Source organism: Schistocerca serialis, chromosome 2, assembly GCF_023864345.2.
Source record: "Schistocerca serialis cubense isolate TAMUIC-IGC-003099 chromosome 2, iqSchSeri2.2, whole genome shotgun sequence".
Taxonomy (NCBI): Eukaryota; Metazoa; Arthropoda; class Insecta; order Orthoptera; family Acrididae; genus Schistocerca; species Schistocerca serialis.
Window position 1 is genome coordinate 505799690 of NC_064639.1, and position 144179 is coordinate 505943868.

Here is a 144179-nt window from a genome sequence, read left to right on the forward strand (position 1 = left end):
CTTGCATTGAACTGCTCATTTACAGCACATATGTAATTTTATACTGCTGAGTTACTGCGAGAGAATTATAAAGGTGATCGACAGCTGGCCTGAACCCATGCGACACGCTTTAAATGTTTGTACTCAGTAGTTTTGTGTTGAAAAATTCCAGTTAACATCTGACAGTGTGATTGGATAGACGCGTTTTCAGCTGCTCGCTACCTTCGATAATTGATGCGATATCTTTGGTGCTGATTCTTCATTGTATCGATGATCGCTGGTATGGCGCAAACACAGCGAAGCTAAATCTCATAAATAATATGTTTATTCATATTTCTCAAAGCCAAACAGTATTTGATGCTCTTCCTGTAGATACAATACCAATCATGGCTGTATCTAATCATGCAGTACAGTTTGCTACACCAACGATAATTGTTTACTGAACTTTCTCGACAGCATAACGCAGCTCACAGTCTCTATTCGAAGATAAATTACACTCATATATCTGGCTCTGTATACTCCGGGATGATTTGTGGCATAGCTGAATCATTTCAGTTTACCACCGGTGTATCTGGCACTTTCTGAGGCTCTAGTGTGTTCAAAGTGTATTGTGCACTCTTCTACGATTAGACTTTCCCTACCTCTTCTCTTCTCCAAATCATCTTTCTTCTGCTTCTTCCTTCTCTTGCGATCTTCTCTTCTTGTGAATTCGCCTTTATGTCTAAATTATTGGTTATTACGATCCACAGAATAAATATATCTGGAATAAAAATGTCGCTTTATCTCCCAGTACTACTGCTCTCGTTTTAGATCTTCAACAAATCAAGTTGTTCAAAACTCTTCCTTCTTTTCTTGCCGATGAACAATTTCTTCATAATAAAAACAGGCGAGGTTTAATTTCGTCTTAGTCCTTCGTTGACCTCACTGCTGCTCTTCAACTCTCTCTCTCTCTCTCTCTCCCTCTCTCTCTCTCTCTCTCTCTCTCTCTCTGCGTTATTAACATTAAGCACTGATATTGATTTTCCTATCGTGCCGAGGTCTAGAAATACAATGAAATTATATCTTACCCCAACACAAAAAATGCATAATGTAAAGCAAAACAATACAGAAATCATGAGAATTTAGAAAAGGAAGACATAGTGGCAACACAAAACCTGGGTTAAATTAGCCCACCAAAACTTGCACATGTCTATATGACCTTTTTTTCCAAAAGGTTGGACTCTTACAGTGTATGATGTCTTTTCTCTCCCTCTTGTTACGTGAAGCATAATTCAGGAGTGTTGCTGTCACAATGGCGTGTACGCAGGAGAAAGCGCAATGTGTTTGTGGTTTCATGAAACAGTCGTCTATTACAGGTCAGCGACAATTCCGAAGTTCTGATGGTCGAGATCCGTCAGATTCGAAGAGTGTCAAAGGATGCTATGAAAAGTTTAGAGAGACTGTCAGTGTTGCTGACAAGGGAACAAGCGGCATACGTGAAGTGAGTGACGACACTGTAGATACCCTGTGGACGGTACAACGCACCTATAAATACTGTCTGTTGCTGTACTTCACCAGGCCATACATGTTGATCTCAAAACTATTCAGCCCGGCAATTAGTTCAGATAGTTAATTGTTGTCCGTTTCTACTTTTCCTGGCTGCACTTCACTCATATTTCTCTATTTTCACACACCTGGACAGATCTTGGGTGATCTGCATACATTGATTCACAGACACCACACCACCAAAGCTGTTCATGATACCTGGTTAGTGATGTTATAGATTTATGGCATCTCTTGAATTTTCTTTTGACGTATGTAATTTCGCTTTGATTCAGTTAGCTCTACTAAAGTTAGCGGTGGCTATAACAAGGAATTTTCAGTTCCTTCCATTTATTCTATGGTACAAACAACTGGAATTTAATTTCGGAGTAACTGGTTATTACCCATCACCTACACAGATATTCACATTGAATGCCTTACAATTTCCAATATGACCATATCCACGCAAGAAATAACAAATTAGGATCATAAAACCATTTGACGGGGAGTAAGATATTTAAAATTTTTTAAAAAGAAAAGAATGTATCTTGTCAGTGTTACAGAATGGAAACGGTTTCATAGTTACAAGTTGCCAAATAGCAACAACTGGAGCAATGATTAAAGATTTAAACTTTACAGAATACAACTGAATTTCTCGTTTTCTGAAAGAGTCGCTCCAAAATCAAGCTCAATAGAGGCACAAGTTTCTGTAAATAAATTGAAAGTACTAGTGCACTAACTCTAGTGTTGTTGATTCTGGAGGAGGAGATGCTATTGGCCATTCACCTAAATTTACTTCACAGTAGTTATTTCCTTATCATTTCTCCTTTACTTTCCGTTGCATTCTTAACTGTGGATATCAGATTCGGTTAGTGGTTATCTTCATTATTTTTTTATTATTTTTCTTTTTCTTTGATTTAGTTTTCAACCAAAAGCCTCCTTCACATCTAACAGTTTAGTTATTACCATTTCCTTCCTTTCTTTCTACCTAACTTCCTTACGTTTATGTTTCTTTAATATGCAGATACTAATAGGATAATTTTGGTGTATCAGAATTTCAGTTTCATCTTTTAGTCCATGTTGCTTCTGCTACTACCTATCTGTTCTCTCTCTTCTGATCCAGAATTCGGAATGATCTATTCTTCACTCTTTCACCTGAATATGTTCATAGTCTAAATCTTTCCCTTGTAATTGATGAAGCTGAAACGTGCTAGTAAGCTGCGAAATTTTACTAATTTTCCGGCCGGCGTGGCCGAACGGTTCTAGGCACTTCAGTCTGGAATCGCGCGACCGCTACGGTTGCAGGTTCGAATCCTGCCTCGGGAATGAATGTGTGTGATGTCCTTAGGTTAGTTAGGTTTAAGTAGTTCTAAGTTCTAGGGACTGATGACCTCAGATGTTAAGTCCCATAGTGCTCAGAGCCGTTTGAAACATTTACTAATTTCCGCGCACGGCGTAGTAAGAAAAAAGCGTGATAAAATTTGTAGCTGATTTTGAGGTGTTGGCAACACTGTCAGCAACAACGACTCTAACGCGGCTGCACATCAATCGCATTGATGACTGGTAGGGGTATGCCATTATATGCTCCATCAACTCTATGTCAGATGGGCTGACGGACGTTGATGTGCCAATCTGTTCGAAAACTATGATCACATGTTTTCGTTGCATTAGAGATCTGGAGAAAGTGCCGCCTAGGTCAGCGATCAAACAACCTTTGCATCGCAGTAGCCCAGGACAGTGCGGAGAACATGTGGTCTTGCGCTATCTTGTTAAAGCACAACATCACATCCACCTGAAAAATATGACACAGCAGTCTGTCCTAACACTCCCAAAGGTAACGACTGCTATAAAAATGCGTACCCAATAGCTTCCCACGTCATCACACCAGATTCTGGGCTCGTATGACGATAAAAAATGCAACACGGCAACGTTCGATCTCCTCGGAACCTCCACACACAGATATGTCTATTGTGATTTTGTAAGGAAAATCGAGGCTCGTCTGAAAAGATAACGCTCCTCCAGTTCCGTATCTGGTGCTGTCATTCGGCACACCACCGTTGATACACGTCTCTCTGCTTTCACATCAAGCGGAGCTTCAACAATGGCCACTGTGCTAACAGACAGTACTGCTTGAGATGTAGTCGCACTGTCTGGACTCTACTCTTGCTGCAAACAAACTAATTTACTGACAGGGTAATTGACATGACAGTACAATAGTCTGACCCATACGGCTCTAATCACGTAGGGTCGTTGGGATTATGGATGGCGATGAATATTGCCCACCTGAACCCATCTATATAATCTTTGCTTGACAGTCATGTGATCCAAATCAACGCGAGCTGCAGTATGATGAAACGAAAAATCACTGTCTCCGTAGGCCATGATCTGCAACTGTCTAATTCTGGCACGTGTTGGCAGAGGTTTATCGTCTTTACATGGGGCAAGAACTTTCCTCTACGGGATAAACAGGGCATCCCAGAAGTAATGGTCAGTATTCAGTGATAGTACAGGAACGACCATTCTAAAGTCGCGTATACATGGGATCTAAAATGCGTACCTTAAGAGCGATGAGAATTTCTTCATCTTTGATACCGTGAAACACATCTCTTAGCTCTCGACGTACGCATTTTAGAGCCCATGCTTACTTGAAAATTTTCTCCTGTTTTGTTCCATATTATCTCCTCCCCAAGTATGGAAAGCGAAGATCTTGCAGTAAAAGTTATTTGTTTCACAGTATCGAAGATAAAGAAGTGCTCATAGCTCTTAAGGTTTCCATTTTATGACCCATGTTTACTAGAATTCGAATGATAGTTTCTGTAATAGCCCTGAATACTGACCATTCCTCTGGGGACACCATGTAGATAGTAACTCTTGCCTGCTTGGTGCAGATGTGCTGAAATACTAATTACTTGCAAGTGCAAGCATGTAGTGCACTTCACTCGAATTTGACGTTCGTTGTATGCCATCTTGTGGAGTTGTAACGTAATGGTCAGTAGTGTACATATTGAAGACTTCTCAGTACAATATTTGAACAAGGCTGCATTTGTGAGGTTTCTGGTGTCCGTTCCAACTTACAGGAGAGCAAAGGCATCATATATTCCCGTAGCATGGAGCAATGTGATAAGTAGAGGCTGACCTGATGGGGGAAAAGCCATTACCACGAACTACACATTAATACAAAAAAAAACTCTTCACGAAGGAATTATCTGAATGGGACGTAAATCGGTAAGGCGATGTACATGTACAAACAAACGATTACAGTTTCAGAAAACGTGTGTAATCTATTCAAGAAAAAGAGCTTCACAAACTAAGGACGTCAGCAACTCATTGGTTCACCTCTGGCCCTCATGCAAGCTGTTATTTGGCTTGGAATTGATTGACAAAGTTGATGGTTGTCCTCCTGGGGGATATGTGCCAAATTCAGTCCAATTGAGCGTTAGAGCGTCAAAATCCAGAGTTGGTTTTAGGTCCCTGTCGATAATGTTCAAACTTCACAACTGAGGAAAGCTCCGGCGACCAAAGGGTTACTGCCTTCAGAGCCTTCAGTGGTACATCCCGTTTCGAACTGCGCCCCAATGACAAGTGAAGACGTGTCTGGAGGTGCCCCGGGCAGCAGTGGGATACCAACCTGAGTTTCGCCCTTCGTGCGGCCCAAACACCAGGAGTGACGGTCTGGTGTGCCATTTCATTTCACAGCAGGACGCCCTTGGTGGTCATCCGCAGTATCCTTACAGAACAGCGGTATGTCAATGATATTCTACGCTCCATTTTGTTGACCTTCATGGCAAGCCATCCTGATCTTACATTTCAGCAAGATAGTGCCCGCCCGCACACAGCGAGAGTGTCTACCGCTTGTCTTCATACTTACCAAATCCTGCCTTGGCCAGTAACATCGCCGGATCTCTCCCCAGCTGGGAACATTTGGAGCATTATTGGCAGGGCCCTCCAAAAAGCTCAGGCTTTTGACGATCTAACTCGCCAGTCGAACAGAATTTGTTACGATATCCCTCAGGAGGACATCCAACAACTCTATCAATCAGTGCCAGGTCGATTAACTGCATGCATAATGGCCAGAGGTGGAACAACTTGTCATTGACTTGCTCAATTTGTGTAGCTCTTTCTCTTGAATAAATTATCCATTTTCAGTGGAATTGTAATTATTTGATTGTCTGTACACGTACATCACAACTGATTTCCGTTCCAATAGGATAATTCCTTCGTGGTGCGTCTCTCTCTATCTTTATCTATCTTTTTTGTCTTAGAGAGTAGTATACGAGGGGACCTGCGCGCCATTGCTGCGCACCAAATTTCAATACTTATCTAACAAACAACAAGTATTCTAGGTTACGGACACTACATGTACGATTAGAAATATCTAGAATATCAGTGTTCTTATCACTTCGGACAGAAAAATTCATTTCACATACAGTGCGGAAGTTATGGGCCAATAAAGTTGGCTGTCTCCAAAAAATGGTATCTCTTTATTATTTCGATCTGACTGCACCAGAATCTATATGTCTATGTAAGGCTTTACATTACTCTCAAAGAGTGCTAATACTATGGGGTGTAACGAGAACCGTCCAACGCCAGCTCAGCTTGGATAAAATATCTGTATGGTGCGAGAAGTGGCAATTGACCCTGAATAAAGAAAAGCGTGAAGTTATTCACATGAGTACTAAAAGAAATCAGCTAAATTTCGATTATCTTAAGGCTGTAAATTCAACTAATTACATAGGGATTACAATTAAGAATAACCTAAATTGGAACGATCACATAGATAATGATAACCAAAGACTTGAATTCATTGGCAGAACATTTAGAAGGTGCAACAGGTCTACTAAAGAGACTGCTTACACCAAGCTTGTCCGCCCTATGCTGTGTGGTGTGGGATCTGTATCAGGTGGGACTGGCGGATGACATCGAAAAAGTCCAAAGAAGGGCAGCTCGTTTTGTACTATCGCGATACAGGGGTGATAGTGCCACAGACATGATACGTGAATTGGAATGGCAATCATTAAAACAAAGGTCTTTTTCATTGCGACGGGATCTTCTCATGAAAGTTTCTCCCCCGATTGTGAAAACATTGTTGGCACCCACCTTCGTAGGGAGAAATGATCACCACGATAAAATAAGAGAAATCAGGGCTCGCACAGAAAAATTTAAGTACTAGTTTTTCCCACACGTCGTTCGAGAGTGGAACGGTAGAAAGACAGTTTGAAGGTGGTTCATTGAACCCTCTGCCAGCACTTTATTGTGAATAGCAGAGAAATTATGTAGATGTAGATGTAGGACACAGTGCAAGTAAGTGTTTTATCTGAACAACAGCTCCGTATATTATGTGTTCGACTGAGTAAATCTCCGGTGGCGTCCGCACAGCGTATGGATAGAGTGGTGGGCGTATTTATCGCAAAGTCGATGACAGGTGGCCACCAGCAATCCACCGAGGTCTGCCAGGGCCGATCAGGACGCACTCAATTGCAGATCGAACTAGTCGGTCCTAACGATGCGCCAAGCAGTGTCATTGTCTTCGAGAGTTCTAAGATTTAACTGATGGGACATTGCTTTGGTCAGTTACATTCGACCATCTCAGAGAAGGCTCAAGCAGAGACCCTTCTAACTCTTTATTCCTGTTTCAAGAGAGAGGGATTTAAAACGCAAATGTTTCATTCTTCATAGCACAGCGGAGCCGCAGGAAGCAACACTGTACACAGGTCCACTGCAAAGAGTACGGGACATCTTCCAATATCACGCCTCTAGCAGCGCCTGTGGCATAATGTCAAAGGCATTGCCACATCACTTCGCCAGCTGTTTCGACTTGCATTATTAAACTGACGAGCTTGCTGCTGGATTCTCCCACAATGACCTTTGTCTACTTGAAAAATCTGTACATACCTATCAGCTGGACTGTGTGTGTGATTTTGCAGAGCTCCAGGGGTGCCTCTAGTAAAAAAAAAAAAGGTTGAAATGACTCTAATCACTATGGGACTTAACATCTGAGATCATCAGTCCCCTAGACTTAGAACTACTTAAACCTAACTAACCTAAGGACATCACACACATCCATACCCGAGGCAGGTTTCGAACCTGCGACCTTAACAGCAGCGTGGTTCCGGACTGAAGGGCCTAGGGCCGGCCGAAGTGGCCGTGAGGTTAAAGGCGCTGCAGTCTGGAACCGCAAGACCGCTACGGTCGCAGGTTCGAATCCTGCCTCGGGCATGGATGTTTGTGATGTCCTTAGGTTAGTTAGGTTTAACTAGTTCTAAGTTCTAGGGGACTAATGACCTCAGCAGTTGAGTCCCATAGTGTTCAGAGCCATTTGAACCATTTTGAAGGGCCTAGAACCTCTCGGCCACAGCGGCGGGCTGTCCCTGGTCTTTCTTGACGTCATCTAATACGCAGAATCAGTACCGTATTGTATTATTCACATTTATTTAATTTCATCTCTGCGAATTCTGATAGTGTACAAGTGTATAAACAGTTCTTAGATTGCAATAAAGGTAAAAAAAACAGCATCAGTAAAAACATTAACACATTTAAGATGTTATTTATTAAGCACCAGAATTCCAGACAAGTAGCAGCATTTATAACATGAGTTTTCAATGAGTATCGTATCAATCGAAGGAATCGTAAGGAAAATACCAGTCATCATCATGTACCTGGAGCTTAACGAAGTTTCAAAAAATGTGTGTGAAATCTTATGGGACTTAACTGCTAAGGTTATCAGTCCCTAAGCTTACACACTACTTAACCTAAATTATCCTAAGGACAATCATACACACCCATGCCCGAGGGACGACTCGACCAGGACCTAACGAAGTTTGTCTGAGGGTTGTTCGTATAGCACTTGACATCAAGTGGTGTAATTGTACTTTGTATAGCTACAATATGCTGAAACAATTCACTTTTATTTTTGCTAAGCAGTCTAATGTTGCATAAATATAATAAGCGTTTACATTTCTCCAAATTTTCTAAGTTTCGATACAAATAAAATACATCTGAATGTCCTGCACTAAGGCAACAATCACATTGTCTAGTACTGAAAAAATGTCACTTCACCGTGTTGACATCGTAGCATTGAGGACTGAACGCTGAACGCTGAACTGCAGAAGTACCACTTCGTATGTCACAATCGCTCCAGCCACCTATGAAAAAAGCAAAAAGCATTAAACATTATCAAGAAATTTTAATATCGGCAGAGCTGCATCTGAAATGTGACGTGCCTTGGGAAACACAGTTAGGCACAGTTCGGAAGCTTTCCTTGTCTCGCGTACATTGACGATTTTTAGTGGGAGGAGAGCTACGCTTTAGTTGTTGATAGTGGAGGGGAGATAAGAGAGAGTCTGAGATTTGGTGTTGGAACATAGCCTTCTCCTCTCTAATAAGTGGCCTATTAGCTGAATTAACTTATCACAGGGCTTGGTTCTACGCGCATAGGCGAGTCTAGCCAACACCACTTTTTCTTAGTCACACAGTGGGCGGAGAGGAGACACATGAGCCAAGTTCACCTCCCATGTCCATCCGGCACTGAACGTTCGGGATTAATTGCCCATCGAGGTGAAACAATTAAATGAAGGTGTCGTGTCTCTTGTTTCAGACACATTCGAAAGAAAACACACCGCGCATTCACATAATCACATAATTTCGTCAATCCATAGCCTGTGACGCCACGTCTCCACCGCCACCAGGCGTTAATCCGATACCGAATTGCTGATTCCACGTCGCCTGTCAATGTGCAAATTGCAGAATCTATCTTACCCCTAGTGATATATGCCTCTACATCCTTGCATTTGTCCTCTAGCCATCCATGCTTAGCCATTTTACACTTCCTGGCGATCTCATTGTTGAGTCGTTTGCATTCCTTTCCGCCTACTTCATTTACTGCTTTTTATATTTTCTCCTTTCGTCAATTAATTTCAATATCTCTTCTGTTACCCAAGGATTTCTACTAGCCCTCGTCTTTTTACCTACTTGATCCTCTGCCGCTTTCACCATCTCATCTCTCAAAACTACACATTCTTCTTCTTCTGTATTTCTTTCCCCTGTTCTTGTCAGTCGTTTCCTAATGCTCTCTCTGAAACTCTCTACAACCTCTGGTTCTTTCAGTTTATCCTGGTCACATCTACTTAAATTACTACATTTTTGCAGTTTCTTCAGTTCTAATCTATAGTTCATAACCAATGTCATAACCAGAGCCCACATCTGCCCCTGTAAATGTCTTACAATCTAAAACCTGGTTCCTAAATCTCTGTCTTACCGTTATATAATCTGTCTGAAACCTTCCAATGTCTCCAGGTCTCTTACACTTATACATCTTCTTTCATGATTCTTAAACCAGTTGTTAGATATGATTAGGTTATCCTCTGTACAAAATTCTAAGAGACGGCTTCCTTTTTTCATTCCTTACCCTCAGTTCATACTCACCTACTACTTTTCCTTCTCTTCGTTTCCTACCATCGAATTCCAGTCACCCATGACTATTAAATTTTCGTTTCCCTTAACTATCTGAATAATTTCTTTTATCGCAACATACATTCCCTGAACCTTTTCGTCATCTGCAGAGCTAGTTGGCATATAAACCTGTACTACTGTGGTAGGCTTGGACTTCGTGTCTATCTTGGCTACAATAATGCGTTCACTATGCTGTTCGTAGTAGCCTACCCGCGCTCCTATTTTTTTATTCATTATTAAACCTACTCCTGCATTACCCTTATTTTGTTTTCTATTTTAACTCTGTATTCACCTGACCAGAAGTCTTGTTCCTTCTACCTTCAAACTTCACTAATTCCGACTACATCTAACTTTAACGTATCCATTTCCCTTCTTAAATTTTCTAACATACCTACCTGATTAAGTGACCTGACATTCCACTCTCCGATCCGTAGAAAGCCAGTTTTGTTTCTCCTGATAGCAACATCCTCCTGAGTAGTCCCCGCCCGGAGATCCGAATGGAGGACTATTCTACCTCCAGAACATTTTACCCAAGAGGACTATATCATCATTTAACCATACAGTAAAGATGCATGCCCTCGGGAAAAATTACTGCTGTAATTTCCCCTTGCTTTCAGCTGCTCACAGTACGAGCACAGAAAGGCCGTTTTGGTTGATGTTACAGTCAATCATCTGGACTGTTGCCCCTGTAACTAATGAAAAGACTCCTGCCCCTCTTCAGGAACCACACGTTTGCCTGGCCACTTTACAAATACTCCTCCGTTGCTCTTGCACCTGCGGTACGGCTATCTGTATTGCTGAGGCACGCGAACCTCTCCATGAACGGCATGGTCCATGGTTCATAGGGGGGGGAGGGGGGGGCCAGTAATATTGTGTGGTATCAATTTGCTGTGTGGAGCCAAGCGTCAGTATATTGGGCAGTAATATTGTACAATATACTGACGCTTGGCTCCACACAGTGAATCGTTATTGTGCAATATAAGTGTCAAATCTCGGCGGGTACAGACGTCAGCTGTTATTTGGCTCTTGGACAGATTTTGCGCTCATGTAAGGGAAAGAGGAAGCGTAGATGGATGAAGGGCTGGTATGAGAAGAGAGGAAGGGGGGCGCATGAGAATTTACTGAGTGACTTGAAGAAAAGCGAGCCAAATGACTATCGAAACATTCTGAGGATGGAAGCTTCCTAATTTGATGTACCTCTGTAAATTCTTACCCCTATACTTGCGGTTACATTCGCGTAATATTTATTTATTTAGATCCAATTAAAAAAAAACAAGTAAACCAATTTTTATTCAAATTTCACTAAAAGTGTGTTGCACTTGCAAAACGTTCATGGCATCAAAGTACCAAAGTGTTGACTCAGTAGCTCGTAAACACCAGTTGCGCTTTTCTTTGCGCTCCTACTTCTTTTCAGTTCTTTCCTATAAGTTGTCCGCAGTGAATTTAATTTCTTTACTGATTCAAGCTTACCTTCTTCCGGTACGCTTCTCTATATTTTCAAAACAACTAATCATCGTTTGGCTATTACTACACTCGTTTCATTTTACACACTGTACGGCTGACAAACTCCTATATACTTAAAATAATTCTCAAATGACCGTGCGTCCCGCTGATTTCAAAGTCACTTGCATTTCACAATACAATAAATCGCACAAAATAAACGGTTTAGCATACGATCCTAAGATGAAAAAGATACAATATGAACCAGAAACCATACAATCGAAGCAGTTTTTTCGATAAAAATCTAATTCCAGTAGATCCGTCAACATACTGCACACCCTTCGATCTTATCTAGAGACGGTCGATAATATTACGTAATATGATGTATTGCATAATATTATTCACAGTATAGGGGCCGTTTAACTATCGGACAAACGTCACGACTAACTGCACCTCCCCCCCCCCCCCCCGCCCCTCCCACCAACTTCTAGTCTCCTGCCCTCCTTGGCACCGCATTCGAGCCATCAGGTAGGATCGGCACTGCCCATGCTGTTATGCCGGACACACGATCAGACAACCAGCAAAAGATGTTCAACTAACTAGGAAATTGGAACGATTTATATGTTATTGTTGGCTAGGAGTTTCCGAGGGATCAATTGAGCAGCCTAATCAATAAGCGTTTTCTTAATTGCACCCGCAATGGCCCCTTTCCAGTGTATGATATTTTTATATTCAGAGTATCTGTAAATCGTAGGTGACTGGAATGCATGCGTCTACAGTGTTCTGTTGTAAGACAACGAGAAAACGGAGAGCGTGAAACTTGGTACCAGAGGTTTGGAATGTAATGTAAGTCACCTGCACAAATTGTGGTGATCTGGTTTTTTACGCCAGCGTATCCCCTCCCATTGGCTGATCGGGTACTGGCAGTCAAAATTTCTTCTGCTACCGAATGTCGCCACCTTTTTGCGAAGATTCTATTCCAAGTTGTCGCTAGCTGGTTTTAAATACATTTGGGAGGCAGTGTTACATCTTTGGCCAGTTCTTCTTTACATGACCAGTGCTCCTGATTAATAAAGTAGATACAGTTATCAGTTTAAATTTTTGTTTTGAGGATATAAAAAACAAACTGTCCTATTAACCACGAGCAGCTGTCATCCGTAATCTTGGGAAACATTTACCAGTCGAGTACTGGAATTCTCCCCCCCCCCCCCCCCCCATGAACCATGGACCTTGCCGTTGGTGGGGAGGCTTGTGTGCCTCAGTGATACAGATAGCCGTACCGTAGGTGCAACCGCAACGGAGGGGTATCTGTTGAGAGGCCAGACAAACGTGTGGTTCCTGAAGGGGGCAGCAGTCTTTTCAGTAGTTGCAGGGGCAACAGTCTGGATGATTGACTGATCTGGCCTTGTAACACTAACCAAAACGGCCTTGCTGTGCTGGTACTTAGAACGGCTGAAAGCAAGGGGAAACTACAACCGTAATTTTTCCGGAGGACATGCAGCTATACTGTATGGAGCATGGAGAGATGCATCAAACCAGTCTCAGGACTGAAGACGACAACAACAACAACTGGAATTCTATCAATCATAAGTGCATTTGGGGTCGTTCTATTAACGAGCGCCAACAAGCAAAAACAATAATGGTGGCTCTTAAAAATGAGAAAATGCCAGAAAAGGACGTCACCGAAGGTTTGTGACTATGCAACAGTGACATAAAATGTACGCAACATTTATCACTCTAGGATAACGCTCCAGATTAATGTTCCTCTTCAGCACTTGTAGCTACATTTTGAATTTTACTATGGATGTCCTAGGTACTAAAATAGCGCGTTAGACAACAGCTCCATTTTATTTTATTGGCAATGACGAGTATTACTCTTCGTGTGGCTACACTGCTTGTAACATATTATCAGACAGCACTCTTATTTTCAAAAGAAATTATTGAATTATATAAGCGCTAAATGTTTCGAACCGTGTCGCTCTGAAAGTGGCAGTCGTCATGGTTACTCTGGCATGTCGACCTGGCGACTTGGAAAGGCCGTCGGAAAGCGTGTAGCTGATTCTCGGCTGTGTATACGGAGCAGCAATAGCCTCCGAGCGCTAATGTGGCCACAGGCCGCCGCTCCGGCCTTTCAGCACCTGTGGCGGCAGTGCAGGCGGGCCTAAGACTCCAGATCACGTGATTTGGCGTACGACGGCTACACGACACGTTAGGCAGTCGTGTATTCGCATCGGTGCTGTCTGATTGTAACGCACTACTGTTTCTTATCTCGGCGTCTGGTTTTCTCTCTCTGGGTTACCCGTTTGACTTGGTTTATCAGCCGTGGCGTCTACAGTTGTCCGTTTCCTCGTTGTTAGTGTAAAATACCGTTTATTATTACGAGTCGGCCACACGATAGCGTAAGACTAGTGTTAACGTCCTGAGGACATCGATATGAATAATAAAGGAACTCATCTTGAACTGTTCAAGGATGGGGTAGGAAATCGATGGTGACCTCTTCGCTTAAGTGCTTTATGGAAATAATGACAAACCTAAATATGCATGGCCTGACGGGGCAGTGATAGCTTAGTGAACACGATGACACAAAAAGCACAGGACATTTATAACTTAGGGTGTACTCACACTATCATAAACGTGCTTTAAGAAGGCTGATAACGGCGTCCTAAGCATCTGAAAACAAATTTGGAGCAGTAGTAATTCGCTCTGCATTACACACCAAAATATCCGTAACGACAACCGTCTGTTGCACGGTTTTACTGTTATCGTAGAAAACTGGAAAATGAGTACTGTACATCACTACAATAGTTACTTACTCCGAGCATGAAATTTCTTGTGATGGAGAAGAATCTCATGCCTGTGAGAACAATGTTGTCAGACGAAATTTGGAACTGCAGTCGTTGGGCCTGAAAAGGAACGTTTAACATTATGAAATTAACAGGAAATCACTAGAGAAAAATTAAATTATTTATTTTACGACACAACGTACTAGATATATTTTATTTCCATTGTTAAATCCACTTTACCTGACTTTTTATACGTTACATGAATATCCTTTTTAAAGGTTTATGGTATAGCTACTTATATAACATTGAAATATCATATTTTCTTGTATAAGTTCGTGACAAGGGTGTTACGTGCGACATATTGCTTAGGAAGGCTCTTTCCATTATTAACAAGAGCCATACGCAATTTGTACTCTATAAAATGTAAACAAAAGGCCTATTCCACAATGGGAACCTCATATGCGGTCGTAGCAGATTGCAACTTCGTCAAGTAATGAGGTAAAGTCACCATCCAGTACAAACGGAAAGCGATCGTGAAAAATATCTTCGCGAACAGACACGGCGGACTGATGTTAACGCCATTATATTCACTGGCGATGACAAAGAGAAATTCAGCTATATTGGCAACAGAAAAGTCAACGGAAAAATCGACGTGATGGTAAGGACAATGATATTCAGGTGCATAACTTTCCCAATGAATAAATGCTATTTGGGCAAACTGTCAATTTGCGAAGTATATTATCGACTTTGATATTGTACTTGCTAAACTCGCAAGTTAAAATTTATCTTCAAATGCTGTACAATGGTTCCATTCAGATCTTTCTTTTTATCCATTTGACCCTGAATAACGAAAAGAGTGAGGTCATCCACATGAGTACTAAAAGGAACTCGTTAAACTTCGGTTACACGATAAATCAGTCTAATCTAAAGGCCGTAAATTCAACTAAATACCTAGGTATTACAATTACGAACAACTTCAATTGGAAGGAACACAAAGAAAATGTGGGGAACGCTAACCAAAGACTGCCTTTTATTGGCGGAGCACTTACAAAATGTAACAGACCTACTAAGGAGACTGCCTACACTACGCTTGGCCGTCCTCTTTTAGAATACTGCTGCGCGGTGTGGGATCCTTGCCAGATAAATAAAAAAATTGAACTGTTGTCTAAAGCGATTTCTTAGGTACCTAGGACAGGACGGAGTACATCGAAAAAGTTCAAAGAAAGGCGGCACGTTTTGTATTATCGCGAAATATGGGAGAGGGTGTCAGAGAAATGATACAGGATTTGGGCTGGACATCATTAAAAGAAAGGCGTTTTTCGTTACGACGGAATCTTCTCACGAAATTCCAATCACCAACTTTCTCCTCCGAAGACTCAATTACCGGAGGAAACCTGTCCATATCGGTATTCAATTACGTGACAGCTTCCGTTATGGCATCTGAATCTATGGAGAGCAATCCGAATATCGGTAGGTCCAACCGAAGCAGATCACTGTGCCAGATAAAAAGGTATGCTCAGTTGGCCCGCCGCGCACTTCATTCTTCGCTCCCCAGTAACGTGATGTTGTCGCTGATGACTAGGCAGGTGAGCAGAAGTGAGCGAACCTCGGGGCAGAGCGCTGGACAGGCGAAGAGGTGGGGCAGCGCGGCGCGGCCCTCGTCGTACACCGCGGCAGCCGACAGCGTCACCCAGCAGGCCCGCACCAGCAGGAAGCCGAACGAGCTCACCAGGTACACCGACTCCAGCACCGAGCCGCGCTTCAGATGCCTGCACACACACAACGCCCAGCTGCTACACTACGCCACACACTACTGTGTGACGTCGACCACCAGGTGCGCACAAGCAGGAAGCTGAACAACCTCATCACGTATACCGACTACAGTGCCGCGCCGCGCCTCCGCTGCCTGCACAGATACAACACGCCGCTGCTACGCTACACGACACAATACCGCGTTACGACGCCCAGCAGCATCCACTAGCAGAAAGACTAATGAAAAAAATATATTGAACATACAGTTAATAACACGACAATATTATTCTACGTTGAATTCTGATCTCGTCCAAGATGTACTTGCTGCCTGCGACCGCGGCTAAGCCTTCCAGCTGAGCCGGCCGCTGTAGCAGAGCGGTTCTAGGCGTTCCAGTCCGGAACCGTGCTGCTCCTACGGTCGCAGCTTCGAATCCTGCCTCGGGCATGGATGTGTGTGATGTCCTTAGGTTAGTTAGGTTTATGTAGTTCTAAGTCTAGGGGACCGATGACCTCAGATGTTAAGTCCCATAGTGCTTAGAGCCATTTGAGCCTTCCAACTGACAAATAGTCGGCTACGCGACCGCCACCCGACCGCAGCCGCCGCTGTTTCACAAGGCAAGACGCCAGCAGCAACCGCAGTCGGCAGTCAGCAACAGGATGAAGAGAAGCGTGGTCGAATTGGCTTTCAATTCGAACTACTTGAGTAATTTACTACAAGAAGAAGGGGACGAGATGCTAAAGTTGTTGTGGCTACAGAACAAGGGAAAAAAGAAGAAGATTAATAGTATTTTTGCGATTTGTGACGGTAAAAGTTGTTATAAAATTTGATTAACAGTCAGCTTTTAAATTAAACTTCCTAGCAGATTAAAACTGTGTGCCGGACCGAGACTCGAACCCCGGCTCTTAGCCTTTCGCGGGCAAGTGCTCTACCAACTGAGGTACCCAAGCACGACTCATGCCCCGTCCTCACAGCTTTACTTCTGCCAGTACCTCGCCTCCCACCTTCCCGAGTTCGAGTCTCGGTCCGGAACACAGGTTTAATCTGCCAGGGAAGTTTCATATCAGCGCACATTCTGCTGCAGAGTGAAAATCTCATTCTGGAACCTTTTAAGTTGCTATACATATTGCACACTCTATTTTAGATTAAATGTCTGTCAGACTGTGCGTATTTTGCAGCTTACAGAAAGTTATGTACAGAAATAAAACGTGCAACCGGTTCAAGAAACTCATCAATACAGAAAAACTTGCAGTGACGCTCATATTGCTCTCTACACGACTACTTTTTGGCTAAAATTACTTAAAAATTAGTGTCTCCCTTTGTCACAGCTGTAATTATTTAATCACTGGACATGTTTACACATCGTCCAACGATAAGTATTTCCTCATTTCTTTGCCGTCCTAACAAGGCACAGACAGGGCAAAGCACCACAGCGCAAAGATGCGAGCTGGTGCCAGGGCCATAGAGACTCGCCACTTGCGCGAGTTCCAACAGCACCACAGGCGGCGCTCACGATGAAGATGTCGACTTCGCCTCGGCCAATTGCCTGCCGAGTACAATCCGCCAATGGCAGGACGCTAACTACTCACAAGGGAACCTCCCCATCGCACCCCCCTCAGATTTAGTTATAAGGTGCCGCAATGGATAGGCCTTGAAAAACTGAACACAGATCAATCGAGAAAATAGGAAGAAGTTGTGTGGAACTATGAAAAAAATAAGCAAAATATACAAACTGAGTAGTCCATGTGCAACGTAGGCAACATCAAGGATAGCGTGAAATCAGGAGCGCCGTCGTTCCGTGGTTAGCGTGAGCAGCTGCGGAACGAGAGGTCCATGGTTCAAGTCTTCCCTCGAGTGAAAAGTTTAATTTTTTATTTTCAGACAATTATTATCTGTCCGTCCGTCCGTCCGATGCGAGGTAACTGCGCTGTAGTACGGGGACGCTACAACTAAACAAACATCGAAACACAGGACGGCAGTCGACTACATAGCACGGAAGAGAGAGTATTCCTGCTAACGAGGCTCCCTGGCTGGCAGTTGACTGTTCGCTACTTTGGACGAGAGTGCATTAAATACGTGAGATGTATTCCGTGGGCAATATGAATCCAGCAAATATAGCTCGCGACTTCAATAACAAGGTCAATTAATATTTTCCGAACTGTAAGGAATCGGAAATTTCCTTTTCGGGAGTGATTTTCACATCTACATCTACATCTACATCCATACTCCGCAAGCCACCTGACGGTGTGTGGCGGAGGGTACCTTGAGTACCTCTATCGGCTCTCCCTTCTATTCCAGTCTCGTATTGTTCGTGGAAAGAAGGATTGTCGGTATGCCTCTGTGTGGGCTCTAATCTCTCTGATTTTATCCTCATGGTCTCTTCGCGAGATATACGTAGGAGGGAGCAATATACTGCTTGACTCTTCGGTGAAGGTATGTTCTCGAAACTTTGACAAAAGCCCGTACCGAGCTACTGAGCGTCTCTCCTGCAGAGTCTTCCACTGGAGTTTATCTATCATCTCCGTAACGCTTTCGCGATTACTAAATGATCCTGTAACGAAGCGCGCAGCTCTCCGTTGGATCTTCTCTATATCTTCTATCAACCCTATCTGGTACGGATCCCACACTGCTGAGCAATATTCAAGCAGTGGGCGAACAAGCGTACTGTAACCTACTTCCTTTGTTTTCGGATTGCATTTCCTTAGGATTCTTCCAATGAATCTCAGTCTGGCATCTGCTTTACCGACGATCAACATTATATGATCATTCCATTTTAAATCACTCCTAATGCGTACTCCCAGATAATTTATGGTATTAACTGCTTCCAGTTGCTGACCTGCTATTTTGTAGCTAAATGATAAAGGATCTATCTTTCTGTGTATTCGCAGCACATTACACTTGTCTACATTGAGATTCAATTGCCATTCCCTGCACCATGCGTCAATTCGCTGCAGATCCTCCTGCATTTCAGTACAATTTTCCATTGTTACAACCTCTCGATACACCACAGCATCATCTGCAAAAAGCCTCAGTGAACTTCCGATGTCATCCACAAGGTCATTTATGTATATTGTGAATAGCAACGGTCCTATGACACTCCCCTGCGGCACACCTGAAATCACTCTTACTTCGGAAGACTTCTCTCCATTGAGAATGACATGCTGCGTCCTGTTATCTAGGAACTCCTCAATCCAATCACACAATTGGTCTGATAGTCCATATGCTCTTACTTTGTTCATTAAACGACTGTGGGGAACTGTATCGAACGCCTTGCGGAAGTCAAGAAACACGGCATCTACCTGTGAACCCGTGTCTATGGCCCTCTGAGTCTCGTGGACGAATAGCGCGAGCTGGGTTTCACATGACCGTCTTTTTCGAAACCCATGCTGATTCCTACAGAGTAGATTTCTAGTCTCCAGTCATCATATTCGAACACAATACGTGTTCCAAAATTCTACAACTGATCGACGTTAGAGATATAGGTCTATAGTTCTGCACATTTGCTCGACGTCCCTTCTTGAAAACGGGGATGACCTGTGCCCTTTTCCAATCCTTTGGAACGCTACGCTCTTCTAGATACCTACGGTACACCGCTGCAAGAAGGGGGGCAAGTTCCTTCGCGTACTCTGTGTAAAATCGAACTGGTATCCCATCAGGTCCAGAGGCCTTTCCTCTTTTGAGCGATTTTAATTGTTTCTATATCCCTCTGTCGTCTATTTCGATATCTACCATTTTGTCATCTGTGCGACAATCTAGAGAAGGAACTACAGTGCAATCTTCCTCTGTGAAACAACTTTGGAAAAAGACATTTAGTATTTGGGCCTCTAGTCTGTCATCCTCTGTTTCAGTACCATTTTGGTCACAGAGTGTCTGGACATTTTGTTTTGATTCACCTACCGCTTTGACATAAGACCAAAATTTCTTAGGATTTTCTGCCAAGTCAGTACATAGAACTTTACTTTCGAATTCATTGAACGCCTCTCGCATAGCCCTCCTCACACTACATTTCGCTTCGCGTAATTTTTGTTTGTCTGCAAGGCTTTGGCTATGTTTATGTTTGCTGTGAAGTTCCCTTTGCTTCCGCAGCAGTTTTCTAACTCGGTTGTTGTACCTCGGTGGCTCTTTTCTATCTCTTATGATCTTGCTTGGCAGATACTCATCTAACGCATTATGTACGACGGTTTTGAACTTTGTCCACTGATCCTCAACACTATCTGTACTTGAGACAAAACTTTTGTGTTGAGCCAACAGGTACTCTGAAATCTGCTTTTTGTCACTTTTTCTAAACAGAAAAATCTTCCTACCCTTTTTAATATTCCTATTTACGGCTGAAATCATCGATGTCGTAACCGCTTTATGATCGCTGATTCCCTGTTCTGCGTTAACTTTTTCAAATAGTTCGGGTCTGTTTGTCACCAGAAGGTCTAATATGTTATCGCCACGGGTCGGTTCTCTGTTTAACTGCTCAAGGTAGTTTTCAGATAAAGCACATCCACAAGAAAACCTAAATCGGGCAAGGTAGAAGAATCTTTTTACCCATTCGCCAAGTGTACAAGTTAGGTTGGTCGACAACATATTCCTGTCATGTGACGCACATGCCGTCACCAGTGTCGTATAGAATATATCAGACATGTTTTCCTGGGGAGGAATCGGTTGACCTGTGACCTTGCGATCAAACGTTTTCGGTTCCCATTGGGGAGGCACGTCCTTTCGTCTACTAATCACACGGTTTTGCGGTGTGGTCGCAAAACACAGACACTAAACTTATTACAGTGAACAGAGACGTCAATGAACGAACGACAGATCATAACTTTGCGAAAATAAAGAAAGTAAACTTTTCACTCGAGGGAAGACTTGACCCAAGGACCTCTTGTTCGGCAGCTGCTCACGCTAACCACGGGACCACGGCGCTCCTGAGCTCACACTGTCCTTGATGTTGCCTATCTTGCGCATGGACTATTCAGTTTGTATATTTTGCTTATTTTTTTCACAGTTCCACACAACTTCTTCCTGTCTTCTCGATTGGTCTGTGTTCAGTTTTTCAAGGCCTATCCACTGTGCCAACTTATAACTAAATCTGAGGGGGGTGCGATGGGGAGGTTCCCTTGTCAGGAGATAGAAGAGTAGCTCTCGCTCACTTAGTTATAAAATGGCTCTGAGCACTATGGGACTTAAATTCGGAGCCGCGCGACCGCTACGGTCGCAGGTTCGAATCCTGCCTCGGGCATGGATGTGTGTGATGTCCTTAGGTTAGTTAGGTTTAAGTAGTTCTTAGTTCTAGGGCACTGATGACCTCAGATGTTAAGTCCCGTAGTGCTCAGAGCCATTTTGAAAGCTAACCAAACACTGCGATTCGCTGGCAAAACGCTTAGAATATGCAACAGGTCTACTAAAGAGATCTCTTACACTACATTTGTCCGTCCCCCTCTGAGGCATTGCTGCACTGTCTGGGATTCGAATCAAAGAGGATTGTCCAGGCACGTGGAAAAAGTTCAGAGAAGGCATCTCGTTTTGTTCAAAAATGGTTCAAATGGCTCTGAGCACTATGGGACTTAACATCTGTGGTCATCAGTCCCCTAGAACTGAGAACTACTTAAGCCTAACTAACCTAAGGACATCACACACATCCATGCCCGAGGCAGGATTCGAACCTGCGACCGTAGCAGTCGCGCGGTCCCGGACTGAGCGCCTTACCCATCTCATTTTGTATTATCGCGCAACAGAGGAAAGTATGGCACGGACGTATTATGCGAGTTGAGGTGGTATTCAGTAAAACTAAAGCTTTTTTTTGTTGGGAGGGGGGGGGGGAATCTTTTCGCGAAATTTCCATCACCAATTTTCTCTTCCGAATGCGAAAATATTTTGCTGGCGCCGGTATACGTAGGGAGACATGATCACTGTAATAAAATAAGAGAAATCAGAGATTTCTCAGAAATATTTAAATCTCCGACTTTCCCGCGCGTTGTTGGAGAGTGAGACAGTAGAGAAAGAGTTTGAAGGTGGTTCGATAAACCCTAGCGAGTGCTAGGAAGTCTCTCTAGACCTGCTGTGTGGCGGCGCTCGGTCTGCAATCACTGACAGTGGCGACACGCGGGTCCGACGTATACTATCGGACCGCGGCCGATTTAAAGGCTACCACCTAGCAAGTGTGGTGTCTGGCGGTGACACCACACCTTTCATTAATCACTTACCTCACAAAAATCTTAGTTACTCGAACTACTGCAATACAGCGAGCGACAATACTGCCAGCTAAATAAAAGTTCTAGCTATTGAAGGCACTAACTACTGATAGGCATAGTTCGCAAATGAAAGATTTTTATAGAGAACAAACAATGTATTTACCTTAATAATGTTCAAAAGTCATAATATATATATAATTTTATGTCATCCAATTAAACAAATTTCCTTCTTCTGACGAACACACGTCCAGGTCGTCCACTCAAAACTCTCCACCACTGCTAACGGCTCACCTTCAACTGTCCAACGCTACGCGCTGTTCACATCCAACTGCCCAACACTACACTAGCGAATATTCCAACAATGCCAACCAGCCACACACTGCTCACAGCGCGGTCAGCGATTTTCATACAGAGCACTACGTGGCATTACCAACATAAAAACCTAAACAGCCGACTTACAACTGCAAACACGAAATTGCAGATATCTGGCGAAAAACCAGAAAAATGTTCATGGCGATTCTTAGGGGTTGCTGGCATTTTAGCAAGTAGACCAGATATGTGCCTGAAACATTATCATGGATTTGTCGATGGAAAAACTTCATATTAACATGTGGGAGAATGTGCCCTTCGAAAATTCGTTCTGGTCGTTGCGTCACTTTTGCATCTTCTATAAACAGATTCGTATTGTTATTATGGAGCAATGGGCTTTCAAGAACAAGGTGATTAAGATCGTCAAAGGCGTCAAAACCGAAATTCGCCCACACTTCTAGTGCTCGTACCAGGGGCGGCTGGAGAGAGTAGGTAAACTGTCAGCTTATTGCCTGCCTTTGATGCAATAAACAGTTTGAACAGGTGGCTCCACTCGGTCCTGGAATGCATCTCAATGAAGTTGTTTCCTGAAATTTTATCATATTTCTTCTCGTCCAGCGGGGCAGCATCCATAGCTAAGGAACGCCAATTTCCATTATGAATTAATCCGCAGTCGGTTTTAACCCATAGCATCAAAGAACTTTCGTTTTGATTTTCAACCTGGTGTATCACTCTCTGTATTCCACACACTAGATGATTGTTAGTATTATTGTAGATGAAATTCTGCATCAGTAACAAACCAGAGGTTGAATCTGAAAAGACCAAATACTATTCCTTCTTGAACTTTTTTCGATTTAGTAGTCATTCTGCGATAGCAATGAACACGCCTGTCATCAACGATTAGCTCCATTTTTATTCATAATGTACCGTAGATTCTTTGAACAACATAATGTGCTCAGTAGTTGGAAGAAAGCACAGGTCACAGCCGTCTACAAAAAGATTAGTAGAAATAAACCACAAAACTACCGTCCAATATCGTTCACATTCATCTACTTTGAAATGGTAATTAAATAAAGACGCTAAGCTGCCGACAGGCGTTGATATATATCAATGGGGACAGTTGAAAATGTGTGCGCCGACCGGTACTCGAACTCGGGACCTCCTGCTTACATGGCAGACGCTCTATTCATCTGAGCCACCGAGGACGCAGAGGATAGCGTGACTGCAGGGATTTATCCCCTGCACACTCCCCGTGAGACCCACATTCCCAACTTAATGTCCACGCACATGTATTGCCCGAACTCTTACGGGACTCAGTAAGATTGTCTGCCACGAATAAAGAGTGTAGTGGGAGGGGCACTACGAATGTATGTTTGAAAGAACAGATACCATCTTCATATACATCTGTTTTAGAAACTTAAAAAAAAGAAAAAAAAACCTCTGAATGGAATGAAAATCGTTAGATCTCAGCTACAAGTATGGACAAACAAATGATTACAATTTCAGAAAAACTTAATGGTTCATTCAAGAGAAAGATCTTCAGAAATTGAGCAAGTCAATAATGAGTTGGTACACCTTTGGCCCTTTATGAAGCAGTTATTCGGCTTCGCATTGTTTGACAGAGTTGTTGAATGTCCTCCTGGGACATATCATGGCAAATTGGCGCATTAGATGATCAAAATCCCTTGCTGGTTGGAGGATTTTGCCCATAATGCTCCAAACGTTGTCGATTGGAGAGAGACCCTGCGACCTTGCTGGACAAGTTAGAGTTCGGCAAACATACAAACAAACAGTAGAAACTCTCGCCGTGTCTTCAGCGCTGGAATCTCATTGATTCGAGCAGAACTGTCTTCAGCAATAAGTTCATTTCCGAAGTGGGCCTCGGAGGCAAGCTAAAACGTGTCTGGAGACGCAATGGGATACTGACCTGACTATCTCCGCCATACGGCCTGACAACCAGGAGTGATGTCCTGGGGGCCATTTCTTTTCATGGTAGCACTCCTTTGGTTGTCTTCCGCCGCAGCCTTACAGCACAGCGGTACGTCGACGATATTTTACGCCCCGTTTCATTGTCCTTCACAGCAAGCTATCCTGTGCTTACGTTTCAGCAACTTAATGTCCGCTTGAACACGGCCTGCTTGCATTCATGCTTGCGAAAGCCTACCTTGGCCAGCAAGGCGGCTGGATCTCTCCCCAGTTGAGAAAGTTCGAAGCATTATGGGCACGGCCCGCCAACCATGTGGAGGTTTTGATGGTCTAAAAATAATGCAACGCTCATTTTCCTATACCTCTTCACCTGTCAGCCCCACTCGCCGCTGCGCTTGGATCAATAGGCAGGACTGTGGCCGGAGCACTTGCGCTTGCGGAGCCTTAAATCAAGATCAAAGATCAAATTTATGGCTGGAAACACCATTGCTATTCACTAATAACGCTAATACTATGGAACCAGCATCCCGAGCAGTACTGCAATTTATATGAGCTTGTCCTAACTACCAAATGTTATCGTTCTCTATTATTTAGGACAGATATATATAAGATGTTCCAAGAGAAATTGTCAGTATTCTAGGATAACAGGAACGATCATTGGAAGCAAAAAGGTCTACTAAACATGGGCTCAAAAATGCATACCTTAAGAGCAATGAGCACTTCTTCATCTTGTATACTGTGAAACATATCTCTTCTACTGCAAGCTCTTTTCTTTCCATATTTTGAGAGGTGGTAGCACCTATGGACCAAAACAAGAAAAAAGTCCAGTAAACATGGGCTCTAAAGTGCATACCGTAAGAGTGGGCCACTGAGTGCAACAGCGTAATCGGACTAATTACTCAACAGATAGTCAATACACTGCTGCACTCTACTGCATTTTTTAAAGGACATACGCAACAACAGATACGAATTCCGAAAAGGTAAACAGCTGTATTATTCCATTTTTACAATGGCACATGCTATGTGATTCGAGGAGCATAATGCTTAGTTCTAGAAACTTACGTCTCCTAAATTTCCTGGATATTATCGTTACTGACACATCTGAGATGTCAGCGAGCTCCATGTCATCTGCAGGCATTACCAAACCCGTGAGTAAACACTGATTAATCTAAATCAGTTACTTGTGTAGAATTCAGGCCACGAAGAACTAGTTTTTGGAGTCAAATGTCGACCACTATGAAGTCAGGTTGGTGGCTCAAAATGGCTCAAAGCACTATGGGACTTAACATCTGAGGTCATCAGTCCCTTAGACTTAGAACTACTTAAGCCTAACTAACCTAAGGACATCACACCTATCCATGACCGAGGCAGGATTCGAACATGCGACCGTAGCGGCAACGCGGTTCAGGACGGAAGTGCCTAGACCGCTCGACCACAGCGGCCGGCTCAGGTTGGTGGTCACAATGTACTAGTTGATCAATGTATCGTTTTCGAAGCAACTGCTTAATCCGAGGAACGAAGGTATTTGTTGGTAAAGTACTCACGAAATGCCTTTCAGTAGTTGTAGACAGATGAAATACAGATTGTTGGCGAAAGACAGCAGCATAAGCGGCGAAATCGCGTCGTCGACATCCTTGATGAAGGCAGCGACATCGGCGAAGAGTTCGCGAAGGCGCCACCATGCAGCATTGTCCAGTGGACCCTATGACAACGACATAAAATGTGGCATATTGCGACTGCTTCTAACAGGCGAAGAGCATCTGAACGCCTTCGAATTTGAGATCTGTGTCTTAGACATAGAGCTACAGTGAATGTAATAATGCATTTGAACCCCTCTAGTGCACTGTCAAGTAACACAAATTTATTTTTAGTATGGTGGTGCAGTGGCTAGAACACTGGTCTCGCGTTGTGGAGAAGGGTTAAAATCACCAGCAGGCTTCTATATTTTCTTTACTTGTTCTGATGCGACCAAGGTGAATGCTGTACTTGTTTCTTTGAAAAGGATATGGCCGATTTCTTTCTCCATTCTTGCCCAATGCCAGCTTGCACTCTTTCTCGAATGGCACTGTCGTCAACAGAATACAGATCACGAATGTTGTTTTTCATTTTACACAGAGTGACCTTAAGTGGAATGACCGCACAAAACAGATAGTGGGAAAAGCACATACCATACTCAAATTCATCGGAAGAATCTTAAGGAAGTGTAACTCATCCACGAACGAAGTGGCTTATTAGGCGTTTGTTCGCCCGATTCTTGAGTATTGTTCATCTATTTGGGACACCTGTCAGGTAGGACTGATAGAGGATATAGAGAAGATCCAACGAAGAGCGGCGAGTTTCGTCACGGGATCGTTTAGCTGGCGAGAGAGCGTTACGGAGATGCTAAGCAAGCTCCACTGGCACACGTTACAAGAGAGACGTTGTGCATCATGGAGAGATTTACTATTGAAATTTCGGGACATCACTTTTCAGGAGGAGTTAGACAACATATTATTTCCCCTCACATACATCTCGCATACTAACCACGAGGAGAAAATTCGAGAAATTAGAGCCAGTACAGAGGCTTACCGATAATCATTCTTCCCACGCACTATTCGCGAGTGGAACAGGGTTGGAGGGATCAGATAGTGGTACCGAAAGTACCCTCCGCTACACACTATTAGGTGGCTTGCAGAGTATGATGTAGATGTACATTATACAACACTTTTACATGTGTAGAACGCGAAATATTTACAAATGGTGTACATAAGTCAACCTCATGTCTCGTAACAATAAAAGCTGTAGAAATGGCGGAAGTTGTTTACGGCGGTCTCTAGTGCGCATTGCTTCATGTGATTCTAGATTCAGGCACCAGCTGAAGTATCGACCAAGAAATACTGTGTGTTCCTAGGTACACTATCCTCTAGGTATACTCTCTCCCCCACCATTAATCCTAGTTACTTCTACGAAGATAAGGTCATAATCTGTTTCCGCAAGAACGCTGAGAAATATTGATGTAAGTAATCGCAAAGTGAAAAAAATCATCTAAAATAGCTCAGCATGGAAAAGGCGACTTTATTAGGTGTCTGCACGATTATATGAAGTCCATCCAGAAAGTAAAGAACGTTTCATCATACCAAGATATTCTTCAGTAATAATACAGAAACTGAATATACATATTTTGAAACAAATTTTGACTACCTTTCTACCTGCTGGCCTACGCAAGCCGTCCTCTAGTTTTATGCTTCCCGGATACTTTAGCACAAGAACGGTCGCCTCGTCACTGCTGTCCAAAGGGGAAGTGCGCTTACAAGCGAACCTCCACCGAGCCGCACCGCCATCTGCGTGCGTTTTCCTCCCGGTTCCGCCCTGATAAGGTCGGGTGGTCGTATGCTTGTAGTTCAGGTCAGAGCTTACAGCAAACAGCAAACAGCTACAACGTACACAAGTGAAGACTACACCGATATGACACTGATCTATGGCAAAATACACCACAATACAGCTGAGACTAAAAGGCTGTAGTCACAGCGTTTTCCAACTCGATGTCTACATTCTGTGCATGATTGTGACAGCCAGAGCGAGAGCACCAGCAGCAGCGAGTACTGTTTGTATAAAGCGTTTATTTTGCATTTTGTTTACGACCTTCCACTAAGGAAGGGATTCTATTTGTGTTTATCTGCTCTGCATAGTAACTAACAGTTCTTGATAAAACTTTACGTAGTTTTCGTGTTAGATTTCTTAGTGTTTTCTTGATCGTTTAGAACAGAAAGCACCCTAAAACCGTCTTTTGTTTGTTTCGCGGCCGTTAGCCACTAGTCACTTGAATCAGCAGTTGTCTTGTGACAGCCAGAGCAAGAGCACCAGCAGCAGCGAGTACTGTTTGTATAAAGCGTTTTTGTACTTATTTGCTGCGCTTAGCTTTTAAATAGTTTTTCTGGGAAAACCTAGCGTAGTTTTCGCGTTTCGTATTTCAGTGAGTGTTTCTTGATTATCAGAGTAGCTCATCAGAAGATTATCTTGGGAATTTGTCACCGTATAGAGTAGGGTAAACATAGTCATGTGTAGGGACTGTGGTTGTTGTGAGCGGACGCAAGGAGAATTGGCCACTCTTCGGGGGCACGTGGAGGCTTTGTCTGTTAGGCTCATCGAGCTCGAGGCGCAGGCGTCGGCTCGTAGTGGCGTTGGGGCAACTGTGGTGAGACCTATGCCTACTTCGGTGGCCTTGGAATCACATGGAACCCCTGATGTCGCTGCGTCTTCCGGCAGTGAGCATCTTACCGGTCAGCCATCACTCCAGGGTGAATGGCGGACAGTGGTGGGCTCGCGCGTGCCTGGCCGAAAGGCGAAGGTGGGATCTGGCCGCGTGGCAGCTGCCTTACCCCTTTCCAACAGGTACGGGGTGCTTCCTAGTGGTGATGACATCGTTTCCGAGCCACCACAGGATGCCTCGCCTGTTGGGCCAGTGGCCGATTCTCCGGCAAGGTCCCGACAGTCACAGAGGGCGGGCCTATTAGTTATAGGGAGCTCCAATGTTAGGCGGGTTATGGAGCCCCTCAGGAAAATAGCGGGTAGGTCGGGGAAGAATGCCAGTGTGCACTCGGTGTGCTTGCCGGGGGGTCTCGTCCGTAATGTGGAGGAGGCCCTTCCGGCAGCTATTGAACGCACTGGGTGTGACCGGCTGCAAATAGTAGCACATGTCGGAACGAATGACGCCTGCCGCTTGGGTTCTGAGGCCATCCTTGGTTCCTTCCGGCGGCTGGCTGATTTGGTGAAGACAACCAGCATCGCACGCGGAGTGCAAGCTGAGCTTAATATCTGCAGCATAGTGCCCAGAGTCGATCGCGGTCCTCTGGTTTGGAGCCGTGTGGAGGGTCTAAACCAGAGGCTCAGACGACTCTGCGACTATAATGGTTGCAAATTCATCGACCTCCGTTATTGGGTGGAGAACTGTAGGGCCCCCCTAGACAGGTCAGGCGTGCACTACACACCGGAAGCAGCTACTAGGGTAGCAGAGTACGTGTGGCGTGCACACGGGGGTTTTTTAGGTTAGAGGGACCCCCCCTTGGGCGAAACGATAAAATACCTGACGGCTTACCAGAGAGGACATTATCATCGTTGATAAAGAACGTCCGTCCTCAGAGACCAAAAACAGGAAAAGTTAACGTACTATTGGTAAACTGCAGGAGTATCCAGGGCAAGGTTCCTGAATTAGTATCTCTTATTGAAGGAAATAGTGCGCATATAGTATTAGGAACGGAAAGTTGGTTAAAACCGGAAGTGAACAGTAACGAAATCCTAGACACAGAATGGAATATATACCGCAAGGATAGGATAAACGCCAATGGTGGAGGAGTATTTATAGCAGTAAAGAATTCAATAATATCCAGTGAAGTTATTAGCGAATGCGAATGTGAAATAATCTGGCTTAAGTTAAGTATCAAAGGTGGGTCAGATATGATAGTCGGATGCTTCTATAGACCACCTGCATCAGCAACCGTAGTAGTTGAGCGCCTCAGAGAGAATCTGCAGAACGTCGTGAAGAAGTTTCGTGATCATACTATTGTAATAGGGGGAGACTTCAATCTACCAGGTATAGAATGGGATAGTCACACAATCAGAACTGGAGCCAGGGACAGAGACTCTTGTGACATTATCCTGACTGCCTTGTCCGAGAATTACTTCGAGCAGATAGTTAGAGAACCAACTCGTGAAGCTAACGTTTTAGACCTCATAGCAACAAATAGACCGGAACTTTTCGACTCCGTGAATGTAGAAGAGGGTATCAGTGATCATAAGTCAGTGGTTGCATCAATGACTACAAGTGTAATAAGAAATGCCAAGAAAGGAAGGAAAATATATTTGCTTAACAAGAGTGATAGGGCACAAATCGCAGAATATCTGAGTGACCACCATCAAACGTTCATTTCTGAAGAAGAGGATGTGGAACAAAAATGGAAAAAATTCAGAAACATCGTCCAGTACGCCTTAGATAAGTTCGTACCGACTAAGGTCCAAAGCGAGGGGAAAGATCCACCGTGGTATAACAATCATGTACGAAAGGTACTACGGAAACAAAGAAAGCTTCATCATAGGTTTAAGAGTAGTCGAATCATAGCTGATAAGGAAAAGCTGAACGAAGCGAAAAAGAGCGTAAAGAGAGCAATGAGAGAAGCATTCAACAAATTCGAACATAAAACATTGGCAAACAATCTAAACAAGAACCCTAAAAAGTTTTGGTCATATGTAAAATCGGTAAGCGGATCTAAATCCCCTATTCAGTCACTCGTTGACCACGATGGCACCGAAACAGAGGACGACCGAAGAAAGGCAGAAATACTGAATTCAGTGTTCCGAAACTGTTTCACTGCGGAAAATCGTAGCACGGTCCCTGACTTCAGCCGTCGCACGGACGCCAAAATGGAAAATATTGAAATAAACGATATCGGAATTGAAAAACAACTGCTATCACTTAGTAGCGGAAAAGCATCCGGACCAGACGAGATACCCTTAAGATTCTACAGAGTTTATGCTAAAGAACTTGCCCCTTTCTATCAGCAATTTATCGTAGATCGCTGGAAGAACGTAAAGTACCTAGCGACTGGAAGAAAGCGCAGGTCGTTCCCATTTTCAAGAAGGGTCATAAATCAGATGCGAATAATTATAGGCCTATTTCGCTTACGTCAATCTGTTGTAGAATAATGGAACATGTTTTGTGTTCTCGTATTATGACGTTCTTAGATAATACAAATCTCCTTCATCATAACCAACATGGATTCCGCAAACAGAGATCATGTGAAACTCAGCTCGCCCTATTTGCCCAAGAAATTCACAGTGCCGTAGACACTGGCGAGCAGATTGATGCCGTATTCCTGGACTTCAGGAAGGCATTTGATACGGTTCCGCACTTACGTTTAGTGAAAAAAATACGAGCTTACGGAATATCGGACCAGGTTTGTGATTGGATTCAGGATTTCCTAGAAGAAAGAACACAACATGTCATTCTTAACGGTTCAAAATCTGCAGATGTAGAGGTAATTTCGGGAGTACCGCAGGGAAGCGTGATAGGACCTTTATTGTTTACAATATACATAAATGACTTAGTTGACAACATCGGTAGCTCCGTGAGGCTATTTGCAGATGACACGGTTGTCTACAAGAAAGTAGCAACATCAGAAGACTCGTACGTACTCCAGGAGGACCTGCAGAGGATTAATGCATGGTGCGACAGCTGGCAGCTTTCCCTAAACGTAGATAAATGTAATATAATGCGCATACATAGGGGCAGAAATCCATTCCAGTACGATTATGCCATAGGTGGTAAATCATTGGAAGCGGTAACGACCGTAAAATACTTAGGAGTTACTATCCGGAGCGATCTGAAGTGGAATGATCACATAAAACAAATAGTGGGAAAAGCAGGCGCCAGGTTGAGATTCATAGGAAGAATTCTAAGAAAATGTGACTCATCGACGAAAGAAGTAGCTTACAAAACGCTTGTTCGTCCGATTCTTGAGTATTGCTCATCAGTATGGGACCCTTACCAGGTTGGATTAATAGAAGAGATAGGCATGATCCAGCGAAAAGCAGCGCGATTCGTCATGGGGACATTTAGTCAGCGCGAGAGCGTTACGGAGATGCTGAACAAGCTCCAGTGGCGGACACTTCAAGAAAGGCGTTACGCAATACGGAGAGGTTTATTATCGAAATTACGAGAGAGCACATTCCGGGAAGAGATGGGCAACATATTACTACCGCCCACATATATCTCGCGTAATGATCACAACGAAAAGATCCGAGAAATTAGAGCAAATACGGAGACTTACAAGCAGTCGTTCTTCCCACGCACAATTCGTGAATGGAACAGGGAAGGGGGGATCAGATAGTGGTACAATAAGTACCCTCCGCCACACACCGTAAGGTGGCTCGCGGAGTATAGATGTAGATGTAGATGTAGATTTTAGACGTACAGAGATGCGCTTAAAAACCGAGGGAGCTTCCTAGGTACAAAGTGTCGTGGAATAACCAATCCGCGACGCACCTAATGGTGCACAGAATATTATTGAATGTATTGGCTCACATCCCGCGCACAATAAACATACCTTAAATGAAAGTAACATGTACGTACAATGTAATATAAACGAAAGTATTATCGTACTATTGAATTTAGTTTGCAGTATTACTTGTACCTATAATAATAAGACTAATAGTAATAATAATAGTAATACTGTTATGGTCATTATTATTAATATTATGGAAGTCATTAGATTTCGCCCAGTAATACCTACTTCTCATCGTAATTAGGACAAAGAAGAGTGGCAGCGGACCTGAGAATATCGAAGTCTTCCATACAAAGGATTCTGGAGCAGCACCTACGCCAACAGCTATATGGAAACGATTTCCAAAATAGGATACCGTTCTGCAAGTGTCTCGTAAATAGTCTTAAATCCGGATTTAATCAAGCAGATGTTATGGGGAGATTAATGCTATTTCGTCAATGACGCCGCTGCCGATAGACGCAACCCACTGTACTGTGCTCCTGCAAATCCTCACTGGTTACGACCACATCACATGCAAGTACACTAGGGTGTTAACTGTGGTGAGCCGTTCTAGGAGACCACATCATTGGGCAAGAGTATTTGTTTCCCAGACGAACTGGTCGGCTGTATTTGCAATTCCTACAGAATGAGCTGACTCTTGGCCATCTCCTAGACGACATCTGAGTTCAGTTCGCTGTGAGAGGCTGGCTTCAGCACTATCCTGCACCAACCTATTATTGTAGAGGGGATAGGGAATATCTCAACATGGGTAGCCAGAACGTTGCAGGTAGTGGTGGTTCCATTCGATGGCCAGTGAGATCGCCTGATTTAACGTCCTTGGACTTTTTCTTATGGGGTTGTATCAAAGTCAGGGTTTACGAACCGGAAGTGGATAATACAGATGTGTTAAAAGAACGAATACATCATGCTACAACTTCAGCATCTGCAGAACGTTAAGAGGTGTCCCTGCTGATACCGTGAAGTGCTTACATCAATGCATCCAACAAGGTAGACATGCATTTCAACATTTGTGTTATGAATAATGCAATGATAAAGATCTGTTAGTCTATAACATAGGTTTAAATTAACATAATTTATGATCTTCATTATATTCATTGTTCTTTATTACAATAACGGATATGATAGCATTTGTGTAATACTTCCCATTGTGAAGCACGAATTGGTGCAATATGTGCTGTAACAAATTAGCTGTCGTATGTTGATGAGCCTTGAAACAGATAATTAATATTGTTTTGCCCTTCTGCGTATTATTTCAGTCAGAGACAACCATTCTTCTACACAGACACAGCTGTAGGACCGGTTGTAGCTGTCAAGTGTTTGTTGTCAAGTGCTAGTCTTAACGTTTAACAGGATTTCCTCTCTGTCGGTGTGGAGTCCCCTTTAGTGCTCTGCTTAGGCAAACCTTTCAGCTCTTTGGCACCCAGGATTGACTAACTTCAACGGAGGATGGCGTGAGAGGGCCATCTGGTATATAGATGCCTTTGACATTAAGACACTTATCGTACCTTGGCCCCAGTTTGTGTATACCCTCTGGCTATTCAGTCAGGTCACAACAGTATCCGTCAGGTCTTCAATATTTGCGAAGAACATCGAGGTACATCAACAACACCTGTTGGCAGCTAAGGGTTTCATTTAATTATCATTTGCGAAGTGTTTACCAGCAAGGTGCCCTTTCAGTTTTGTAAACAGAGATAAGTCCAGCGGTGTCAGGTCCGGACTGCAGGGAGAATGCTCGAAGATGTCCCACCGTAATTTCTCATGCAGCAAGGACTGTGTCTGCGGGCAGTATGCGGACGTGCGTTGTTGTGCAACAGAACAGTTCCATGCCAGAACTTGACTATTCGACGGTTCTGGACAGCCCAAGGAAGACGTTCAAGGACAGCCCAGAACGCTTTGCTTCATTATTGATTGTTGTGTTTTGGGGCATGAAATCGACGAAGAGGACCACTTCAGAGAATGCAGAAGCCACCAGTTTTCGAGTTGATTCAATTCGAACTTGTATGGCTTCTGCGGCGACTGAGGATGATGCCACTCCATAGACCGTCCCTTCATTGTCGGGCTGTTATGAGAAACCTATGTTTCATCTGCTGTGACACTCAGATAAATGAACGTGTTGCCATCTCTTTCGAAACGCTCCAAGAACGCTAATGCAGCGCGGATTCTCGCAGCTTTCTGGTCATCCGTGAACATGCGTGGCACCCACTGTACAGAGGTTTTGTGGTACTCAAGGCACAACTGAGCGACACCTCCTGACATTGTTAATGCAAGTCATTCATTAATCGGGAGTCGCCCATTCTTTCGAATGATGCGATCTACATTTTAGACAGAAAGGCTGTTAATGTATACTTAGTTTCAGGTATCTAAGTAAAATAGTAATTCAGTGCACAGATTCGAAGTATGGATCGGCATATAAAAATGTACTGTACTGATCTTTACAAAAAAAAATTGTAAGAAGTCAACGTGTGAACTAATGTGGTTAACTATACATCAAAATGTTCTGCAAGGATCGCTCCTGTTGTCATACCTTTTTCAGCCTACTAAGAGTTCACGTTTTTTAGGTAGATATGTGTAAACTGTATGAAAGTTGTTAGAATTTTTTCAGGCGTTCACAATCAAGTTATCTTAAACGGTTTGCTCATCACAATCTTGCCGCCTTTCGTAAACTTTCGAGACTTCAGCACCGAGGAACACTGCTACTACGTGGGCGCTGAAACCACCGATCCATGTGCCCCGGCGGCCGACTGTACCTATCGCAAAACTGTTTTGACTTCTACATGGTGGTCCAAAAAGTGGGGGCCGCTACTACCCTTGGGTGCTGTATAAAGCCCCGACTCCGAAAGAAAAGAACCGACAAGCGAAAGCAGCACTATTTTTTGTGGCCAACCTAGCTGTGTCTTTCGCAGCACTTACGGAGGGACCACTCTGGAGCCACCTACTAAAGACCAATTTCATGTGGGATAAAGCGTTTAAAGTTCCTAAAAAGGCTAGGAAAATAGCCTTCTATGCGATAACTACTAACTTTTCGATATAATCACGGAAAAATTCTTCATACCTACATACCTACATCTCGTGTGTCTGTCTGTGTGTGTGTGTGTGTGTGTGTGTGTGTGTGTGTGTGTGTGTGTGTGACATTGCTTAAGATACCACATATTTGGTCAAATGTCCTAAAACTTTCTATTAAAATCCTTGAAAGGTAATTTTTATTTTATTACGATTAACGGTAGTACAAATAGTTAGAGTGTTCTGGATGTTATAATTGAGCCAATTTGAGAATAGTTAACCGATGATAGTTCCTGACCGCGTCAGACATCCCAGCCTATTTTATTATAATTGTAAATCGTTCGTCAACCATAAGTGCAATGACAGCACCGAGTTCGATCCACAGAAAATGAATTATTTAATGTTTGAAGTCAATAGAGAGATCTTAATCTAACCCTGCCCAAGATAACGCTAGTTAGGTATTGCCTTAGGATGATGACTATTAGTTGCTTTCTTTCTAATACTACTTCTACGTGGGACGGGGAAGCCCGTAATTTTAAAGAAGCATTCCAAACTATTACATTTATTAACATTCTCTCTACCAATTTACTTGGAACTTGACAATAATAGAATGGGTACTTAGTTCATCTAATCGTCCGGTACGCACTCGCAACTGAGTGAAACGAAGTAGTAGAAAGATCAGCCTGGGGTGTACTTCGTGCACGGAGGACACGAAAACTACACTGAAGGGAATGTTAATAACACAGACACGAGATTTGGGGGAAAGAAAAGCAACACAGATACTTTAGCAAAGAAAGTTAAAGAGTATGTACGAAACAACCTAAGGGGAGCAAGCTGAAGCTCCGGTAATTAAAGATTCGGTAGTTAATAACAGGAAGAACCATTTGGGAACAAAATACTTTTGAAACAACAAATCAGACACTCACACGAGCTGAAGCAGTGGTTCTAAGTCATCTCGTAATTTAACTATTTTCGAAACGGGAAAGATGAAAATACTGATAAGCTATCAGTTACTCTGGAGCTGACAACTCACCGACATCCACGCTTACAATTACTTATTTCTTACTATTTCAGTGTGATCGCTGGAACAACCCATTAGGGCAGCAACCTATGTGGTCTTCCATTACACAACTACTGCATCCACCATGAGTCTACCTTGTGCAGCGCCCCAAACTTATCTGAGAACTTCAGCATTAAACTGGCTCCCAATTACTCTCAGCGTTTATCATATCATACACAGTAAAGAAACTTATTCTTCATAATCTCTACGATTTCGCAATGCAGTTTGAATGAAATTCATAATTACTCAAATATCTCACTGCATTTTCAGCGTCCCCCAAAGCTAACACGACTACCTTGCTTGTGACCCAAAAGAGTTACCTGCCTTCACTCCAACGTTCCAGACGGCACCCCGTCTGCGTTTTTTCGCAGTCGGCCCCCTCCCGATCAATAGTCTGTCACACTTTTCTATGCGACGGTACAGATCAATCAGAATGCGATAAGAGCGCGTAGGAATACATCTTCTGTCAAGAGAAAGCTACCAGAAGTTTCTAGAAGCTTCTTCCGAAGAACTGGAAGAGTCAATGAAACTTCTCAACTGAAAATTGGCGGGAATATCCGTTCCTTTATCGGCATAGGCCGCATGAATTACGTAAGCCACATACACTACTGGTCATTAAAACTGCTAAACCAAGATGAAATGCAGATGATAAACGGGTATTCATTGGACAAATATATTACACTACAACTGACAAGTGATTACATTTTCACGCAATTTGAGTACATAGATCCTGAGAAATCAGTACCCAGAACAATCTCCTCTGGCCGTAATAACGACCTTGATTCGCCTGGGCATTGAGTCAAACAGAGATTGGATGGCGTTTACAGGAACAGCTGCCCATGCAGCTTCAACACGATACCACAGTTCATCAAGAGTAGGGACTGGCGTATTGTGAGGAGCCAGTTGCTCGGCCACCATTGACCAGACTTTTCAATTGGTGAGAGATCTGGAGAATGTGCTGGCCAGGGCAGCAGTCGAACATTTTCTGTATCCAGAAAGGCCCGTACAGGACCTGCAACATGCGGTCGTGCATTGTCCTGCTGAAATGTAGGGTTTCGCAGGGATCGAATGAAGGATATAGCCAACGGTCGTAACACATCTGAAATGTAACGTCCACTGTTCAAAGTGCCGTCAATGCGAACAAGAGGTGACCGAGACGTGTAACCAATGGCACCCCAATACCATCACGCCGGGTGACACGCCAGTATGGCGATGACGAATACACACTTCCAATGTGCGTTCACCGCGATGTCGCCAAACACGGATGCGACCATCATGATGCTGTAAACAGAACCTGGATTCATCCGAAAGAATGACGTTTTGCCATTCGTGCACCCAGGCTCGTCGTTGAGTAAACCATCGCAGGCGCTCCTGTCTATGATGCAGCGTCAAGGGTAACCGCAGCCATGGTCTCCGAGCTGATAGTCCATGCTGCTGCAAACGTCGTCGAACTGTTCGTGCAAATGGTTGTTGTCTTGCTAACGTCCCCATCTGTTGACTCAGGGATCCGTTATAGTCATGCGGATAAGATGCCTCTCATCTCGACTGCTAGTGATACGAGGCCGTTGGGATCTAGCACGGCGTTCCGTGTTACCCTCCTGAACCCACCGATTCCATATTCTGCTAACAGTCATTGGATCTAGACCAACGCGAGCAGCAATGTCGCGATATGATAAACCGCAATAGCGATAGGCTACAATCTGACCTTTATCAAAGTCGGAAACGTGATGGTACACATTTCTTCTCCTTACACGAGACATCACAACAACGTTTCACCAGGCAACGCCGGTCAACTGCTGTTTGTGTATGAGAAATCGGTTGGAAACTTTCCTCATGTCAGCACGTTGTAGGTGTCGCCACTGGCGCCAACCTTGTGTGAATGCTCTGAAAAACTAATCATTTGCGTATCACAGCATATTCTTCCAGTCAGTTAAATTTCGCGTCTGTAGCACATCATCTTCGTGGTGTAGCAATTTTAATGGCCAGCAGTGTACTGGGTGATCAAAAAGTTAGTTTAAATTTGAAAACTTAATAAACCACGGAATAATGTAGATAGAGAGGTAAAATTTGACAGACATGCTTGGAATGACGTGGGGTTTTATTAGAACCAAAATAAAAAATTCATAAAATGTCCGACAGATAGCGATGGACAGCAAAACTGCTATCGTGACGGGTGAGAGGTATGCCGATATGTTACAGAATCGCCTGGCTGATAAAACACCTGCTGGAACGTACGATGTTTATGCAGGATGGCGGTCCATCCCATATTGCTAGACGCGTAAAAGATCTCTTACGCGCGTCGTTTGGTGATGATAGTGTGCTCAGCCACCACTTTAGCCATGCTTGGCCTCCTAGGTCCCCAGACCTCAGTCCGTGAGATTATTGGTTACCAGAAGTCGCAAGTGTATCGTAATCGACCGACTTCTCTAGGGATGCTGAAAGACAACATCCGACGCCAGTGCCTCACCATAACTCCGGACATGCTTTACAGTGCTGTTCACAACATTATTCCTCGACTACAGCTATTGTTGAGGAATGATGGTGGACATATTGAGCATTTCCTGTAAAGAACATCATCTTTGTTTTGTCTTACTTTGTTATGCTAATTATTGCCATTCTGATCAGATGAAGCGCCATCTGTCGGACATTTTTTGAACTTTTGTATTTTTTTGGTTCTAATAAAACCCCATGTCATTCCAAGCATGTGTGTCAATTTGTACCTCTCTATCTACATTATTCCGTGATTTATTCAGCTTTCAAATTTATACTGACTTTTTGATCACCCGGTATAATGGGCTGTTGTGTACTCCTACAGTTTTTTGGTGTGTTCATCCAGCTATTGCATCAAGAAAGATATCGGGACCTCCTTGCGCTCCCTCACCAATGCAGAGCAGAAATCCGTCCAAAGCTCAGATAAACTTACATACTCACGCACTGTAGTGAACCGGAACGTAGTTGGGATTTACTGATCAGAAGGGGCACTTAAAAATTAAAAATAAAACGCACTTTACATTGTCACTTCCTCTGGGAATCGGTATTCCGCCACAGAATTGAAAACAGACAAAAACATAGTATGATACCAAGTGAAATTAAACGATCATAGGATAAATGAACATAGTACCAAAACAACATATGTCTTACGTGCTGATAATACAAGGAGGAAGCAAGAAGATCGAGACAAGGGTTCGGAGCCGCCTGGTCACTTACAATAAATATGTATGAGCCAGCCGCTCTGATAATATCAAGCCTGAAACTCCTCCCCACCTTAAAGGAGCAATGAAATGATAATTAAATCAAGACCCTAAGCTGTCGACAGGCGTTGATATACATGAACGTAGATAGTTGAAAATTTGTGCCCCAATCGGGACTCGAATCTGCGATCTCGTGCTTATATGGCAGACGCTCTATCCATGTGAGCAACGGAGGACACAGACGATAGTGCGACTGCAGGGATTTATCCCTTACACGCTCCCCGTGAGACCCACATTCCCGACTTATTGTCCACACACTACATTCGTAGTGCCCCTGCCCATTACGCTCATTACTCGCGGCTGACAATCTTACTGAGCCCCGTAAGAGCTCGGGCAATGTGTGTGCATCCAGTACAGAAGAAGAAGGTCAATGGCCGGTTAGCCTTAACTATATGAAGACTGTATCTGTTCTTTCGGACAGGTAACCATGCAGCTATCTTAAAATGAAATGATAATTAAATCAAGACCCTGAGCTGTCGACAGGCGAATGTAGTGTGTGGACATTAAGTTGGGAATTTGGGTCTCACGACGGGGAGCGTGCAAGGGATAAATCCCTGCAGTCGCACTGTCCTCTGTGTCCTCTGTGGCTCAGATGGCTCTTAACTAAATCAACCGCCGGTAACTCAGCGTGTTTGGTCAGAGGGCTACCTGCCCTCTCTAATAAAAAAAACTGAGTTAATGAATCACAACGAACTGAAATGGGTGTCTTTCGACGTCCGCCCCGAGCAGATACAACGAACGAAAGCGAACAAAATGAGATTTAAAAAAAAAAAAAAATGGCTGAAGCGTCTACCATGTAAGCAGGAGATCCCGGGTTCGAGTCCCGGTCGGATCACACATTTTTAACTGTCCCACTTGATGCATATCAACGCCTGTCGACAGTTTAGGGTCTTGATTTAATTATCATTTCATTCTAAGAGAGCTGAGTATATTAAGGGATTAAGGGAGCAAGTACCACATTGCACAGAATCTTAAAAGTCGTACCAAATTCGCCTCGTTGTCAGCTACAATACAATATAATATAAATCTAAACACAGTCAATTAAATGTGGTGCACTGTGATCTGTACATCGAAGCGCTACTTCTCATCTCGTTTTATACACTCCTGGAAATTGAAATAAGAACACCGTGAATTCATTGTCCCAGGAAGGGGAAACTTTATTGACACATTCCTGGGGTCAGATACATCACATGATCACACTGACAGAACCACAGGCACATAGACACAGGCAACAGAGCATGCACAATGTCGGCACTAGTACAGCGTATATCCACCTTTCGCAGCAATGCAGGCTGCTATTTTCCCATGGAGACTATCGTAGAGATGCTGGATGTAGTCCTGTGGAACGGCTTGCCATGCCATTTCCACCTGGCGCCTCAGTTGGACCAGCGTTCGTGCTGGACGTGCAGACCGCGTGAGACGACGCTTCATCCAGTCCCAAACATGCTCAATGGGGGACAGATCCGGAGATCTTGCTGGCCAGGGTAGTTGACTTACACCTTCTAGAGCACGTTGGGTGGCACGGGATACATGCGGACGTGCATTGTCCTGTTGGAACAGCAAGTTCCCTTGCCGGTCTAGGAATGGATGGGTTCGATGACGGTTTGGATGTACCGTGCACTATTCAGTGTCCCCTCGACGATCACCAGTGGTGTACGGCCAGTGTAGGAGATCGCTCCCCACACCATGATGCCGGGTGTGGCCCTGTGTGCCTCGGTCGTATGCAGTCCTGATTGTGGCGCTCACCTGCACGGCGCCAAACACGCATACGACCATCATTGGCACCAAGGCAGAAGCGACTCTCATCGCTGAAGACGACACGTCTCCATTCGTCCCTCCATTCACGCCTGTCGCGACACCACTGGAGGCGGGCTGCACGATGTTGGGGCGTGAGCGGAAGACGCCCTAACGGTGTGCGGGACCGTAGCCCAGCTTCATGGAGACGGTTGCGAATGGTCCTCGCCGATACCCCAGGAGCAACAGTGTCCCTAATTTGCTGGGAAGTGGCGGTGCGGTCCCCTACGGCACTGCGTAGGATCCTACGGTCTTGGCGTGCATCCGTGCGTCGCTGCGGTCCGGTCCCAGGTCGACGGGCACGTGCACCTTCCGCCGACCACTGGCGACAACATCGATGTACTGTGGAGACCTCACGCCCCACGTGTTGAGCAATTCGACGGTACGTCCACCCGGCTTCCCGCATGCCCACTATACGCCCTCGCTCAAAGTCCGTCAACTGCACATACGGTTCACGTTCACGCTGTCGCGGCATGCTACCAGTGTTAAAGACTGCGATGGAGCTCCGTATGCCACGGCAAACTGGCTGACACTGACGGCGGCGGTGCACAAATGCTGCGCAGCTAGCGCCATTCGACGGCCAACACCGCGGTTCCTGGTGTGTCCGCTGTGCCGTGCGTGTGATCATTGCTTGTACAGCCCTCTCGCAGTGTCCGGAGCAAGTATGGTGGGTCTGACACACCGGTGTCAATGTGTTCTTTTTTCCATTTCCAGGAGTGTATGTGCGCTGCTTGGCAAAAAAGTGGACGTCCCAGAAGGGAAAAGGAAACATAATGAAACTACACGGGTTGAGAGAGTTTTTAATTTTATTTCACTTATCGAGTCAAATTTGCAAAGAATTCGTTAGTATCAGCTTATTTATTGGCATGAATTTTCACCTAACTGTCGCCTGAGTGGTTGCACCGATTCGGTTGGGAAGGATATCACAAAGCCGTTTTAATCTCCCGTGAGGCAAGGTGGCTCACAGCTGTTCTGACTGGTCCTTGACACCCTGGATACTGGCACTGGGACAGAGTTGACGTACAAGTCGATGCCACAAATATTCTATCGTTGACAGATGTGTGATCTCGGTGGTAAGAGGAGTGCGCAAACAACGCATAGAGACGTGTGCCAAGTGTTGGCACACTGTCCTGTTGAAAAATTTCGCCAAGGTACTGTCGCATGAGAGGTAACAAACGAGGACGCACAGCGTTCCTGACGTACCGTTGTGGCGTCAGAGTCCCTTCAATCGCAACCAGACGTGACCTGAAGTCACACCACACCAAGACGCCGGGTGTAACACCGCTGTGCCTCTCCAAAACTTTGGAATAATGGAACTTTTGTCCACAGCCTCTTCATACTCGCCTTCGATAGTCGTCCGTCCGATTCATCGTTGAATACAATGCGATTCCAATCGTCAGCATTCCATGCTTCCTGATCACGGCACCAGTCCAAAGGGAGCCATTTGTGTTGTGGTGTTAACAGCAGCCTCCGCATGGGATGGTAATTCCCTGGTCTGACTGCGGCTAGTCTCTGACCAATGATACAGGATGACACCGAATGTTGCATGGAATGCATTACTTGTCCTCGAATAGCAGGCAGAGATGTGAAGGAGTTACATTGTGCTTGTCAGACAGTATGGAGATTCTCCATTCTGGCGGTCATACGTGATCGACTGGAACCTGGACAACGAGTATGCTACTCTCAGGCTGTAATGCAGTCCAACAACTGTTACTGTCACATCCGAATGTCTCACTTGCACTTTTTGACCAGCCGACCCTTTTCCACTGTGTCAAATGCTGATAACGCTGTCTCACACGCGTTCGCGGTATCTCTGTGTCCCTCACATTTATTATTCAACATCTGATGTTGATAGCGTCCCTTATGTACTCTGATAGGTCTCGTAATGACACTAAAGGCCAACGACAGTAAACCAGATCGTTTTGTCAGGCGGTTTGTCATTATCACTGCGCTGCCTTTCATCAGACATAAAATTAATATGCAAATTTGCGTACCCTTTGATCAACGAACCGTCTCAATTAATTTTTAGCTTCAAATGCTAAATTTCATTTGAAATAGCACTTAAAAACATCCTTCCTCTTCGCCCAGATCTCAGGAAATGACCATGATGTTAATTTCAGAGACATCCAAGATCATATGGAGGCTTATCGACCGTCGTTCTTCCTGCGTGCCATGTGGGAATGGGACTGGGAACGTGGAAAGTGACAGTGAAACCAAAAATACGTGGGTTTGTTGAAAAGTTATACCTCCAAATTTTTATGTGAATACTCTTAAAGCTTTTTAAATAAAACAGGCCTGATTAACATTCTACTTCTTTATTCCTCTTGTCTACACATTTAGCAGTGTCTAATGTAACTATGTCGGTGCTTGGAAAACAGCGTGCCGTCATCGAGTTTCAAATTAGAAGAGTCCTTCCACGCATGGATCTGATCTTGAGCATGGCAATGCCAGGTCACATACGAACGCTGTGAATCTGCAACAGTCCGATGGCTGTCGTCGATCATCCTCCATACACTCCCTACTTGGTCCCATCCGATTTTCACCTGTTTCCAAAACTTAGAGAACACCTTCGAGACGTCACTTTGATAGTGAAGCAGCGGTGCAAGCAGAGGTAAGTTGTGGCTCCGTCGGCAATGTCCAACATTCTACAGTGATGATATAGGGTGACAATTATTGAACTATATGAAAGAAGTGTAAATTAATTGCAAACTATGGCGTGCACACACTTTGTTCAGTGTGTAAACGTCGCTATAGATATTCGGATTTAGCTTATGACGTGTTCAATATGTCTTCCCTCATTGGGGATGATGTGGCGCAGACGTATAGCGAAATTCTGCATGACCTGCTGAAGCGTAGGAACGTCGATACTGTCCATATCCCCTGAATGGTTGCTTTCAGCTCAGCAATAGTTTCGGGGTTATTGCTGTACACCTTCTCTTTAATATAGCCCCACAAGAGGAGTCGCTTGTGTTCAGGGTCCGGAGAATATGACGGAAAATCGAGACCAATGTCAGTGGCATCTGGGTACCCCAGAGCCAGAATGCGGTCACCAGAGTGCTCCTCCAGGACATCAAACACTCCCCTGCTTCGATGGGGCCGAGCTTCGTCACCCATGAACCACTTCTTGTCGAAATCAGGGTCACTTTGGATAATGGGGATGAAATCATCTACCAAAACTTTCACGTACCATTCGGTAGTCACTGTTCCATCAAGGAATATCGCACAGATTATTCCGTGAGTGGTCACTGCACACCACACAGTGACACGTCGAGGGTGAAGAGACTTCTCGATCGTGAAATGTGGATTCTTAGTCCCCCACCAGATGTGCCAATTTTGTTTATTACGAACCCATCAAAATGAAAGTGGGCTTCGTCGCTACACCAAACCATACGTGTGGATATTAAATTCCATCATGCCTAGCGGCCAGCCATGCAGTTTGAACGCCCTTATGCAAACCGTTCAAAAGTTATGATGATTTTATTTAATATAGTTCAATAATTGTCACCCTGTATGAACAAACTGGTCACACGTTGGGAGAAATGTGTTCGTCGCCAGTGTTTTATTTAAATAATACATTGAAAGATCCGCCTCAGTTGCGAGAATTTTCTGGTCTTTACCCAGGTTTGGGCTAGAATAATCTAGCCTTCTTCAGAAGCATAGTATTACTATAACAAGCCAGAGTAAGGCACAGTCGACATTAAAAATTAAAACCTATAGTACCGTGGTACCATGTGTCATTAAATGTACTTAACTGAAGTCCAGCCCCGGCATCACTTCACCACGCGGTTGGTTGGCAGCGGCAACTACGTTGGCACTGACCGTTGCACGCAGAATTGCACTGGGCACATAGCAACTCGTGCGCGTGCGCATAGGGAAAGTCAAGGCTGTATATCACTGGCTGGCTGTATATCAGGGGTTGGGGACTGACAAGCGTAATTGTAAGCAAACTAGGCATTATGTAGATGAAGTCCCTATGAGTATTAACTATACGCAAATTGTATTAAATAGTAGGAAATTTATTTGGTTGGGTATATAAAGTTTAAGGATTACCTTTACGACTTTATGCACATATCGTCATCGTGTAAAGTATCCCCACCGAACATGACTAATAGCGACAAAATTACTTGTCTCACTTATTTAAAACCTTAATAACGAAAAGTGGGAAGTGATCCACATGAGTTCCAAAAGAAATCCGTTGGAATTCGATTACTCGATAAATAGTACAATTCTCAAGGCTGTCAATTCAACTAAGTACCTGGGTGTTAAAATTACGAACAACTTCAGTTGGAAAGACCACATAGATGTTATTGTGGGGAAGGCGAGCCAAAGGTTGCGTTTCATTGGCAGGACACTTAGAAGATGCAACAAGTCCACTAAAAAGACAGCTCAAAACTACACTCGTTCGTCATCTGTTAGAATATTGCTGCACGGTGTGGGATCCTTACCAGGTGGGATTGACGGAGGACATCGAAAGGGTGCAAAAAAGAGCAGCTCGTTTTGTATTACCACGTACTAGGGGAGAGAGTGTGGCAGATATGATACGCGAGTTGGGATGGAAGTCATTAAAGCAAAGACGTTTCTCGTCGCGGCGAGATCTATTTACGAAATTTCAGTCACCAACTTTCTCTTCCGAATGTGAAAATATTTTGTTGAGCCCAACATACATAGGTAGGAATGATCATCGAAATAAAATAAGAGAAATCAGAGCTCTAACAGATAGGTTTAGGTGTTCGTTTTCCCCGCGCGCTGTTCGGGAGTGGAATTGTAGAGAGATACTATGATTGTGGTTCGATGAACCCTCGGCTAAGCACTTAAATGTGAATTGCAGAGTAATCATGTAGATGTAGATGTATAATTTAATAAGGGTGTAACTGGGCGTACAACGCCCCTGTCATCACACTTAACTGCTATTGACCGACATAGGTCAGGCGTATTAATTAAAGTGTTGCGGAGGGTACAACGTTTCCGTCATCACACTTACATGCTATTGACCGACGTAAGTCAAGTATACTAAAATATAGTCTACGATGTCCGGTAAATGGAAAATATTTTCTGTAGATAACATTGTAAGTAATACGATACACGTGTAACATTATCGTTATCATTAAAAGGGGTAATATTTAGCGCAGTTAAGTTCTTCTTTACTTTTCTGCATAAATGTTAAATTCATCTATGCTATTGACCGACACAGGTCACGCATATTAATTAAAGTGTGGCGGAGGTTACAACATCTCAGTCATCACGCTTATGTGCTATTGACCGACGTCCTCGTATTTTCCTGCACGCACACTGTTGTGTACATAGTTCCACGTAGTCAGCGCGTACACAACTTTCCCAATAGAGCGCGCCCCGCTAAGCACAACAGCGCAGGGGCAGCGCTTGTCCGCCTCCGCACTACGAGATGGCGCTGCCTTAGAGACGGACCAAATTCTGCTTCCGCCGATCCGCGTATTAATATGTAACGCAGCCAATCAGATTGCTGCTAATGTAGAACCTTTTCTCCTCGTGGATCACACTCACACAGTGATACCTGAACGCTTGAGGTATTATAACGAGTGTACAAACCTCCGATTAGCCAGTCTGCATTAGTCTGCATTTATCTGCATTAGTCTGGAATAGTCTGTGCCTAATAAGATTACCATATTCCTGTACATAGCCACGAAGATAAATGAGTAGACACTTTGTCAAGTATCAGAGGTATGTGAGAATAAGATTAACGTACCAAGACCAAAGGAACTTCAGATTGTCAGTTCTAAACAGCATCCAGAATCAAGTTACGTAATGTCTATATTTTTTATTATTTTAATAAATGGTGTGAAAATTAATCAAGTTCTGTTTAAAGTTGGTCACCGTCAATCTGCTACTCTAAGCGTGCAAGTGGCATTTCTATCGTCTGACCTAACGGCAGAAGATAAACACGCCACGATAAGACCACGAGACATATTGCTGACACTCGCCTACTTCGCTGGAGCGACAAGTCAAATAATCTGATGGTGTGTGTACCGCAGGTCTTACAGTACTCACACCACACACACTAAAGTGGAAATTGGAGTATAAGCGCAAGTGTAGATGCAGACGTAGATGCGGAAATACCTTGCGTGCGGGCTGCGCGGCAGCAGCGGCCGAGATGCGCGCGTTGGCGCCCCGCAGCAGCGCGGCGAGGCCGGAGGCGACCAGGATGAGGAAGAGGTCGCCGAAGTTCCAGACGCAGGTGGCGGCGGCGGCGAAGGGCAGCACGAGCGGCGCGAGCCACGGCCGGTAGGCGGGCAGCAGCGTCGCCGAGAAGAGGAAGGGGTGCGTGCGGCGCACGTATGCCTCCAGAGGGTTGTGGGCCGTCGACAGGGCGCGCAGCGCCACAGACACGCTCAGCGCGTGCTCGTCTGAAACCCGAGGCGGGCCACCGTCAGCGCTTCCAGTCGACGCGTGCCGTCACAGCAGCCCTCTGTCAGTACTCGTGGGAATTTGTAGAGTGCTGTGGTGTTCTCAAGGAGTGCACACTGGTAAGCTCATTTAACTCTTTCTGCGTCTGCGATTCCAAATGGCATCATTAAGTATTCCTGGCTTTTTTGAGCTTCCCAATCCTTTAATGGTACCGTTTGGCATCGTTTCGCGTAGTTTCAAGTTTGACCATCAGATTGCAGTGGCGTTTGGTTTCGTGACTCGCTGTTTGTTTGAAGTGCAGAACAAAGAAGCGTCGTAAGTTGTGCTACTGCATTTGTGAGTGCACAGCGATTGTTGTGTTTAGTTTTATTGTGTGTATACTGAAATTCTTGGTTATGGAACCAACTTTACCTAGTTCCTCAAGGGCAAGGGAAAGAAATACGGTCGGCCGGTGTGGCCGTGCGGTTCTAGGCGCTTCAGTTTGGAACTGCGTGACCGCTACGGTCGCAGGCTCGAATCCTGCCTCGGGCATGGATGTGTCTGATGTCCTTAGTTTAGTTAGGTTTAAGTCGTTCTACGTTCTAGGGGACTGAGGACCACAGATGTTAAGTCCCATAGTGCTCAGAGCCATTTGAACCATTTGAACCAAAGAAATACGGTAAGTTTACAATACAGCTATGCATACATTTTTCGAGTAATTATTACGTAATTTCTAATGACATCATTTGGAGTCATTGATGCATTGGTATGTATGAAGTAAGCAAAAATGAATTTGTATCATAAGCGTGAATTGTGTTTGTTCTTATATAATGTTTCGTAGTTTTCATTCTTGCATGCATACATTTTTTGAGTAACTATTACGTAATTTCTAATGACATCATTTGGAGTCATTGATGCATTAGTATGTATGAAGTAAGCAAAAATGAATTTGTATCATAAGAGTGAATTGTGTTTGTTCTTATATAATGTTTCGTAGTTTTCATTCTTGCATCACAGTTTCTTTATAGGTTAAGCGTGGAAAACATTAAGCTCTACAGGATGATGAAATTCTTCATCTTCTTCTGTGCGGCGATGACTCTGAAATATCAGATGACGAAATTGTTTTGGATAATCAAAGCGACTATGATCCATCAGTACAGCAAGTATTGCCTCTACAGACAGGACCTGAACTGGACAGTTTAGAAGACTCTCTTACTGGTGCTGAAATTCCCCTATTTGTACGCCTTGAAACTTTAGGAGCAGGAAATGAAAATTGCCTGAGCTATACGTGGATATACAAGGATCTGCAGGCTATGGATATTCAGTGTGCTGTGTAGTTTTCGGATCCACCAAGTGAAGGACATTCTCCGCTCCAATATTTTGAAAGTTTTATTGATGAGTGTATAATTCACAATTTAGTTACGCAGACAAATCTATACTCTACTCAAGTGTTACGACAAAGTATAAACACTAGTGCCAATGAAATAAGACAGTTCATTCGCATTTATTTACTAAGTGGTATTGTGAATGAGCCGAGTTACAAGATGTATTGGGCAAATGAGACAAGGTATTATCAGATAGCTGTCATAATGCCACTCCGTCGATTTTACAAGTTGAGGAGGTATTTGCATGTGAACGATAATGCAAAATGCTTCAAATGGCTCTGAGCACTATGGGACTTAACATCTGAGGTCATCAGTCCCCTAGAATTTAGAACTTCTTAAACCTAACTAATCTAAGGACATCACACACATCCATGCCCGAGGCAGGATTCGAACCTGCGACCGTTGCGGTCTCGCGGTTCCAGACTGAAGCACCTAGAACCGCTCGGCCACCAGCGGCTGGTGCGATAATGAAAATATGTTACCTTGGGATGACCCTCAACATGGCAAGTTGTTCAAGGCCAGGTCAGTTTTAGATCAACTAAAGAACAATTTTCTAAAAAACAAAGTTGAAGAATACAACAGTATTGATGAACTTATTATTCCTCTAAAATCACATCCATCTCTGCACCAGTATATAAAATCAAAGCCACACAAATGGGGCATAAAAGTATTTGCTTGAGCTGGTGTAAGTTACTACATTTATGATTTTGAAGTGCATGTTGGGATGGGAACAAACACTACAAGTAATCCTGAGTTACGAATGAGTGGAAATATAGTGATTTGGGTGACTGAGAATTTGCCTAGGCACGCCAATTTCAAATTCTTCATGGACAATTGGTTTACTTCCCTCAACCTAACAGTAAAGCTTATAAATGAAGGAATATATGTTGTGGGAACCATAAGAAAAAACAGATTGTGTGGATACCGTCTGAAAAATGATGCAGATGTGAAAAAAGAAGGCAGAGGAACCTGTGGTTACCGTGTAGATGATAAAAACTAAATTATAATTTTGAAATGGTATGACAATAAAGCTTTTCACCTGATTTCTACCTATAAAGGCAAGGAACCTGTTGAAAATGTGGAACGTTGGAGTAAGAAAAAATATCGTATATAGACATTCCAAATCCCAATATTGTGCAGGAATATAAGATGAACATGGGAGCAGTGGACGTCCATGATATGTTGGTCCAAATATGCAGAATAAACATAAAAAGCAAGATGTACTACCTGAGAATTGTTTTCCATTTCATAGACATGACTTGTGCGAACGCTTGGCTGCCTTACAGGCGACATTGCGCTCAGAAAAATCAGAAATATACACCACTGCTGAAGTTTTGAGCAGAAATAGCAAGTGACTTACTGAAGAAAGGAATTGGTACACCTGGAAGAAAGAGCGACCATCCAGCCACAGACTCTCCAAGTCTACCTGCTCCCAAAAGAAAGCCTAAGACAATTCACCCAGTCGCTGACGTGCGCTTTGACCAAATAGGACACTGGCCAGAGCATTTAGAATCAAAATCAAGATGCAGACTTTGTATAAAGGCATATTCAAGAGTTACATGCTCCAAGTGCAATGTTGCATTGTGCTGTAACAAACAAAACAACTGTTTCAGAAATTTTCATTGTAAATAAATCAGTAAAAAATCAATTGGTTCTGTGTTAAAATTAAATGGAAGGTTCAAACAAACAAGCTGTTTTATTCCTTAACAAAACAATAAAGTGTCTTACCGCTTACTAATAAAATAAATAAGAAATTAATTTATGTATTTATACTGACAACTTTACACCTAAATAATACTTACGGTGAATTTATGTGACAATGATGCCATTTGGAATCATTATTTTATTTATTAACCAATAGCTTCAAAAGAAATTTTGCAATGGATACGGCATATGTTCAACATATACAGTAAATACTCATCATAAAAAAATTTTCCCCAATTTTTTTCTAAATGTGATCAAAAAGGGTTAATGGTGATGCATTTGTTATACACTGAAGCACCAAAGAACAGGTACAGGCATGCATATCCAAATACGGAGATACATAAACGGGCAGATTTCAATGTTGGGCCATCAACAAGTCTCAGCATGCGAACCATTCAACGAAACATCACAGATGTAGGCTTTCGGAGCCGAAGACCCACTAGTGTACCTTTGATGACTGGATGACACAAGGCTTTACACCTCGCCTGGGCCCGTTAACACCGACATTGGACTGTTCATGACTGGAAACATGATGCCAGGTCGGACAGATGGACGTGTACAGTTATGGAGACAACCTCTTGAAACCATGGCCCTTCCATGTCAGTAGGGGACTGTTCAAACTGGTGGAGGCTATGTAATGGTGTGGGGCGTGTGCATTTGGAATGAAATGGCCCACCTAATACGTCTATATACGACTCTGACAGGTGACACGTACGCATCACCTGCATCCATTCACGTCCATTGTGCATTCTGACGGACTTGGGCAATTCCAGCAGGACAATGCGACAGCCCACACGTCCAGAATTTCTACAGAGTGGCTCCAGGAACACTCTTCTGAGTTTAAACACTTCCGCTCGCCACTAAACTCCCCAGCACGAACATTATTGAGCATATCTGGGATGCTTTTCAACTTGTTGTTCAGAAGAGATTTCCACCCCCTCGTACTCTTACGGATTGATGGACAGCCCTGCAGGACTGATGGTATCATATCTCTCCAGCACTACTTCAGACATTAGTCGAGTCCATGCCACGTCGTGTTGCGCCACTTCTGCTTGCTCGCGGGGGTCCTACACGGTATTAGGCAGGCGTACCAGTTTCTTTGGCTCTTTAGTGTATTTACGTACCTTCAGCAGCCAGTCTGCAGTGACGGACAAAACATTGCCAGACAAAACAATATTTACTGTAGAGTAATGACATTTCGGGGATACGTTTGTCTAGGTAACATAATTAAGTGATTAACCATGTAAGAACACAGGTCAGTGTCAGCGCGAGGTAAACCCCTGCAAATCTGAACTGATAGTACATTAAAAACCGGCGTAACCGGCAGAATGTTAAATGCAAGCATACAAATGTAGTGTGTTTCCAGGTGCCAGATACCAGTTTGTAGGATGGAGTTCCATGCCTGCTCCATTTGCTCGCTCAATACAGGGACGGTTAATGCTGTTTGTGGATGGCTCGACTTGTCTTCCGATGACATCCCATGTGTGCTCGATTGGAGACAGAGCTGGTGACCGACACTCTGTAGAGCAGTGGTTCCCAACCTTTCTTACACCATTACCCCTGAGTGCAATCAAACATTAGCAAGTACCCCAGTCCTAGACCCCCTGCTATCTGTTGCCCCAACTCTCCCACGTTGTCACCAACTTTAGTACCTAACTAAACTGTAGAATGAAAGACTTTCCTTAGAAGACTTTTATTTACAAAATGATGAAAGATGAATGATATTTAGTGTGTGTGTGTGTGTGTGTGTGTGTGTGTGTGTGTGTGTGTGTGCGTGCGTGTGTGCCTGCGTGTGTGTGCATGTGAGTGTGTGTGCATGTGAGTGTGTGTGCAAAATGATGAAAGATGAATGATATTTAGTGTGTGTGTGTGTGTGTGTGTGTGTGTGTGTGTGAGTGTGCGTGTGTGTGAGTGTGCGTGTGTGTGAGTTAGCGTGAGTGTCTGTGGGCGAGAGTGTCTGTGTGTGTGTATTCATGTGTTAGAATGAATGATGAAGTAATTCGCGGTGCATCACAAGTGCTACCCGTAGCTCCTTCTCAGAAAAGAAAGCTGAGTATCCACAGTGAGGGTACAGACTTGTTACAAAATATGTTTCCCCCGCATTACTCCTCTCTGTTGCACGACTTGCTTCACCTGCACACTGAAACTCCATTTAAAATGAAACGAGATCATATGTGTGCACTATGTTTACTGTTCGTAAATCACTTCATTGCTGCACTGCTTACTTTTGAACTGAAATCAAACTGGACGTCTTCAGGCTGTCAATGCTTTGTGTCTAACCATTCTAATAATAACAATTAAACTAGGTACAGCAATCTATGTTGATACTGTTATGTTGTGCTGTCATTTAATTCATCTATCTATTTCGAAACAAGTAATGAAGCAATTTCTGGACTAGTTCAGGTACTATCTACAACACGGAAAAGATATTTTCCTGAGATATTTAGCATTTGTTACGTATACGACGCACTTTTATCATCAGCAATGTATGGGATAAAGCACAACATATTTGTGTAGTGGATGGACTATGTGAGGAACCTGTAAACTTCATCGCATAATGCTACTAACTGAGAAGAAGTAATCACTGATAACCTATATGATCAGCATTAGAGTCTTACAGAATTGTAATAATAGTAACGATCTTTTGAAAATAATTTTGTTTCGTGGCTGAAATAGAATACAATCCTTTAGTTTTTACCCCTCATAAAATTTCGTTTCACCCCTCATGGGTTAATTAACCCAGGTTGGGAACCATTGCTGTAGAGCATGTTGGATTACAACAGCGGTATGTAGGCGAGCGTTATCCTGTTGGAAAAAACCCCTGGAGTATTTTTCATGGATGGCAGTATGACAGGTCGAATCACAAGACTGACGTACTAATTTATAGTCAGAGTGCGTGCGATAACCACGATAATGCTCCTGTCGTCATACAAAATCGCGCCCTTGACCACAACTATAGGTGCACGTCCTATGTGTGTAACACTGGCCCTTCTTTGAGTTCTCGCTTGACACCACTGAAGTCGCAAATGGATGTTGTTTGTGGTCAGTGGAATGCAAGTTACGGGGCGTCTGGTTCGGAGATGTCCTTGAAGCAACCAATCTGTTACAGGTCATTGTGTCACAGTGGTGCCAACTGCTGCTCGAATTGCTGCTGCAGACGCCGTATGATCCGCCACGAGACAGTCCAGAGCCCAGTCTTCTTGCTACCGTAGCTTCCCGTGACCAACCCTGCCAGCCATCATCTACAGTTGCTACATTCCTGCCAAGTCTTCCTGCAATATCAGAGAAGGAAGATCCAGATTCTCGTAGCCCTATTGCACGACTTCGTTCAAACTCAGTGTGCTGTTGCTAATGGCGTCGTCGTTGTCTGAAAAACTCTCTTCACTAACATCAACTCACTACATCCACCTTCCAAGATAACAAACGTTCATGACCATTACTGCCCGTATTTGAAACCAACCTGATTTGCATCCTCATAGGGTCGCCACTAGAACCACACTTATCCGTCTGGCGTCATACTTCAATAGGCGTCATCTTTCGAATGTAGAAACATGCCTACCAACTTTCGTTTATCTCACACAGCTCCTTCTTGGTGATGCGATATTTTCCGTCAGTGTTTGTTAATTATATTTATTAACTATGAAAAATTTGATTTGCATCCAGCATTTGCAGTCACTATCAAAAGATCTTCAAAAACGTGTTTGCCTCCGTAGGTGAGTTAGCTCGCCTCCAGCGGCGTCGCGGCTCGGACGCCTGTTTACGTCCATGCAGCGGAGTGTTTGGCTCACGAAGTTGTCTACCTCTTGTGCTTCCCGCGAGTAACTACGTTGTAGAATGAGATTTTCACTCTGCAGCGGAGTGTGCGCTGATATGAAACTTCCTGGCAGATTAAAACTGTGTGCCGGGCCGAGACTCGAACTCGGGACCTTTGGCTTTTGCGGGCAAGTGCTCTACCAACTGAGCTACCGAAGCACGACTCACGCCCCCTTCTCACAGCTTTACTTCTGCCAGTACCTCGTCTCCTACCTTCCAAACTTTGCAGAAGCTCTTGCCCGTGAAGGCAAAGGTTCCGGGTTCGAGTCTCGGCCCGGCACACAGTTTTAACCTGCCAGGAAGTTTCAACTACGTTGCAGACACAACGTGACTCACTCCTATAGAATGTCAACTACTAATATCAGCTTCACTACCTGATTCGCGCGACCCGGAGGCTTCGAAACCGAACGCTTCGTACGGGAAATCAGAATAGATCTACAAGACCTGATTGGTATCCAGCTCTAAATTACGACTAGTGTGGTTTAACTTAAATTGATCAACGACACAGGATGAGATAAATTTGTAAGTAACCATAAGAACGGACTACAATTCAAACATTCGGATGGTCGCAGATTTTCTCCGCTCAGGGACTGGGTGTTGTGTTGTCCTAATCATCATCATTTCTTCGCCATCGACGCGCAACTCGCCGAAGTGGCGTCAAATCGAAAGACTTGCACACGGCGAACGGTCTACACGACGGAAGGCCCTAGTCACACAACATTTACATTTACCTCACTTAAATCTTGATAACCTGCCGTTCTAGCAGCAGTAACCGGCCTAGCAACTGCGCCAAACACGTGTTGTCTGATATAGGCTTTGCCGGCCGCAGCGCCGTATTCTGCCTGTTTACATACCTCTATTTGAATACGCTTGCCTATACAAGTTTCTTTGGTACTTCAGTCTACTTCTATATGCCAGTCTGTGAATGTGTCTCTGTCAGTGAAGGCTTCCCTCAGTTAAGAGTAAGTTGTTCTGTGCTAATTTTAGAATGTGTTTCTTACTGCCAGTTTCTAAAATGTTTATATCCGTTGCGATTGCCATCAGCTTCCCCTAGTATCCATTCAAATCATTGGCTACCTGCAAGTAGGGTCGTAGTCCAAGCATTCCCACAGTCTGATACTACGTAGAATGGTGACATGAGATTCCGAGGACCTATCAATATTTATTCCTCCCGCTAACTGGGTCAAGTTCCTTTCATTCAGATCGCCTGGATACGAAAATCGTGGCAGTCAGTTTAGGTGTGGCAGCGCAACCGCCCGTGTCCTCCCTGCATTTCCAGTTAAATGGAACAGTTACATACTAGCTGTAGTGACACAGAGGAGGGATTGAATGAATCAATGAAAGAAGAGGCAGAATGCTTGTTTCACTAGACACTTCGGTTGCGGTCACTGTGTATACTTCTTATGGGGATGGTCTGTCGCTTTATTTTTCGTCATCCAGACTCGTTTGGAAAAAAAAGGAAGATTGGGTTTGACGTCCCGCCGACATCGAGGTCATTAGAGACGCAGCACAGGTTCTAAATCTGGATGACCAGGTGCAGGTTTGAACAGTCGTCCTCTCGAATGCGAGACCAGTGTGCTAACCACTGCGCCATTTCACTTGGTCAGACTGGTTTGGACACTAGGAGGCGTCTGCGCCAGCTAACTACTATACGATGGTGCACTGTCGCCGTACACTTCTACCAGATCACCGTGGATTGCTGCTGTGACACTTCCATTTCTAACAGAGGATGAAATAGAAAGCAATACTCCTCCTTATCAGGGGGCTCAGGCATTTTGTTTTATGTGGTGCAGCTGCGAGCTACAGTGCTGTGACGCGAGGATTTTAATGTATAGCAGGGCTACAAATATGTACATGCAAACTAGTAAGAAACTACACTGAGGTGACAAAATTTATGGGATAGCGATATGCACAAACATAAATGGCAGTAGTGTGGCGTACGTAGGGTGTAAAAGGGCAGTGCATTGGCGGAGTAGTCATTTGCTGTCGGGTGATTCATTTCAAAAACTTTCAGTCGGTGATAATGGCCACACGACAGGACTTAACAGACTTCGAACGAGGAATGGTACTTGGAGCTAGACGCATGGGACATTCCATTTCGCAAATCGTTAGGGACTTCTGCATTCCGAGAGTGCCGAATTTCAGGCATTGCCTCTCACTACGGACAAACCAGTGGCTGATGGCCTTCACTTAACGACCGAGAGCAGCGGCGTTTGTGTGGAGTTGTTGGTGCTAACACACAAGCAACACTGTGTGAAATAACGGCAGAAATCAACGGGAACGTACAACGAATGTCGCCGTTAGGACAGTGCGACGGGGCTATGGCAGCAGAAGACTCACCCGAGTGCCTTTGCTAACAGCGCTACATCGCTTGCAGTTCCTATCCTGGGCTCTGACTGTATGAGTTGGACCCTAGACGACTGGAAAACCGTGGCTGGTCAGATGAGTCGCGATTTCAGTTGTTAAGAGCTGACGGTCAGGTTCGTGTGTGGCGCAAATTGCACGAAGCCAGGGACCCAAGATGTCAACAACGCACTGCACAAGCTAGTAGTCACTACTTCACAGAGGAAGACCGCACTGCAGTTCCTTCTCTAAATCCTCGCACAAACGAAAAAATGGCTGACATCGAAATAAGTGTCCAAGGAATAGAAAAGCAACTGGAATCACTCAATAGAGGAAAGTCCACTGGACCTGACGGGATACCAATTCGATTCTACACGGAGTACGCGAAAGAACTTGCCCCCCTTCTAACAGCCGTGTACCGCAAGTCTCTAGAGGAACGGAGGGTTCCAAATGATTGGAAAAGAGCAAAGATAGTCCCAGTCTTCAAGAAGGGTCGTCGAGCAGATGCGCAAAACTATAGACCTATATCTCTTACGTCGATCTCTTGTAGAATTTTAGAACATGTTTTTTGCTCGCGTATCATGTCATTTCTGGAAACCCAGAATCTACTATGTAGGAATCAACATGGATTCCGGAAACAGCGATCGTGTGAGACCCAACTCGCTTTATTTGTTCATGAGACCCAGAAAATATTAGATACAGGCTCCCAGGTAGATGCTATTTTTCTTGACTTCCGGAAGGCGTTCGATACAGTTCCGCACTGTCGCCTGATAAACAAAGTAAGAGCCTACGGAATATCAGACCAGCTGTGTGGCTGGATTGAAGAGTTTTTAGCAAACAGTATACAGCATGTTGTTATCAATGGAGAGACGTCTACAGACGTTAAAGTAACCTCTGGCGTGCCACAGGGGAGTGTTATGGGACCATTGCTTTTCACAATATATATAAATGACCTAGTAGATAGTGTCGGAAGTTCCATGCTGCTTTTCGCGGATGATGCTGTAGTATACAGAGAAGTTGCAGCATTAGAAAATTGTAGCGAAATGCAGGAAGATCTGCAGCGGATAGGCACTTAGTGCAGGGAGTGGCAACTGACCCTTAACATAGACAAATGTAATGTATTGCGAATACATAGAAAGAAGGATCCTTTATTGTATGATTATATGATAGCGGAACAAACACTGGTAGCAGTTACGTCTGTAAAACATCTGGGAGTATGCGTGCGGAACGATTTGAAGTGGAATGAACATATAAAATTAATTGTTGGTGAGGCGGGTACCAGGTTGAGATTCATTGGGAGAGTGCTTAGAAAATGTAGTCCATCAACAAAGGAGGTGGCTTACAAAACACTCGTTCGACCTATACTTGAGTATTGCTCATCAGTGTGGGATCCGTACCAGGTCGGGTTGACGGAGGAGATAGAGAAGATCCAAAGAAGAGCGGCGCGTTTCGTCACCGGGTTATTTGGTAACCCTGATAGCGTTACGGAGATGTTTAATAAACTCAAGTGACAGACTCTGCAAGAGAGGCGCTCTGCATCGCGGTGTAGCTTGCTCGCCAGGTTTCGAGAGGGTGCGTTTCTGGATGAGGTATCGAATATATTGCTTCCCCCTACTTATACCTCCCGAGGAGATCACGAATGTAAAATTAGAGAGATTAGAGCGCTCACGGAGGCTTTCAGACAGTCGTTCTTCCCGCGAACCATACGCGACTGGAACAGGAAAGGGAGGTAATGACAGTGGCACGTAAAGTGCCCTCCGCCACATACCGTTGGGTGGCTTGCGGAGTATCAATGTAGATGTAGATGTAGATAGTGTCAGCTGTGTTTACACAGAATGGGGTGGGTCCTCTGGTCGAACTGAACTGATCATTGACTGGAGATGGTTATCTTCAAATAACTGGATACCATTTACAGCCATTCATGTAATCAATGTTCCCAAACAGCCATGCAATTTTTATGAACGACAATGTGCCATGTCGGCGGGCCATAAGTGTTCGCGACCGGTTTGAGGGATATTTTGGACAATTCGAGCTAATGATGTGATGACACAGATCTCCTGACATGAATCCTATCCAGCATTTATGGGACACAATCGAGAGGTCAGATCGTGCACAAAATCCTACCCTGGTGCAACTTCGCAATTATGGACGGCTATAGAGGCAACATGGCTTATAATTTCTGGAAGGGTTTCCAGTGACTTGTTAAGTGCATGTCACGTGGAGTTGCTGCCCTGTGCCGATGTAAAGGAAATCCACCGTGATGTTAGGAGGTATCAAATGACTTCTGACACCTCAGTGTTGTTACGTACGTAGTTTCACGTTTTTCATGTGATAACTACAACTTTATGGCTGCTCCTCCAATATGGAATATTCGTGGAAATCCTTCTGAAAAGCGTTTGTGGTCGACAGCGAAATGCAGCGAGTGCAGGAGAGGGCGGCGGGCTACTCACAGAGGGCGCCGAAGAGGATGGCGGCGGCGGTGAGGGCGATCCTCCTGGCCAGCGGGGGCGGCAGCGCGTCGCGCTCCAGCAGCGCCCAGCGGCTCAGCAGCTGCGGCCAGCGACGCGACAGCCGCGCGAACACCAGCTGCGACAGCAGCGCGTTCCCGTAGAACGCCATGCCCCACGCCGCCTCGTCCAGCCCGTCTGCAACGACACGTCAGCCACACCACTCAGCGCTGTTGTTTTGTGCCACTGTGTGGGCAGGTATACATACCTACATCAGAATAAACTGACAAGGGAACCTCCCCATCGCACCACCCTCAGATTTAGCTATAAGTTGGCATAGTGGATAGGCCTTGAAAAACTGAACACAGATCAATCGAGAAAACAGGAAGAAGTTGTGTGGAACTATGAAAAAATAAGCAAAATATACAAACTGACTAGTCCATGCGCAAGATAAGCAACATCAAGGATAGCGTGAGCTCAGGAGCGCCGTGGTCCCGTGGTTAGCGTAAGCAGCTACTACGTAACGAGAGGTTCATGGTTCAAGTCTTCCCTCGAGTGAAAAGTTTACTTTCTTTATTTTCACAGTTATGATTTGTCCGTTCGTTCACTGACGTCTCTGTTCAACTGTAATAAGTTTAGTGTCTGTGTTTTGCTGGATTCATATTGCCCACGGAATACATCTCACGTATTTAATGCACCCTCGTCCAAAGTAGCGAACAGTCAACTGCCAGCCCGGGAGCCTCATTAGCAGGAATACTCTCTCTTCCGTGCGCTGTAGTCGACTGACGTGTGTTTCGATGTTTGTTTAGGTGTAGCGTCCCCATACTACGGCGCAGTTACCTCGCATCGGACGGACGGACGGAGAGATAATAATTGTCTGAAAATAAAAAATTAACCTTTTCACTCGAGGGAAGACTTGCACCAAGGACATCTCGTTCCGCAGCTGCTCACGCTAACCAATTTTTTTTTTTTTTTTGTTCGTTATAGTTCGTTGTAATTGTTCGTTGCGGACGTTCCCTGACGGCTGTTGAAGTTCATTATTAATCCAGTCACTCAGTTTTTTTATTACAGAAGGAATTTTTGGGACAAGCGCTGATAACTCAGCGGTGCCTCAACCTTATGTGTTCCATCCTTGTCTAGGGGAGTGCTAACCGTCTCTCCTTTCATACAACACTACCATGGGACCACGGCGTTCCTGAGCTCACACTATCCTTGATGTTGCCTATCTTGCGCATGGACTAGTCAGTTTGTATATTTTGCTCATTTTTTTCATAGTTGCATACAATTTCTTCCTGATTTCTCGATTGATCTGTGTTCAGTTTTTCAAGGCCTATCCACTGTGCCAACTTATAACTAAATCTGAGGGGGGTGCGATAGGGAGGTTCCCTTGTGAGCATGGGAGGAGGGCCGGGGATTGTTGACAGTTTACCATTACGCACAAGTTAAGTGTGGCTGTGACAGCAGCAGTTGCGCAGTTCCCTTCTGAGCAGAGCTCACGCTGGGCGCAGGGTGACTCCATTTTGTTGTTCCAGGGGGGCAGCCCTCTCAGTTGACTGTCACCTGCCGACCTGTGCACTTCGAACGTTCTTGCAGTTGTTTCCAGGGCTCTCGAGTGTCCAACCGGATGCGATCGTTGAAGTCCCACCATGCTTCGACGAATAACCTTTCCGCCATCATCAGGTGATGATGCACATTGTCGGTGTTATTTATGTCCGTCGGTCGAGCTTCGATTCCCTGTGCCGACTGTCCGATTGCTGCCGCCGACAATCCGTTTGCGGGAGCCAACCCAGGTCTGCGCCGTCACCTGCATCGAGCCGGGTGGTGGAAGATGCAAAATCCCGTGGAGTGTCCCCGGCAGCCGTCATGGAAAGATCTTGTGTTCGCATTCTACCGTATGTAGGCAATGTGACGTCAAAAATTGGGAAACTGCTAAAACAACACAAAATTGACACGGTGTACCGACCACCATCCAAGATATGCGCCTTACTGGGGATGGTGAAAGACGAATTTGGCTTCAATAAAGCGGGAGTATATAATATTCCATTTGGTTGCGGCAGATCCTACATTGGTCAAATGATCCGAACAGTCGAAGACCACCAACGCCCAACAAATCGGCACTGGCAGAACACTGCTTGGAAACTGGACACAACGCGAAATACGAAGAGACCAAGACTCTGGCCCCTACAAGCCTCTACTGGGACAGCATCTTCAAGGCGGCCATTGAAATTCAACGGACAATCTCATAAACCGAGATACAGGTTTTCAGCTGAGCAAGGCCTGTAAACCCTTACTCAGCTCCATCAAAGAGTCACGCCTCAAGCGAAGACAAGATACTTCCAAGACGGCCGCCGGCGAACTCCACGGGATTTTGCATCTTCCAGCACCCGGCGCGACGCCCGAGACGGCGCGGACCTGTGTCGGCGATCGCAAACGGATTGTCGACGGCCGCAATCAGAGCGTCGGTGCAGGGAATCGAAGCCCGACTCACGGGCGTAAATAACACCGACAATGAGCAGACAGACCATTCCATCAGAACTACCTGATGATGGCGGAAATGTTATTCGCCGAAATATCGTGGGACTTCAACGATCGCATCCGGCTGGACACCCGAGAGCCCGGGAAACAACACATACGCCGGGAAAGCCTCCGATCACACATTCTTGTAGTTATTTATTTACTATACACAGTGTCACTATATTCATCATGCACCACAGTCATCATGCACCATAGGTGCAACGAAAGTTCTTCCTTATCAGGGGCACGTAATTACATACAGTGCCACTAAATTTATGTCAAAAGAGACAAAGAAGGAAGTAATAATATTATTAAGAAATTTGGTCGAGAGGAAAAATGTAGAAGAATAAGAAAATTTCATGTTATAACACGGAAGCTAATTACCGTACGAGTACTAAACCTGGCAGCATTAATGTCAAGGACATGGAGAAGAGAAGTAATCCAGAATCAATTCAACTGAAACACTTTCAATGTGCTGCTACGGTACATCATACCATTACATACAGATACCATTACTGCTATAAAAGGGGCCTAATATGGAGCCCATCAATGTCCTGAAGAGACTGAAAGTGCAAAACTGCATTTTGTACAGGAGAACGAAGCGTGCCTGTAGGTATGCTGGCTACCTCGCTTGATAAGCAGAGCTTCAGATCAGCATAAGTGTGAATGTTTCCCTAGTAAACCCTGTCCTTCGGGTAGCCCCACAACCAGAAATCACAGGAAGTGAGATCAGGTGATAGTGCCAGCTAAGCATTTGGAAACGATCGGCTGATAATTCGATGATTTCCAAATGTGTGTCGGAGAAGTAGACGAACTTCACAAGGGATGTGCGGTGGGGCCACATTTTGCATGAGAACTGTTGAGTTCAATGGGCCTCTCCTCTGGCGCGGGTACGACGTGCTGGCGATGCATATCGAAGTAACGCTAGCCAGTCACACTGCACTTCTTCGACCCTTAAGCGCCAACCTATTCAAAAAAAGAATGGGCCAATGATGAACGTAGTGAAGGCATGCCCTACAGTGACACGTTCATCACATAGAGGAACTTCATGCACAGTGACTGGAGGTGATGATCCCCAAGCTTGGCAATTCTGTGTGTTCATCTTACCCACCAGAAACAATATGAGCTTCATCTGTCCATAGTATGGTCCAGGGCCAGCCCCCATCAACTACAATTCTTATGAGAAAGTGGACAGCGAAGTCAACGCGTCGTTGCGCGTCTTGTAGTGCAAGCTGCTGTGCGATGTGGAAATTGTATGGATATCATTTGAGAATGGTTCGAAGCACCTTCCTTACGGCAGACCAGGGGAAGTTCAACTGTAGTGACACAGCACGAACACTGCCTGACGATCGGGAATTGTGAGCAGCATTGTCCGCCATAGCAACAGTGATGTCATCAACCACCTGTGGTGCAAATGGTCGTCGGCCTCTTACCGGAGCGACGCCCAGTTGTCCAATTGATTCCAACTTCTTCATCATGCTCCGCACAGCAGGTGGAGGAAGAGGAGCCTCCGGTAATTCTTTCAGCCGGCGATATTTTCGAAGTGCAGCTGCAGCATTACTGTTGTTTTGACAATAGAACTTCACCAATAATGCTCTGCTCCTTTCGTCCAAGCTCACGTTGACAGATCAACAAATGCACTGCGACTGGTCATGTGTGTGAGACTATGAATCACAATGACTGATCATTGCACCTGGTGGCCGTTGTTGGAACTGGACTGTGGCGCTGTGACACATGGAAATTATGCACTCCATACTCTGTACACTAATGCTACCAGATTTGGTATTCTTACTGTAATTGGTTTCAGTGTTATAACGTTTTAAATAGAGAACGTTTAACTACAACTAACTGGTACATAGTGGGTTTTCTCCCTTGGTTGACCCTTTGTTTATACAATTAAATCTTTTTCTGTACTCTTTGGAAAAATTATTGACTTCGAATGTCTACATTTGTCGAATTGTTCGTTGTACTTACTATGTGTCAGAACTATCGTTAGTAGACTCGCTAGCTGTAGCATACCAATAACATGGGAATGCAGCTGTGTATAGGCTTCATCTGTCGTACTGCATCTCCCAAATTGAGCGACCGTCCTTGCCCCTTCACTACAGCCCCGTCTTTGCACATATGGGTCAAGTTACTTGTGTGTAGTCCACATTAATGCATTCCCATTAGCGTGCAGCATAGATTTTGCTTTGCAGGATCTTAATACTCTTATTATACATATATGTGGTGTCGAGAATGTTAAGGATAATGGGAAAGCAGCACTACATCGGTAGTGTGTCGACAAGTTGAGAATTTGGGTCCGACAGGAGGCATGCAGCTGCGATGACCCTGTGTTTGGATGGTGCAGTGATAATCGCATCTGCCAAGTAAGCATGAGACCTGGCATTCGGATCCACTTCAGCTTAAATTTTCAACTTTTTCCAATGATTTAAATCAATGTCCACTGACAGCTATCGTCTCTAACTCCTTTGTGTTTTGAGTCTTATTACAGCTATTAGGTTCACACATTTCGTAAAAGAAATACACCGCAAAGAAATATACGACATAGAGCAACAAAGGTAAGCAATAGTTAGAGGGGATTGAGGCAGGGTTGTAGTCTATCCCGAACGCTATTCGGTCTGTACACTGAGCAAACTGTGAAGAAAGCCAAGGAAAAAGTTGGAAGGGGAATTAGAGTTTACCACACTTATGTATAATACCGACTGTATCTCTTTTATGCAAATGCTATGTTTGTTATGAATTCTGTAATATCTATGTTTGACGTTCTTTAACTTAACATATGTGGTAATAAATGTCCTTACTTCTGTTAAATTATGTTAACAAAATCAATTTGTTAATGTATTTTTTGAACTATATTCTCTCATATGCAAATGTTTTATAGTATTATATATATGATTGGTTCATGCACCGGGAATGTAGGATTGCATGAAATGTAAAACCCAGCAGGAAGTCCCTCCACAACGAAATGCTTTGGTGGAAGTATAACAGTTAGTTTAGCGTGAAGTAGCATAAGAGGTCTTTGTGACAGGTTTATTCGGTGGCTAGCATCCAAACTACTGTCATTCCAAATACTCACTGGAGCAATAATTACAGCAACAATGAATTAATTATGCCTCAGATGTGTATTTATATTGGAAATTACATCATAACATTTGTAGCTGTGCTCTGAATCGTGAAATTCCAGCGTCAAGAAGATAACTTACGGAGTATTTTACATCAAGAGCCTTGATCCTGTATGACAATTATGTACTTTTGCCACAGAAGATCACCAAGGTCACTACCTTCAGTACAAGTTAAGTTAAGTAGTATCCATTTTAGTCTAGACCAATAATTTTATTAATTGTTCTAGTTTAAATTTTGTGTCAAGAACTCCAATTTATCCCCACTTACGTACCTGGAAGGTTCTACTTCCTAGTGCTGAAATGCTCCACAAATACTTATTAACTTCCATTAATATATTTACATACAATTTTTAAAGTATTTGAGTAGTATGTTCTATGATATTCTCAATGTGTTGAGAAAAGTGAATAGTTAAAATTCTACAAAACTATAAATGTTTCTTAAAGGTCCGATTACAACAATTATTTTCAACTCTTATTAAAAGCTTTGCTTATTACTAAAAGTAACAGCATAAAACTGTGGTTTCAAAAACCAAGTACATGCCATAACAGTTCAAAGACCTACACAAATCTTATTTGCTTTATAGGTTTGTATAGTTCTTTTATTCATATATTGACATTTATGGGTGTCTTATCAATATGTCTTGCTAGAAGTGATAGTCCTAAACCCAGTCAGTAGCTGGAACACTTTCTGAGTCTACCGATTTATACTGAGCCAGTAGCTAAGCAAACTTTACAGTGAAAGTATTTATAAAGTTCAGAAATTACTTTAGAAACATTTGTCCAGTTAAAGTCATAACTACCAACAACTTAGAAAAACCATAAGAGATTCAGAGCCCCTTTACATCACTGTGCTCTGTACAATACAAAGACTTAGCATCTTTCTATGAAAACATATAGGTCCATGTTAACTAAGATAAAAGATGGTTGATTAATTCTATATTACTGTCTTGCAGTAGTAGGGTACTAAAGCCACCTAATGTCCGATTTACGAGTGTGTAAAGAATGTGCATTGAGATACCAGAAAATTAAACTTACATGATAAATCTAGTAAAAATGTTGTCAAGCTTTCACTCAAACAACATGAAAAATCATTATTTTTTAAAAATCTCATGACTGCTAAAGGAAGTTAGGACAATTTTAGGTAAATAAAATTTATTTTTATAGTAAGAGGACTCTTTTTCTTTTTTTCCTTAAACTCGATTTTGTAAGTAATAGGGGAATGTAAGAAAAAATAAAATTAATATATGAACAGCAAGATATTTCTGTATTTTGAAGCACTTATATTATTTTTCAACAATTTGGGAAAAGTGAGCCAGACGCTGCAGAAACATCCCACTACCACAGATATCGTATTTGTAGAGACAAAATGTAATGAATACGTAATGTCAGTTACAATAATAAAATTAATGTTAAAAAGAATAATTTCTGCTTAAAATAAAGAATGCTCCCATATTTATTTAATTGGAGCTTGCCCTGGGGTTGTCTGTTGACAGATTTTCACACTACAGTTTAGTCAAAATTCCACATGTAATTTCAGTTGACTACATTTAAGTGCATGAAATTTATTTTTGTTGCAACTTTTTGTTTTTATAGATAACTGAATTCCGATTGCATATTTGGACAGGGCTAGAGACCTTGAAAATCTGTCTCCACTAGTACATGGAAGTAAGCTGGGTTGCATAACTCGTTGAGACAGTTGAAAATCCTTTCTCAACCATATACAAATTGATTTTAAAAATTCAAAATGCTAACATAATCTACATAAGAAGAGCTATTCAGAAAAATAAAGTAAATTAAATCGGATACCATTTAATAGGTAAGGTACTCAATTTTTCAGTTTCAAAATTCTCAGTTAGTATCCTGTGTTGTGCATCAAATGTGAGATTTTTCTTGTACATACATAATTACATAGGCTGAATTGTCTGCAGGAATTTTTTCATCAAAAGTTGCAACAAATTTCATTGCTGTTTTCTGGGAGGTCACAATATTCTTTCTGTGAGATATGTTTATCACATAGATAGGATAGTTTGTTATGAAATTATATGGATTGATGTTAACATAAACCTTCAACCGTGTAACTCCATTAAAATCAGGAAATGCATCACAACTGTTGAGAAAATTATTTGGTGGATCTAAGTTCCACATCTCCTGTGGGAAAATTTCATTCCATCCACTTTTCAGGTATAGTTTGCATAACTTAACATCAAATAATGCGGAATTGATCAGTTGGTTATTTTTGTGATTAATTTTGAAACACAACCGTTACAAAACAGTGCATCTCAGATTCTTCTTCCCACTCGAGTCAGTACAGATTGCAGTTCATAAAATATAATAATTTTTGGATTTTTCGGTATATTTCCTCATTGCTGTACTTTGTAATATGGCTCATATTTAACAAAAGGGAAATTAATTTCCATGTATTCTAGAACAATATTATCTCCTTTTGGAAGAGTGCCTTTTATTTCAATTCCAGCATCACTGTAATGGGCTATATAAGAAGAGCATCTCCAGCACTGGAACTCCAAGTAACAATTACAGAAGAATCACATTCCCACATAATTGCTGCATAACAGTGAACTGAATTTTTATAAGCTTTTCCTTCATGTGTTGGATAATTTGAACTATCAGTTCCAATAATACTTAAGCTCACACACAACTGAGCACTGTTAAGATGATGCAATCTGTCTCCTATATTTATGTTAATTCCAGTATCCTTATTAGGAACATTAAGGTTATATTCATTTTTTTCATTCACATGGAATGAGTAAAACTGATACCTTTCGATTTTGTTAATTATTTAATAAGGATAAAATTTATTAAGCCGTTTCCAACATAGCTATTACAGTAGTACCACTGAAGTTGATTAAATTATTGTTTTCATTAGTTACAGTTATTTCTAAATCCTATATAAAGTCAAAAATTGGAATATCCATCAGGTAACGCAGCTCATGTGTTAGTGGTACACTAAATTCAGCATTTGCCTTCAATGAAGCAATAATATTTATTTTTTGATGAAAATGACCAGTATGCTTCACAAAAACCCCATCAGCTAGATTAAAATTTATAATGATTAATTTAAGTTGGATAATTTTAGGAACGTCATTGCTGACAGTTTTTGCATTAGCTTCAAAAATTTGGTTTACACTGTCTTTTTATCCATATCAACTTAAATCACTCTCAATAACAATTCTATTTAAAATGTCGTTTGCTTTAATGTGAACATTAGGCATTTTCAATGAATAAATTTTCCCAATTTTTCAAAATATGTGGAACAACAGGAATTTTTATTATTTCTCCATCACAATACCGTCTATTATTTTTCTATGTGGTATTTGGAGTTAGAAATGTATGAAATCTAACTAGTGCAACATTGTTATAACTTTCTTGTATAGGTAAAGTCAATCTTTTTTTGAGAACAGTTCCTTTTCCTCTCAATTGAAAAAGATGGTTCATTTAATACTAATAAAAGTTATATATTTAAGTACAGATTGGAAACCAGAAATCGAAAAAGAAACACAGTAAGCTTTTACCAAATTCTATTTGATGTGCTACAATAGGGTCAAGTGGATGTGGGAAAAAGATGTTAATGATTGATAATTATATTTCAGCTCCTGGATGAATTAGAACTAAATCAATCACTTGTATGCTTACTCTAAAAGTTTAGACCGACCAAAATATCAAGAATTTATTAAAAGGTATAAAAAAACTGAAGATAAATATAATAAGACAAGTACTACTTTTATTGAGAGTAATATCTGAACAATTGATCAAAGATGATCTGATTTTTTAAAATATTTTTAGAGGGCATGGCACAAATTTATAATCATATTTACCTTGAGTTTATTGGTGGTAATGTAAGTTTTGTTAAAATAAGGAATATTATAGGAAGTGTTGAAAAATGGATCAGTTAGGATTTTGCACAACAGGTATGACTAGGAAACCTATGGATGGAAAATTCAGGAGAAAATTAAAATTTTTTTATCAATATAATAAATGCATTAAACATTAAAAATATTTTATAAATGTTTTATCTGTATCAAACCTTTTCGAAATATAATCCAGAGGTAGTTAAAAAGCTAAATGACATAGAAGAAAGCTGAAGAATTGAAATAAAGATATCAGTTTAGGAAACAATTATCAAGAACATACTATATAAAAAATATCAACCTGTTATTAAAGTAACAGAAAAAGTACAAGAAAGAGTGGAGTGATTAGGTGATAATGTTCTAGAAGCTACTGAAGGAAATAGAGAGGTTGAAAAAAAGATGGTTCCTATTATTCTCATGGGTGTTTACTGGGATATGAAAGTCCAAAGTATGGATGGTCTGATGATCATTCTGCTAAGTATGAATATAGATTAAGTGATTCAGAAATACATGACCATTGAATAAATGTGAAGAGAGACTAAAACTAGAATAAAGTAAAAAGATGAAGCTCAGGGTGTTGCTAAGAACCAAATATAAGTTAAAGAATGTGAAAATATATTAACAATAGTGAAGATAAAGTCTTAGACAAAGATCTGTTGGCATATTCAGTGGAGATAAATTGACAATTGGTGGAAAAGAAAAAGAAGGTATAGATGGACTGATGAATCTCTTAACTAAAAAATAGATTAATATGGATGATAAGGGTGAAAATTTCGATTCAGGTGAATTATCTAATTTTATGGATATACTATACGATTCAGGACCATTATGTTCCAATAGTAATTCAAACAACATAAAAACAAGTAGAGGTGAAAAATAAAAAGGTTTTATAAAAGATATTGTTAATGTCTATTTCCTAGATTCGAGTCATATAGATTCCGATGGAAAGTGGGTGAACATTTAATGAAGGCCCATCAGTTGAATATGTTTGGATGAAAGATGTGAGAGAATTGCTCGATAGATTAGCAATAATCCATATAAAAGAAATAGCTGGAAATAAAAATTTTCATAATGAAAAAGTGGTATAACACAGAAATGACAATAAATGAAATGATTTTTCAATCAGCAATGAAAAGGGGATTCGATATCTGATTAGATTTCTCAGCCATCTTCATCACACTTCTTGGAAAAGTGATAAATACAGTAAGGGGCTAGTAAAAACTTTGATTAACAAACTTCCATGCGAAATGCATCCATTGGCTATAGATTCTGTGGTGTGGGAACCAAACTAGATGAAAGATCAGCTAGAGGAGATGAAGGAATATATCCACTAGACGAAAATTGCAAAAAATTTGATATTGTCATTAGGGACAATAAAAATTTAAAAAACACAAACCAGATAAAGAATTTCAGTTAGCTGCAAAAAAGGAATGCATGCCTCTCATGCTTGATTAGGAGAAAAATCAGCAGCTACACCAGTTCAAGGAATAATGTACAGGAAGAGAAAATTAGGTATGGGGTTTCAACTTGACGAAAATGAATGGAGACTATAAAAATATTCGTTTTCATAAAAAAATTTATTTCTATAAATGACTAACTTCAGCATCAATTACAAATAACTACCTAATGTCAAAACCAAGCCCAAATTAATTAAAACTAAACGCAATAATGAATAGTTACATAGTACTCATAATTTTAAGTGATGTCCTGAAACAGGAAAAAGGATAAAAAACTGGTGGAAATTTACTCATAACTTCAGATATACCTGTTGTGATAGATACTACTTAATATCTACCAAAAACGAAAGAAGACTCTCAATTAACAATACCTGAAGGGGAATTTCTTCCTTTGTTATTTGTGGCATTACCATATTTAGCTATTGTCGCATCACTAACCGGTAGAGCTGAAGCTACTGCAAATGTAGTCATAAGTATGAAGAAAGGTGATGCAGAATGGGAAGAACAGAAGAGACACAATTTAGTAATGGAGAAGAAAACTGCTGCTGGAATAAAAAAAAATTAAAAAAATAGTTGAAGCATTCCCTAATACATTAAGTAACTTTGATACAGCAAAACTTGTCAAACAATTAAAAACTAAACAGTTTTGTTGTGTGTATATAATTTATGAATAGCCAAATCATCCTACAGTATACGAATCTGGAATAGTAAATGTAGATGTTTATGATAATGTTGGAACTCACTAGATTTGTTATTATAGAGCAAAAAATTAAAAATTCCTTTTGCTTGAGTTGCACGAAATATTCCTGAAGAATTGGTTAAATATCATTGTGAGAGTGAGTTGTTCTACAAAAAAAACGAATTAACATTGTAATGAAGTTATTTGTGTTTATTTGTTTTAATGATATTTTGAATTTAATGAATGGATATTTTTGGAAATAAGATGCAGCTTATATGTAGCTTCAGTAATGGAAAACTAAACTTGAATGAGTTAGATACAAGAATTGATCCAAAAATAGAAAATTTAATTAAACAATTTGATAAATAACTATATAACATCTCTTAAGTATCTCAAGGATATATTAATTCCAAAGGCAGAAGGTTAGTACATTTAAAAGATTCAGTAAGAGGTTATGATGCAGTTACCAAACAACACTTAGAAAAAGAATATGTTGCAAAATCTGAATACACAAGTGTTCTAACACAAGTGAACACCTATACACATATTAAGACAACAAATTACTTTACAAAATAGGAGAATGAAAAAGCTTTCACAGATTCTTTCTCAAGGGCAGATTTAACACCAGACCTAAGCCATTTAAGTTATCTGCAACAAAGAATGTGCAACTAATATAAATTGAACTTTCATTTTGTTTCTAGTGATGAAATATTAAAATTTCACATTTGATTACTATGTAAAAATCAAGGGAGTTACTTCATTTTGAGCTAATTTAGATGGTGATCCCTCATCTACTGATTTTAAAAGAGAGATAAAAAACTAATGTTGGCGAACTTCAAATTTTATATCTAACTCATTTAAATAATCTATTACTTGAAATGAAAATGAAAGACAAAGACCTCTAAAGCAGTCTGCTACACAGTACTTACTTCAGGTGAGTTACTAATGTTTGGTGAACTAATTTTAGAACCAAATTATGACAATACATCAGAACAGTAACTAATGATTTTAAATTTGTATACACATATATTCACATTTGGTGTTTGAAATGAAGAAATTTTGCAGAAATACATAATCCTCACAAAGTAACAACTAAAAATAGAAGACAGATTATTGAAGTTCTTTGCACAGTATACAAAACTAAAAAGATTAAATTTGTTAAAAACTTTTTGTAGGTGAGGGGTTGACTATGCATGCAGAAATAACAAATGAATTACAAAAAACAACGAGAAAAATTTTTCAAAAAGAAATGTAGTTTCATTCAGTAGCCGATTTATCGCAAACTGATGTAGTAGAAATGGAATCTGGCAACTTGAAAAGAATATCTGTTGACTGTTATCAATGTGTTTCGAAATTTGATTGGGCTATATCAGTTAAAGATAAAACTAATAAAGATGTAGCTGATGCTTTTGAAAAAATATTCAAAGTATGAACTCCAGGAAAGTATACAAACAGATAATGGTTTAGAATTTTACAACAAAGATTTTCAAGAACTTATGAAGAAACGCAAGAATAACCATTACTCGTCTCTTACAGAATTAAAACCCTCTGTATTAGAACGATTTTTCAGAACACTGCAGGGGAAAAAAGTGGAAGATATTTGCTATTCAAGGAAATTGTAAGTGGGTAAATACGATTTCGATAGAATTTTACAACAAACATTTTCAAGAACTTATGCAGAAACATAAGATTAACCATCTTTTACAGAATTAAAACCATCTGTATTAGAACGATGTTACAGAACATTGCAGGCGAAAAAAGTGGAAGATATTCGTTTTTCAAGGAAATTGTAAGTGGGTAAATACGACTTCGAAACTAACTGATGAATGCAACAACACAAAACTGTCAATAATAAAAATTTAACCAATGGAAGTTAATGAAAAACATATAAGCCAGCTGCTGCTATATCTAATGATAAGCTGAGTTACAGACTTAAGTCTGCTTCAGTGGAGGAAAAATGTAATATGTGTGATAAAGTGAGAATCAACAAACTAGAAGGATAATTGGTCAACAGAAATTTTTGAAACTGAAAGTCATATTCATTCTGATCCTATCACACATTAATTAAGAGATTTAAATGGAGAAGAAGTGAAAGGAAATTTTTATGATCAAGTTTTACAAAAAACTAATTATCCTGATGTATATCTTGTTGAAAAGGTTTGAGAAAGAAAGGAGATAAAGCATGTGTTAAATGATTAGGAAGTAATAATTCTCACAATTGTTAGACAAATAAAAGTAAAAATACTTATGTAACAGATTTCTTACATCCTGTAAAAGTTGTTGCTCTTTATAGCCAATAATTAGTTGTATTGTATTTGGTAACTGAGTTAGGGAACAGCCCTAAGGCTGCTTCAGCTGCCACTGGATTGCATTATATTCTTATTATTTCTTCACAGTTTGGATGTGTGTCTGCAAGTACATTTAACCATGTTTGAAGCTTTCTGCTTTTATATATAATCACGTAGTAACCAGATTAAAATTCGTCATAAAATAATTTTTAAATACCAAACGTCTTTGTCAAATCAATATTTTCTGTTCATACAATGATATACAGGGTTATTACAAATGATTGAAGCGATTTCACAGCTCTACAATAACTTTATTATTTGAGATATTTTCACAATGCTTTGCACACACATACAAAAACTCAAAAAGTTTTTTTAGGCATTCACAAATGTTCGATATGTGCCCCTTTAGTGATTCGGCAGACATTCAGCCGATAGTCAAGTTCCTCCCACACTCGGCGCAGCATGTCCCCATCAATGAGTTCGAAAGCATCGTTGATGCAAGCTCGCAGTTCTGGCACGTTTCTTGGTAGAGGAGGTTTAAACACTTCACCATTAAGAAAAAATGTTGCTTCATCACCAAAAACAAGTTTCGCACTGAACGCATCCTCTTCCATGAGCTGTTGCAACCGCGCCCAAAATCAAAGCGTTTGACTTTGTCATCGGGTGTCAGGGCTTGTAGCAATTGTAAACGGTAAGGCTTCTGCTTTAGCCTTTTCCGTAAGATTTTCCAAACCATCGGCTGTGGTACGTTTAGCTCCCTGCTTGCTTTATTCGTCGACTTCCGCGGGCTACGCGTGAAACTTGCCCGCACGCGTTCAACCGTTTCTTCGCTCACTGCAGGCCGACCCGTTGATTTACGGAGGCATCCAGAAGCTTTAAACTGCGCATACCATCGCCGAATGGAGTTATCAGTTGGTGGATCTTTGTTGAACTTCGTCCTGAAGTGTCGTTGCACTGTTATGACTGACTGATGTGAGTGCATTTCAAGCACGACATACGCTTTCTCGGCTCCTTTCGCCATTTTGTCTCACTGCACTCTCGAGCGCTCTGGCAGCAGAAACCTGAAGTGCGGCTTCAGCTGAACAAAACTTTATGAGTTTTTCTACGTATCTGTAGTGTTTCGTGACCATATGTCAATGAATGGAGCTACAGTGAATTTATGAAATCGCTTCAATCATTTGTAATAGCCCTGTATGATTGTGTATGCCTTATTCGCTCTAGAAGCACTTCTCATCTTTTTAAGTTTTGAATTTCTTCTCTTCTCTTCCTCAGAACACACTTGCCATTTCTTTTGTAAATTTTCAATTTGATCTTGTAAATTTTCAGTTGTTGATTATAGTTTGTATCCCCCATAAAACAGTCCTTAAAATGCATAGCTATTGTCATTTTATATCCGCATATAAATCCATGTAATCCAGTTTCATTAATAAATAGTCTGCAGCTCGTGGTCTTGCGGTGGCGTTCTCGCTTCCCAAGCATAGGATCCCGGGTTCATTCCCGGTGGGGTCAGGGATTTTCTCTGCCTCAAGATAACTGGATGTTGTGTGTCTTTCATCATCATTTCATCCTCATTCACTTGCAAGTCGCTGTAGTGGCGTTAAAGAACTTGTGGAGTGGCGGCCAAACCGCCCCTCCAGGGGTCTCCCATCCACCAATGCCATACGCTCATTATTATTATTATTAATAAATAGTGTTTGTGGATGAAGATTTTGTAAGGAGGTTGAATACCTCCCTTCATATTTGAATATTATTTTTAATCCTTCCAGATACATGTTCTCCTTTAAGTTTCTTGTTATCTTTTTATTCTCATTTCCCACAAACATCCTTAACTTTAAACAAGAATTATTTTCTTGATCAATTATGTAGTACTTCTTTATTGTTATAAACAATCCTGTTGCAGTTCTGAATATATTCATTAATAGTGCTTGTGTAGTGGATGTGCTTGGGGTTACTGTGATTTACTAGAAACTCTTTTACTAGGAAAAATATTTTTATATAAATGGTTATGTTGCATATGATAGAGCCCTGAATCATCACTCTTTATTCATTTATAAAATCTTGATTTGAGTTCATCTTAAAAGTCATTAGTGATTGACCAAAGTTTAGTTCACTATAAATTTTTGAGTTATTCTTGTCTATACTTAAGTTGTACCCAATAATTTTCTGCATCTGAGACTTTACATCAATAATCCCATATTTGGATGCATATTTGAAAGCAGTGCAGTTTTTTCTAACCTAACTTTGTTAGGACTCAAAGCGAAAAGTGAGGAATGCTGTTGTCTGGCACTTTTCTTCCATTTAAGAGGGCGTGGTAATGGAGGAAAATCTCTGAATTGTATTTCAACTACAGGCTGTATTTGTAAGTTTTTGTCTACATCATCTTTGAAAAACAAAGCACAACTGTCTCATTACTTTCATATTTAACGCTGCAATCCTCGTGAAGTCTTTGCGAAGGGTAGGACAAATGTTATAGGGTGTTATTTTCTGGTAGGGTTTAGACTCCATAAAATTGGGACATTCTTGATTAAATGATTAGATTAGAATATAGATTAGATTAGATTAATGCTAGTTCCATGGATCATGAATATGATATTTCGTAATGATGTGGAACGAGTCAAATTTTCCAATACATGACATAACTAAGTTAATTTAACAACATACTTAAGTTAATATAACAACTTTTTTATCTTTTATTTTTTTTCTTAATTTATATCTAAAAATTCCTCTATGGAGTAGAAGGAGTTGCCATTCAGAAATTCTTTTAATTTCTTCTTAAATACTTGTTGGTTATCTGTCAGACTTTTGATACTATTTGGTAAGTGACCAAAGACTTTAGTGCCAGTATAATTCACCCCTTTCTGTGCCAAAGTTAGATTTAATCTTGAATAGTGAAGATCGTCCTTTCTCCTAGTATTGTAGTTATGCACACTGCTATTACTTTTGAATTGGGTTTGGTTGTTAATAACAAATTTCATAAGACAGTATATATACTGAGAAGCTACTGTGAATATCCCTAGATCCTTAAATAAATGTCTGCAGGATGATCTTGGGTGGACTCCAGCTATTATTCTGATTACACGCTTTTGTGCAATAAATACTTTATTCCTCAGTGATGAATTACCCCAAAATATGATGCCATATGAAAGCAATGAGTGAAAATAGGCGTAGTAAGCTAATTTACTAAGACGTTTATCACCAAAATTTGCAATGACCCTTATTGCATAAGTAACTGAACTCAAACGTTTCAGCAGATCATCAATGTGTTTCTTCCAATTTAATATATCAATGGACACACCTAAAAATTTGGAGTATTCTACCTTAGCTATATGCTTCTGATTAAGGTCTATATTTATTAATGGTGTCATACCATTCACTGTACGGAACTGTATGTACTGTGTCTTATCAAAATTCAGTGAGAGTCCATTTACAAGGAACCACTTAGTAATTTTCTGAAAGACAGTATTGACAATTTCATCAGTTAATTCTTGTTTGTCAGGTGTGATTACTATACTTGTATCATCAGCAAAGAGAATTAACTTTGCCTCTTCATAAATATAGAATGGCAAGTCATTAATATATATTAAGAACAACAAAGGACCCAAGACTGACCCTTGTGGAACCCCATTCTTGATAGTTCCCCAGTTTGAGGAATGTGCTGATCTTTACATATTATGAGAACTACTTATTTCAACTTTCTGCACTCTTCCAGTTAGGTACAAATTAAACCATTTGTGCACTGTCCCACTCATGCCACGATACTTGAGATTGTCTAGCAAAATTTCATGATTTACACAATCAAAAGCCTTTGAGAGATCACAAAAAATCCCAATGGGTGGTGTTCGGTTATTCAGATCATTCAAAATTTGATTGGTGAAAGCATATATGGCATTTTCTGTTGAAAAACCTTTCTGGAAACCAAACTGACATTTTGTTAGTACTTAATTTTTACAGATATGTGAAGCTACTCTTGAATACACTACTTTCTCAAAAATTTTGGATAATGCTGTTAGAAGGGAGATTGGATGGTAATTGTTGACATCAGATCTATCCCTCTTTTATGTAAAGGTATAACAATAGCATATTTCTGTCTATCAGGGAAAATGCCCTGTTCCAGAGAGCTATTACACAGGTGGCTGAGAATCTTACTTACCTGTTGAGAACAAGCTTTTAGTATTTTGCTAGAAATGCCATCAATTCCATGTGAGTTTTTGCTTTTACTCAAGTTTATTATTTTCCTTCTTTCAGAGGGAGAAGTGGGTGAGATTTCAATTGTATCAAATTGCATAGGTATGGCCTCTTCCGTTAACAGCCTAGCATCTTCTAATGAACACCTGGATCCTACTATATCTACAACATTTAGAAAATGATTATTAAAAATATTTTCAACTTCTGACTTTTTGTTCATAATGTTTTCATTCAATTTGATGGTAATACTGTCTTCCTGTGCTCTTGGTTGACCTGTTTCTCTTTTAATAATATTCAAAATTGTTTTAATTTTATTATCAGAGTTGCTGATTTCAGACATGATACACATACTTCTGGATTTTTTAAAAACTTTTCTTAATATAACACAGTATTTTTTATAATATTTGATAGTTTCTGGGTCACTACTCTTTCTTGCTGTCAGATACATTTCCCTTTTCCGGTTACAAGATATTTTTATACCCTTAGTAAGCCATGGTTTGTTACAAGGTTTCTTACGAGTATATTTAACTATTTATCTATCAGTGAGCTGCTATCCTTCACCACCCGAGTAGGAAAATCAATAACGGGTGTCAAATTGAAAGAACCGAGTAATACTTCAAGGTCATTTTTCCTATTACCCTCTTTCAGAGAATCTACATTGAAGTACCCACAAATAATAATTTGCTTCCCCCTGTGTGACAGATAGCACAACAAGGAGTCCAAATTTTTCAGAAATAGATGAAAATTTCCTGATGGGGACCTATATACAGTTACAATTATAAATGTGCCTTTATTTAATTTAAGCTCACAGACAAATGCTTCTATATGTTTTTCTACACAAAACCTTTTTGTTTCTATACTTTTTGCACAATGATAACTTTTGACATATATGGCAACTCCTCCTTTCTCCATATTTTCTCTCATTACGTGTGCAGAGAGCTTATATCCACTTACATTTACCTTATCCATATCAGTAACAATGTGATGCTCACACAGGCATAGTATATCTATTTCATCCTCAGCTTCTAAATCTTCTAAACAAACCAGAAGCTCATCTATTTTATTCTTTAAACTCCCAATATTTTGATGAAATATACTTACTTTATTTTTAATTATACTTTTATAAGAACCTTTCCTTATTCTAACATTTGCAGTACTCTCCTGTCTGAGTTTCTCATTGTGCTTAGGCCTAGTTCCTATACCAGTGGTCACATGGTGTTCAGAGAGGCAGATTATGTCAACTGGGTTGGGTGACTTTAATTCATCAATGCAATTACCTAGGACTGAGATACAATTTGGTGGAGATAAAATTTCTGCAGATTGGTGAAAATTTATAATTGACAGCTGTGATTGGTGATCCAATGTGCTAGAATTGTGCTCTTTAATTTCTTTCCTAAACTGAAGATTTGTTTGAACCCTGACGTCTCGTAGAACTTGACATCTTTCTGTCTTACCTATCCTAAAAAAGGTGCTGCTCCAACACCTGTAACCACTGGTATTTTCCCATTCATGGCAGTGCCTCCCCCACTTAAATTTCCTGCTATTGCCCCAGCCAGTTTCCCCTTCCCTTTCCTGTTGAGATGTAGGCCGTGCCTGGTATAGTCCCACCTCCTGAGAGAATCAACAGGAACCACACCAATATGAGCCCCCGCACCTGACCCAAGCAGCCGTTCCAACTCCAAATTAACTCTCCCAACAAAAGAGTTCAAATGAGGCCGGTCATGGCGTCTCAGGACAGATACAAATTCAACATTGGTGTGTCTCGATGCTGACGCAATCATTACCAGGTCACACTCTATACTGTACCCAGGATCTCTGTCGATGCTGTTCCCTGGCCCTGCCACAATAACCACGGTGCCTTCCCTGGTAAATCCTTTACAGAGTGAACCTAAATCCTCTGTCACCTGATCCAGACTAGCACTTGGTTTGAAAAAATTTGTCACCTGGTATTCTGGTCCTAATTCCTCCTGCAGAAGTGGCCTACACCTCTGGCATGAGAACTGCCTAACAACAAAACTTTGTTCCTTTTCGATGACTTTCCTACATTCTTTTTCAATTTCCTATTGAAAGTTCGTTGTGTTCTGTCTACACCTACCTCTGCTTGAGGCTCATCAGTTTCTAACTGAAGCAACAGGTCAAACTTATTTTTGACATTCACCACAAAACTGTCAGACTTAGTTCTAGGCCTGTTCCTTCTGCTACCTGTTGCCACTTCCCACCTCTCTTTGCCCTTCTCCCTCCTTAACCTGTCCAGATCTTCCCTAGCCTGTTCTAGCTCAGCCTGAAGAGCAGCAATTTTCCCCTCCTGTTCCACTATCTTTCTGTCTCTGCTGCAAATCCTACATAACCGCTGATGAGCCTGATCCACTTTCCCGACACCCAAGCCACTGCAGTCCCCCCAGTGAAAAAAACTACTGCATCCATCACACCAAACCCCGGAACTAACAATTCTACGGCAAGTCAGGCACTTCTCACTCATGGCAAAAATAATACTTTAGCTAGAATAAATCAATTAAATAACCGAAAATCAAAAAAGACGTTACAAGAATTAAGCCTATTCACAAATGTATATAAGCAAGTTTCTGATTTAAAATTCCGCTGTTTTTCTGATATCTGTATTAAAACAAAGAAGGTATACGCTATTTATTATATATTTCACTCGATGGAATGAAAAAAAGGACAATTAAACGAGATACTTTAACTTTGATTCTCCAAAAACGTTACGAGAATTAGGCCTATAAACAAATGTATATAAGCAAGTTTCTGATATAAAGTTACGCTGTTTCTCTGGAATCTGTATTAAAACAATGAAGTTGTACGCTATTTACGGTAGTTTACTTATTTGTTACCGAGAAACTAGTTAAATTACCGTGAAACAAGAAACAAACACGTTTACAAAATTTAAGCCTAAGCGAGACTTCGCGAAGTTACGATCTTTTCGTGTTTTCTGAAAAAATACGCAAAGAAAAGCGAGACCTTTAACGGCAAGACTAAACGATACACTAATGCACGTATTTAATTTGTTGTCGGCGTTAAACTAAATTATATTCCTGTCTAAATCACTTAACTTTCTGGAAATGGTTTCTTTTCACTTACTCGACGGCCATCTTGGAACTGCTGAAGCCTTCAAGTTGCTGAAAAAGGCCACATCTAAAGGTTGTAGCCTGTGAGAGTAGTGAGGTGGGCAGTGTTATCACTGCTGTTCCACTGCCCTCGCAAAAGTTATAGGCTTCTAGGTTGGTTCAAATTGCTCTGAGCACTATGGGACTTAACATCTATGGTCATCCGTCCCCTAGAACTTAGAACTACTTAAACCTAACTAACCTAAGGACATCACACAACACCCAGTCATCACGAGGCAGAGAAAACCCCTGACCCCGCCGGGAATCGAACCCGGGAACCCGGGCAGGCTTCTAGGTATACATGGCTAGCGTGAATGTCTAAAATCGAAAGAACGCTATGGTTCTTAGATGACTTGGTGACGTTAGCAAAGTGCTTCAACCAATTTTCTGTATTCACATATCGAATTTGGTGCCTCCCCCCTCCTCCCTCTCTGTAAGACAGTGGTTAACCTAAGCTGAGGAAGAAAAACTTGTGAGGCACATTTGCCACACTGGCACTCACTGTACAATGCTCTCCAACGTTCTTCCCACACTCCCAGCTTGCTGATGAGCCGACTTGTTTAGCCCTTTGGGTGGAAACATTTCTTCTGGCTTTTCAATTGTTGATATTCCCATTTCATTAAAATGAGAAATTCCAGAGGCATCAAACTTATGGACATACAAAAGAGTTTAACATCACTCGCATTAAAAGATGAGATCCGATTAAGAATTGCGGTATCAGGTATTCAAATGCTGACTGACGGATTTCTTGTAAGAAACCCAGTGATCCAATTCCTTCCAGCTGTTTTGAATGATTTATTAAAATTATACTGAATTTACTTGCCTCTGCATATTCGTACACTAATCTTCTCAACTGCACAGAAGATGTTCCATAAAATGTCTTTACTAACAAAAGCACATGCTTAGCTATTTCATCTTCCTAAGATTACTTTAGAACAGTCTCCAGATTTTAACTTATCTCTTAAAAAAGAAAAAAGTGCTTCATACAATCTTTCAGCTCCTGTATGTAGCTTTGCAATGCCCTTCAGCGGGGTAACACCGTGTACTGCTTTTTTCAGTTTCCTAAAGGAGTAAAGAGCAGTGCATAGTGCTGCCACGTAGTGGAAGAAACTACAGTCAGAGCCAGAGGGTCGTGAGCTTTTGACGGCACAGACGTTTTCGACAGTTGATTTCATTTGATTTCGAATGTTTTATTATAAAATCTGCAGATAACGAGTTTAGAGGTAAGTCAAGTATGTTAATAATAACAATATTTGTAGAGAGGGTGCAACCGACATTTTTAGTAGTTAATTGTAAAAGTCTTTTGTATCTCAAAAAGCTGTGACCCTTTTAAACATTTTTAATAGAGGAAAAAATTATTACTTGCCTTCAGTAATTAGGAACATTTCCTTTTTTCTAATTGTGAAGAACTATTTTTTTAATTGCCATAAGGAAACAAATATTCCTCTGTGTTAAATTTTTTTGTAGTTGATGGTTGCTATATAACGTAATTGTTGGAGGCTAAATATTGTAATTATTGATGCTTAAACAGTGTACTGACGCTGCTGGACAAATAATAATAGTAATAAAATGTGTCCTTTCACAACACCGCACAATTACAAGTACCCCATGCCACGCAATTCACAATGGTTTGCAGAGTACAAATGTACACTACGTGATAAAAGAAACTGGACACCTATTAGTGGACATTAATATGGGGTGTGTCCACCTTAGCCTTTATAAAGGCGTGAACTCTGCTGGGGATACTTCCAAGGAGGTGTTTGAATAAACAGAATATGTGTTAGAAAGTTTTTGTCTGCTGTGATTTAATTGTATTTCGGAAATGATTGTCTTTGTGGTATTGTTGTATTGTATCTCTGAGAATTATATAGCTCACTGAATAATGTCTCACTTCACATTTCAGAAATGGTGCACTAACGTTGGAACAGCTGTACTGTGAATCCACACTTTGAAGTTACTCTCCACCTCATCCACAAAAAGTCATTTTTTGGTGTGTAAACTGGGGACAGTGCATTATTGGGCTCATTTCAGTTGAGGAACCTGTCACAGAAGATAAAAACAAACAAGATGTGGAACTTGGTTTTTTACCGAGTGCACAACGCCACCGAATTCTCTGAAACTATTGGTTCATACAGGATGGAGTACGTCCACACTGTACTGCAGATGTCTTCCGCTTTCTTTTGGTGACCTTCAGACATCGGATCGTCGCCATGGACACCTTATCATTCATTGAACATGATGTGGAATGGCAAATGGCTCTGAGCACTATGGGACTTAACTTCTGAGGTCATCAGTTGCCCAGAACTTAGAACTACTTAAACCAAACTAACCTGAGGACATCACATACATCCATGCCCGAGGCAGGATTCGAACGTGCGAACGTAGCGATCGCGCGGTTCCACGTCGAAGCGCCTAGAACCGCTCAGCCACTCCGGCCGGCTGGAATGGCATCCTTATAGTTATGATTTCAACCCCTGTGATTACTTCTTATGGTGTTATCTAAAGGACAGAGTGTTCAAAGATAATCCTCATTCCTGCAACACTCGAGGAACATCGTACTGCAATTTCCAGAGAGCTTCGTGCAGTTGAAAGTGATGTTCTTCAGAATTCCTCGAGGAATTCAGTTCAATGCTCTGTACACTTATTGCTGCAGAAGGAAACCACTTTGAAAATTTCAGTTTGTTTATTTTAGCATAAATACACTGAAGAACCAAAGAAACTGGTACGCCTTCCTAATATCGTGTAGAGCCCCCGCGAGCACACAGAAGTGTCGCAATACGATGTGGCATGGACTCGACTAATGTATGAAGTAGTACTGGAGGGAACTGACACAGTGCATCCTGCAGGCTGTCCATAAATCCGTAAAACTACGAGGGATGCAGATCTCTTCTGAACAGCACGTAGCATGACATCCCTGATATGCTCAATAATGTTCGTTTCTGGTGAGTTTGGTGGGCAGCGGAAATGTTTAAACTCATAATAGTGTTCCTGGAGCCACTCTGTAGCAATTCTGGACATGTGCGATGTCGCATTTTCATGCTGGAATGGCCCAAGTCCGTCGGAATGCACAATGGACATGAATGGATGCAGGTGATCAGACAGCATGCTTACGTACGTGTCACCTGTCAGAGTCATATCAAGGCGTATCAGCGGTGCCATACCACTCTAACTGCACACGCCCCACACCATTCAAGAGCCTCCACCAGCTTCAACAGTCCCCTGCTGACGTACAGGGTCTATGGATTCATGCGTTTGTCTCCATACCCGTACACGTCCATCCGCTCGATACAATTAGAAACGAAACTTGTTCCACCAGGCAACATGTTTCCAGTCATCAAAAGTCCAACGTCGGCGTTAAGGGGCCCAAGCGAGGCGTAAAGCTTTGTGTCGTGCAGTCATCAAGGGTACACGAGTGGACCTCGGCTCCAAAGGCCCATATCGATGATGTTTCGTCGAATAGTTCGCACGCTGACACTTGTTGATGGCCCAGCATTGAAATCTGCAGCAATTTTGTGGAAGGGTTGCACTTCTGTCACGTCGAACGATTCTCTACAGTTGTCGTTGGTCTCGTTCTTGCAGGATCTTTTTCCGGCAGCAGCAATGTCGAAGATTTGATGTTTTACCGGAAATCCTGATATTCATGGTATACTGGCGAAATGGTCGTACGGGAAAATCGCCACTTCATCGCTACGTAGGAGATGCTGTGCCCCATCTCTCGTGCGCCGGCTATAACACCGCGTCCAAACTCACTTAAATCTTGATAACCTGCCATTGTAGCAGAAGTAACCGATCTAACAACTGCGCAAGACACATGTTGTCTTATATAGGCGTTGCCGACCGCAGCGCCGTATTCTGCCTATTTGCATATCTCTGTATTTGAATACTCGTGCCTGTACTAGTTTCTTCGGCGCTTCAGTGTATAATGACAATTTAATACCCCTTACTACGTCTTAGTAGACAAAAAGTTTCTAACACCTAGTCTGCGACACCCTGTATGTGGACGAACGCCAGCCTATTCTTCCGTAAGAACCGAAACAGGGGAAGATAATGTTGTTGGACACTGAGACTCAAACGAAATTAATGGTACGGTATATTAATAATTTTTACTTATGGACCGTCTGACAGCAACTGAATAAAACACAATTTTAGTGCCAATTTTATTCAGTTGCTGTCAGACGGTCCATAAGTAAAAATTATTAATATACCGTAATATTGCACGCAACTGAGGAAGACAGGACTATAAAAGTTGAAGAAAGTAATGCTGTAACTCATCCCAAAAGTGGTCCACTGGATTCAGGTCAGCCGCGCAAAGCAGTCCATTTCGGGAATGTTACTGTCCACAAACGATTCCCTCACAGATACTGTTCTATAACATGATTCATTACCATGTAGATACAAACAATCGTCTCTTAATTGTCCCTCTACCGTATATTGCGCACAATACTGAGAACTGTGTTTATATGACTCTGCATTTGGCGTTTTATTAAACTCAATAAGGACACCACAACCTAACCATGAGAAACGCCCCAGACCGTATAACCACTTTCTCCGGATCTCACTGATGGTGCTACACATGAGGGCAGGTAATGTCCTCCAGGCATTCGCCAAACGGAAACCTCTCCATCGGATTGCCTCAGGGTAGAGAATGATTCATCACTCCACGTCACTCGTTTCCGGTCACCCTCGGCCCAGTAAAGTTGCTTTTTACACCACGTCAAGCGTCGTTTACAGAAGTATATGGCTTATGAAGAGTACATCCACCATTGTACCCCAACTCTTTTTAACGCCCTACGCACAGTCATTGTGCTATTCGGGCTGCTACTGTTTACAACACCGCTACAATACTCGACGTTCTCTGTCCGTTATGGCATTAAATCTTCCCTGTCTCGCTTTAGTTTTCCTTGTTACTTCGGATTTCCACTGCATACCCATATCACTAATAGTCAACTTGAGCAGCGTTAGAATGGTTGACGTGTCGGTGACGTATTTGTTACTCAAGTAACATCTAACGACCAGTCCACGTTCAAAGTCACTGATCTCTCTTGACGGATCCATCACGATCTCACTGCTTCTCTACTGATAATTCAATATTCCCAGGATCTTTCCACACTTCCAGGTTCGTCTCTCGTGAGACCTAGTGCAGTGGTCGATTGCTCATTACATAGGGGTGTCTGGATACTTTTGATCAGATTGTGTAGACGTGGGTGCGTTCATCTGTAGCTGCAGCCTGATCCTCGGCACTCAGGTATCGCAGCGGCCGTTGTAGAGGCAAGTACATCCAGTTGTAAATGCACCAGCAGCGTGACATAAAAACAGCAAAGCTGAAGTAGAAAAGCGCAGTAGCGTGGGAGAACGCCTACTATGCCCCCAACCGTCATGAGATCCAAGTTATGTGGGCAGCCGACTTTCTTACAGCCGACACTCGAGGTCTGCTATGCTACACAAGGCCACCAGACGGCGACTGATGCGCCAATAGAGATCGCTGCCCCCCCCCCCCCCCCAGACCTCTTTACTGTGGCACCCACGTGACAAGAAGGAAGACCGACTGTACCCTAGCGCCGAGGGATGTAGTTAGGCCGGCGCTCTGGCCCTGAGAAGACAGTTCATCCGAGTGGGCGTCCTGGGTCGGAAGCCCAATACTTTTGCATTTCTTCAGTCAGGATCTCACTCCGGAGCCGTCGCTAAGCTGCCACCACCGTTCAACCCAGCCTTCTCGTCCCGGATCCTGAAACGTGGCCGTCCAGAAAAGACGCGGCCCGTGTATAGTGACCGAAAAGTGGAACTATTATATTTCAGAGTCTGTCTTCAATGCGACTTCACCGGAGATAAACATTTTCTCATTGTGAACTTTGACTCTTACTGATCCCTTCCGCGCTTCGTTGCGGTACTAAGTGTGCCAAGAACTTTTAATCGGATTTTGTTTCTACACGAGGTTTAGTTAAGAACTTCGTTTAATTCATTACCAGCTCTTCTGCCTGAAGTACTGTTTTATGTTTAAACCAGAAGAGGTGAGTTTATTTTGTTCACGACGTGTCAAGACTCGTTCGCAAGTAAGAATCCACTAATTCAAATAAAATGTGTGTCATTTTATTTGGCCACCTGCCGCGGATACTTCAAATAATACGTTTGTAATCGTACGTAACTTTATTCCACAGAGAGTGGCTTACGGCCTCTGCAAGGAGGAAGTACGAACGCTATGTTGTTGTACGATGAACTTGTGCCGATTGCGCTGCAGGGAGTTATCTGCTTACCGTCGTCACGGCGTGCGACGTCTGCAATGTGTGCCGCAGTGAGCACCAGCAGCGTGACGTAGGCGGCGGAGGACACCACGGACACGGCGGCGGCGGCGCGCTTGCCGCAGCTGCCCGCCCCTGTGGCCGCCGTGGGCAGCAACCCGCACACCACCGCCGCGCGCAGCGGCAGCCGCATGGCGCCTGAGAAGCCCTCCCTACAGCCGCCACCGCCGCCGCTAGCAGCTTCTCGCCGCGGCACGCGCGCACGCTCGACCCCAGCCTGCCGGCAACAAGCGTGCACCTCCTCAACTGTGCCGCTTCTCAGTGGAAACGCCTGTTCCCCGATACGTTAGTTCATTCTTCTGTTTCTCCTCGTAATCACCAATGTCCACCTCTCAACTGCTCGCTAGGAAACTCAGCGCCTTTGAATACTTACCAATAAGTTTTGCCTCAAAAATACGTACCACACAGCCGTAAGATACAAAGGGCAATAAACACTGATAGAATCCTTATTTTCTTAGACACATTAGAAGCTTTGTTTCGAAATCCCTTTATACGAGGGGTAGTCATAAAATTTTTAATTATCATCTGGACAAAATGAAACTTCTGGACAAAATGAAGCATGATAGTGTTCGTCCATTTGTACACGTTCGCCCTTTCATACAACACTTTTCCCCAGCGATGGATAACTTACTAGAGACCTTGCTTATTGCAGTTGTATGAGGGCTATTCGGAAAGTAAGGTCCGATCGGCCGTGAAATGGAAACAGCTATGAAAAGCAAAAATGTTTTATTTGAAACAGTTAGCTACTCCTTTCAGCTACTTCTCTACACAGTCGCCACTCCCGACTCAGGCATTCGTCGTACCGTTGTACCAGTTTTGCGGAACCCTTGTTATAGAAGGCAGCCGCCTGTGCTATCCGCCAATTCTCTACGTTACTCTACACCTCGCTGCCTGTGCCAAAATTTTGTTTTCATAGCCGGTGGTTCGTGTGGGCAGAGATGACTGTCAAGGGAGCCAATTACTGGCTGTCTTGTGGGTGATCAGACACTTCCCTTCGAAAACGCTGCAGGAGTATCTTTATTGCCCCTGCATAGTGCGGCCGAGATTTGTCATGAAGAAGGAAACGCATGGCAATTACGTCACATGGGCTGCATCACGGCAGCGAAATCTCTCACCAGGCCCTCATACTTGGCGGGAGACTTTTCTGTTCTAGTCGTCTTTACGTGCTCGCTGTGCGCTCAGAACCGAAAGGAACGAATTAATTTCTACATCTATATCTACATTCATACTCCGCAAGCCACCTGACGGTGTGTGGTGGAGGGTACCCTGAGTTCTCCCTTCTATTCCAGTCTCGTATTGTTCGTGGAAAGAAACATTGTCGGTATGCCTCTGGGTGCGCTCTAATCTCTCTAATTTTATCCTCATGGTCTCTTCAGGAGATATACGTAGGAGGGAGCAATATACTGCTTGACCCCTCAGTGAAGGTATGTTCTCGAAACTTCAACAAAAGCCCATACCGAGCTACTGAGCGTCTCTCTTGCAGAATCTTCCACTGAAGTTTATCTATCATCTCCGTAACGCTTTCGCGACTACTAAATGATCCTGTAATGATGCGCGCTGCTCTCCGTTGGATCTTCTCTATCTCTTCTATCAACACTATCTGGTACGGATCCCACACTGGTGAGCAGTATTCAAGCAGTGGGCGAACAAGTGTACTGTAACCTACTTCCTTTGTTTTCGGATGCATTTCCTTAGGATTCTTCCAATGAATCTCAGTCTGGCATCTGCTTTACCGACGATTAATTTTATATGGTCATTCCACTTTAAATCACTCCTAATGCCTACTCCCAGATAATTTATGGAATTAACTGCTTCCAGTTGCTGACCTGCTATATTGTAGCTAAATGATAGAGGATCTTTCTTTCTATGTATTCGCAGCACGTTACACTTGTCTATATTGAGATTCAATTGCCATTCCCTGAACCATGCGTCAGTTCGTCGCAGATCCTCCTCCATTTCAGTACAATTTTCCACTGTTGCAACCTCTCGATATACTACAGCATCATCCGCAAAAAGCCTCAGTGTACTTCTGATGTTATCCACAAGGTCATTTTATATATTGTGAATAGCAACCGTCCTACGACACTCCCCTGCGGCACACCTGAAATCACTCTTACTTCGGAAGACTTCTCTCCATTGAAAATGACATGCTGCGTTCTGTTATCTAGGAAATCTTCAATCCCATCACACAATTGGCCTGATAGTCCTTATGCTCTTAATTTGTTCATCAAGCGACTGTGGGGAAGTGTATCGAACGCCTTGCGGAAGTCAAGAAACACGGGATCTACTTGGGAACCCGTGTCTATGGCCGTCTGAGTCTCGTGGGCGAATAGCGCGAGCTGGGTTTCACACGATCGTCTTTTTCGAAACCCATGCTGATTCCTACAGAGTAGATTTCTAGTCTCCAGAAAAGTCATTATACGCGAACATAATACGTGTTCCAAAATTCTACAACTGATCGACGTTAGAGGTATAGGTCTATAGTTCTGCACATCTGCTCGACGTCCCTTCTTGAAATCGGGGATGACTTGTGCCCTTTTCCAATTCTTTGGAACGCTGCGCTGTTATAGAGACCTAAGGTACACCGCTGCAAGAAGGGGGGCAAGTTCCTTCGCGTACTCTGTGTAAAATCGAACTGGTATCCCATCAGGTCCAGCGGCCTTTCCTCTTTTGAGTGATTTTAATTGTTTTTCTGTCCCTCTATCATCTATTTCGATATCTACCATTTTGTCATCTGGTCGATAATCTAGAGAAGGAACTACAGTGCGGTCTTCCTCTGTGAATCAGCTTTGGAAAAAGACATTTCGTATTTCGGCCTTTAGTCTGTCATGCTGTGTTTCAGTACCATTTTGGTCACAGACTGTCTGGACATTTCGATTTGATCCACCTACCGCTTTGATATAAGACCAAAATTTCTTAGGATTTTCTGCTAAGTCAGTACATAGAACTTTACTTTCGAATTCATTGAACGCATCGCGCATAGCCCTCCTCACACTACATTTCGCTTCGCGTAATTTTTGTTGGTCTGCGCGGCTTTGACTATGTTTATGTTTGCTGTGAAGTTCCCTTTGCTTCCGTAGCAGTTTTCTAACTCGGTTGTTGTACCACGGTAGCTATTTTCCATCTCTTGCGATCTTGCTTGGCACATACTCATCTAATGCATATTGTACGATGGTTTTGAACTTTGCCCACTGATCCTCAACACTATCTGTACTTGAGATAAAACTTCTGTGTTGAGCCGTCAAGTACTCTGAAATCTGATTTTTATCACTTTTGCTAAACAGAAAAATCTTCCTACCTTTTTTAATATTTCTATTGACAGCTGAAATCGCCGATGCTGTAACCGCTTTATTATGCTGATTCCCTGTTCTGTGTTAACTGTTTCAGATAGTTCGGGTCTGTTTGTCACCAGAAGGTCTAATATGTTATCGCCACGAGTCGGTTCTCTGCTCAAGATAGTTTTCAGATAACGCACTTAAAAAAGTTTCACTGGATTCTTTGCCCCTGCCACCCGTTACAAACGTTTGAGTCTCCCAGTCTATATCCGGCAAATTAAAATCTCCACCCACAACTATAATGTGGTCGGGAAATCTACTCGAAATATTTTCCAAATTTTCCTTCAGGTGCTCTGCCATAACAGCTCCAGAGCCAGGGGGCCTATAGAGACATCCAATTACCATGATTGAGCCTGCTTTAACCGTCACCTTCACCCAAATTATTTCACATTTCGAATCTCCGTCAATTTCCTTCGATACTATTGCACTTTTTATCACTATAAACACGCCTCCCCCTTCACTGTCCAGCCTGTCTCTGCGGTATACATTCCATTCTGAGTTTAGAATTTCATTACTGTTTAACTCTGGTTTCAGCCAACTTTCCGTCCCTAGTACCATGTGGGCATTGTGACCGTTTATTAATGAGAGCAGTTCTGGGACCTTTCTATAGACGCTCCTGCAGTTTACTATTACCACATTAATATTGTCATTCCCTGATGCGTTTTGTCTACTGCTACCTTGTCGCGTCTCAGGAGGCGTCTTGTCGGGCCTAGGGAGGAAATTCCCTAACATAAAGAACCCACATGTGCACTCCACACATTCTCCGCTACCCTTGTAGCCGCTTCCTGCGTGTAGTGCACGCCTGACCTATTCATGGGGACCCTACATTTCTCCATCCGATAGCGGAGATCGAGAAATTTGCACCCCAGATCTCCGCAGAATCGTCTGAGCCTCTGTTTTAAGCCTTCCACTCGGCTCCAAACCAGAGGACCGCGATCGGTTCTGGGAACGGCTCTACAAATAGTTAGCTCAGATTCCACCCCGCGAGAGAGGCTTTCCGCCTTCACCAACTCCGCCATCCGGCTGTATGAACTGAGGATGACCTCTGAACCCAGGCGGCAGGAGACATTGGTGCCGAAATGAGCAACAATTGGCAGTCGGGTGCACCCAGTGCTCTCTATCGCCGCTGGCAGGGCCTCCTCCATATCTCGGATGAGAGCCCCCGGCAAGCAGACAGAGTGAACACTGGCCTTCTTCCCCGACCTTACTGCTATATCCCAAAGGGGCTCCATCAACCGCCTAACATTGGAGCTCCCAATCACTAATAAACCCCTCCCCCCGTGTGCCTGCCCGGAACACAGTTAATACTTAAATTAACGTAACTTGCTGCACAGGAGATGTGAAGCAGACGGCAGTTACGACGACACTGGCAGTACTAGCATTACAGCTGACTAGAGGGACGCTCTCTGACTGTATTCAAAACAGACACGAAATTTATGGAACACTATCACTAGTGCTCGAAAATTAAAGCTTCCTAAAAGCAAAAACACACGGAAAAAGAAATGACAAGTAAGCAAAAAATAGAATGAGATTTTCACTCTGCAGTGGAGTGTGCGCTGATTTGAAACTTCCTGACAGATTAAAACTGTGTGCCAGACCGAGACTCGATCTCGGGACCTTTGCCTTTAGCGGGCAAGTGCTCTACCAACTGAGCTACCCAAGCACGACTCACGACCCGTCCTCACAGCTTCAATTCTGCCAGTGTCTCATCTCCTACCTTCCAAACTTCACAGAAGCTCTTCTGCGAACCTTACAGAACAGCACTCCTGGAAGAAAGGATATTGCGGAGACATGGCTTAGCCACAGCCTCGGGGATGTTTCCAGAATGAGATTTTAATTCTACAGCGGAGTGTGCGCTGATATGAAACTTACTGACAGATTAAAACTGTGTGCTGGACCGAGACTAGAACCCTGTACCTTTGCCTTTCGCGGTCAAGTGCTCTTGTTTAGTAGAGCACTTGCCCGCAAAAGGCAAAGATCCCGAGTTCGAGTCTCGGTCCGACACACAGTTTTAATCTGTTAGGAAGTGTCAAGAAAAACACAGTTAATACTTAAATTTACGTAAGTTGCTGTACAGGAGATGTCTCAACATATTACCGGTTTCGGTCTATTATGACCATCTTCAGATCTGCAGCAAAATGTGGAAAAATATAAATACACTAGCCGATTGTCTACAGCTTAAAACAATAAAATAGACCATACTGAAATGTACTACTGACATACATATACATTTGTGAGCTTTAAATATGATGAGGCATACCTGTTTTATAAAAAAAAAAATGTCCTAACGTACTGCCGCCATAGCGACATCGCGAAATGTTAGATCCAAAATCAGCACCAGCATCGTTAAACATTTATAAATAACAGTATATGCACGAGTCATCTTTTCAGGAGCGCTACTGTTCAAAACAAACTGCCGTAAGGTGGCCGCAAGATGTTTGTGTTGTAAGTTCACCAGATGTCGCTACTGTAGGCATACACAAGTCTTCAATGATTAATTGAACAATGTAAAATGAAGGGGGGACACAATCGGCAAAGCTTGTAATGGGCTTATAAGGTATAAGATGCATTACAGTAATAAAAAATAATGAAATAAAACACGACAAAAGTTAGATTGTTAAAAGATGAAGTGTTAAGAGACAATAATTGACATATTCTCAAGTGCCAATATTATAGATAATGACATAAGTAATAAACAGCTTTCATAGTGCACAGAATAATACAAAAACTATAAAAAAATAGCTAAAGAAGTCACAACGAAAGAAAACATACTGCTGCATGTAATCAGCGCTCTCTGTTAGCGCTAACGTCAGGATTACGCAAGGCGAAAAGTGGTTGGAGGAACTTGACCGCCAGAGTGCCGCTCGTACCCTGCGCACGCCGTTGCAAGAAAAGAATGATGATATCCCGTACCAGTGTATGAACAATATTATCTGGTTAATGTATTATGTTACATAAACAGAGATCAAGAAAATACTAGAGTTATGTGTACAACGAACGAAAATGAAGTAAATACGTAAGGCACTCGATACTAGGTGATACTATCAACAAATTATATATAATAGAGTCGTGCAGTGATTAAAATATTGTCAGCCAAAACAAAATAGGTATTGGGTATTAAGTCGCTTTGCTACATGGGCAAGGTGGCTTCATGCCCAATACCTATCTTGCTTTGTTTGACAAAAACGCCTATTGTAAAGGAATGTGCCGAAAAATAAAATGACGACAGCTGCAAAAGTCACCGCAGAACTGAATGACGCACTCGAGGACCCTGTCCGCACCAAACACGAAGGAAGCCCCACAAGGAGGGAATTTCACGTCGAGATGGAATTCTTGAACTACTCATCAGTGATGCAAATGCCCGCAACGTGAAAACTTGGAGACAAAGTCGTAATACCTGGACAATGGAAGAATGTCATTTACTCGGATGAGACTTGTTTCACACTGTTTCCAACTTCTGGCCAAGGTTACGTCCAAAGAGTGAAACATGGCAGCGGTTCGGTGATGGCCTCGGCAGTTGTACCGTGCCATTTCATGGGAGCTATGGTTACTCTGCAAAGTCGAATTACTGACAAGGATTATGTGACAATTTTGGCTGATCAAGTCCACGCCATGGTACAATGTCCGTCCCCCAATGGTGAAGCTGTGTTCCAAGACGACAGGGCTCATTTTCACAAAGTTCACGTCGTCCGGGACTGGTTTTGTGAGCACGAGGATGAATTGTCACATCTCCCCTGGCCATTACTGCCACTAGCTTCCAATACATTTTAAACTTTGCGGTCTGCTTTGCAGGGAAGAATGCGTGATCGCTATTCACCTCCGTCTTCGGTACCTAAACTTACCATTGTCTTTCAGGAAGAAAGATATGAAATTCCCTTGAAAACCATACAACACTCGTATTCATCCACTTCGAGACAACTGGAGGCTGGTTTGAATGCCAGCTAGATTCAAATTCAAATGGCTCTGAGCAGTATGGGACTTAACTTCTGAGGTCATCAGTCCGCTAGAACTTAAAACTATTTAAACCTAACTAACCCAAGGACATCACACACATCCATGCCCGAGGCAGAATTCGAACAGGTAGTGGTCGCACGGTTCCAGACTGTAGCGCCTAGAACCGCTAAACCACTCCGGCCGGCCCCAGCTAGATTCGTGCACCGTATTGGGCACCGTAATTTGTTCCGGTTTTTGTGTTTCCATATTTTTGGCCACCCGCTGTATACATCCAGCACTCATTCATAGTGATTAAGCAGCTAAAGACACAGCTAGAACGTTTCCGCTCTTCCTCTGTTCGATAGGATTTCTGAATCGGTACGAACATTTGGTGAACCCTGCTGCCGGTGCCCATTGTCGTGCTCAGAATGTCGTCCAAGCACTTGAAAACTACTTCATGACTGGTTTTCACTTTTCCCACCATCGCATCGATTGCGGCAAGCCGGTCCTCGAGCACCAGGACCTCCACTACTCTGTCAATACCCAGTTCTTCACAGAGAGACGGCCTACTACTTCTTTCTTCGTCGTTCAGTCATTTTTGATCACACTGGAAACTTCTGCGTCGGCTAACCACTGAGTAGTATAACGATACATTGTTGCCTTACTCTTCTACCAATTCAGCACGGAATTTTGCATCGTTGTTCCCCTTGAAGCCCACAAAACAAATTACCGTTTGATACTCCCATTTATAAATGGACTGTGCAACTTTGTTTTGGTTCCTGTATTGGTATTACATGGTTCTGGTGATTTTAAAGTCTGTCAAGACAGCAAATACGTCACTGTAAAGAAACAAACGTTTTATTCTGTAGCTGTAATTTTTCTGGATCGTACTCAAAGCCGTATGTCTATCCCACTTCGTTAACCAAAAGCACTCCATACTATGCTTGTTCTTCTGATTATTACATCCCCTGTTGTGAGGTCACCGTTGCTGGATATCGATCGATACGACAACAAATACAACCTCTGCGACAAAGTGCGGCTTAACAACGAAGTTTACAGTTGCTTGCTTCAGAGTGCACGGCAACACTGCAGTCTTTAAAGTGGATTACTTATCAACGTAGCCGCAGTGATTTTGCAATAACTCAAATTCGATAGCAAGCAAGTCTTAATGATAGAAGCGGGTCGTTTGATCTGTTTGAAGATGTTGTTTCCAACCGTCTACGTTCATAAAGATGGAATTAATTCAGTGTCTCCTCTTCTACAATCTAGGACAGGACCGATGACACTCTGAATAGTCCAACCAGTCAGTTATATGGGTTGGTAAGTCAGGGCCATCATATGGACCCATCTGTCACACACTAAATAATTTTAAGTGCACATTCTTGTTCTGTAACACCTCGCAATCGCCTAGTAAGAAAAGCAATCGATTTTTCATTGAAATGTTAAGAACGATGTAGCCAGTAAACTGCTCAGTGTGTCCTTGGGCTCAAAGGAGGCTAATTTCTTTGTTATAATTCAAAAGGGAGATGAGACTACCATTCACAGATATGTGTATATGTCTACTACTTGAGAAACTATGTTTGTACAATCATCTATAGGCGAGTGGTAGCTTGTTCTCCAATGTGAACTATTTCGTTATTGGACTTCTACTGTAATAATTTCTTGGTAGTGATTACATTTAGATAAAAATAAAAATTTTAACATGAATATGAAATAACAGCTCCTAAAATAGCAAACTAATTTCATAATTATGATTAGATATAGATAAAAATAAAACTATTAGAACATATACAAAATAACTGCACTAAAAGTAAGAAAATATCTTTCAGACATTAAATATAGTGTCCAGAATTCAAGGTGCAGAAACAGAATGAAGTATATGACTGACTTAAGGAAGACAGCATGTGGAAGTTAAAGGTGCCGTGTTCACAGTAGTGTCCTAAACTCATTTTTAAGCCTTAACCAGATCATCTTTAAAACCAACAAAATATTTCTAGTATAAAACATCTGTACCTCCTAATAAAATAATAAAGCAAATGTGAGGTAATAATATTAAGCAACATGACATCAGTATTAACAGTGTGTCATATCTCCGATTCCTTCCGTCAGTCAAGTTGAACAGAGGCGAAATTTTAAATCACGCTATTTTTTCATGAACTTCTGTATATACAAGTGTAAGTAGTAAAGAGCAAATACTCCAAACGTACAAAAAATTGTCTGTCACATGACTGTGTATATAGCGTTCGAGAAAAGACGTTTTCAATCTTCTAAAGTTGCTACGCCGAATAAATAAATTATTGCTTGTTTGTACCATGCAGGGAGAGCGGTCTTCGTGACTTACCGGTTCCAGCAGGATTTTTCTTTTTTTCAGAGGGCTCTCTGTGTTTAAAAAGCACAACTATATCTCTAAAGATGTTTTCACCCTTTCTTTCCATTGGCATGGTCTTTACATTTCTTCAAAAATAAAATATTTTTCAGCATCTTCTTGCCCAGGATCGCCAGAAGAACTTTTTCTAGAAAAAGTGCTTGCTCTGCTAATTGCTCCGGCTGTCGTGTGACATCTAGGAGAGAATATATTTCTCTTCAGCTGCTGCACACAAAAAATGCGTGTAACTCAGATGAGAGACAGATTACTTCCCAATACAGTTTCACCAAGTTATTAAAACCTTCCTCTACTTACATGTAGTTCATATACTTTTGAATATCCGAACTACTTTTATACGGTAGATGATGCATAATCAATAGGGTGTTTAAAGACAAATAGATTTTTTAAAAGTTGGTAGTATAGACCACTTTGAATGAAACATTCCTAATAAAATGTAATCAAGTCTTACGGTTACAGAGATACCGCTGGTTACAAGGACACATTTCCACTTCGCGTGTTACTACTTCAGTTGTCACAGGTTTATTTATCGACTGTCGGTTTCGTTTGAACGTTCAAATTGTGAAGTTGTGCTTCAGTTTACGTAACTGAATTTCTTGGCTTTGAATCTGCTCGTGGTTTGTTGATCAATGTCGCTGCATCGGTTATGAATGACGCACTTACACTGAAGGAAAAAAATCGCAACACCAAAAAATAATTAACGTAGGGTAATGAAATTTCGGGAATATGAGTAGGTAACATAGTTAAGTGACTAACATTGCACATCACAGGTTAACATAAGCGCGAGATAAGCCATTGCAAAAATGGTTCAAATGGCCCTGAGCACTATGAGACTTAACATCTGAGGTCATCAGTCCCCTAGAACTTAGAACTACTTAAACCTAACTAATCTAAGGGCATCACGCACACCCACGCCCGAGGCAGGATTCGAACCTGCGACCGTAGTGGGCCATTGCAAATGTGAGATGCTGGTACATTAATAATGTTGAAGACATTGTGCTAACGTGCATGCATTATGATGTACAGTTGCCAGATGTCATTTTGTGGGGATGGAGTTCCATGCCCATTGCACGTGGTTGGTCAATACAGGGGCGGCTAATGCTGTTTGTGGATGACGCTGTCGTCCGATGATGTCCGGTGATGTTCCATATGTGCTCGATTGGAGACAGATCAGGTGACTGAGCAGACCAAGGCAATGTGTCGACACTCTGCAGAGCATGTTGGGTTACAACAGCGGTATACGGGCGAGCGTTAGAGTGTTGGGAAACACTCCCTTGAATGCTGTTCATTAATGGCAATACAACAGGTCGAATCACCAGACTGACGAACAAATTTGCATGTGGGGTGCGTGGGATAACAACGAGAGCGCTCCTACTGTCATAAGAAACCTCACCCCAGACCACAACCCAAGGTGTAGGTCCGGTGTGTCTTTCACGCAGACAGGTTGGTTGCAGCTCCTCAACCGGCCTCCTTTTAACAAACATACGGCCATCAGGGGCACTGAGGGACAACCACCTTTCATCAGAAAACACAACAGACTTCCATCCTGCCCTTGAATGAGCTCTCGCTTGACACCGCAAACGACGGTGGTTTCCGGTCAGTGGAGTGCCCGGTATAGGGCGTATGGCTCGGAGCTATCCTTGAAGTAACCGATTGTAACATTTCCTCGTGTCACTGTGGTGCCATCTGCTGTTCAGATTGCTGTTTCAGATGCGCCAGGTCCATATGCCGAACATGACGGTCTTCCCTCTCGGTGGTGCCACGTGGCCGTCCGTAGCCCAGTCTTCTTGCGACCGCACATTCTCATGACCACCGCTGCCAGCAATCATGTACAGTAGCTACATTGCTGCCAAGTCTTTCTGCAGTGTAGCAGAAGGAACATTAAGCTTCACGTAGCCCTACTACAAGACCTAGTTCAAACAATGGAATGTTGATAATGGCGTCTTTGTCGCCTTAAAGGCATTCTTGACTGACTTCAGCTCACCATGTCCAATCTCATATGTAACTAACGCTCACGACCGTTACAGTGTTTATTTAAAGAAAACCTGACTTGCATCTTAATAATGGCGGCACTTGCACCACACTTATGGGACTGGCGCGAAACTTGAATTTTCAGATATAGAAACACGCCTTTTCCGTAAACTGAGTGAAATTGGCGCAGAATCCAGCAGTCATATTTCATCTGAACGTGCAAATGAACACAGTATGGTTGAAATGGAAGAGATTATTCGGTTGGTAGAACGTGGTCCTTCAAAAAGCACAAGCAGAATTTCTACACGTATCTGTGTTTCACGTACAAGAATACTGCGGACATGTCGTACGCACGGCCTCCTTCGAGATGGAAGTACACGATTGTAATTTTGTCGTTGGTTAAATGCAAATTTCCATGTAATCCTACTAATACTGTTTTCCAGTGGAGCCACTTTCATTCGTGACGGAATGAATGTCCGTAATTCACATCTGTGGTCTGTCGAAAATCTGCACGTCTTTATAGACAAACACTTTCAAGAAATTTCCTCTCTAAATACACTACTAGCCATTAAAATTGCTACACCACGAAGATGACGTGCTACAGACGCGAAATTTAACCGACAGGAAGAAGATGCTGTGATATGCAAATCATTAACTTTTCAGAGCATTCACACAAGGTTGGCGACGGTGGCGACACCTACAACGTGCTGACATGAGGAAAGTTTCCAACCGATTTCTTATACACAAACAACAGTTGCCGGCGTTGCCTGTTGTGATGCCTCGTGTATGGAGGAGAAATACGTACCATCACGTTTCCGACTTTGATAAATGTCGGATTGTAGCCTATCGCGATTGCGGTTTATCGTATCGCGACATTGCTGCTCGCGTTGGTCGAGATCCAATGACTGTTAGCAGAATATGGAATCGGTGGGTTCAGGAGGGTAATACGGAACGCCGTGCTGGATCCCATTGGCCTCGTATCACTAGCAGTCGAGATGACAGGCATCTTATCCGTATGGCTGTAACGGATCGTGCAGCCACGTCTCGATCCCTGAGTCAACAGATGGGGACGTTTGCAAGACAACAACCATCTGCCCGAAGAGTTCGACGACGTTTGCAGCTGCATGGACTATCAGATCGGAGACCATGGCTGCGGTTACCTTTGACGCTGCATCACAGACAGGAGCGCCTGCGATGGTGTACTCAGCGACGAACCCGGGTGCACGAATGGCAAAACGTCATTTTTTCGGATGAATCCCCGTTCTGTTTACAGCATCATGATGGTCGCATCCGTGTTTGGCGACATCGCGGTGAACGCACACTGGAAGCGTGTATACGTCATCGCCATACTGGCATATCAACCGGCGTGATGGTATGGGGTGCCATTTTTTACACGTCTCGGTCGCCTGTTGTTCGCATTGACGGCACTTTGAACAGTGGACGTTGCATTTCAGATGTGTTACGACCCGGGCTCTACCCTTCATTCGATCCCTGCGGAGCCCTACATTTCAGCAGGATAATGCACGACCGCATGTTGCAGGTCTTGTACGGGGCTTTCTAGATACAGAAAATGTTCAACTGCTGCCCTGGCCAGCACATTCTCCAGATCTATCACCAAATGAAAACGTCTGGTCAATGGTGGCCGAGCAACTGGCTCGTCACAATACGCCAGTCGCTACTCGTGATGAACTGTGGTATCGTGTTGAAGCTGCTTGGGCAGCTGTACGTGTACACGCCATCCAAGCTCTGTTTGACTCAATGCCCAGGCGTATCAAGGCCGTTATTACGGCCAGAGGTGGTTGTTCTGGGTACTGATTTCTCAGGATCTATGCACTCAAATTTCGTGAAAATGTAATCACATGTCAGTTCTAGTATAATATATTTGTCCAATGCATACCCGTTTATCATTTGCATTTCTTCTTGGTGTAGCAATTTTAATGGCCAGTAGTGTATGTAGTATTGTGTGACAGGCAATGTGTTAACACATCGCCTTAGAGAAACATGTTATCTAAGACTTTCTTGAAAACTAACTTTTAACATCTTTGGAAGAGCTTCCTTTGACTACAAGAGTGGGTACTTCCTTTCATAGTTCCCCTGCACAAGCTATTTATAAGGTGACACATCATCCAAATCTAACATTCCCAGGAAGACTGATTGATAGAAATGGTCACGTTTCTCGACCACCATAGTCCCTGGACGTTACCTCAGTAGATTTTAGCCTTTCGGGGTGTTTGTAAGACAATCTGTACAAACAACAGGTAAACACAAGAGATATATTCATCTATCGGAGTGTTAACAGTACTGCACTAGTAAGCAAAACTCAAGACCACCTCCGAAGGACTGTATCTGTCGTTGTCAAGGGAATTCGAAAGTGCATTGAAGTCATTTTCCTTTGCTGAAACCTTGTGTGACTATTTGGGTACATTCTAACAGTTGTATCACTGTGACCAATAAAAATTGGACACGTTATATGGAAATTTTATTGGGAACAGTCTGTACTATCACTTCGCAAAGTATTTACAATTTCACCTGAAACACCCTGAACATTTTGCCGAAACCTGCTATCGTCATTATAAACTGCACATGGATTTAACGTTTTACTGCTGCAGTTATGATTCCCGTGTACTATGAAATGCAGATTTCGCATACACATTCCTGATGAAACTGTCAGTGAACGGTTATTATTTTTCCCCAGGCTATTAAATATTTCCTTTTGCTATTGACGCTAAAATATTAAAAGTATCATCTCCAGTCCAGTATCAGTGGTATAAAGTTAACTACAGACACATGTATACTTGTTGGTGTACCTATCGATACAGATATTAGGGTACCTTAAGAAAAGCTACTTGGACAAATCTAATAAATTCAACATCTAAAATAGAAGTATTGCAGTCCAAAGAGATTTCTCTGAGCCACGCACGCCACTCACCGTTTGGCCCACAGCTTCCCACGCTACTACTTTGTTGCCAGGCAGAGCTGTAGCTCCCATAGGCATCACGGAATCATGCGATGTCAGCCGTTTCCAGAAGGACAGCAGCTGTGCAATAGAAGAAAAAGTATTTCTAAGCAGAAAAAATTCTAATTAAATTAAAAATTTATCACTATGACCCTTGGTTTTCCATATAATGACTGGAAGCGTTTTTTTCAAACTTCTCACTCAGTGAACCACCTAAATAATGAGATTCATGTTCGCGATAAACGAGTGACACAGTAGGTTCTCCAAAGATGTCTGCCCACTCCTCGACCAGTCTGAGTTTCCGCTGCATCCTTAATGATGCCGACGTTGTTGCGGCCTTAACATGATCATGCCGATGCCGAGAATTGTGCTTATCGCAGTGGAGTGGTGCATTTATTCGTGCTTTTCTCCACCTGGTGGCATTGCTTTTGCTGTTTCTCGCTGTGGTGTGGCGGTCGTGTTCAGACGCTCTAGGCCACTAGTTTAATACATTGAACTTTTATTTTTAAGACAATGACAGATCACATAAAATAATTTTACATTAAATTAATCACATATTTGTTCTGGAGGATCTCTAGTTAAAGAGTCACATAAAATTATATTCAAAGATGTTCGTTACGCCTGACTGATAGGTAACACATCAAACGTTATTGTATTGCAAGTAGGACAATTGGTAAGTCGAGCGTGAAAAATCGGTGATTCCCACCGCCCAGTCGAAAGGTCAAGTATAAGCCACTGGTGGTACACGCCGGCGTAGAGGTGTTAAAAAATAAAATATTTTCTTTTCCCTCTATATTCGATTTCACAATTGTATCTCTATCTGTTATACGCACTGTGTGAAGTTTGCTCCAAGCTCATAGACCAACTGCCTGAATCATTGGCGTTTTGCTAGTGGAAAATGAGAGATGAACAATGATATCACATGAACGAAATTTTATTGAGGTACTAGCCTTTTCCTCAAGGTTTCAGCCGTGTTCAGCCTCATCTCTCTCTCTGATCATCTCCTCCTACCCCTTTCTCTGTACATCTCCCCCTCTCTCTGCCTGCCCCTTTCTCACCGTTCTCTCTTCCATTTTCTCTGCCTCCTCTCTATGTCTGCCTCCTTCACATCCACACTCTCTCCATCCATCTCCTCCTCCCCTTCTCTTTTTCTCCTCTCTCCTCCATCTCGTCCTGCCTGCCTCTCTGCCTCTCTATATATATATTCCCTCCATGTATCCACTCCTGCCACCTCTGTTTTCCCATTCCCCCTTCTACCCATCTCAGCTTACCGCCAGCATTTCACATCTGCATGTGCAGCAACTACAAAACATGTCTGTAAATCAGGCCAATACAATTTTCAGAACTGAGTTGTCATGCTAGGCAACCTACACGTAAGAAGTCTGAAACCCACTTTTTGACCCTAACGTGTTGGATGCCTTGCAAAATCAGCCAATAAAGCAGGTCGATACTACTTCAGCGCAACATGCCTGTCATGCAGAGCTGTCTATATGGCAGTAGTTGAAAAAACACTTTTTTACCCTTGTCTCCATACTTATTTGTACATGCACACACACACACACACACACACACAAATAGACTTTCCCATATGGCTTCATCCACATATGTGTTAGACACATACATTGGCCACACCTCTTCCTGCCCTCTCTCTGTGTCCACATCTTCCTTCTTACATCTTGCTGTCCACCTCATCCTCTCACCTATACCTATCTGTCTCCTCCCTCCCACTCTCTCGGTCACTTTATCTACTCCTCCCTCTCTGTTTGTTCATCTCCTCCCCCCCTCCCCCAAATCATCTTTTCCTGCCCCTCTCTTTATCCATTGCCTACTGCCACCACCTCTGTGACCATGCATTCCTGACCCCTCTCTCCCTAGCCATTCATTCCTGCTTCCTCTCTTTTTCCGTCCCTTCCTCTGTCCATCTCAACCTTCCCCCAGTCATGACCATCCACATGTGCAACCTCTATAAAACTGCCTAATAAAGCAGGCCAATACTACTTACATCAGAAACCTGTTGTGTGGGGCAGCCTACATTTCACGTACTGGAAAATGATATCTTGTCCCTGATGTGCAGGCTGCCCTGAAAAGCAGATCGATAAGCCAGGTCAATGCTATTTCCACACATACACCTGTTATGCAGGGCAGACTGTATGGCAAGGGCTGAAAAAAACACTTATTTGCATGTATCTCCAGTCCAACTTTAGGTAGTACATTATTAACCACAGTGTACTGATACTTGTAAAGTTTGCTGTTTGTGTGCCAGTTTTGGTTGGCATCAATCCAGCACTTTGAGAAGAGATCCCAGATATACTTACATACCTGTAGTCTGCTTTATATGTCTCCCTATATGTTTCATACAGGGTGAACACTAATACAACCGACAAACTGCAGGGAGGATTCCTGACTGGATACAGAGAAAAAGAGTTCCTATGAACGTGTGTCCAAAAATGCATCGCTGCCACAGCAGATGGCGCTGATGAATGAAAGTTTCTCTGAGCAAGAGCCATGTATTCTTCGTGTTGCAGGCTGTGTGACTGATACAGCATACTGTAAGCAACAGAATGTCCAGTAGTCATATCGGGAAAACGCCGATATGGTGTTTGTGTACAGCCAAGCAGATGGAAATAGTCGAGGCACCGCACAGCTATACCACAACAGGTAGCCTCACAGACACCAACCACATCACACATCATTGCAAACTCTTTTTGTGCGTTTGTGTGATCGTGGATCCTTTCAGAACATGCAGGGAGGTTGTGCACTGTACATACACCAGATTTATGGTGACCATGTTCCACAAGGTATTGAGTAGTACAAGCTCTAGGCAAGTGGCCCACCAACATGCTGTAAGCCAAAGTATGATTATGTGTGCACATAAGGACCCATGATCACACAAACACCCATAAAGGGCTTGAAATGTGTGAAGTGGTTGGTGGCTGTGAGAGTACCTGTTTTGGTATAGCCATGCTGCCTCTCGACTGTTTCCATCTGTTTGGCCATACACAAACACCATATTGACTTGTACCTAACATGAATACTGGACCATTCTGCTACTTACAGTTTGCTGCATGAATCACACAGCCTGCAACACACAAGGAACATAGGGCACATGGTCAGAGCAACTTTCTTTCATCAGTGCCATCTGCCATGGTAATAATATATTTGTGGACATATGTTCACAGAACCTTCTTACTCCCATTTCCAGTCAGAAAGATCGTCCCATATATATATATATATATATATATATATATATATATATATATATATATATATATATCCTCCTTCCCCTCTCTTGGTCCATCTCCTGCTGTCCACCATCTGCCCACCTCCTCCCCCTTCGCCTCTGCAGCCTCTTCCATACACCCCCCTCTGTCAATCTCCTCCTCCCTCTCTCTCTCTTTATGTATCTCTTTCTCTCCACTTCCCTGCCAACCTATTCCTCTAGCCCTCTTTTCTCACCTCCTCCTCCCAGCCACTCTACCCATCCTCTCCTGTCCCATTGTCTGTCCATCTCCTCCTCCCTCTCTCTCTATCCATCTCCTCCTTCCCTCTCTCTCCCTCCCTCCCTCCCTCCCCCTCTCTCTTTATCCACTTTCTCCTCCCTCCTATCTCTCGTCCATCTCCTCCTGATCCAATCTCAGCATATAGATAGTCACATTTCCTTATTCTTATATGTGAGTGGAACAGGTGAGGAAATGACTAGTACTGCTACATGTTATCCTCCACTACGCACTGTAGGGTGGCTTGCAAAGTACATTATGTAGATGTAGCTGTAGATCTTCTCTCCCCCCTCATATCTTTTCCTCCCCACCTCATTTTATTCATCTCCTCCTACCACTTCTCCTTACCCCTCTCATCCTCCTCCTTTCCCTATCCATTTCGTCTTTCCCTCTCTCTGTCCCTCCTTCCCCTTACCTCCCCTCGATCTCTCCTTGTCGTCTCCTATCCATCTCCCTCTGTCTGCCCCCTTCCAGTCCCCATTCCCTTTGTCCATCCTCTCCTGACCCTGCTCTCTGTACACCCCTTTCTGCTCCCTTTTCCTATCCATCCCCTCCCATCCTGCTCTAACTGTCCATCCCCTGCTTCACCCATCTCAACCTCCTTCCAGCCATGTCCATATGTATGTGTAGCCCATGCACAACTTGTTGATAAAGCAGGCTGAGACTACTCCTATAACAATCCTGTCATGCCAGGCAGCCTACACTGTCAGTGGTATGAAATCTCTCTGTTTCTCCCCTGACATACAGGCTTCCCTGCAAAGTATGTTGGTAAGATAGCTGAAACTACAGTCTTGTTGGGCACTAGAAAACCATTTCTTGCTCCTGACATATGGGCTGTACTACAAAGTAGGTCAGTAAGGCTCGCTCTACTTCTCACCATACAATCACCTGGTGCCACTGTTAACTGTGAATCCTTTTTCGCAGAACTGCCATTTGTCACCGTGCTAGCGTTACTGAGCTTTTTTGTTTCAGAATGTGGCCTGTAAGTGACTATGTTTATTTGTTTGTATTGAGGCTAACATTCATGCTTGCACATACAATTTCTTGTTTTGTCATTTTTGGCGTGTTTATTTATCATAGGTAACAGGCAATCTGCAAGAATCGTCAGTAATACAGATTTTCCAGTGTGATATGTAACAGATGCAGCATTTGATAGAAATGATGACAAGATTGCCACCCTGCCTCTCGCAGCACAGCCGCATCCAGCAATGCTTGTTGCTGTCTCATCACTCCATGCTTTTGATTCGATACACAAGGAACGGTTTGAGTACCGACACAGCTCGACACACACTTCACGGTGTATCATGTTGTAGGTAGTGACAGACAGCCTTATTTTCTTTCAACAGTTGGTGAGTCAGTGTACAGGTTCGCCTGAAAAAGTTTCCCTGCCATCCACCAAAAAAGTGTTCTTTATGAAGAATTGCCTGTTGTGTTAGGCAAATGCTTTGACGAACAGATTAATGCGGCAGCTGTGCATTACAAATTATTTTGTTTGCATAGGCAACTTAATCAGACTCATAAACAGTGGGTAGCAGATTTACAAGGGCTTAATCGTAATTGCAAATTCAAGTGTGAGTGTGGACGTAATTATAGTGATGCCAAGATCAGGTATGCCATGAGTCAAAATGTGTCAGATCCACACATACACGAAGAGATTCTTAAGCATTCTCATCCTAGTTTGCAAAAGGTTTTGGATTAGTGGAGCGTCAGAACTCTTGTGACAGTGTAGCAGTCGATTATTATTCCACTCCTGTTTCCGCAACACAGATTCTGCCCATAGTTCATGCACGTGGTTTGGGAAGCCTCACCCAAGGCAGCGATTTAAACGGAACCAGTGTGTTAGGCAAAAGATCAATGGTATTAAATCCTGCCCTCAGTATTTCACAACACACAAGCGCCAGGCCGCCCCTGTCACGACGCTAAGTTTTGTCACGTTCAAACCGTCTGTTTGCAAAAATGTAAGTCCAATATGTACATTCTCCAAGGTATCAATCTATGAATGTTAATACAATTTTTTCCGAGCCCAGTAGTGTTTGTAGTGTGACCCAGTGCAGTTTACGTGCAAAAGTGAAGAACTCACATACTTCTACCATTCAGCGTAAGGCCAGCAAGTTGTTTGTCATTCTGAAAATTGCCAGTCGAGAAGTATGAGTGCTGTTGGACACTGGTCTGTCAGTGACTTCACTGAGCAGAAGCAATTAAGAATTGTCAGGCAAAACCTGAGCTACATAAAGTCGCAGGCAACTCTTTCTGGTTGCGGTGGACATGACATTCCTGTTTTCAGTGTATGCAGAACACCTGCCACTAATAGAAATGTTACCAAGAGAGGTTTGTTCACAATTTTGTGCTGACCGCGATGGCCACGTGGTTCTAGGCACTGCAGTCCGGAACCGCGTGACTGCTACGGTCGCAAGTTCGAATCCTGCCTCGGGCATGGATGTGTGTGATGTCCTTAGGTTAGTTAGGTTTAAGTAGTTCTAAGTTCTAGGGGACTAATGACATCAGATGTTAAGTCCCATAGTGCTCAGAGCCATTCACAATTTTGTGCTTATGTGAAAGTGAAACCATGTTTCGCATTGACTCTTTTTATCTGTATTGTTTGTACACTCAAGACAATGCTCTCTCTGCGAATTCTTCTGTGACTATAGACTACGTAGCTAAACAGTGTGACGCATTTAGTGACTTTTTCAAGATGGATTAGGCAAAGTTAATAATTCTGAGACTACATTACCATGAAAGACAATATGCAACTATGGTTTTGTCGAGCACAGTCTCTCCAACATGCTATCAGAGATCAGGTGGCACTAGATCTCTGATCTCGACAGATCAATTGTGTGACTTCCCTGTAGCAGTCAATCAGTGGACATTACAACAAATTTTTGTGATCAACACACACATGGAGTTATTTAAGTTTTTGAGGCTGCCCTTTGGCAGTGCGTCCATAGCTGCAATTTTTTCAGCGGTTTTTTTTATCTCAATCGATTGCTACAGTTCCTTCTTGTTCGAACTATTTGGTTGACGTAGTCGTTAGCGTTGTACTCCAAACGAACGTCTTTACAATGTCACGCAATTGTTTCAATGATCTTGGATGTTGGTTTAAAGTGTTGTAAAGGCAAATGCTCCTTTTTCCAGCCTGCGTCTGAATATTTAGAACATGTGATCAACAGGTAGAGTATCCACTCTTTGCAGATACATTAACCACCATATAGGATATAGGATCGCCCAGCTCCTAGGAAGTGTGTAAGTTCCAAGCTGTGTTGAGTAAATTAACTTATTGCACTTGCATCATTCCATACGCTGTGTACATTGCAAATTCCTTGCATCGTCTTCGAGATAAGAATGTTTTGTTTGAATGGACTAGAGATACAAAGTCGCATTTCAGAAACTGAAAGATGCTTTACTGTGCGATCATTGTTTGGTACACTTTGATACCACTAAGTCAGCCGTGCTTGTGGTTGATGCATCCTCTTACACGATTGGCGCTGTTCTCTCACAGCGAGTTGGGATCACTGAACAGGTAATTTGCCTTCACATCCAAACTCGTCAACAAAGCACAGTGCAACTATTCCCAGATTGAGGAGGAACTCTTGCAATTGTATATGGGTGACCGAATTCTACCAATTCTAATAAATCAGAAAATTCTACTTGTGACAAGCGGCAAGCCTCGCACCTCAGTCTTCAGCCCTTCCAAGACAATCTCGCTATGCACAACGCAGAAGTTGTAGCATTGGTCTCTGTTCCTATAAAATTATCAGTACCAAACTGTGTACAGGCCAACGGCTAAGCATCTGAATGCAGACATTATCCCTCGCCTACCAGTAGGCACCGATTCGGCATTCAACACCTCACAGGATTCTTATTTCCATACTGATGTTCAGGTCAACGAAACACTTCACGTTTCTCCCATCAACCATCGATAGGTCCCACAGGAAATGCCTGCAGACTCAAATTTCAAGACTGTTGCAGTTCCTCCACACCAGGTGGCCACATGCAATTAAGCAGATTACTGACCTCGTTGCACCCCATTATTCTGCTCTTCGCCACATCTTATCTGTCCATGGTATTCTATTAAATGTAGACCATAATCATTCAATCATTCACGTGTGGTTGTGCCACGTTTGCTTCAAAAGAAAATTCTTCATTTTCACTATCAAGGTCACTGGAGCATTGCACACACTAAACAGCTCGCCAGACGTCACTGCACATGGCTACGGCATGGACACTTCAATAGAACAATTAATTTCACAATGTCTGGCACGTATTGAACACAACGTTGCTAAGCCACAGAAACTTTTTGAATGACCCAAGTCCAGCGCCCCTGGGCAGCGTCTGTAAATTGACTCTGTGAGTCCCTACTGGAGTTCCATTGGCGTATGTTGGTAGCTCCCTTTGCAAGTTTCCGTTTGCAATGCCCATGCTATCCATTAAAACAGCTAGTACTATGAGGAGCGAAATCGATTTTTTGCATCCAGGGTCTACCAGAAGTGGTGGTTTTGAACAGTGGACCCCAGTTCATATCGGTAGAATTTCACCACTTTTGTGACGCCAACGACATCAAGCATGTGACGACAATATCTTTCGACCCTCAATCTAATGGCGAATCGGAACGATTCGCCAGGACATTAAAGCAACAGATGAATCTGCTACGCGCTTCCTAAGCGTGTGCGTAGGCGTTAGTGCTCTTCCTTTCATCACACCGGTCGCAGCCATGCAACGGTAAGACACCAGCGTCAACTTTTGCATGGACGCCGACATGGGACACTGTTTTAGTTGCTGCATCCTCCGCAGCAGTCGGCCCATCGCCGTCAGAGCTCGAAGTTTATGTAAATGATTTGGCCTTTTTCAGAGTTGTTGGCAGACACTGGCGCTGTGAAGAAGGCGTTATCATCAAAGTCTTGAGCCGTTCTTTATATGTCTTGAAGTGTCCCAACGAGTTGCAGAAGCGGCACCAGAATCAGCTTCACTAGTGAACTCGACCCAAAAACTGACCACGAGACTGTTTCCACGACTGTTAACAGTTTGGCTCTACTTCTAACACCACACAACCACCCGGTGCCACTGTTAACTGTCTATCCTTTTTTTGTAGATATGTCATTTTTTACTGTGCTTGCCTTGCTGTGTTTCAGAACGTGACCAACAATTGATTGTATTTATTTATGCATGTTGAGGCTAACATTCGTGTTCGGACTGATCAAAAACACACGTTGTACACCGTATCTGGACAATAATGTTTGTTTTATTTAAGTAGCTGTTACATTGTGTACATCGTGTTGCAAAGTATTACGACATTAATGGGCAACGTACAAGGTGCAATACAGGAGAAAAACTTTAAATCTGCTCCGGTTGAAGATATCTCAAAGTTACTGATAACGGTCCAACAGGCAACCGGCTATTGTTTGACAAATGCATGAATAAACGATCAAACTTGTTTTAATAAATTGGCTGTCAATCAAAATTTCTTCCGAAACGCCAGACACCGCCTACGTTTGACATATATGTTAAAAACGTAGCTTACTATCAAATAATTTGATAAACAGGTAAAGCTGACAAATTGATTGATCGTCTACGGGGATTTAAGGTTTGCCAACATGAAAGTTGTTTGCCCCTTCTGCCACATTTGCCCACATCTTTATATCTCTCTTCTTCCCTCCCTCCCTCCCTCCCTCCCTCCCTCTCTCTCTCTCTCTCTCTCTCTCTCTCTCCCTCTCTCTCACTCACTCTCTGTGAGCGGTGATCGGGTAGAGGTGTCTTCCCACGTGGGAATTACTTCTTTGAAGTAAGGTGGATGGTCACTTTAGTATGTTTCAGTACACCAAGAGCAAAAATTCTTTAATGATAAGGAACAGATAACAGAGCTTCTTTTGCACAGAGAAATTGGCAGGGAAGTGGGCGTGTGTAATGCGCAGAAGATGTTATCGCAAAGATGGCATTCGCATCAACTATGTTTCACTATTGAAGGTATTTCTTTAGTTAATGTAACAGTGCACTATATACGAGTTATATGCATTCGATTCACAACTGGCGTCGTGTTAATGTTCTAAGCATCCGCATCGCTGTCTTCTTGGAGCCTGTGACAGCTTTCTGTGCGAATTTAAGGGTTTAATTAAACTACGATGACGACACGTGTCTCGTATACAACATCTAAGGACACAGCGGAAGGATACAGCTATAACAGCTCATTCGCACGCGACGATACGGAATACTTTAGTGTGCTTTGTTTACTACTGCCTGGAGATCAATGAGCGGGCCAGGCCCACCGCGCCGACAACAACAAGGTGATCAACAACACAGGACACACCCGCGTCAATTATTATCAGATTGCTCACGCATATGTTCCCTTTCGAGACGTGTGTGAACAGACATCAAGCTCTGTCACACGCGTAAAATATATACAGGTGCACTGGCCAGGGTTACTCGATCACTAGGAAAACAGTGACGCCTCCCTGCTTTGCAGGGCTAATCTGGTAAGTCATAAAGCTGTACAGTTCGGCAGCTGATCGTAACTGGAAGAGGAGAAGAGGGATATGCCAAAACAAGATGATTATCTCAGCTCTCACAATAGCAAGCCACGTTCATGCTTCCGTCAGTTTTCGTATTATTATTCTGTATCTGCTTTCTTCGGAAATTCTTTCAGTCTTCAGCGACTACGACTACTAAGTTTTTAAAAACGACTACTAGATGGCGTTCTTGAAGCGTGACTTTAATATGGGTTAAAATTTTACATTTGTTATTGTTAAAAAAATGGTAATTCAGAAAATGGTCAAGTAGTTAGTTTGCAATGTAGGTTTAAAGAAATATTGTTGCGGAAAATTTCACGTTAAGATACTCATTGGATGATCTGAGTTACTAAACGGCTCCACCAACAAAAACTCTTTTTAGTATTTCGTGAATTATGACCGAATTTAACAATTTAAAATGCTGTCATAATCTACTCATTAAGAGGTATAAGCTCATGTCAAAATTTTAGCAAGGTAAGGCACGTATTACAGTCAGAAACTGTGTACATGTTTTCAGGCAGCATAACTCGTAACGCGCAAATTACCCAGACTTTATTCGTCCAGTATTTGAGAACGAGAGCACATGGCGATTGCCAACAAACTTCACACATAATTTCAAGCCTTTACGAAACTTTGTCTCGCTGACGTCCCTCGCAAAATAATGAAAGAAAAAAATTTGTCGCTTGCTACATTTTCGCTGTTCATGCAATAAACCTCATCATCAGGCATGGAGTTCAAATGGCTCTGAGCACTATGGGACCTAACATCTGAGGTCATCAGTCCCCTAGAACTTAGAACTACTTAAACCTAACTAACCTAAGGACATCACACACATCCATGCCCGAGGCAGGAGTCGAACCTGCGACCGTAGCGGTCGCGCGGTTTCGGACTGAAGCGCCTAGAACCGCATGGCCATACCGGCCGGCCAGGCATGGAGTTTTCATTTATTACTCCTTTATTACTAACTCTATTCACGACACATTTTGCAGCCATTGCAGACATTATTAGCATAATCTACTGAATGAACCTGCAGAATTATAGCATTATATGGCACTTAGTTCGAGGGGTACTGTCTCATAAACATCGAGAGGCGTGAAAAACTAGCTTTTCGTTACTCACACTATACTTGCCCAACGTTTGAAAATGGGAGCACTAGGCGACTTCCAACATTTGTAAAGTATTCAGACGTTTGAAGCTGTTCTGTACATGGAAGTTCCATTCTGTAAAGAATAAGGCGTAGGGTGTTTATCCGTTTTTTACTATTTTCATAAACACCTAACTCAAAAACATTTCCTCGAATCATTTTGTTTAACTTATGGTAATCAATTACCTTTAGAAAAACATTATTTATAATTCGTTTGCAGAATTTCGTCACAAACGAGATTCCGTCAGCGACGAATATGGTGAAGGTCGACAAAAATTGATTGTCGTTCCAAAAATTGTCGATGATATACGCAGCATGAATGAGAAAGACCGGCATGTGACTTGCTCTGAAACAGAGACATCCACAGAATATCGAAGACTGCGTTAAACCCAATTTTTCAGGAATATTTGTCTGTGAAAAAATGGGTTCCCTATGGATACAATTTGCCAATGGTATGTGTCAACCTGGTGCAACGAAATGCCCAAAGATTTCTGCCGATGAAATTCAAAAGTAGTGTACAACATTCTACATCTGCATCTACGTAGATACTCCGCAAGCCACCGTACGGTGCTTGGCGGAAGGTACCCTGTACCATTACGTTACGTTAACCGGGGACCTAGAAACGACGGAGAGGCTCTGTCCCCGCCGCAGCCGCAGTGGTCCGCAACCCCACGACGACTACCACAGTCCACTTCACCCCTCTGCCGCCCCACAGCGAACCCAGGGTTATTGTGCGGTTCGGCCCCCGATGGACGCCGCCCCCCCCCCCCCCCTTCCTCCCAGGGAACGTCTCACACGAGAGGAGTGTAACCCCTATGTTTGCGTGGTAGAGTAATGGTTGTGTACGTGTACGTGGAGAACTTGTTTGCGCAGCAATCGCCGACAATGTGTAGCTGAGGCGGAATAAGGGGAACCAGCCCGCATTTGCCGAAGCAGATGGAAAACCTCCTAAAAACCATCCACAGACTGGCCGGCTCACTGGACCTCGACACAAATCCGCCGGGCGGATTCGTACCGGGGACCTGCGCTCCTTCCCGCCCGGAAAGAAGTGCGTTAGACCGCACGGCCAGCCGGGCGGGCCCGTATACCATTACTAGTCATTTCCTTTCCTGTTCCACTCACAAATAGAGCGAGGGAAAAACGACTATCTATATGCCTAAGTATGAGCTATATGCCTCCGTATGAGCTCTAATTTTTTGTGTCGTACCTTCGTGGTCCTTATGTGCAATGTATGTTGGTGGCATTAGAAACGTTCAGCAGTCAGCTTCAAATGCCGGTTCCCTATATTTTCTCAATAGTGTTTCTAGAAAAGAACGTCGCCTTCCCTCCTAGGATTCTCATTTGAGTTCCCGAAGCATCTCCGTACAATTTACGTGTTGTTCGAACCTACCGGTAACAAACCTAGCAGCCCGTCTCCAAATTGCTTCGACGTCTTCCTTCAATCCGACCTGGTACTAATCCCAAATACTCGAGCAGTACTCAAGAATAGGTCGCACCATCATCCTATATGCAGTCTCCTTTACAGGTGATCGATCCACTCTTTCCTATAATTCTCACAACAAACCGAAGTCGACCATTCGCCTTCCCTACCACAATCTTTACATGCTCTTTCCATTTCATAACGCTTTGCAACATTACATCCAGATATTTAAACGTACTAATGCAACTTTTTTTCTCTTCCTAACAACGATTCCGGTTGAGGAGCGCAGATGTTTTTAGACAAACTACAATGGAAACAGAATTTAAAAAAAAAGATGAAGACGAAGAGGGTGAGTGGTTAGCTTGTACGAGGATCGTTCAATAAGTAATGCCCCACATTTTTTGTAATAACATATTTATTGTTAAGAGTCAGGATTTGGTGACAATATACATCACGCTTTCTTGTCCATGTCTTATTTTTCTACGTAGCCTCCATCACGTTCTATGGCCGCACGCAAAGGTTGTGGAAGAGCATGTATTCCCTGCTGGTAAAAGCTCTTGTCCTGTAGGCGTAGCCATGTTTTCACTGCATGACTGACACTCTCGTCATCTTCAAAGTGTGTTCCCCGTAGAGAATCTTTAAGCAGCCCGAACAGATGGAAGTCCGAGGGTGCCAGGTCTGGACTGTGGGGTGGATGAGGCAATGATGTCCAACCCAATTTGGCGATGTGTTCCCGGGTTCTCAGACTTCTGTGTGGGCTTGCATTACCGTGTTGGAGCAAGATTTCTGCTGGATTCTTGTCTGACCGAACACGTCTAAAACGGTTCTTGAATTTATTCAGAGTCTTCACGTATGCCTCTGAATTGATTGATGATTAAACCTCTTGGCATCACATCCACGAGAATGACGCATCACGATCCCAGAAGACTGTCACCATGACTTTTCCGGCAGAGGGGATTGTCATGAATTTCTTCTTTTGTGGTGAATGAGGATGATGCCACTCCATGGACTGTCTTTTTGTTTCCGGCGCAAAGTGGTACACACAGCTTTCGCCCCCCATAACAATCCGTGATAGAAAGGCCTCTCCGTCGGCCAAAACGCTCCAACAATTAAGATGAAATGGCCTTCCTTTGAATCTTGTGGTCCGCTGTGAGCATTCGTGGAATCCATTGTGAGTACCTCTTTGAATATCAGAGAGTCTCGATCATTGCAGATGCACTTCCAATGTTGACCGATAACTGCAGAGCCAGTTGTCGGATGGTGATCCGCCGGCAGGCACGAGTGATGGCATCCGCACGATTCAGCATGCCTGGAGCTGTGGCTGTGACAGGACGTCCCGAGGGTAGCTCACGATGGAGCTCTGTTTCTGCATTTCCTGAGGCTGCATCTTTCTTTACCCATCGCCCAACTTTACTCCTTTCAATTGCAGCATCACCATACACTGCACACAAACGTTTATGGGTGTTCACCACGGTTTCTTTTTCTGCACAGAATAATTCAGTAACAGCACGCTGTTTGTACGTGAATCGTATGTAGACGCCATTTTGAAACTGTGCTACGGCTCTTCCATCTTCCAGAACGGTTCGAAACTTCACCGGCGCACAGAACAAACTTCAAATATGAAGCACTAACGAGGACGTTTGTCTATGTACATTAATGGCTTTATTAAAAAAATGTGGGGCATTATTTATTGAACGACCCTCGTAATTCTAATACCTGCGAACTCGTGAATTCAGTTTTTGCCAGCAGCAATCACACTAATGCGCAAAAACGAGGCCGAAAGTAACTTTCACTTAATGTGTCACTGCTAAGTAACAGAGCTAGATAAAAAGAATTGCTACAGTATAGAACAGAATGTAACTGAAAGAAATACGCAATGAGACGAACAGGAATGAAAGGAATGAAACTTTTATTCAAAGAAGATAAATACACTGAAGCCACTGCGATTCATGATGGTCCACTGGCAATATGAAAGGCGGAAGATGGTTCTTAACAGTTTGCCATCCGCACGTATCGTACAGATTTATTCGCTAGGCGCCGGCAGCGCTAATTCCGATTACTTGGCTTGTCGACGGCCGCTTGTCACCTTTCCGTTGATGACAAGCTTCAAATACATTGACTTTTGCCACCTTCAATTTTCCGGAAATCCTCTATTTTGCAGTATCGTACCACAAACTCGAATTTTCTTTTCAAGTAACTTCTCTGGAAGTTCTACACTGTTATAATAATTATCCATGCACAGGTGATGCCACTTTCCATCAGAAGGTGTCAATAGTTCCATCACTGTTTTTGCTAAAGGGTGTCCAGCACCGGAATATATCTTGAATGAGGAAATGTATCCTGTAATCGAATCACACAGCATCCGAATGAGTATCTACATCTACATTTATACTCCGCAAGCCACCCAACGGTGTGTGGCGGAGGGCACTTTACGTGCCACTGTCATTACCTCCCTTTCCTGTTCCAGTCGCGTATGGTTCGCGGGAAGAACGACTGCCTGAAAGCCTCCGTGCGCGCTCTAATCTCTCTAATTTTTCATTCGTGATCTCCTCGGGAGGTATAAGTAGGGGGAAGCAATATATTCTATACCTCATCCAGAAACGCACCCTCTCGAAACCTGGCGAGCAAGCTACACCGCGATGCAGAGCGCCTCTCTTGCAGAGTCTGCCACTTGAGTTTATTAAACATCTCCGTAACGCTATCACGGTTACCAAATAACCCTGTGACGAAACGCGCCGCTCTTCTTTGGATCTTCTCTATCTCCTCCGTCAGACCGATCTGGTACGGATCCCACACTAATGAGCAATACTCAAGTATAGGTCGAACGAGTGTTTTGTAAGCCACCTCCTTTATTGATGGACTACATTTTCTAAGCACTCTCCCAATGAATCTCAACCTGGTACCCGCCTTACCATCAATTAGTTTTATATGATCATTCCACTTCAAATCGTTCCGCACGCATACTCCCAGATATTTTACAGAAGTAACTGCTACCAGTGTTTGTTCCGCTATCATATAATCATACAATAAAGGATCCTTCTTTCTATGTATTCGCAATACATTACATTTGTCTATGTTAAGGGTCAGTTGCCACTCAATGCACCAAGTACCTATCCGCCGCAGATCTTCCTGCATTTCGCTACAATTTTCTAATGCTGCAACTTCTCTGTATACTACAGCATCATCCGCGAAATGCCGCATGGAACTTCCGACACTATCTACTAGGTCATTTATATATATTGTGAAAAGCAATGGTCCCATAACACTCCCCTGTGGCACGCCAGAGGTTACTTTAACGTCTGTAGACGTCTCTCCATTGATAACAACATGCTGTATACTGTTTGCTAAAAACTCTTCAATCCAGCCACACAGCTGGTCTGATATTCCGTAGGCTCTTACTTTGTTTATCAGGCGACAGTGCGGAACTGTATCGAACGCCTTCCGGAAGTCAAGAAAAATAGCATCTACCTGGGAGCCTGTATCTAATATTTTCTGGGTCTCATGAACAAATAAAGCGAGTTGGGTCTCACACGATCGCTGTTTCCGGAATCCATGTTGATTCCTACAGAGTAGATTCTGGGTTTCCAAAAACGACATGATACTCGAGCAAAAAACATGCTCCAAAATTCTACAACAGATCGACGTCAGAGATATAGGTCTATAGTTTTGCGCATCTGCTCGACGACCCTTCTTGAAGACTGGGACTATCTGTGCTCTTTTCCAATCATTTGGAACCCTCCGTTCCTCTAGAGACTTGCGGTACACGGCTGTTAGAAGGGGGGTAAGTTCTTTCGCGTACTCTGTGTAGAATCGAATTGGTATCCCGTCAGGTCCAGTGGACTTTCCTCTATTGAGTGATTCCAGTTGCTTTTCTATTCCTTGGACACTTATTTCGATGTCAGCCATTTTTTTGTTTGTGCGAGGATTTAGAGAAGGAACTGCAGTGCGGTCTTCCTCTGTGAAACAGCTTTGGAAAAAGGTGTTTAGTATTTCAGCTTTACGCGTGTCATCCTCTGTTTCAATGCCATCATCATCCCGGAGTGTCTGGATATGCTGTTTCGAGCCACTTACTGATTTAACGTAAGACCAGAACTTCCTAGGATTTTCTGTCAAGTCGGTACATAGAATTTTACTTTCGAATTCACTGAACGCTTCACGCATAGCCCTCCTTACGCTAACTTTGACATCGTTTAGCTTCTGTTTGTCTGAGAGGTTTTGGCTGCGTTTAAACTTGGAGTGGAGCTCTCTTTGCTTTCGCAGTAGTTTCCTAACTTTGTTGTTGTACCACGGTGGGTTTTTCCCGTCCCTCACAGTTTTACTCGGCACGTACCTGTCTAAAACGCATTTTACGATTGCCTTGAACTTTTTCCATAAACACTCAACATTGTCAGTGTCGGAACAGAAATTTTCGTTTTGATCTGTTAGGTAGTCTGAAATCTGCCTTCTATTACTCTTGCTAAACAGATAAACCTTCCTCCCTTTTCTTATACTCCTATTAACTTCCATATTCAGGGATGCTGCAACGGCCTTATGATCACTGATTCCCTGTTCTGTACATACAGAGTCGAAAAGTTCGGGTCTGTTTGTTATCAGTAGGTCCAAGATGTTATCTCCACGAGTCGGTTCTTTGTTTAATTGCTCGAGGTAATTTTCGGATAGTGCACTCAGTATAATGTCACTCGATGCTCTGTCCCTACCACCCGTCCTAAACATCTGAGTGTCCCAGTCTATATCTGGTAAATTGAAATCTCCACCTAAGACTATAACATGCTGAGAAAATTTATGTGAAATGTATTCCAAATTTTCTCTCAGTTGTTCTGCCACTAATGCTCCTGAGTCGGGAGGTCGGTAAAAGGAGCCAATTATTAACCTAGTTCGGTTGTTGAGTGTAACCTCCACCCATAATAATTCACAGGAACTATCCACTTCTACTTCACTACAGGATAAGCTACTACTAACAGCGACGAACACTCCACCACCGGTTGCATGCAATCTATCCTTTCTAAACACCGTCTGTACCTTTGTAAAAATTTCGGCAGAATTTATCTCTGGCTTAAGCCAGCTTTCTGTACCTATAACGATTTCAGCTTCGGTGCTTTCTATCAGCGCTTGAAGTTCTGGTACTTTACCAACGCAGCTTCGACAGTTGACAATTACAATACCGATTGCTGCTTGGTCCCCACATGTCCTGACTTTGTCCCGCACCCATTGAGGCTGTTGCCCTTTCTGTACTTGCCCAAGGCCATCTAACCTAAAAAACCGCCCAGACCACGCCACACAACCCCTGCTACCCGTGTAGCCGCTTGTTGCGTGTAGTGGACTCCTGACCTATCCAGCGGAACCCGAAACCCCACCACCCTATGGCGCAAGTCGGGGAATCTGCAGCCCACACGGTCGCAGAACCGTCTCAGCCTCTGATTCAGACCCTCCACTCGGCTCTGTACCAAAGGTCCGCAGTCAGTCCTGTCGACGATGCTGCAGATGGTGAGCTCTGCTTTCATCCCGCTAGCGAGACTGGCAGTCCTCACCAAATCATATAGCCGCCGGAAGCCAGAGAGGATTTCCTCCGATCCATAGCGACACTCATCATTGGTGCCGACATGAGCGACCACCTGCAGATGGGTGCACCCTGTACCCTTCATGGCATCCGGAAGGACCCTTTCCACATCTGGAATGACCCCCCCGGTATGCACACGGAGAGCACATTAGTTTTCTTCCCCTCTCTTGTTGCCATTTCCCTAAGGGGCCCCATTACGCGCCTGACGTTGGAGCTCCCAACTACCAGTAAGCCCACCCTCTGCGACTGCCCGGATCTTGCAGACTGAGGGGCAACCTCTGGAACAGGACAAGCAGCCATGTCAGGCCGAAGATCAGTATCAGCCTGAGACAGAGCCTGAAACCGGTTCGTCAGACAAACTGGAGAGGCTTTCCGTTCAGCCCTCCGGAATGTCTTTCTCCCCCTGCCACACCTTGAAACGACCTCCCACTCTACCACAGGTGAGGGATCAGCCTCAATGCGGGCAGTATCCCGGGCAACCACAGTCGTAGTCCGATCAGGGGATGCGTGGGACGAGCTGGCCGTCCCCGACAAACCCCCATCCGGACCCCCACAGTGATGCCCATTGGCAACAGCCTCAAGCTGTGTGACCGAAGCCAACACTGCCTGAAGCTGGGAGCGAAGGGATGCCAACTCAGCCTGCATCCGAATACAGCAGTTGCAGTCCCTATCCATGCTAAAAACTGTTTTGCAAAGAACGTCTGAACTAATCTACAGAGAGCGCAAACAAATCGACAAAATTTAAACGGTTATTAAAATACAAGATTGCCTAGTAAATGCAGTAATGCTGCTACTTGCGCACTGCTGACACTGCTCGGCGGCGGAAGGAAACTAGGCGAATTTACACTATTCAGGTACTAAAACGCGATGCTACACTCTCAAATACTACAATACGCCCGAAATTTATGAATTAAACAATGCAAGTACCAAAAACACGCAAAGAAATTAAGAATTAAACTATGTAACAAATGAGTGAGCTACGAGTATACGACTTGCTGCTCAGCTGCTTATCCAACGGCGGCAGGGAGCACACTGACTGTGACCAACCGACACTGGCCGTTCAAAACAAAAACAGAAGACAAACGACTACGCGAATTTACACTATTCAGGTACTAAAACGCGATGCTACACTCTCAAATACTATAATACGCCCGAAATTTATGAATTAAACAATGCAAGTACCAAAAACACGCAAAGAAATTAAGAATTAAACTATGTAACAAATGAGTGAGCTAGGAGTATACGACTTGCTGCTCAGCTGTTTATCCAATGGCGGCAGGGAGCACACTGGCTGTGACCAACCGACACTGGCCGTTCAAAACAAAAACAGAAGACAAACGACTACGCGAATTTACACTATTCAGGTACTAAAACGCGATGCTACAACTCTCAAATACTATAATACGCCCGAAATTTATGAATTAAACAATGCAAGTACCAAAAACACGCAAAGATATTAAGAATTAAACTATGTAACAAATGAGTGAGCTAGGAGTATACGACTTGCTGCTCAGCTGCTTATCCAACGGCGGCAGGGAGCACACTGACTGTGACCAACCGACACTGGCCGTTCAAAACAAAAACAGAAGACAAACGACTACGCGAATTTACACTATTCAGGTACTAAAATGCGATGCTACAACTCTCAAATACTATAATACGCCCGAAATTTATGAATTAAACAAGGCAAGTTGTGGTGTCACCGCCAGACACCACACTTGCTAGGTGGTAGCTTAAATCGGCCGCGGTCCATTTAGTACATGTCGGACCCGCGTGTCGCCACTGTGTGATCGCAGACCGAGCGCCACCACAAGGCAGGTCTCGAGATACGATATAGCACTCGCCCCAGTTGTACGAAGACATTGCTAGCGACAATACGGACAAAGCCTTCCTCTCATTTGCCGAGAGACAGTTAGAATAGCCTTCTGCTAAGTCCATGGCTATGACCTAGCAAGGCGCCATTAGCCTTACCTAGTTTGAGAGTTATCGTATAAATGTCTCAAGAAGAACGCTGTATTCATCAAAGAATAAAAGTTAAGTATAAAGCAGCTACGTACTTTTCTTGCTACCATTCAATAGTTATCCTGTTCCAGACTTGACGCCAGTCGGCGTGTGTGTACGCGTGCCTTTCTTTCGGCTCCCTTCCCAGTGTGGCGTAGCAAACTTGTTACGCCACAACAGATTGGCGACGAGGCAACGGAAAGGGTCTTGTTCTTTCTGATTTCTTACATTTATTTGTGTCATGGCTTCGCCACAATCTCCAGATGTACTGTCCGAATTTTATCGCTTGCAGAATCAGCAGACGCAGGCGTTATTGGATGCCCTTGGACAGCTCGTCCAGGGTCAACGTGCCATTCACACCGATGCGGCAGCCGCCGCTTCACCGCTACCGCAGCCACAACATGCAGTTGCACCGCCGTTTCGCAGTTTTAATGTGGCGCACGAATCGTGGCCAGAATGGTCTCGACAGTTCGGCTTTCATCTAGCCGCCTACGGAATTCAAGGTAATGAGCGGCAGCCGTTTTCGCTTTCTTGTGTCGGTGTGTCCACCTACCATGGGATAGTGAAATTGTTTCCCCGACGCGACGTAGCAACTCTGTCCTACGGTGAGATTTTGTCTGCTTTAGATGCCTATTTCAAAGAAACAGTTAATGTGGTTGCAAAACGGTATACGTTTTTTCGTACAAAACGTACGGCCGGTCAAACTAATAGGGAGTGGGTAGCAACATTGCAAGGACTTACTAGGGACTGTGCCTTTGACTGTGATTGTGGCCTTTCTTATTCAGATACAATGGTGCGTGATGCAATTGCACAGAACGTTTCTGATGTTCGCATACGGGAGCAGATTTTGAAACTAGTTAACCCCTCCCTTCAACAAGTGATAGACATATTGGATAGACAAGACACACTTGACTGTGCTCAGGAATCTTTTGACACTTCGCCAGCCGTGTGTAACATTAACCGGCCCGCCGGGTGAGCTGCGTGGCCCGGTAAATTGCCCTCGCGCACGTCGACGCAGCTGCCGCCGCGCTCTCAGCCACGTGTGCCGCGCCAGCACACAAATGCAGTGAAATCATGCCCGCGGTGTGCTACTAGACATTCGCGTGAACATTGCCCGTCACGCCAAGCTATTTGCTTTTTCTGCAATAGGAAAGGACATGTTCAAAGTGTTTGCCAGAAAAAGCTCAGATCAGACAATCACAACCATTCCAGGCCCTTTGCTTCGTGCCGGAATCGAACCAAGGACACTCAGGCTCGTGGACCTTCGCCCATGGACATTCATGTCGTTACTTCCACCCCATCCAGTGCCACTTTCTCTAACAGTGACTGTGTTCGTCCCACAAAAACTGTGCGTCGACGTCGCCGGAAATCACGTCAATTAGCAAGTGATTCTGTACCAGTGTCTGTTCAAATTGCACAAAACAGTCGCTCTTGTCGTCAGCAGAACAATAAACTTTTTGTCGATTTGGACTTTAATGGCACGGTCATACCGTTCCAGCTCGATACCGGAGCTGCAGTTTCATTGCTCAATCACAACACGTACAAACAACTGGGCAAACCTCCGTTGCGTGCCGCAAATGTTACGCTAAAAAGTTATTCAGGACAGCCGATCCCTGTGTTAGGACAGTGCACTCTTCTTGCAACATACAAGGGACAAACAAAACTTGTGTCATTTTACGTTCTTCTTCTGCAGTGAACTTGTTTGGTTTAGATTTATTTCAGTTGTTTAATATGTCTATAGTAAATCAGGTCCTATCAGTGAATCAAACTGTGCCTTCAGACAGTGTTTCTCGTCTGTGTGACGAATTTACACACATTTTTGCACCGGGCTTAGGTTGCGCTAAAAACTATGAAGCACATTTGGAACTGAAAGTAAACGAGCAACCGAAATTTTTCAGAGCGCGCAATGTTCCCCACCTATTGCGTGATGAGGTCGCAAGAACATTAAACGATCTAGAATCACAGGGTGTAATTGAACGTGCGCAAGCTTCTCTCTGGGCCTCACCCTTAGTAATTTTGCCAAAACCTTCCAGAAAATTGAGACTTTGCGTGGACTTCAAGGCCACAGTGAATCCACAACTAGTGACTGCTACTTTTCCTTTGCCCCGCCCGGAAGATCTTTTTGCTAAACTGTGCCCGGGAAAATATTTTTCCAAGTTGGATCTAGCCTATGCATACTTGCAAATACCGGTGGACGAAGAATCGCAGCGCGTATTGGTGGTTAACATGCATCTTGGATTGTACAGGTTCAAAAGACTGCCGTTCGGGTGTGCATCCGCCCCTGCATTGTTTCAGCAATATTTACAAACTATTTGTGCGTCGGTCCCTACTGCAGCAAACTATCTGGACGATATAGTGATCTCCGGACAGACAGAAGAAGATCATCTTGCGAACCTATGAACGTTATTTCAGGTCTTGCGACAAAATGGTCTTCGCTTGCGGAAGGACAAATGTGTGTTTTTTGCTCGTGACTTACCATACCTGGGCCATGTCATCAATGCCCAAGGCATACATCCGAGTCCAGAGCACCTCCGTGCCATACAAGATTTGCCTTCCCCTCAAAATGTGAAGCAGCTGCAGAGTGTGTTGGGTAAAATTACATACTATCATCGCTTTCTGCGCAATGCCTCTTCCATTTCAGCTCCGCTTCATCGCTTATGCCGTAAGGGTGTTCCGTTCGCCTGGACGACGGAATGCGAACGCGCCTTTCGCCAGTTGAAATCGGCGTTGCTTTCTAATACTTGCCTCACGCCTTTCGATCCCCGGAAACCCCTTTTGTTGATGGTAGATGCATCGGATTTCGGGATCGGTGCTGTGCTTGCGCACAAAGTTGGATCGCATGATCGCCCTATTGCCTTTGCGTCCAAATTGCTCTCGTCTGCGCAAAGAAATTATTCACAGATAGAGAAAGAAGCTTTGGCTCTCGTATTTGGTGTTACTAAGTTCCATGATTTCTTGTATGGTCGTCACTTTACCATCATCACAGACCACAAACCTTTGACATCGCTTTTTCATCCGACCAAGCCTGTACCTCCACGTACAGCGCAGAAATTCATTCGCTGGTCTATTTTCCTCTCGCAGTACTGCTACGATATCTTGTATCGGTCCACTGCTAAGCACGGAAACGCCGATGCGTTGTCCCGTTTGCCTGTTGCTGAGGATAGAGCATTCGATTCTTCCGAACTTGCTTGCCTGTTCATTGATTCGGAAACCGATGAAGTGATCGAATCGTTTCCGATTGATTTTCGTCGTGTCGCTACAGCCACAGCTGCTGACCCTGTCCTTGCTACCGTTTTGCGTTTTGTTGCTACGCAATGGCCTTTGTCAAAGTCTCGGATCGAGGATCCGTTGGTTCGCCGATTTTTTGCTCACAAGGAGAGACTTTTTATTCGACGTGGTGTTTTGTTGTTGCGTTCTAATAATGATCAGTCCCTAGTCGTGGTCCCACGTTCGTTACAGTCCTCTGTCTTACGGCTTCTCCACCAAGGACATTGGGGTATAGTGCGAACGAAACAACTTGCTCGTCAGCACTGTACTTGGTTCGGAATCGATGCTGCGATTACGAATATGTGTTCTTCTTGCATGGCGTGTGCCGAACAACAATCCGCATTGCCGCAGAACGTCTTTGCATGGCCAAAAGCCACTTCCCCTTGGCAACGCTTGCACATCGATTTTGCTGGTCCATTCTGGAATGCTAGATGGTTGGTTCTGGTCGATGCCTTCAGTAATTTTCCTTTTGTTGTCCGGATGTCTTCAACGACGTCCTCTGCCAGCATCCACGCGTTGTCGGCTATCTTTTGCATTGAAGGTCTTCCGCAGACTATTGTTTCCGACAATGGCCCACAATTCATGTCCGCAGAATTTCAGTCATTCTGCCAGGCCAATGGTATTCAACATCTGACATCCGCGCCGTTTTCGCCTCAGTCAAACGGTGCCGCTGAACGATTGGTCCGGACTTTCAAGTCACAGATGTTGAAATTGAAAGAGTCGCATTCTCGGGAGGACGCATTGTTGCTCTTTTTGTCTTCGTATCGCTCTCAGCCCCGAGATGGTCGCTCGCCGGCTGAGTTGCTCCACGGTCGTCCTCATCGAACCTTGATGTCTTTGCTGCATCCGCCGCATCAAGTTCCTGTGCAGCGGCAGACTCCTGCTTTGGCCCCAGGCGACGTTGTATTTTATCGCAACTATCGCGGTTCACGGCGTTGGCTCGCAGGGCGCATTCTTCGCTGTCTCGGCCGCGCGATGTATTTGGTTTTGGGGGCCTCTGGTGAGGTGCGTCGGCATCTCAATCAGCTGCGCCTCTGTCGTCGCACGGGTTCTGCCGCTCCCCGTCTGCTTTCAGCGACGGTGCCGTCCGGTCAGCGCCCTGGGGACCCATCTACTGGCTCGCCTCATCCCCAGGTGTTACCGACGATGCCTTCCACTTTGCCCCATGGCGACGCGCCGCCGCAGCAGCCGCCGCCGCCGCCGCCGCCGCCGCCTGTTCTCCCGCCGGTGCCGCCCGCATTCGACGCTTCGCTGCAGCCGCCAAGCGCCTCCCTGGGTCACGCGCCGCCGATCGCTTCCCGGGACCAGCCGTCCTCCGCCATGGACCTCTTGCCCGCTCCGGACCACATGACGTCATCGCGCATCGGATACCCCGACGCAATGGAGGTCGACCCTTCGGCCCCTCCTGTCTCTTTACGGACGCATACACCGCATGTTGACGTGCACCCTGGACTAGGTTTTCAGGCGTTTCCTAGCTCCCCTCGGACCAAATGGCCGGGTGCGGGTGGCACAGCCTCGCCTGTTGTTAGGCTCCCCACCTCATCGCATACGTGAACGTGGGGTCCTCCCCACGGCGGGCGGAAGCCTTATAACACGACCGTTCGCCGATTTGCGGGGGAGGAATGTGGTGTCACCGCCAGACACCACACTTGCTAGGTGGTAGCTTAAATCGGCCGCGGTCCATTTAGTACATGTCGGACCCGCGTGTCGCCACTGTGTGATCGCAGACCGAGCGTCACCACAAGGCAGGTCTCGAGATACGATATAGCACTCGCCCCAGTTGTACGAAGACATTGCTAGCGACAATACGGACAAAGCCTTCCTCTCATTTGCCGAGAGACAGTTAGAATAGCCTTCTGCTAAGTCCATGGCTACGACCTAGCAAGGCGCCATTAGCCTTACCTAGTTTGAGAGTTATCGTATAAATGTCTCAAGAAGAACGCTGTATTCATCACAGAATAAAAGTTAAGTATAAAGCAGCTACGTACTTTTCTTGCTACCATTCAATAGTTATCCTGTTCCAGACTTGACGCCAGTCGGCGTGTGTGTACGCGTGCCTTTCTTTCGGCTCCCTTCTCGGTGTGGCGTAGCAAACTTGTTACGCCACAACACAAGTACCAAAAACACGCAAAGAAATTAAGAATTAAACTATGTAACAAATGAGTGAGCTAGGAGTATACGACTTGCTGCTCAGCTGCCGTATTTCGTAATTTTCGACGGATTGTAAACTTTGTAATTTTATCGTCCACGCCACGGTATTATTCCTTCATCAATTGAGATGTTTTGACTTAGATTAAACGTTTCTTTAAACTTGTTGAAAATTGCACTTTGACAAGCCGGTCGGCAGTATCCAGTTTATTGTTGCCCTCGGAAAAATGGAAAAATGATAATATTTGTCTGAATCGGTTGCGGGACATCGTTTTGCGAAATATCGGCGTGTCTGTCAACGCATTCGTTGACCAATAATCATCATTCCTTGCTCTTTTTACAGTTCCCGTAAGGATAGCAACCCCCACCGTTTTCTAAGTTCGGGTCCCGCAACGTCGACAAATTTGGCATTTATTTTAATCTAGTTTCCTTCTATTGCAATTTTGACAATAGTACTTGTTGGTTTCGTTGCTAAAAATTCAAATAGATCGTTCCTAATATATAATTCTACGATATCCTCGACGCTCTGTGTATTTTGGCAAATATGTTTGGACCCGAAGATCCTTCAAATTTATTATTGGTCCTCGCTTAATCAAAGTCTGACCACTATGCACTGCCTTCTTCGTCTGATTCAGCCGAATCAGTTGGCAACCGTAGCGTTCCTACGGTTCTACTCCACTTTCATTTTTTTTCGTATCCAATGTCTTCTTCCCAATCGGCCAAGTCGTCCAGAACGTCAGACAAGACGTCCGTGCATTCATCGTAAGTAATCCTATTGTCTCTTTCGTCCGCCATGATGAAAGGGCACAAGTACATACAAAAACAAAAAAGTTGTTGACGTGTGTAACTTATTGTTACCTAAACAAAACACCAACATAATGCAAAAGATACTAAAGTGCTGTCGCCGGCCACTGTGTGATACTATGCTCACGACACCACTGTGGTGTCGCCGAACGGCATAGTGTTAATACAGTGTGTGACTATCCCGAACAGCAATGCATGCTCTTGAACATACTCCCGTGCTGTCTACAAGCTTCTTAAGCGGTTCATGTGGTGGGGCGTTCCAGTAGCGCAGTTGGAAACTGCTCGATGGTCGATGGTGAATACGGATGGGCTGTAATACATCTTCCTAATTTATCACATTCTTATTCAATGCCATTTAAGTGTAGGGGACGAGCAGGATAGTCCATTCGCCGAAAATCTCGTTCGAAGACGCCTCCTTCTACGCGGATTGATGGGTTCGCGCATTGTCATCGGCGAGAATGAAGTCAGGGCCCAATGTACCCCTAATAAAACGCAAATGACGAGAGAATACAGGTTCATAATTACATTGACCGTTGAGTGTACCGTGTTCAAAATTTGGAGATCAGTACATCCATGAAGCATTATACCTCCGTACACCGTAACATCTGGATCACCAAAACGATGATGATCGACAATGCTGGACGTATCCTCATATGTCGAGAAGTGAGAACGCGTAATGCACCTAGGAACATTGTTGAACATGATCGTCTTTGTGATCTAGTTGTTACGGTGTGGGGTGGTATAATGATGCATAGGCGTAATGAGCACCAAACCTCTGAACACGATACACTAAGAGGTCAACGTTATTTTGAAACTGTACTCCACCTACATGTGCGTGTTTTCAGAAGTACATTCGGTCTTGAATATATTCTTATGGACGACAATGCACGACCGCATCGAACCCGAACAGCGCAGATGGATGAGCTCTTGGAACGAGAGGATATTTGGCCTGCCAAATCCTACGACTTTCCCGCACCGAGCGAGGTGGCGCAGTGGTTAGCACACTGGACTCGCATTCGGGAGGACGGCGGTTCAATCCCGTCTCCGGCCATCCTGATTTAGGTTTTCCGTGATTTCCCTAAATCGCTTCAGGCAAATGCCGGGATGGTTCCTTTGAAAGGGCACGGCCGATTTCCTTCCCCATCCTTCCCTCACCCGAGCCTGCGCTCCGTCTCTAATGACCTCGTTGTCGACGGGACGTTAAACACTAATCTCCTCCTCCTCCTCCTACGACTTTCCCGTCGAGCATGTGTCGGATCCATTGGTGAGACGTAACGCAGCCACGTCCACCTGCACCTACGACCACCCGGCAGTTACTAATGGCATTGGTGGAGGACTGCGGCGTCCTGTCAGAAGAATTACTTACCAAGTTGTCGCGAGCGTCAAAGTGCAATGCAGAGCTTGCATTACTGTCCGCGGTGATCACACGTCCTATTGAGAACGATGTACCACCTTTTGCATCGTCCAATGGATCATCACAAATCGCAGTGACTTCAGCTTAGTTACTGTCTTTGTGTCTCACTGCGCATTTATTTCAGTTACAGATGTAGACTGAGGAATTCCTGCTGTGAAGACGGCCTTAAACGGGCCATGGTTAGGCTGTTGGCGGCGTGGTTGAAGGTGCACTGGAGTTGGCTGGCAGAGTCTTCTATACTGTAGTAGCTCTTTTTATGTGTGATCCAAGTTTGTCATTAAGTTAAATGTATATCGGGGTAAATAAATGCATAAATGCAATGTATACCGGTGTAAATAAATGCATGGTATTGTCAGGAACAAGAACTTAATTAGATTTTCATACACATCGATTTTGACAAAGTCATTTTCCACCACACTTAACAAACGTTTTTTAATATATACTTTACGGCTTTCCATTGCTAGGATTGAGATATAATAATAATGTTCCCGTCATCAACAAAAATAACTTTCAGGATGGGTAACAGCGTTTTAAATCGTGTTTGCTAAGAAACAAACGGAGCTGTCAGCGGACTTTGTTGGGAGTGTTGTAATTAAAGCTATTTACCGGACGATGGCTTTTTTTAATATTTATTGCCGTTTGCCATTAACTATTGAGCAAGAGAAGCGAATAACTAGAAACCTGGTACACAATGTCACACATGCAGCATGTGCACTAGAAATTATACACTACTGGCCATTAAAATTGCTACACTACGAAGATGACGTGCTACAGACGCGATATTTAACCGACACGAAGAAGATGCTGTGACATGCAAATGATTAGCTTTTCAGAGCATTCACACAAGGTTGGCGCCGGTGGCGACACCTACAACGTGCTGACATGAGGAAACTTCCCAACCGATTTCTCATACACAAACAGCAGTTGACCGGCGTTGTCTGGTGAAACGTTGTTGTGATGCCTCGTGTAAGGAGGCTAGCTTATGTTCTTCTTCTGGCTAATCAAATTATTTTGCAACGTCTCTCTTAAATTTTGCTTACCGTCCACGGTTCCCACAGTATAAAGACCACACACAACAGCCAAGGAAGTTATTCCTAGAAGGCATTGGTAAGTTGCGTCTCGTCCTCTACACGCATTTATGTGTCATTTCTGCCTTCCAAGCGCCTCTGTAAAAGTCTGTTTCCACCCCAGCTTGACTACACAGGTACGTGTCAACGACTGCTCCATTACTTGTTGGGACAACAGCAGAGCCCGGGGCAGCGCCCAGTGGCTTTTGTAGGCTCCAAACCGCACAGGTATTTGCCGGCTCCACTGCCAGGTGGCATGAGTCGACTTCAAAATTCTGTGAGGTGCTGATAACAATGTCTCACATCAGTACGCTGCATCTACGTGTCCCTCGCAGTGTTTACTCAATAACTGATGCTGTTCACCCGCTTATATATATTCTACCAGGGAATGCTACACAAGAACAACAATAATTAACTCTCGTGGCCGTTCTACCTGTCATAAAGAATTGCTACTCTAATCATTTATATAGCCGCCAATGGTGCGTAAGTATACGAAATTACATTCACATCCGACCATGCCTTCTGCGTGGCCGGCCGTAGTGGCCGAGCGGTTCTAGGCGCTACAGTCTGGAACCGCGCGACCGCTACGGTCGCAGGTTCAAATCCTGCCTCGGGCATGGATGTGTGTGATGTCCTTAGGTTAGTTAGGTTTAAGTAGGTCTAAGTTCTAGGGGACTGATGACCTCAGATGTTACGTCCCATAGTGCTCAGAGCCATTTTTGAACCTTCTGCGTGTTTCACTTTTTTCCCCGGGCAGTGAATCACAAACTTAAATCTGGATATTAGATGGCCAGTCAGGTATTCGAACTGCCTTTCTACCGATTACCATCTCGCACAGTTGTTTTATCAGAGGCATCTTTTATCTGTTCTCTCATCTTCAGCATTCGGCCATTATAACAAATCATGGAGAAGTGGTCCAATAATATCTGTCTCTTCTTCTTGTACAGTGAGGCAAGTCATGTTGATGAACTTGACTTTGAAAGACATACGTTATCATCTTGTAGCACTCATCGGTATGAAGTGTTTTGAAATCTTGAACCGCTCTCAAACCAGTAGTACGTTGTGTAACATCATATGAAGATTTCTGACAAAATATTTTGGTCTCCAAAGCCATGTAGTGCATGCACGATTAAAGTTCAGTTAGTTTCAAAATGGAAAAAAATAGATATACGTGACAAGGGTGGCCAAGTAAAAAAAGGCTCATCCAGCAGTCTGATTTTTCGTTTGAAGAATGCGAAGTTTCTTACGTCAGCGCCCTAATTCGAGACGTCGCAGTTAGGTTAGCTGCTGTCCACCATATTATTTCAATGCTACTTTGAGTGAAGCACTCCATTCTTATGAAGTTACACCTTCAGTGCAGCAGACACTTGACGACGAAGTAGTAATATTAGGACTACCTGTCAGACGTCGTCGTACATCTCTTTCATCAGTGACAGTACTCCTTCATACTCATCGGATTTGTGTTCATGCAACGGAATGGTTAGTGATCACCCTTCCTCAGTGGCGCTAATGCGCAGATCGAAATTACACAGTTCAATAAATACAGCAGGTGTGGAATATACAAGATTCATTCCATCACTATTTTGGCGACAACAAGGGAAAGTGTTATACCTTACGGTCGAGCGGCAGTCAATAGCGCGTATGTCGACGTAGTGATGATTCAGCTTACGCGGCAATAACGAATATCCGCTTCCCCTCTGCGATCTGTCTCCCGTAAATCGTTGCTCATTGCTCAGAGACGCAGGGGGCGTTCACACTGCAACGTGACTTACTCCACACGCGACAAACACGGACACGTGTCAGCCGTGTTTCTCAGAAAATATGTGACACGACAGTAAACAGTGCCCCTGAACAGAGTCCAGCAGGTTGCTGGTTTTGCTGACCTAAAGGAAGAGACGCGCACCAGACTAATGTTATCATTACGCATTAATGGGACAGATGTCAAATGCCAATATGACCCTGGTACTGTCGTGTCATTAATAAATTATGAAATCTGCTGCCGCAATTGGTTCATACCGCTAGACGCGGCACATTGCCACATTGTAACGTGCGGCTGACAAACGATCCTCTGTGGGGTCAGGTTACTGCAAAAGCTTAGTAAAAATATGGTATTGCAATGCCAGTGTTATTCTGATTACGATGTAAAGTTCCTTTGCATGCATGTCCAAATGAACTTTGCGTCGTAATCGGAATAACACAGGTATTGCAAAATCGTATTTCTCTGCCGATAACGGGCAAGCGACTTTCAAGTACAACGTCTGACTTGTGCGGGAATATACCTAGTGGATGCACGAGTCCAGGTCGTAGACACATGGTTGACGACATATGGAAGTTTGGGTCTGGCCAAATGGTATGCCGGAACGGTAGCTCAGCGTGTTCGGACAGAGACCTGGCTGATCTCTGTAATAAAAAACTGAATGAAAGGATAAATAACGAACTTCAACGGATATCATGTGACGTCCTCTACGACCAAAGACAACGAACAAAATGTGCAAAAAGAAGGTAAGGCGACCGCTCGTGCTAAGCGGGAAATCAGGGTTCGAGTCCCGGTCCAGCAAAAATTGCGAATTCATTTGATGTGCTTAGTAAAAATGTCTGCAGAAGCCTAATACTACCGGTAGCAGCCTCTCCAGTATTCGTTAACAAATTTGTTTTACAGCTTCTTCATTATTTGGCTTAGAAATTAATCACCTAGAAGGGTAGGACAAAAATATGAAAACACAGTGAGTGATGCATACTTGAATATCAATGCAGATGACAGCCATGCCTGCAGCTTCCTTTGTTATATTTGACCACAAAAGGGACCTGTGTAATTTCCTCAATACGATGTGTCAGTCGTGGTCAGAACAGTGTTCTGTGTAGCTGAGTGCATTATGTCGGCCCTTAGTGAATTAGAACGTGGGCAGATTGTTGGTGCTAGTATAATGGTTGCTTTCGTAACCAAGAGAGCCGCAGCTTTTGGTGTTTCATGAGGTACCGTATCGAAGATTTATACCAAATACATGGGAAGCGGAGCTACACCATCCTCTAAGTCAAATACGGAAGAAAGTGTGCGCTGATTGATCGTGACAAACATTCATTGAAGAGGACTGCAGCAGGCCGATGTGGCCGAGCGGTTCTAGGCGCTTCAGTCTGGAAACATCAATCAAGTGGACAAGTCGGTCAACAGAGAAGACCACAGTCACACGCAGTGGAAAGCACTCTGCGTAGCATAAAGCTGAAGACCCGTGTGAATATCTGTCACTTTTGTCGAGTCCTGTGCCAGTTTTCGGAGGTGCTGCAGGATTCTGTATATGGAGTATCGGACATGCTAGACTGCCTTTCATCAAGCGCAAATGAAACCGAAACAGAATTTTCAACAGTAACTAAGCCCTGGCTTTATCACATTGACTTCCGTATAGTTTTCATTAAGTACTGTTGGTAGCCCTTTCTTAAATTTTCTTAAACTAAGTAGTCTCTTGTCTTTCTCTTGATCCCATATTCCCCTCTCATTCTTATTCTCTTCTACTCCATTCACTTTATTTCCTTTTAGGATCACTTACTTTTCAATTACATATTAGTAATAGGTAAATATTGTACTGCGATGTGGATTTTGGGGCTGTACAGTAAATTAATTGTAAGAGAAAGTAAGTTGCCAGTTTTTTTATGGATCTTAGTAATAATAATTATGAAACCAGTTTGCAGAAGTATGTAGCGTGAACGTCACATTTAAAAATACGACCAATAAATACGTAATAAACATAAATTATTTAATTCCACCTAATTACTGACGACTTGTCACAAATGGCCCAAATACGAAATCACCAAAAAGATCGTCGCTTGACAACACAAGAACATCTACAATCGAGCTATCGGCACACATACAAATTATCTTTTACTGAAATGAGATTGAGGTATTAATAACACTATTTGCAACAATCGAAACATAGTTCACACAAGCCAAAAACGATCACTGTACAATACCAGCGGAACGCTACACTTCACAAGCAGTTATCGCAGTGACCGACAAAGAGAGATACACGCCTTGCCAATATGGAAGACCTCTGAATGTGCGTGGAAAAAGGTGTACATTGTCCGACTTCAAACTAATGCCCAGGTAATCAATATAAGCAGTCTTTGGTATACTCTCCTTGCAAAATTCTGCCTGAAAGACAATGATACATCTCAGTGAATACCACTGAAATAATATATCTATAAAGTAGATCTGCAAGGCGTTCCATATGCTCATATGCCTGCATGTAACAGCAAGGTCATATTTCTCTCCTCAGAAGGCACTCACCGCTAACTAGAAATCTTCCAACAATGTTTGTTTTCCTTTATTTCTCGCCTGACACTTCAACATCGCCATAAAATGAGGCTGTTTGAGGGTGAGAGTCTTTGTCAAGTCAGCTGAGACGCAGTGGTACCACTGGTGTGCAAGGTGAAGTGATGTGCGCCGCAGCACTTTCGTTGGTGCGCAAGCAGCGATACTTACTTGAGCTGCAGGCCCACCCGTATCAGGACACAAATGAGCAGCCATTTGCCAAACATGTCTGGCAGTCTTCTGGTTTATTTTGCCAGTGAACGTTGTACTTTTCAGCCGTACTTCGTGAAAACACATCCATCATGGTAACTGGCACACACCTTTCAGCACTAGCGACAAACTATGTTGTGTAGTTCTCAAATCGAATATTCACAAATGTGTGATTTGTCCACCTGCGATATAATAAACACAGCAGCCACGAACATACTTTATAAGAGGCGCTACCCTGAATCCACTACCAGCTCCTGCTTCGTAAAGCGATACGTATCCGCTTTTACAAGCCAAATATTTCAGTCTTTTTAGACATGACAGGCAGCGAGAGATAGGCGAGCATATAGATAGAAGGGCCCGTCATATACCAATCACGCCTCGTGATGCTCTCCATGAGGTCCGCGATATCGACGTCTCACGTAGGTGTCGGGGGTAGCAACAAATATGAAACTGGACCGCAAATTCCGCTCACGAGAGCACCGGACTACTTTCGTCGTCGTCTCTCTGTGGGCGTGAAATAAATATGAAAGCTTTTCTTTTCTGCAAGTCAGCTCTGACGTGACCATGTCTTCAAAATACACTGCTGTAAAAACTTTTCGCATGTTGTGTTACTGTCAAGTTACATAGCTCAATGAAATTTGTATCATACATAGACAGAAGTGTTACAGCACAGCACGAAAGGTAACTGAGAGAAACACGCAATGATGCGAACAGAAAGGACACTTTTACTCAAACACAATAATTATATTATAGTCACAGCAATTTATGATGGTCACCCGGACATTACAAAATGTAGAACATGGTTCTTAATAAGGTGTGTGGTCACCACGGACAGCAATGCATGCTCTGCAATGTGCGCCCACACTGGCGGCAAGGTTGGTACGGAGTTCTTGTGACAGGGTGGTCCGTTCCTCCATCATCGCACGTGATAACTGCTGGATGGTAATAGCTACAGTACGTCTTCCCAAAGCATCCCACAACTGCTCGATGGGACTGAAGTCGAGAGAAGCGGCAAGCCTTGAGGTCAGTACGCCCACGCAACGTTATGTCTCGCCACAACGTAACATCTAGACCATCACGACGATCATGTTCGAGAATGTCTCTGCGTGCATTACGTGCTCCCACTTCTCTCCTTAGGGTACGTTCAGAGGATTTCGAAACCGTTCCTCACAAGCATCTTCTAATCAAACTGCGTGTGTATGGAATATCGCCTCAGTTGTGTGACTGGATTCGTGATTTCCTGTCAGAAAGACCACTGTTTGTTATAATAGACGGAAAGTCATCGAGTAAAACGGAAATAATATCCGGCGTTCCCTAAGGAAGTGTTATAGACCCTCTATTATTCCTGATGTATATTCATGACATAGGAGACAATCTCAGTAGCCGTCTAAGATTGTTTGCAGATGATGCTGTCATTTACCGTCTTGTAAAGTCATCAAATGACCAAAACGAATTGCAAAATGATTTAGATTGTGCGATAAGTCGCAATTGACCCCGAATAAAGAAAAGTGTGAAGTTAGTCACATGGATACTAAAAGAAATCCGCTGAATTTCAATTACACGGTAAGTCACACAAATCTGAAGGCTGTAAATTCAACTACATACTTAGGGGTTACAATTTCAAATAACCTAAATTGGAACGATCACATAGATAATGTTGTGGGTAGAGCAAGCCAAAGACTGCGATTCATTGGCAGAACACTTAGGAGGTGCAACAGATCTACTATAGAGACTGCTTGCACTACACTTGTCCGCCCTATTCTGGAGTATTGCTCTGCAGTGTGTGGGATTGGCATCAGGTGGGACTGACGGATGACATCGAAAAAGTTCAAAGAAAGGCGGCTCGTTTTGTATTACCGTGAAATAGGGGAGATAGTGCCACAGACATGATAGTGAATTGGAGTGGCAATAATTAAAACAAAGGCGTTTTTCGTTGCGACGGGATCTTCTCATAAAATTTCAATCACCAGTCTTCTCCTCCGATTGTGAAAAAATTCTGTTGGCACCCACCTACATAGGGAGGAATGATTATAAAGATGAAATAAGAGAAATCAGGACTCGCACAGAAAAATTTAAATGCTCGTTTTTCCGCGGGTTCGAGAGTAGAATGGTAGAGAGACAGCTTGAAGGTGGTTCATTGGTTCAAATGGTTCAAATGGCTCTGAGCACTATGGGACTCAACATCTTAGGTCATAAGTCCCCTAGAACTTAGAATTACTTAAACCTAACTAACCTAAGGACATCACACACACCCATGCCCGAGGCAGGATTCGAACCTGCGACCGTAGCAGTCCCGCGGTTCCGGACTGCAGCACCAGAACCGCAGTGCCACCGCGGCCGGCGTGGTTCATTGAACCCTCTGCCACGTGCTAGACACTTTATTGTGTATAGTAGATAAATCACGTAGCTGTAGATGTAGATTCACTACTTAGACTGAATCTGCTCTCGTGCGATCCGACTGCTCCTTCGTCTGGTCCCTAGGCTCTTGGCACCAGTGCAGGTGGTGCCGCACATGTGCCGGTGTCAACGGAACATAATGCGCTGATCGTCGGGCAAAGAGACCACTAGCGTGCTGTCGCTGTGCTACCGCGTACCGAGAGATTGTGTGTCTTGCAGTCCTGATAAATGTGGTGGCAGTTGTACTGTTGTTTGAGGTGTGTCTCTCGTCTCCTGTCGCACAGTGTAGCGGGCATCTGCTACCATAGTTGTCCGTGGTCAGCCACCTCCTCTCCTCCGGGCAGCGGTGTCTCTGCTTTGGAGTGCTCCCCACGCACGTGTAACAATGCTGTGAGGAATGCCAAAGTCCTGGGCTACACTCGTCACAGTTCGATGATTCAAATGGCTCTGAGCACCATGGGACTTAACATCTGTGGTCATCAGTCCCCTAGAACTTAGAATTACTTAAACCTAACTAACCTAAGGACATCACACACACCCATGCCCGAGGCAGGATTCGAACCTGCGACCGTAGCAGTCCCGCGGTTCCGGACTGCAGCACCAGAACCGCAGTGCCACCGCGGCCGGCGTGGTTCATTGAACCCACTGCCACGTGCTAGGCACTTTATTGTGTATAGTAGATAAATCACGTAGCTGTAGATGTAGATTCACTACTCAGACTGAATCTGCTCTCGTGCGATCCGACTGCTCCTTCGTCTGGTCCCTAGGCTCTTGGCACCAGTGCAGGTGGTGCCGCACATGTGCAGGTGTCAACGGAACATAATGCGCTGATCGTCGGGCAAAGAGACCACTAGCGTGCTGTCGCTGTGCTACCGCGTACCGAGAGATTGTGTGTCTTGCAGTCCTGATAAATGTGGTGGCAGTTGTACTGTTGTTTGAGGTGGGTCTCTCGTCTCCTGTCGCACAGTGCAGCGGGCATCTGCTACCATAGTTGTCCGTGGTCAGCCACCTCCTCTCCTCCGGGCAGCGGTGTCTCTGCTTTGGAGTGCTCCCCACGAACGTGTAACAATGCTGTGAGGAATGCCAAAGTCCTGGGCTACACTCGTCACAGTTCGATGGTTCAAATGGCTCTGAGCACTATGGGACTTAACATCTTAGGTCATAAGTCCCCTAGAACTTAGAATTACTTAAACCTAACTAACCTAAGGACATCACACACATCCATGCCCGAGGCAGGATTCGAACCTGCGACCGTAGCGGTCGCGCGGTTCCAGACTGCAGCGCCTAGAACCGCTCGGCCACTCCAGCCGGCCCGTCACAGTTCGTCCTCCTTCCATTTTCCCGACAATGCGTCTCCATGTGAAGTCATCCAGATGTTGTCTCTGTGCCATGTTGTACACCATAGTGCACCATAACTGCTTGCCGACTGACCCAGACCGTCTTTCCCCGCCCCTTCAACTGCCTCGTGTAGCGGAACCAGTCGGATTTGGAGCCCGCAGCTCGTGGTCTAGTGGTTCCGGCACCGTAGCTCAGCGTGTTCGGTCAGAGGGGTAGCTGCCCTCTGTAATAAAAAAAAAATGAGTTAATTGATCAACAACGAACTTAACAAAGGGTGTCTTACGACGTCCGCCTCGAGCAAATGCGACGAACAAAACTGAACAAACTGAAAAACTGCCGCCACGGTAGCTCAGCGTGTTCGGTCAGAGGGTTTAGCTACCCTCTGTAATAAAAAAAAACTGAGTGAACGGATCAACGAATAACCTAAATGTATGTCATCGGACGTCCGCCACGAACAAATTCAAGGAACAAGATGGAACAAAATGAGATTTTTTAAAAAAAATGTGGCTAGCCTTGCTATCTCTAGATCACGGGGTCCCGGGTTCGATTCCTGGCCGGGTTGGGGATTTTTCTGCCAGGGACTGTGTATTTGTGAAGTCCTCATCATTGCATCATCATTATCGTCATCATCATTCGTGACAGTGGCTATATTGGACTGTGAAAGGCTGTGTAAAAATTGGGACTTTGTACGGGCACTGATGGCTGCGCAGTTGAGCGCCCCACGAACCAAACATCACCATCGCCGTCAGTCCCATTTGATGCTACGGTCACGCTGATCTCGCGCCATGCGGCGTCCATCTTTTTTGTGCACTGCTGGAAGATCTCTGGTAATACGCTCCAGCACTTTCATTCATTTCCAGCGAGTACTTAATATGTTACTTTATGCACCCCGTCGTCAAATTTTGTAGAGCAATGTATGTACTGAGTATGCGGGCATACTCTAACTGCGCGCCACAGAAAAATGTTACATTTGGAACGGTAATACTGAAGAGTATTTCGATCATTGGATTCTGGCAATCAGGAGGAGGAGAGATACTCCGTAAACTTGCTGATTATAAGATTGGCGAGCGAGCTTCTGCGCTAAATTTCAGATCTTTCTGCAGTAATTCATGGGGTGAGGGCATGCGATACGGTTAATGGTGATCCGTTCATCGAATGACAACGTTACGTTTTCAGCTGCCCTCGTACTCTAAAGATAAGATCAGCTACGTCTGGCACTGCGTTTCGTTTACTCCCTTCTCATCAGTTCATTCTCATCTGTGAAAGCAGTAACACAACTCCGCACTCTAGAAGCGTTCGTATGGGTTACCTATATTTCACAGCTACACATTCAGGTAATTCTAGATAGGGATTGGCGAAGACACTTTCTGCGAGAATCTTGTCCTGGATAGAAATGAGTAAGTCTGGCGCAGTCGTAATCGCTAATTCCCTGATGTTGGAAATTTGGATTTTTGTGGTAAGGTCTTACGGGACCAAACTGCAAAGGTCATCGGTCCCTAAGCTTACACACAACTTAATCTAACTTAAACTGACTTACGCTATGGACGACACACACACACCCATGCCCGAGGGAGGACTCGAACCTCCAACAGGGGAGCCGCACGGACCGTGCATGACGCCCAGGACCGCGCGGACAACCCGCGCGGCTTCCTTGATGTCCCACAGTTATTATTATTATTATTATTATTGTTATTATTGTTCTCTTTGTAGTGATGTAAAGAATATTTCTTACTTGCAACTCCTATTTAAGTTTCCTATATCGCACTCTGGCAAGAATAGTTACACAATTCAAAAATACAATACTGAGAAAAATCGACTTAAAAGAATACTATAAAACTTATTCTGAAATAGTATACGCTTTCTTTAAATTTCAGTTAAGTATTTTTGGTAGTAAATATCATTATAATCTATACAACAGTAATATGGGCATGTAGTTCTGTTCACGTCGAATGTGAAGTGTTATCAGATAATTATTTAGTTCTTCGAGTTGTGTCACTTTCCTTACTTTTCCACAAACTTTTTTATTTCTATTATGACCCCTGATGTAACACTTTTGTCACTTTTCCACCCTAAATAATACATAAGTTCTTTTTACTTACTGTAATATAATACGCCATTCGACATTAGTATTTAAGTTAGAATAAAACACGAAAAACAAGTTGAAACTGTTTCACTAGAAAAATACAAAATGTAAAACTATAATTTATGAAAATTAGTGCTATCTGATAAGGAACATCAATTAGGCACAATTTAAAGTTTACCATTTGTGAACATATAGAATCATAAATAGGATTAAATAATGTAAAAAATTTGGAAATTTGTGGTATTATGGGGCCAAACTACTGAGGTCATCGGTCCCTAAGCTTACACACAACTTAATCTAATTTAAACTAACTTACACTAAGGACAACACACACACCCGTGCCCGACGGAAGACTCGAACCTCCGACGGGAGGAGCCGCGCGAACCGTGACAAGACGCCCTTGGATCGCGCGACTACCCCGCGCGGCAAAATAATGTAGCAACATTTTTTTGTCGAGAAAAGGTATTCAATAAGGCCTTTATTAAAAACATAAACCGTCATTTTCCTCTTATAAGGTGCAACCTACAAAATTTCGTAATATGTAGAACAGCTGTAATCGTCAGAACAGTGTCTGTTTTTTATGCATTCATGTCTGAAGGACATTGTAATACAAGACCAGGCGCTGCATAACGGCAGACATAGTAATAACCAGTGATATTAAAAATTACATTCAACTTATCTTACACATGAAAGCTGTGGCAGCTCGGAACGTGCCGCTCTTCTTGAACGACCCATGTGGACTTACCAGTAGCAACGCTGTTGCGACACTGTCCTTGCCGTGGCGAATCATGAAGTACACTACGACAAAGCTGACACAACTTCCCTGAAGTGGACAAACTCCGAATAGAGATGTGACTTTTTCGTGCACTTCGAACGCATTTTTCAGTGACTTAAACAAAACATTTCCGTGTTTTAAATTGTGTCACTTTTCTTTCCGTGGTGTAATGCGTTGTGATCAGTCATGAGTGATCGGATAAACGTACAAAACATCTATCAAAACCGCTTCCGATATTAGAACAGCGCAAGTAAACAATTCTATAACAGTAGGAAGGCAGAAAAGAAGAAGAATTAAAGAACAGAGATGTGATGGCAGTAAAGCTAAAGAGCCAAAATTCCAAAAAATGGTTCAAATGGCTCTGAGCACTATGGGACTTAACATCCATGGTCATCAGTCCCCTAGAACTTAGAACTAATTAAACCTAACTAACCTAAGGACAGCACACAACACCCAGCCATCACGAGGCAGAGAAAATCCCTGACCCCCCCCCCCCCCAAAATTCCAAATGATTTACAAAAATGTAAACATCGAAGGCAAATTTCCTATACCGTACAAGAAAACCATCACATGAAAAGTCGACTTGACTGCCGGGCTATAAGTTCTGTCTGTGTGTGTGTGTGTGTGTGTGTGTGTGTGTGTGTGTGTGTGAGTGTGTGTCTGTATATAAGGGACGATCAACACCGAGGTTATGAATGCGGGACGATAAGCGTCCTGCTTCAGATTCTTCGAGATATAATGTGGCGATACGATTTAACAGTGGCAGCAACATAGAAAGAACCACCAAACTTCGAAAGGCGAACATACTAACGTGGAATCACTGTAATGAAAAGGTACCAAACAGTTGTTTTACTGGAAGCTTCTAACAACCCTACCACAACAAAAGGTCAAAAATTGATTATGATTGTGGTGTTGCTCATGCTGCTAAATACTGCATTTTCGGGCAACAACAAAGTTATTTTATGTGGCAGGTGTCATTAGAGCACAGTTAATAAAGTCATTTCATGAAATAATGGAAAAACTAGGTACTCATCTTTTCGTGTTTCCCACGCTGGTCTCGTTGTGAAATCATGGCTCAAACGTCGAAAATCTAGGTAGTGATGATTCCAAGCTCGGATGCAAAGAGGCCTAGGTATTATTCTGCGATATTCAAAAGTTTTATAGATGTGTTTCACAAACCATTCTTGAAGATTAAACCTTTGAAAGGTAGGACAATGGTGATGTAAAAAAGTAATCAGCACTCCGAATTTAAGTTACACTTCTTTTTTATTGCTTTTGTTGCAATATCACGCAAGTCATTCCAAAACATCACTTCACAATACAAAACATACTTGAAAACATCTTCCCGCCGGCCGGAGTGGCCGTGCGGTTCTGGGCGCTACAGTCTGGAACCGAGCGACCGCTACGGTCGCAGGTTCGAATCCTGCCTCGGGCATGGATGTGTGTGATGTCCTTAGGTTAGTTAGGTTTAATTAGTTCTAAGTTCTAGGCGACTGATGACCTCAGAAGTTAAGTCGCATAGTGCTCAGAGCCATTTGAACCATCTTCCCCACTGTAAAGTGGCGATGATGTGGTCGTAACGTAACGTAATGTTACTAATGGAAGAAGACAGTATGAATACGAACTTCATCGATAAAATTCCACAGCATGACGAGGGATATGTTCTGAGTATTCTGGTTTAAAGGAGCGGTTGTATCCGACGAGTCGTTACAGAATAATGACTACCAAGGTAGTGCGTGGACATTAAGTTGGGAATGTGGGTCTCACGGGGAGCGTGCAAAGGATAAATCCCTGCAGTCGCACTATCCTCTATGACTTCGGTGGCTCAGATGGATAAAGCGTCTGCCATGTAAGCAGGAGATCCCACGTTCGAGTCCCAGTATGGGTACACATTTTCTACTCTCCCCGGTGATGTATATCAACGCCTGTCGACAGCTTAGGGTCTTGATTTAATTATCATAACATATTTATGACTTACTCGGTTTGCTACACCAATTACGTTTGTTTCTGCGAAAACACCTTCGCTGCAGTCATAAAGCGTACGATATGCAAACGATGAGAAGTACAATGAAAAACAATCCTCAGAATGACGCGAAAGTCCTGTGATGCGGTTGCTGCCACTGAAAGGCCAGATCAGCGTAGATACCGACTGCAGAGCCTCTGTTATTGAAACTGCGACGCAATGTTCCTTCAAACATGCACCCATGTCAGACGGAACAGGCACTGCGGCGACTACAGCCGTTATGAAATACAAAAAATGTATTCGCAACTGCGCGAATACAGAAAACCATCAGCTATATAATAAACTAACAACAATGAAAATCTATTCCGTCAATGAAAATTTGTTTCGTCGGACATTGCGCCGTAATTTAGGATAGCACAGGCACTGCAATATCGTATTTATTCCACCGACGCCAGGCAAGCCACTTTCAAGTAAAACGTCTCACCTGTGCGGGAATATACATCATGGATGTACGAGTACAGGTTGTAAACGCATAGCTGACGACATACGGAAGTTTGAATTGGGCCGTGAGTAGTGTTTGGATAGCCAAATGGTAGGGCGACCGCTCGCGCTAAGCGGGAAATCCGGGTTCGAGTCCCGGCCCAGCACAAATTTTC

The 144179-nt window shown here is 43.3% G+C and overlaps 1 protein-coding gene and 1 non-coding gene across 2 annotated transcripts; both read right to left on the bottom strand.

Moving 5' to 3' along the window:
* Positions 1-8552: 8552 nt before the first annotated feature.
* LOC126456153 (gustatory receptor 5a for trehalose-like) lies at positions 8553-101677 on the bottom strand. The gene is made up of 8 exons (XM_050091907.1): positions 101612-101677; positions 87016-87277; positions 59532-59726; positions 47570-47856; positions 25880-26037; positions 15778-15940; positions 14202-14291; positions 8553-8642 (listed from the first exon to the last, which is right to left on the bottom strand). Exons 1-8 carry the CDS (start codon positions 101675-101677, stop codon positions 8553-8555), a joined length of 1311 nt encoding a protein of 436 aa, XP_049947864.1.
* On the bottom strand, positions 60602-60702 carry LOC126458778 (U6atac minor spliceosomal RNA). Its single transcript, XR_007585738.1, has one exon. It is a non-coding gene; the product is annotated as a U6atac minor spliceosomal RNA (small nuclear RNA).
* Positions 101678-144179: the final 42502 nt, after the last annotated feature.

Coding starts and splice junctions, on each gene's coding strand:
- LOC126456153 (XM_050091907.1), bottom strand. CDS start 101,677: ATGCCTATGGGAGCTACAGCTCTGCCTGGCAACAAAGTAGTAGCGTGG. Junction 87,278..101,611: donor GGGAAGCTGTGGGCCAAACG/GTGAGTGGCGTG, acceptor TGTTGCCGGCAG/GCTGGGGTCGAGCGTGCGCG. Junction 14,292..15,777: donor GTCCAGCGCTCTGCCCCGAG/GTTCGCTCACTT, acceptor GTTCCTTTTCAG/GCCCAACGACTGCAGTTCCA.